Here is a 134,389-nt window from a genome sequence, read left to right on the forward strand (position 1 = left end):
ATATAAATCTAAAATTTTGCTAATCCATTACTAATGCTTCTATTAATAAACTCTAATGGAATTAAAAATTTCCTCCAAAATTCAAATAAAGCCCCCAACCTATGGGGTTACGAAGGTTTGATTTACACTTCTAGAGATTTGTAAGAAACTCATAGGGCGGTTTATTTTAAAGATTTGTCCACACTAAAATGTCTAGAAATTAAATAAATATATTTGTTACTTATAAATGTTATCAGAATTTTATATAAATAAAGTATTTTTAATAATTTTAATATATTATTTAATTTTAAATAATTAACCGATGATTAAGTTAGAGTACTAAAATAATTTTAACTAATTAAATTTTAGTTTAATGCCATAAATTTTAATAATTATCCTTCAATAAATGGTTTTAATAAAATGACATCCACTCTTAATTATAAATATTTAGTTAATTTATATTTCAAAAATCAAATGTTATATATGGTAAAGTAAATCCTTCTAAATGTGATATTCTTATAAATTATAGATATTTTTACAAATCTTATACTATTGTAATTATTTATTAATAAAATAATAATAGGCCTTAAAATTTAACATAATTTTCACTCATTAATAAGTATATTATAAATAATATGTATTAAATTTTAGGTTTTTGAGTTTATTTAGCCTATTAATAATTATGCTCAAATAAATAATTTTAATATAATTATAAATAATTAGTAGGATTAACCATGTATAACTTAAGAAAATCAAATATTTGAAAAACTTGAAAAGACGTCGAGAGAGAAACTACGAACCTCGGGCATTAACGCCATGCGAATAAACATAGCCGTCCACACTTGTGGTGCCAACTTTATGGCTTCACGGCTCTTTCCAGCATAGCATGATTCTACAAACAAAATTACACCAAATTGTCCATCACCCTAACAAATTCAAGATGCTTTGGTTTATACAGATATTATTTGAATCAAATCTGTAGAGCTGAGTTGAACAAACCTCAGATATTGTCTGTTGCTTCTCACCCGACGAGCACCCAAAAACTTCATCCAGCAGAACAATATCAACTGTTCAAATGGCGTCATAAAGAAGAAAAACACGTACCCTTTGTTGAAGATTGTTGGGAGAGAAGTTCCACGTCGGCTAATTAAGGGGTTGATCATGAGTTTACAAGTAAGGAATACATATCCATGGATACGAGGCATTTTGGGAAAACCAAAAACAAAACCATGAGAGCTTCTACTCGGAGTCGACAATATCATACTGTTGTGAAGAATCGAGGTTTCTAACATGGTATCAAAGTCATGCCTTTAACTTAATCATGTCAATAGAATCATCCAACGTCGAACAACGAAGTTGTGAGTCTTGAAGGTGTGGTCAAAAGTGATTAAAATGTCAAACAAATAGTGTGTTTTGTTTGAGGGCTCCAGAAAATGAGTCAAAGCCTCGATTAGGAGAGACTGTTACTCATAGGTACCTATAAATCTCGGAGCTAAGTACACAATATCATTCCATGAGAGTCAATTTCAAACACCCTTTAACCTTTTTTAGAGAGAGAAAGAAAAAGAACCTCGTTTGCCGTGACAACTGCTGGCATGTTGAAGAAGATCCCTAAGGGGTTCCTCACCTAACTCGGAAGTCTGTCAAGAAATGGCTGCAACCAGAAACAATTTTTTTGTAGTTAAGATAAGAAAAAAGAAAGCTGGCAGACCTCTTAAAACGTAGTTCAGATTTAGGAAAATAAAATCAGAAAATGCGAAATACAAACAGAAAATTAAAAAGACAGCCAGATATCTAAAGCATGTGCCCGCCTCCTTGCGTATATATGTCTTTCACTACTACATTCTTTCGCAAAGACAAAGTACTTGCTGCATGATAGAAAAACAAGACAAACAAGTTCGTCAAATATGAGCCTCCACTCACGAGTTTTGGTGAAACAAGTTCGTCAACAGATAAACATCTTGTCTTCTCAGAGCTTGAATGCCTTGCAAATATCCCAATGATATGCATTTTGCAAAATCAGTGGCATGGCGTAAAATCTGCAGAGGAAGCAGAAATGCAGAATTTAGAAATTGAAATTGAAGTGTAAAATGGTTATATACTAACATATATGGTAAATGAAATGGAAATGATGGGGCAATCCCCGAGGCAGATAAGAATGAATTCATTTAACAGTTAACTGTGATCGATTGATTCACTTTCCTCCAACATATATTTGCACTTAGTAGCAATAACATTGTAACGTTGAAAACCTCTACACAGATATAAGTTTTGCGGATGATTTATCCCAAGTTAACAACAAATCGGGCATCCTATTTCTTTGACTCCAAGGCTAGATAAATTGATTCAATCCCAAATAGAAAAATATTGATCTTAGTTCCATACATGGTTAAACAATTAAGAGGATGTGAAAAAAGATAGCATAATCCAACATAAGTAGTTCGGTTAGATATAAGTTCAGTAAGTGAAAGAAAACACATTTTCAACCTTAAATCTAGGATTCAAACGAAGCAACTAACCACAGATATTTTGCAGTTCAAGAACAAACAAAATCAGCACCACACTTCAACCAAAAACATCCCGATTGCCAATTCCACCCAACAAACGAGAAATATTATGTCATTCCAAATGCAGGCAGATATCTGAGGACGATCAATAAATCTGCATTCAAATTTTCAGTCAGGTCCCTATTTTCATCTCAATTGAATGATTTATGGAACGAACATGAAATTTTCGATTGCAGATCCCAATTCTTAATTCACATTTCACGCCTCGTAATCTGCGGCTTTTTTTGTTTGTTTGGCGGTGTGGTGGGGGTAAAATATAGATCAAGATAATCTTAGCTAGTCGAAATTTCCTCAAATTAGCTATTACCAGAAACTCGATTGGGAATAGAAGAACAACAGAAGTCCACAAAAGCTACCTTAACCGAAGTTGTTCTTTACCTGGTACAAGTCGGAAGGTCAAAATGTAGCTCCCGCAGATCTAATTAAAGAAAAACCAAAGGAAATACAATTAATCTAATCAAGAGAAGTATCAATTACCGAAAAAACAGTAGAATAGCGTGATTAACAGGAAAAGAAACAGAGAAAGATCCTAAGATTTCTTAGGTCGCCGATAACGAAGTACGTTCTCTACTCTCTAGTGGAATTTTCGAGTGATTCTCACTTTCATACACCTCCTAAAAATCACCAGGCACTCATCGCAGGAGCACAAAAGAATAAGAAAATGCAAGTAATAGTGGTGAAATGAAACAAGAAGGTACCTCAGTAGGCCGGAGTGACCAGGCGGTGGCATTTGAAGCGCGCAACCACGTTCCTTATCTGCTAGTGATTCAAAAGAACAAGCAATGCAACAAGAGATCGTAGAATCCATCAACGATGCATCTTCTTCCACCATTGTTCGAACCTGTACCTGCAGAGAGTGGGAGAAGGAAGTGAGAAGGCGCGGGTGGTTTGCTGAAGAAATGAGAAAAACGCTACGTTTCGCGCCGCTTTTCTTTTCCTTCGTATCTGTTTAAAAAATGATTTTATTTTTTTATTCTACAAACTTTTAAAAATATTTCAGCTTTTAATTTTATATATAATAAATCTTTCCTAAATTCAATTTAACTGTCTAGTGGAAAATATAGAAAGCTTTTATTTTTATTTTGTGATAATTGTTAGGTGAACACGACTCTCTACAATGATATGATATTGTCCACTTTGAGCATAAGTGGAGGACAAGACATCACAATCCACACCCTTCGGGGCCCATCGTCCTCGCCGACACTCTTTCCTTCTTCCAATCGATGTGAGACCGCCCCCTAAATTCATCCCCTTTGGGGCCAGCGTCCTTACTGGCACACCGCCTCGTGTCTACTCCTTCGGAAAACAGTAAGAAGGCTGACATGTTGTCCGATGTTTGGCTCTGATACAATGTTAAATGAACACGACTCTCCACAATGATATAATATTGTCCACTTTGACTATAAGCTTTCAAGCTCTGCTTTGGACTTCCTAAAATGTCTCATATTAATAGATAAAGTATTTTTTCGATTATAAACACATGATCATTTTCTAAATTAGTGACCTGAGACTTTCATCCTCCAACAATAATATTTAATTATTGAAGATTTAATTTTACTTAATTGGCTAATTAATTTCCCGTAAAAATATATTTTAAATTCAATATTCCCCCCATTAATAAATATGCTTTCCGCCGCGACACGATCGCCCCCCTAATCTTCCCTTCACCACCGGTAGGATTCTCTAGTTCGACTGAGTAGGGCTGTAAATTTGTAAACCCTCGATTTAGGGTTTATCTTGTTCATTCTTCAATCTCTTCATCTATCTTTCTCCGGTGAAAATGGCGAACGAGCAACGGTCATCTACAGGGCCCTGGATCCTCGAAGCAATGCCTTTCATCGTTGTTCTTCTCATAGCAGCTCATGTCTTTGCTTTGGTACTCTCTAACTCCGATTTTTGTTTCGTTTTTTTGCATTGTATTCAAGCTCTGTACTCTGTTGTTTGCTCATTTCCTCTTGATTTCTGTAGGTATATTGGATTTATAAGTTGGCAGCCCAAAAACAACCTCCGAGGAGGAAGGCACACTGAGATACTGTATGATTCGTTCCTGAAAGAAACTTTAGTGAAACCGAATTCGTTAATTATAGCGTCTTTGATGTTGAGGAGGCGGTCACAAAAGCCATGTAATGATGTTTCTCTGTAAGTATCCATCAGTATGTACTCTCAGAATCTCAGTTTCGTATTGTAAGAATGTGGAAATGTTCGTTACAGATTAAATTTGATTTGTATGGTTTTTCAATTCATAGAATTATAAGGCGATCCGTTCATATATCTGTAATCTTGTTTGGTTTTTCGTTTATTAGCATGCTTCCATCACGATAGGTGAAGAATCACCAGGTCAAGAAATGATTGAATACATTTTATTCTGAGTCCATTATTGAAGAGTCTGTTTTCGGTACATATAAACTACAACTTTAACTATCGAAACTTCTAAAGGAAAAAACAAATGAGTTGGGGAAAATATCGTTGCTGTAGATTTCTCCATTAATAGTAACTGGCTCTGCTCCTTGTTCCACGAAGAAATGGATTGCTGCTGCTTCTTGTGGAGTGAGAGCTCCATTAATTCCTAGCAGAATTAGTGCATAGTGACAAAACTTTTGAAACTAGTCAAATTTTGCTTGAACTTGTGCAGCGCTTTTAATATCATTGTGTGAGATCCCACGTCGGTTGGAGAGGAAAATGAAACATTCTTAGGTGTGGAAACATTTCTCTAGTAGATGCCTTTTAAAAACCTTAAGGGGAAGCTCGAAAGGGAAAGCCCAAAGAGGACAATATTTGCTAGCAGCGAGCTTGGGTTGTTACACATTGCTTCTTCATAATGTGTGTAGTGCTTTTTATTTATATATATTTATAAACAGAATCTCCTAGTTTTGTTGAACATACATTAGTGGAAGTACCTTTTTCCAGCTCATTTTCTCTTGAAGATGAATGGGCCATCAAATCAACTAATATAATGTCTAAAGTGTGTTTGTAGTAATTTGATAGTAAATCTTCATTGTTATTCAATCATCAAATAGCTTTATCAATGTCCAATAATGCATTTCACAACATGATCATCATGAACATATGTTTGTCTATCTTTTCGAATTTGTATTCTGTCCTTTTGTCAACAAAATGAAGAAGAAAATTACCCATTTAGCTAGTTGCTGTCTTTTGTTCCCTTATTTGAAAGGCTTGTCACTTTCAAAGCACCATTTACCTCAAAAACACTAGCAAGTAGTGGTGAATGGTGAGTGGTGACTCACTCTATGGCAGCAAATTAGAGCTTATTGCTTTCTCCATTACATGTAAAGTTCATACCTAACTGGTAGAAGAATCTTATTTGCATAGGAAAAGAAAGAAACTTTGTGCTCATTTTCTCACTTTTCAATGGCATCAATAGAAGCAATATGTGGTAAGAAATTGGATTTATAGAAATGTGGGAGTGGCTCTTTCTTACAAAGGGATTCTAGCTGTCTATCCAAGCAATCTTGTATAGTGACTTGTACTTTTTGCTTTTCCAGCTCAGGCAAATCCCAGGACTTGTAGCATCAATAGATGCTTTCTTCATGTTAGTCTTGTCTGGTTGGCGATTGTCGATTGCTATTGACCCACTATCGATTTACAGGTATATTACTCTCGTAATTTTTTTTTGTTCTTCTTCATTAGCCATCTGAATTCAAAGCACTTGATAAGATATTCCTGTAGTATAAGTAAGCCTGTGCTATGTTCTTTTTCGTTTCTCCAGTGTTTTCCTTACTTGATTCGATCTTAGGAATATAGATGTCGGACTCCAACAATCTTACTCTCGAACAAAGTACCATTGAGTCTCTTCTTAAATAGTCATCTATCTGTCCAGCACTATCTAGAAAACTTTTCTTTTTTTAGAGTATATTGCTAGTTCAATAGAGCTCTACTATGGGTCTTCACTATGACTACATCTTTGAGACTCACAGCTTATTTGGTTAAGATACCACTGGTTAGGATGGATGAAGCTCCACAATGGTCCGACATCATCCACTTTGAGTATAAGCTCATTGTTTTACTTTTGGGTCTTCACTATGACTACATCTTTGAGGCTCACAGCTTATTTGGTTAAGATACCACTTGTTAGGATGGATCATACCAATAAAGATCGTGTTTCTTACTTAAACCAATGTGTGAAAGTTTTTTTTTGTTTTTGCCCAAGCTTGTACTTCCTTATTGCATGAATTTTAAAGATATGTCGGTATTAGTTTCTATTGCATATTCTTATTAATATGGTAAAAATTAGGGGTACGATCAGTTTGGCTCGAGTGGAGTTTGAGGTCCGATTTTAAGCCAAACAGATCGATTTCTAAAGGAATATTAATTTGAGTTATCCATGGTTCTCTGCTGAAGTTGATAGATTTAAAAAGTGTTTAGTTTGAACTGAATTAAATTGAAGTAACTACAAATCAAACTGAATCCCTTCTCCTTTTAATTAACACGTGAACAAATCAAACAGAAAAAGTAACGCGTTTGACTAGAATCTTTCCAGTACAGCCACAGACGCCAAACCCAACCTTCTCTCTAACCCTAAACATAACAAGAAATTATAAAATAAAAACTTTCCCATTTTTTTTTCATAGTTTATATTATTGTTTTTTACAAAAAAATATTTGAATATATATATATATATATATATATTATATATATATATACACGCGCTAATTTAATAAAAATACTTGTGAACTTTACCTTTTATATAAAAAATTATAAACTTTAAAAAGTTCAATAATACTCTTACACATTTTTTTTTTTAATTTAGGAAATATCCTTAAAACTAAAAAAATTAAAAAAATATTATTACTGTTAAAAACCTTAAATAGTTTTTTTGCTTGTAAAGGTGTTTCAAAAATACTACAAAGCATTCAAAAGTTGTAGTAATACTTAAAAACATATTTTTAAAATTTTTAAAGTTTTTAAAAATTTCAATAATACTTCTAAATCTGTTTTAAAAAATTTAGAAATATCTTAGAACTACATTTAAAAAATACTCAAACATTTTCAAAAGTAACATTAAGAACTTTGGAGATAATTTATATAGTGTCTAAGACGATTTCCTCCATATATTTGTTAGGAACGAACCTTAGGAACAGAAAAACTAGAAAGACAGAAGAATTGGAAAAAATCTCACATTAAAATTGGCTATTATATAGTTACATAATCAAATCTGACTAAATTATGACTAAATTTAATTCAAATAACTAAATCAAATCGAATCTAAATTAAATTTAATCCTAACAATATTAACATTAATAATTTTTTTTTGAACTTGGTAGGAAGTGTTAATACTATTTTTAAAATTTAGTTTAAATAAAAAGTTTAATTTTTTTTTAACTTTTTGCATAAAGTGTTAATACTATCTTTAAAATTTAGTTAAAAAAAAAAAAGTTGAAAGTATTAATCAAATTTTTTAAAATTAAATGGTATTTTTGAAACAGTTTAAAAATTAAATAATACTTCAATGTAAAAATATTTTCGAAGTTTTTTTTTTTTTTTTTAAAGTTTAAACCTTTAAACTTTAGTAGGATTTTTTTATAGATAAAATATAAAATTTATTAGTATTTTTATTTATATAATAAAAAAACATAAACATGTTTTGGTAATGGCAGGCAATACATCTGAGTAACGAATTTGGCATCGTAAAAACAACCCTAACAGAATACTAAATATAGCCTACATTTTTCCATTTTAGCTACAACATTCAATGTACAACTCAAAACTATTCCCAATAACCTTTTTTTAAATATATGTTTTTTTTCCAAAATAAAAAATAAAAAATTTATATATATATTTTTTAAATTATTATTATGGACATAAAAAATACACTTCTTTGCTAATCTCAAGGTTTGACCATCATTAATAAATTGATTCAAATTTAATGCAACCTCCCCATTTCTCCCCTCCCCCACTTAATAACAAACCACCCACAATTTTATACATTAATAAATTAAATTAATATAAAAAATATTAATTTATCAATTTTTACAAAAAATTTAAATTATATATATATATTTTATTATAATTTTAATAAATTTTAAAATTTTTTAAAATTTAGGGTTTTTTCCCATAAAATTGATATAAAATTAATTTCCACAAATAACCCTGCTCTGATTCGCAGACAGCTTTTAATTGCATCACGCCAAATATGATATCATACAAAGTACGGCTGCCCCACCATTACTCCGTGCACATGCGCCCACGTGGACTCGTATTGACCCTTTGATCATCAGCTCTTTTGCATTCTCCTCTCACCGTCGATCTAAATAGAGTCAAACGTGCTCTCCAATTTTTCTTTTCATTTTATTTTTTGTTGCTTTTAAGAGATTTATTAGTTTTCTTTACGTTTAAAATAGTTAGTTTAATCTCTATTTATTGCAAAGTTTTCAAAATGCTTCTAACAATTTATATAATTTATACCTAAAATTCACGTGCTATTAAATTGTATTTTATTAAAATATTTAGACACGCAAACTTAACATGTCAAATAGATTTTGTGTGAAATATTAACGTTTTTAAATATTTTAATAAAACGATAATTTAATAAATTATCAATTTATTATATAAATATATACACGTGAATTTAAATGGGAGCGAAAAGAATCAATAGTTAATATTTAAAAAATATAAAAATTTGTAAGAAATGCCAAACAAATAGAATTATATTAATTAAATCTACAAATCCTACGTCAATAAATGAAGTAATTATGCAATTTAATTTCAACATTTCGTCATTAATGACTGTTATTGTCTTGAGCTTTTCCCACCCACGTGTCTCGATCACCACCGTCAATTTCTAGGCCGTCCGAACTTCCGAATCTACCCCCAATAACTTGTGGAATTTACATCCAATACCATCCATATTCCATTAAACCCTAAAAAAATAAAATAAAAAATAAAAAACAAAAAAGAGGAATAGTGGGTGATTTTCCAACGCATGGGCTCGATTAAGTGGGCCCCGACCAACTCATAAAGTGGACCATTATTGTCCTATCATGATTCTCTCATCCAACTATTATTTTTAAGTCAATTTCTTTGATTCTCAATACGTGGATTCTCTTAATTTTTGTTTAATTATTATTATTTTACTAATTTTATTCATTAATTACATTTAATTAATCACCAATAAAAATAAAAAAATAAAAGGATTATAAAAAATAAAGATATTTAATTTAAATAAAAGGATTATCATAAATAAAGATATTTAATTTAATTGAATTTTGATAAGTCGGCAAATAAAATACTCAACACGGCGGATAATAATGATGAAAAAGTATGGATGGCAATCTTGTAATTAAATTGAAAATAAGGGGCCTTTAGTTATTTCCATTCTTGCCCCCATTTGGTTCGGAGGCATTTCACTCCCGACTCTCAGACTCGGAGATAAAAGGAGAAGAGAGAGTCTCTTTAGAGAGAGAGAGAGGGGAAAGAGTACTGGAAGGTAGGTGCGATGGTGGATTGGATTTCCGAGACGATCAACGGCGGATCCCTACGCCTTGTCGACCTTCAGACGGGGATAAATGGTTGGGCCTCGCCGCCGGGCGACCTCTTTGCTCTTCGTTCCAAGAACTACTTGGCGAAACGGCAAAAATCTCCGTCTGGCGATTACCTGCTTTCTCCTGCCGGTGTTGATTGGCTGAAATCTAGTACCAAGCTTGATAACGTCCTTGCTCGTCCTGATAATCGCGTCGCGCAAGCGTTGAGGAGAGCGCAAGCCGTAGGTAAGTCGATGAAGAGCTTCATTATTGCGGTTAATATTCAAGTACCTGGGAAGGATCAGTACAGTGCCGTGTTCTACTTTGCTACTGAAGATCCGATTCCATCTGGCTCGCTTCTTCACCGATTCATTAATGGCGATGATTTATTCAGAAATCAACGGTTGAAATTGGTGAATCGGATCGTGAAAGGGCCATGGATTGTTAAGAAAGCAGTAGGAAATTACAGTGCGTGTTTGTTAGGGAAGGCATTGACGTGCAATTACCACAGAGGACCTAATTATTTGGAGATTGATGTAGATATGGGGAGCTCAGCGTTAGCCAGTGCGATTTTGCATCTCGCGCTTGGATACGTTACCAACGTAACAGTAGATATGGGGTTTCTGGTGGAGGGGCAAACGGAGGAGGAGTTGCCGGAAAGGCTGTTCGGCGCCGTCCGGATTTGCCAGATGGAGATGTCGTCGGCGACTATCGTAGACGCGCCGACATTGGCGCGTGGATTATCATGTGCCAAGGTGAATCACCACAAACCTGGCGACGACGACAACTGATTCGATTCGATTAGCGGTAAAATCTCGGAGTCTTTCTCAGTTCATGAGTAATTTTTCATTCAGCCTTAAAATGATAGTTCCATAGATGGAAAGTATAGAAGGTATTAGCCATATTCACGATTGTAGATAATTATTGGCAGACAAAAAAGAAAATGCTCGAGATTATTCACTAATTGAAATTCCTCTGAAATTGAATCGGAATTATTCTGCATTTGAGATTACACGGCACAAGTTTTTTTGTCTATAATCCTTTTAGGTGAGCGGGGGAATAACTTCCATTAGACGTTGAAATAATGAGTATGTGTTAATTAATTGCTAGTCACTTCTATGATTACAAATGAACTGTCCACCAAGCAACTGAACACAGTGGGGACGGCGACGGCGACAGCCACGACGGCGATTTTCCGTCGGCGGGCTGTGTCTGGAATGGGGTTGTTGAGCTGTATTGAAACGTTAAGTAAGTTGTGGGGCTACAAACGATTTGGCCCATTAGAAGTATTTTATATTCAATAATGAATTTTAATGCTTTTCTCTTGAGAAAGTAATTTCATCTATTTGTTTGGTAGTGTTTTGATATTATGACTGTTTTCTTGTTGAATGTTATAAGTGTTAGCTTCAAGCCGTAATAGAGGTGGCCGTGGCCCTAGTGGTGGGTAGGTTTGTGAGAAGTTCCTCCACATATTGAGTTGAGTTTACGTGTTAAAAGTTGTTTTCGGAGCTAAGAATGGGGCGCTCAAAGTCTCGTCCTAGGGTAGTTGGGACACAGGTAGTTGGGTCGAGTTTGTTCCATAAACACGATAAGGGACAGGTAGGTAGTTGGGTCGAGTTTTTTGTTCCATGAACACGATAAGGGTCGGGACGGGAAGAAGAAATAAAGTAGCTCGAACATGACTTTGCCTTCACCAAAACCCAAATTTCAAACACATTTTAGTGTTAGTTTTATGGAATTTGTATTTGCTGATTGAATGTGACAACAAAAACCATGATTTGTATGGATGTAGGAAATGCATGCAGCATATGAACTGTACACTGTTCTTCAAAGAATTTTAGAGTATTGATATTGGTAATGAAACAGTGAGATTTTAAAGCTTTTTGGATTTGGGTTTGGTTTTGTTTGGTTTCTCAATGCGCTTTAAATGCAAAAGTTGGTTTGCAGTGCGACTGTCACAGGAGGACAAAAAGTTATGGGAAGATTCTCTACTGTGAAGCCGACTTCTAAATTACAACAGCATTCAATGCTGTATATACATATATACATACATATCTATATATATATATATGTATATATACATATATACATACATTATGTCTTATTTCCTTAACTATATTAGAATAGACAAAATGATTTAATCTCTATCTTGAGCATTTTTTGATTTACTCTTTGGATGTTCTTCAAAGTTTTAATTTTATTTCGCATATCATCGTTTTGGTTGAAAAAAGAATTAAATCGATAGTACATTTGTAACAGCTCAAGTCCACTGCTAACAAATATTATCTGCTTTTACCAATTACGTATCGTCGTTAATTTCACGATTTTGAAACGTGTCTACTAGGGAGAGGTTTCCACGTCCTTGTGAGAAATGCTTCATTTCCCTCTTCAATCGTTACGAGATCTCACAAAATTAAACCATATTGTATAGTAATATCTATAAGTTTAATATTTTAAAAACGAAAACTAAATACCAAATAGTTACGAAATGAGATTGAAATCGTGAATCGAGCAAGTGCTAACAAATCTAATCAATTTGATCGGTTTGAGCAAACACACGTTATGCATATGCATAACTTAGCTCTTCCTGCTCCAAAAAACTCTCAAAACCATCAGCAGTAGCTTCAATTCTTGTGATTTCCTCCATAAGAACTTCCAGCATAACGTATATCTGTTGGCAACTGGGATGAGAATGATCTTCAGCAATGAAAGCATGAACCTTGTTCTTAACTTCAATCCAACTCCAACCAGGCGTTTTCTTAACTCCTCTTTCCTTCATTAACCTCTTCACTTTAGCCTTCTCCTCCCATCTCATTAGATCTCCATACATGTTTGAGAGAAGAACATAAGTGCAATGCTCTTCAGGCTCCATCTCTAGCAGATGCCTTGCAACCTGACAAGCTAACTCAACGTTCCCACAAGAACGACATGCCCCCAAGAATGTCTTCCACACCATCGCGTTCGGTTTGAATGGCATTTCCTCAATCAAGGCCTTGGCTTCATCAAGACGCCCAGAACGCCCATATAGATCAACTGCACAAGCATAATGCTCCATTCGTGGAGGAACGCCGTAAACAGATTCCATACATCGTAAGAATTCGCAGCCCCGTTCGACTAAACCGATATGGCTACAAGCGGTCAGAACTGCAACGAACGTTATGTGATCCATTTTCACCTTCTTCTCTTCCATTAGAAAGAAGAGGTCTAATGCAACATGGCATTGCCCATGTTGTGCATAGCCAAACATGAGTGCATTCCAAGTGATTGAAGAGCTTTTTGAAGCTCCTTCAAATGATCTTTTAGCATCTTCCATAATCCCACACTTCGAATACATGAAGATTAATGAACTTGAAACAAACTCATTGGAATCCATACCATATTTAAGAGCCAAGACATGAAATTGTTGTCCCAATTGAAAGGTAGCCAAATCTGAGCATGATTTGAGCACAGCAGAAAACGAATACTGATCAATATCCATTGCTAAAGATCTCATATGCAGAAACGACTTCACGGCATCTTCGCTCGACCCCATTTGTGATAATCCCGTCAAGATCGAGTTCCATGACACACGATCCTTAATCTCCAAGGATTCAAATATACATAAAGCTTCCTTCATTGAACCACTGTCTGATTTAAGATACATAGATATCAATGCATTTGAAATTGGCACTGATTCTTCTAATCCTCTTTTAATGACCATCCCATGCAGGGATTTCCCATTATTGCTAAGCTCTTTGTTGAAACAAGCACTGATAATGCTTGTGTAAGAGTACAAATCTGGTTCAAAACCATGTTCTTGCATATCAATGAAGAGTTTAAAAGCAAGATCTTCCTGATTATGCACCAAAAAAGCACCCAACAGGGAGTTCCACGACACCAAATCTCGAACGCCAGCCGAACAATTGAAAACCCTTTTGGCATCAACAAGGGATCCACATTCTGAATAAGAAGTGATCAAAGCATTACACATTGTATTAGCAGATTCCAATCCATGTTTTATGACTTTTCCATGAACTTGCCTTGTTAATCTACAAAACTCAGCATCATCTAGTAAAGGCAAAAGAGGAGCAAATGAGCCATCATTAACCTTCTCACCTTCTTGCTCCATACAATCTAACAACGAAAACGCAGTCTCACGATCGCCCGTTTGCGCATATCCAGCAATCATTGCATTCCACGAAACAGTGTTCTGTTTAGATATATTTAGGAATGTCAAATATGCATCCTCAAGTCTCTCACATTTCGCATACATATCCAGAAGAGCACTCCCTGCATATACATTTCCAGCAAAACCCATCTTAATGATCATAGAATGTATTTGCTGACCCAAATCAAGCATACCAGCACAAGCAATGCCCTTCAGCATGCTTCCAAACGTGTACTCATCTTGATCCAAACCACATCTTCTCATGCATTTAAGAACTTCCCATGAATTCTCCAAGTTTCCAGAGTTAATATAACCCCCGATCATCGTATTCCAAGATACAGAGTCTCTCAGCGGCATTTCGTCGAACAGTACGTCTGCAGATCGTAACTCTTTGCATTTCCAATACCCATTTAGGATATTGTTGCAAGTGTAAACGTCTGCTATGGTACCCAATTTGATGGCTAGAGAATGGGTTAACAAAAGATTGGACAAAGCTCGAAACGATGTCCCGACTACCGAGTACAATGACCTCATTCATAGGTAGCCAAATTTTCTATTCCCAGGCAAAGAAACAGAAAGTAATCGAGTCAAATTGAGAGGAATGAGTACCTGAGCGGGATATCAGCTCTCTTTCTCAAACTAGAGGACACCGAAAATAGCACATTTAACTCCTACCTGCACAGCTGAAGCTTCAGTTCATAGTTGTCGCCAAAAGCAACATTCAAATATATGTTTTTCTACCGGTGGTGGGGATATGTACTAATTTTACCAACTTATTAAATTACATCAATTCTTTTAAATATTTCTTGAAACATTTCAAAATTTTGAACTAAACATCTATTCTATTAAAATGTTGGAAGAAGATGCGGAGTTGTAGATGAAATTTGTTAGAACGATGTGATGCTACTTTAGAACGTAAATTGGGATATCAGCACCATCATATAATTCAAAATCGTTTCAGAAAGCGAGAACTGAGAGTACTAAATTGATATAAGAATTCCATTTTTGGCTCTATATTTTGGGGCAGTGTCTCAATTTCTTCCAACTCCCTACCCGAAAAAAGTTATATGCTACTTAAGTCCCGAAAAAGTTATATGCTACTTAAGCCCTTGTGTTATCTTTTGCTTGTATGTCATATAACATCGCCTTCAAATTCTCTCAATATTTCTCTACTCCCGTTTTCTGAAACCTTCTTATCAAATCAGGGTAGATGCTCACAACGCAAATACAAATCAGCTTGACTCACTTGCTATTGAGAAGAAAATCCGCTACAAGAAAAGTGCAATTGTGAAAAGGGCAAAAATTTTCAAATATGATCAAAATAATAGTTTAACCGATAAAATTGAATAAAATTCTAATTTGTCCGAGTAGGAAATGACATATTTAACCAATTCCATCTTAAGTGTGCATATCTCAACTAGAACGCTCATCCTATCCCAAAAAGTAATTTATACATTATTAGGAAAAAGTATGCAAATCACAAAAGAAACAAAAACGACCGAACTATAAGAAGTTATAATTGAGAAAAAGGAACAAGAATCAGCCTGTCGCCTACATTATGATTTGAACTTCATATTAGGATGAATATACACCAACGGCCAGCCACCATGAAACACAAATCATCACACCATTTCCTTCAATAATTCACGTGGGGTTCTGTTTCAGAGATTGACATGAATCTTCTACAGGTGGAGCTATCATTATACAATAACATCAAGTCGAGTCCTAAAACTTCAACCATCTTTTTTCCTTTTCTCTGCTGGTAACTGCATTTGATGCAGACGCATGAGCTGCCTCGGCCTCGGCCAAAGCTTTTCGGGTCTCGTTCAGCTTTCTTAAGGCAGCCTCCAAAACAACCTTCTCATTCTTATTTCTGTTCACCATTTCTTCAAGCTTCTCTATTCGTACTCGCAGGTCTTTCACCTCACCATCGTATGCAATTAGAGTTCGTCTATCTACCTTCTTTCCATCTGCTGAACCTTTATCTTTCTGTTTCTTAACAGATCCATCATTCAGTGCTCCATTATGCATTGCAAGGTGGTTGTTGATGAGATTAAAGACATCAGGTCTTGAGTCTTCTTCCTCTTTAGCTGCCTGCATTGCTGCTGCAAACTTCTTATCACGTTTCCTCTTACCGCCTCTACTTCGTTTCTTGCCATTATTCTCGTCGTTAGTATTGTTCTCCTTTTGTGATTCTAGAGCATGATCAAGAGATTGTTTTGCTGGAAGAACTTTGACAGGGATAGGATTTAGCATCCCCTGCCCAGACGCACCCAAACCCATTCCTTCTCGATAGCCCATATTAGCCATCATCTTGGAGGCGATTCCCCGGGTATGGTTCTCCCATTTTGCAAATATGGTGGTCTCCATCTGAATGCCCCTCTGCTGGGTAGAGCTTTCGAGAAATCCCAAACCCTGCAAATCGTCGTCTTCATAATCACTTGAGTCAGACTTTTCCAAGCTGGAATCACTTTCTTCCCCATCACTAATTTGAGCACGCACAGATAACGCTATGTCCTCCGGTCCAAGCTTTTGAGAGGATCCATCACCTTTAAAAACAACTTGTGCAATTTGTAGTGCATCATCCCAAGATTCAAGTTCAGCATGCCTCCAAATGCCATTCCTGGACGAGAGAGCCCAGATACTGGACCCTGCCAGTGACTGGTTCCAAATTGTTGGCGCATATCTCCTAAGAGAGGTTAAAGGGATATCAACTCCTGTGCATGAAAAACTCTCTCAGATAATTGAAAATAAAAGCATAACTATTGCCTGTTAAGATATACATTATACAGAAGGACAAAAACCTAATCAAAGAAATAAATGTAAAAAATCTTTCCTCCTCAAAACTCCAAATTGGTCGACGAACCTAATGGAGAATAGCAGCAAAGCTATTGACTTTAATGATATACAGAAGTATATAAATATAGTTCAGAACAGCAGCTTAGCTATTGACTGTTCTTTTACATGGAAGGAAAAAGACCCGTCTCTAAAAAGGTGAATAAAAAACTAGGGAAAGTTCATTTTAAATAAAATGGACACATTAAATCAAGGGGAAAGAAATACATGTGGTACTATTGGAATGGAGGTAAAATGCAATGCAGCATGTATTTTCCAAAAATGTTTAAGGGCAAGACTACCTTGCATTACATAAGGCAGTCTTAGAATGTATCACATAGAGACAGCTGAATTGAAGGGGAGTTCTAGAAATGCGATATTCACAAACATCTGCCCAATGCATAACAATGTGGCAATTGAATTTTCCAAGATATTAGAAAGAGAAATTCAAGACAGTTTCTCTTTGCTCTCCTCTTAGGTGAAATAGCTTAGTTCACAGTTCCTTAACAGTTTTTCTTCAGTGTAATCTCCATTTTCTTTAGTTCTAGGATTGGTAAACTAGTCCCCCATTACCTCTTGCCTTCTTCTTTTAATAGAAACAAAACTGTTTCTAGTCTCAACGGGGAATAAGAAGTAACGAGTTGTAGAAGATCTAAGTTTTACTCACATTCTTCCATTTGGAATACAAATGATTGAAGATTCATCGACAAGAAAACCGAACAGCACCAGCATTTTTTTCATACTGGACTCTTTATGAAGGAAAACATTTTTAGTCCTAGACCTATGCAGGAACTTCACCATTATTTTCATTCTGCAGGTTCCTTTATTAAAGAGAGTTTATAATCCATTCTAGCATCTCAAGATAGTATTGCTGGTGGGAACAACCATTGAAACGAGAGGAAGGCTTTACTTAATGAGTAGTTGGATCTACATGGTCCACGTGAAAGAATATGACATACCATGCGATAAGCGGCAGCTAGTGCCAAACCGACACCTTTGCTGTAAGAAGAACTTGCATATCTGCACTTTGGTGGTGTTATGGCATTAGTATCATGATGTGAGAAAAAACCATAGTGATTGCTCAATAGTTTAGTTAGGTGAATCAAAACCCAAGTCACTGCCAACACTCGATAAAACTCATCTAGTAAGTAGGCACAAACAGATCCTCAGTACTATTAAAGGGAAGAAGCTAATCGAATTCCCTCAAAAAAAAAAAAAAAAAAAAAAAAAAAGACCGAAGACAGCCACAACCATACAGAAAACGGTAAATTCAAGTCAAAATAATATGTGCATAAACACAATCCAAAGGACAAAATGAGGAGTGGTTTGATATTAGAACTAACAGTTTCGCAAAAGCCGACGAGTAGAGTCCCAGATTGCTTACCAACATATTTTCAGTTGTAGGAGTGAGGAAAGAAATTTTCGCAGAATTAGAACCATCCAATCCAACAATTTCACCGTCATACCAACGTCCATCAGTGTGCCGAAATCTGCATTTCGATCCAACGACGAAACTCTGATCCTCTGGTGATTCAGGTTCGACATCCGTAGAATGAAGAGGCTCCACCTTAACATCCTCCGCTGCGTTACTATCACGACCACACAACACCAAATCTGCTTCTCGTAGTAACCTAGAACGCTTAAGGTGAAGCAGTCCTTCCTCTGCATCTTTAATTGCTTGGACAAGCTCCTCATGAACCTTGACATCAACAGATTATATTCAAATAAATCAACAAGCAGAGGTCTTCAAAACTTCAAAAATAATAATCAAATTCAATAAGAGGCGATCACGCATTCCTCTCATGAATATTCTCCAAAGCCAAACGGAAATTCATATTGGACAAAAGAACGTACCTCGAGAAGCTCCGGATTGGAGGCATCGGAGGCTAAGGCATCTTGCAAGGCGGCGAGAGATTCTCTCTGCTCATGCAATTGAACCTCTAGCTGGTGCTCCAGAACTCTCTCTTCGTCGTTCGCCATTGCCTCCTCGCGCGAGATTGTATGAGCCTCTACGTGGGATAGATGAAGAGCGCGGCCTTATTTGGAGCCAACTCCCGCTGCCATGGCTCGGCCCAGTGCTCAATTCACTTCGCTGGGCCGAATTAAAATCTTTGTGGGCTTCAGATCATGGACTCTATTGGGCCGCCAAGTGTAATATAAGGCCCATTTTAAGTCTCCAATTAAAAAAAAAATGTTCTCTCTTCCCATTTTTCCATTCTCAGTCTAACCGGAGAATCCTCATCTTCAGAGCCATTAGAAACAAATATTCTCCCTTCCCATTCTCTGTCTAAACGGAGAACCCTCATCTTCAGGGCCCGTTAGAAAAGAATATTCTCCCTTTTCCTATTCTCCGTCTAAACGGAGAATCCTCATCTTCAGGGCTCGTTAGAAAAGAATATTCTCCCTTTGCCCATTCTCCGTCTAAACGGAGAATCCTCATCATCAGGGCCCATTAGAAAAAAATGTTGTCCCACTTCCTTCCCACGTTTCCTGTCAAATGGAGAATCCCATCTTCGGGATGGGTAAAATAGACATTTCGAGGTGGACTCCTTCCCTCATTCCGTGCCTAAACAGAAGATCCTCATCTTCGACGCGGGTAAATTTGTTTTGTTGTAACTTAAGGATAAAGTGGTCATTTTTTTCTAGACACCGACACGAGCACAAGGTTTTATAGTACCTTAATTTTGGAAAGTAGGTCATATTACAGCTCAAAATTTTGGATTACTTAGGTCAAATTATTCGCCAAGTAGCAGAAAATTTTCTTTATTGTGATAACAATTCTATTGGCCCATGATGGGATATATCCAAAAGGTTCTTGGCTTTGATTCCTTCGATTGAAGATCAAATAAAAGGCGGCGGAGTTCTCCATTTCGATTCAAAGTGACCGACCTTGATTCTGATCAATTCCCCCAAGCTAATGGAGCTCACACCTCAGCAGCTGATCGCCTACAATGGCGCCGACTCATCGAAGCCCATCTATGTGGCTTTGAAGGGCCGCATCTTCGACGTCACAACAGGCGTTTCTTTCTACGGCCCCGGTGGCGCTTACGCCATGTTCGCTGGCAAGGACGCGAGCAGAGCTCTGGCCAAGATGACCAAGAATGAGGAGGACATCAATTCTTCGCTCGAAGGCCTCTCTGAGAAAGAGATCGGTGTTCTCAACGACTGGGAGAAGAAATTTGAAGCTAAGTACCCTATTGTTGGTCGCGTTGTTTCTTAAACATCTTAGATTGTGTGCGACAAGTTTATGTGTTTCTCTGTGTGGTTTCTGTTGAAATTTCGTGTTATTTCCGACCATTCTGATATATCTTATTGTTCAGAAGTCTTTAATGAATTGCTGTTCGATAATATGCTCATCTCTGAAGATGAGATTGTTAAAATGACTGTAAACTTGTTGTGCTTGGTCGAATAAGGATCTTCCATGACCGATTGGTATCAGTATGAACTGCTTAGTGAAATAAGAACTTGCCTACTTGTTTCAGCTTTGTTTATTGTCGATTATCATATGGTTTCTTATGGTTTGGAGTCACTGATTCTAGAATAGATTCATTTCTTCATTTTATCAACGGATTATGCTGGGGGTAGGAAGGATCTCTGTGCAGACTGTTGTTGTTCTTTATTGTTTCTGGTTAGGTTTTCTTTTGTTTCACAATTCAATTTATGTTTGTCTGCGTTTATCCTGAGTTTGAATGATTGGGGCTTTTAGGATTGCTCATACAGGGGGAGTACCATTTCTATAGGGAACAGATGTCCTTCGTTGTGGATAATGGAAGGGGTATGGAGGATAGGTAGCATATGCTAAGAATGAGGATTTCAGTATACATTTGTGAGATCCCACAAACATTCCTTATAAGTGTGTGGAGACCTCTTCTTATCAGACACGTTTTAAAACCTTGAGGCTAATGGCGATGTGTAACGATCCAAAGCGGGCAATATCTCCTAGTAGTGGGCTTGAACTGTTACAAATCGTATCAGAGCCACTGAACAGTGTGCCAGCAAGAACGCTGGGCTCCCAAAGGGAGGTGGATTGTGAGATCTCACGTCGGTTGGAGAGGAGAACGAAGCATTCCTTATAAGAGTGTGGAAACCTCTCCTTAGTAGATGCGTTGTAAAACTGTGAGGCTGATAGCGATACGTAACGGGCCAAAGCGTGAAGGAATGACCCGTAGACGCCGAAATCAAAATGGATAAATTAGTGGTTCAAGGCTTCCTTCTTGAAACATAGACAATAAACTTGAAGAGGGAGGATCAAATGAGGAGTCCTTGTTCCCAATTTGTCTTGGACATTTAAACTTCATTTTGTAAGGGACCAAAGAAAGAACCTTCACTTTCCTTGGCTCTTTTCCTTCTCAAACTAGCTTAATCATTGTCAAAGATGTCTCGGGGTTCTTATTATTTGGCCCGAGGTAGGTCTCGGGGCTCTTATTATTCGGCTCGAGGTAGGTGGACTTGCTCGAGAGGAACCAGAAGCTTCCAGATTTCAAGGTCTTGCTATCCAACTTTCAACCTCTCTATCAAACTAGTATCTTTTCTACCCTAAATCCCACCCTTGATGGCTAGAGTTGCAGCAATTCTTAATCAAAGAAAGCTTTTTTTAGTAGGCCAGCCAGAGGAGAGGAAAGGGAAGCCCACTCCCAACTAGCTAGAACGATGGGTTGTACCAGAGTCGTTCCCCACCCACCTTCAAAACATAGGCTGGGAATTGTTCTGTTCAATGTAGTTGCTACCATGAGTTGATTGGATTAAGTTAATACTCCTCCTCTCGAATCCGGTAACAGCTAAGCTTAGCGCTAGCAGATATTGTCTTCTTTGGGCTTTTCATTTCCGACTCCCCCTAAAGGTTTTTAAAACGTGCCTTAGAGAGAGGTTTCCACACTTTTATAAATAATGCTTCGTTCTCCTCCCCAACCGATGTAGGATCTCACAATCCATCCCCCCTTCGGGGCCGTCCTCGCTTGCACATTGCCCGGTGTCTGGCTCTGATACCATTTGTAATAGCCCAATTCCACTGCTAGTAGATATTGTCCTCTTTGGGCTTTCCCTTTCGGACTTTCCCTTTCACACTTTTAGAAAGAATGTTTCATTCTCCTCCCCAACACGACGTGGAATCTCACAAATCTACACCTATACGATCAAACTCACCTTCCTCCTGAAGAATGCATTTGAAGAGAAAACTGAAGAAAGAACTCTAGAAGTAAGTATATGGTGTTTTTGATAGCCATGGAGCTCTTGTTTTCATGGTCATTTAAAATTGATTTGTTTCCGCTTTGTTGTTTGAGTATCACTGATAAGAACAAGAATATTCACTCATTTAGGTGACCATCCAGATTTTTCCAATATTTTCTTTACAACTATTTGCCCAGATCTTCCAACTTTTTTCCACGTAATACAGGTGCCCAGTCAGATTTATAATGTCCACCGTGGAATTTTGTCAATACTAGACCCAAACTTTTTAGAAGTTCAGAAGTTTCTTTTATTAAAAAAATTGAGGAACATTAGGTTTTTATTTATTTATTTTATTTATTTAAATAATTTAAACTAAATATTTATTGCCCGAGAAATCCAATTGTTATAAAATTCTTGGGATTTGATCTAACAACCTTGTTGAAAAACAATACTTTTAGATCTAAATTATCCAAGAACTTCGTAAACGGTTAAGAATAACCCAAAGAAAAGTTTTGGAATGGAGTAAATCACTTAGCGAGATAGCTTGATCAAGATTACTTAAATGACCATCATGCAAATCTAAACACGGGAAATGCAAAGGAACAAACTCATGACTTATAATATGTAACTCTCGTGTCCATTCCCTAATTAAATATAACTTAAAAATGTAAAAATAATATTCTAAAATTGAAAAATACAAAAAAGCTCTCTAAATCTAAACATGTATGGTATAACCTTGGTTTGTCAGAATCTGAATTTTATGTCTAATGAAACCCCAAACTTTCAAATTTGTTCGCCTAAATATGTAATTTTGAATATTCAAAGAATAATTAAATTTTTTGTTGAGGAATTAATATTTAAACAATTTATTGAACATTTATTAGTTAACAATTTAATCCAAATTTAGATAAAAATAAAAATGAGAATTTTAAAAATTTTAAAAATAATTATATTTTTGTATAATTTAACTTTGGGGTTGGTGGGCGGAATAAAGATCCTCAGAAAATATTTAAGTAATTAAATAATAAAATATTTGAAATGACGGCAACGCAAATTGAGCGTGAGATTTGCTTAGGACAGAGAGCCAACCAACCTTTAAACACTGCGTTTAGACAAAAAGAAAAAAAAAAACAAAAACAAATTCTCTCTCCAAAGCAGCATTCCCTTGCCTTGTCCCCACTTTCACGGAACCATTAAGAGTGCGCCACGTGTCTCTTCTACAAAACCCCTAGCTCTTTGAGGTTTATTGAATTCTTTGTCCTGACGTTCCTTCTCACCCAAAAGGGTGTACCAACCTCGAATCTCTGGCCCCATTGAGCCATTGATGCTTTAATTGTCTATGTTTTGTTCTTCAAGTTCTTTAGCTGTTTCCCTTGTGAATCTCGTCTTTAATTACCCTTTTTTCGTTGAATAGGAAAAGATTATAGCAGTAAAGAACTAGATCTGAAAAGGGTTTTCCCCCCTTTTCGTTTAAGTTCTGGTTGGTCAAACCACCTCTAGGAAGAAGATATCTCAGCTTCTTCACTTAGAACACATTTTTTCCCATCTATTCTGAAGTTTTGTATCATTTCTTCTTCCACCCAGATCAGATTCTTGCGACTGATTGCTTTTGTTTCTGTTTTTGGAGCTTTTGATTTGCTATCAATGGTGGGTAGTTTCGAGATGAACCCATTTGGGGCATTTCAAATTTATTAGAGTGAGTTCTTCATCCGTTTGATTTTGAAGCTTAGGAAGCGGTTTTTCTAGGAACTGGGTGCGATTTGATCAGTTCAGGAAACTCTGTTTTTCTGAACTGGTTATACTTTAGCCTAGATTGATGGTGGAGGAAGATAGGTTGAATGTCTTTGATGAAGATTTGGAAGAAGATGAACCCCAGAAAGAGTCTAGTGTCTCTATTGGCACGGCGGTTTATTGGTTCAAAACACTTGTTTCCGAAATGCATTGGAGTTTTGTATTTGGAGTAGTGATTGTTTATGGGATTAGTCAAGGATTGGGCGGTGCGCTTAACCGTGTCGCCACCGAGTACTACATGAAGGATGTTCAGAAAGTGCAGCCTTCTGAAGCACAGGTTTATTCTGGCATTACCTCAATTCCATGGATGGTTAAGCCTATTTGGGGTCTTTTCACTGATTTAGTCCCTGTTCTTGGATACCATAGGCGGCCTTACTTTGTGTTTGCAGGTAAAGTTATATGCTGTGTTTTGTTGATTCCCCTTGTGTTTATGCTTGATTCAACCAAATACTAAATGTTAAGCTAAGAAAGAACTAAGTGGGGCTTGTTGTTTGAGTGTGTGTATTGAATTTTTGCAGCTTTTGGATCTATAAAGCTCTTAACAGTGAGAACTTTTCATGATTGAGTGCTTGGTTTGTATGTTATTATAGGTTCTTCACTATGTTGTATATGGAATCTCTGAGATCAATTGTGAGATCCCATATCGATTGGAGAGGAGAACAAACATTCTTTATAAGGGTGTGAAAACCTCTCCCTAGCAGACGCGTTTTAAAATCTTGAGGGGAAGCCCGAAAGGGAAAGCCCAACGAGGATAATATCTACTAGCGGTGGGTTTAGGCTGTTACATCAATTTCGAACATAAATGGTTTACAATGGTTTCCATGCTTAGAGTCTTTTCTTTGAATGCTTTGATCGTATATGGACATTAGTTAGAGTCGGCGGTTCTTCTAGGGTTCCCTTGTGAGATCCCATATCGGTTGGAGAAGGGAACGAAATATTCTTTATAAGGGTGTGGAAACTTCTTCCTAGCAAACGCGTTTTAGAAACCTTGAGGGGAAGCTCGAAAGGAAAAACCCAAAAATGACAATATTTGCTAGCGGTGGGCTTCCATGCCAACAATGGTTTCCATGGTTAGAGTCTTTTTCTTTGAATGCTTTGATCATGCATAGACAGTAGCTACGGTGGCTCTCTTAGGGTGTGGAAAGCCTAAAGAGGACAATATCTATTACCGGTGGCCTTGGGCTGCTATGAGCTGCATCTGAAGTTGTAGATAGGTTGAACGTGAGTGATGACTGTAATTTCTCTACATATTTCTTCTCCTTTCAGGTCTTCTCGGTGTTATCTCCTTGCTTTCATTAGCCTTACACCAGAAGCTGCATCTCCTACTAGCGATTTTGTTGTTAACAGCGGGAAGTGCTGGTGTAGCCATAGCAGATGTCACCATAGATGCATGTGTAGCACAGAACAGTAGCATTCATCCGACCCTTGCAGCTGATTTGCAAAGCTTGTGCGCTTTGAGTTCTTCGATCGGAGCGTTACTCGGGTTCTCAATTAGCGGTATCCTTGTTCATCTGATAGGCTCTAAGGTTCTCTATTATCTAAACTCTCTTCCGCTTCATACTTACATAATATCAAGGCTTTGATTCTTTCGTTGCTCTGTTAGGGAGTGTATGGTTTGTTAGCAATACCTGCAGGGCTTGTCTTTTTGGTTGGAATGATACTCAATGAACCCCATATGCCAGACTTCAATTACAGACAGGTATTCTATAGCATCTGTTATGTGTAATGTCTTCTTCCCTTGCTTTGGTTCTTACTTCATTGCCGGGAATCGATCAGGTAAACGAAAAGTTTGTCGGTGCCGGGAAGGCTATGTGGACGACGTTAAAGAGCCCGAACGTCTGGAGGCCATGCCTCTATATGTATCTATCTCTTGCATTGTGCCTTGACATCAACGAGGGACTGTTTTATTGGTACACAGACTCCAAAAATGGTCCAAAATTCTCTCAGGTACCATATTTCCAAGATGAGAACACTATGCATATGATTCATGTCTTGCAGCCATTAGAACTTTTTTCTACTCTGTTCATTCCATTGCAGGAAAATGTTGGTTTCATTTTCTCAATCGGTTCAGTTGGGTCCCTTTTTGGAGCTTTATTGTATCAATATGTTCTCAAGGACCATCAGTTCAGAGACTTGCTTTTTTGGACTCAGATGATATACAGTTTATCTGGGATGCTAGATTTCTTGCTGGTTTTACGTTTAAACTTAAAAATTGGAATGCCAGATTACTTCTTCATTGTGATAGATGAGAGTGTTCATCAGCTTATTAACAGGCTAAAATGGATGCCTCTTCTAGTCCTCAGCTCCAAGCTTTGCCCCAGAGGCATTGAGGGCACGTTCTTCGCTTTGCTCATGTCGATCGACAACGTTGGACTTCTTTCAGCATCATGGGGTGGCGGTTTCCTACTCCATATCCTTAAAGTTACTCGAACGAAATTCAGTAATCTATGGCTAGCCATTTTGATAAGGAATTTCTTGAGACTCACTCCTCTTTGCATGTTGTTTTTGGTGCCTAGGGGGGATCCAAATTCTTCGATTCTTCTAACCGAACTTCCGAGCTCGGACGTTGGTAACGAGACTTGTGAAGAAGCTGATAACATTGAACTGGTTTCCCTTATGAACGGCATAAACATAGATAACCAGAAAGAAGGGTTTTGACGTTTGTAGATAAGATACGAAGCAAGCAAGCAAGCAAGCAAAAGGTTTGCATATTCCACTCATGTTGCATCAAAATTTTGTAAACTATTTAATTAGAGGATCATAAGAACAGTGAAATATCAACTTATTCCTCTTCCACTTCTGTTCTTTGTGGTTGGAAATGTTCTAAGATCCTTTGAATACCTTATTCAAGATCTTAGATTTGGTTTAGAGAAGATATCGTGTACTACAAAATTTAAGATAATCATAAAAATGAAATAAAAAGTCTATTTTCATTTAAAGACATATTTATGAATCTCCTTATACTTCAACGGTGTAGATTAGCTATAGCATTAAATATCTTCTCTTTCATGTTTCTATTATAAATTCATTGAATAAAATAGAGACGAATGGTCGTTTCAAATGATTCTGTTCGAGAGGGGTTTAGAAGGAATGGTAAAGAAAATGTTCTGATACAAACGTAATATTTAATACAAACATGATCATGGGAATTTTAGCTTCAATGGGGAACATTACTGCCTATCAATTAAACATCTTTACCATACACATGACCAGCAAAATTCCCCTCTCCACAACGTTCATACCCTGTTTTTCCTTAGAACATGAACTGGAAACAAAAATTACGATCTCGACAACTGATCTGGCTAAAAGTTTTGCATCCCTTGATTGCGAGAGACGGCCCCCAGTTTTCGTTTAAACGCTTAGCATAATGTGATGGGAAGAATTCTCATTTTGCTCGTCTTCTTCTATCCCTATCTCTTTCTTTACCTCTATCTCGGTCGTGGTCATCCCTTTCTCTGCTTCCACTCTTTTCGCGGTCCCTGTCTCGTGATCTTTCTCGCTCCCTGTCAATGTCATTTTCTCTGTCCCTATCTCGGTTGGATGACTTTCGTACTGGGCTGTCGCTATGGCTCTGGCTACGCTGCAGCTTCCTTGATGAATCATGGCTATCATCTGCTCTATCCCTCCTCTCTGAACAGGTACAGAGGAAAAGGATTTTGAGTATATAGGCCAACAAGAAACTCAAACTAGTAATTTAACAACGAAGAAATGTCGATCCCATAGTTACAACCACAAGGTCGATTTGGAATCAGAAAAGACATCAACAAGATTCATTAAGCATTTAACTTTCTTTGAGGCATACAAGATTGCGGGAAAATAAGGAAGATATCTCAAAAAGTTCGAGAGAGAATATGTTGATAGACAAAAAAGGAATGTGATCACGTAAATTTCCCAAATGCATCATTCAAGGATAGGAAGTGAATGTAATCGCAACGAACATAACGGATCCTATCCTGACTCTTGGCCCAAACTGATTCCAAATTGAGTAAAAAAGTGCAGTTTCCCCCCAATATCTACTGATAAGAAACTGAAGTAAATAACCATGTCATAAACTAAATACTAGAAGATTATTAATCTCACTAAAAAGTAAAGTCACAAAAAGATCAGATCATACATGAATTTAGAACAAATCTAGAATCTTCTGTCCAAAAAGTTAATGAAGTAACACTTACTCTTCCTTGATGCAGCCTCATTGGAATCTGACAGTCCATATTCAGATTCTAGTTGTTTTCGATAAATCAAAACTCTCCTCTCTATTTCCTCTACACTTTTGATGCCTCGTTCCTCCAAAGATTCACGATATTCTATCAAAGCCACCTCAACACGCCTTAACTTTTGTCTGTCATAATAAATTCAGTTGAACAAGCAAAATACAATAAGATTCTTAAAACTCCATTTTAGATGCGCATAAATTAACAGATTCTATATAATTACGCACTTGCCAAATTCAAATAAATTTATCTAAAGAGGAATAAATGGCCAGCAGGGCCAACAAGGCAACAGTTTTAATCTTGAAAAAAGAAAGAAATTGTCAGGTTTAGAAGTAGACTATATACCTCTGCTCTTCATTCAACCCAGTATCAGGCTGCATAAGGACACTTGCTTCCGTAGTAATCTCCATCTCATCAGATTTACTGGGACCATCTCCTGCATTTTCACTTCCTGAAGATGAATAGCTCAACCCGAGACCCCTAGGACCTCCTTTTTGCTCATTGTCACTTTCATCATCCTCCCTAGCCCATTTAGAGGCCGGCAAAACGGGATCATTTTTCCCAGACTTGGTGAAACTTTTTAGTTCAGGCTGTGGAATTGAAAGAGTTTGAGCCATAGGTACAGAACCCATCCTCTGGAAATTTGCGTCATCATCTCCAAAATGGTTCCAACCAGAAATTTCGGCTGGATTTCGTTCAACCTTAGTTTCCTTTGAACTACTTGAATATCTTACAGTACGAGAATTACTATATTTTAAGTCTTCATCAAGTTCATATCCACTCTGTTTTTCTGCCTCTTCAAGACTTAGCAAACGTGCAACCATCATTTCTCTACCACCAACAAGAGACAACCCATTATGCCTACACCTTCTTTCCAATTCTCCAAAGGGAAGATTCATTAACTCCTTCATAGCTCCTCCTTTGCCCATTGCCAATTCAGCATCTTGATTGATTTTGCTCCCATCTCCTAACTCTTCACAATTGGCCTGCCGTTCAATCTCTGGGGCATCGCCACATAATGAATGAAAGGAGGTCACACCAGAGTTTCCTAAGCGAAGGAACGTGGCTCGCAATCCATTCACATAAGCATCTGAGAACAGAAACCAATCTGACCATACTTGCAATAATTTCAATACTCGTTCCTGCAAAATCAGAGATGGATATAACCAAATTAGCGCGTGTAGAAAAAAACACATGTTGGTCTCCAGAAGCTATAGGTGAAAAAATAAATGATTCTACCTTGAGGGCCTCTGCCGTAATTCTCCCTGTTATGCTACGATATAGATCATTGAAGCTCTCCATGATGTCAGGTAATGTTGCTTCAAATTTAGTACGGTATGCAGATGCATTCTTAACGGGAGCACTACTGTTATGAAGGATATCAGACACAAGCATCAACCTAGCAACTTTGGTTGGAATAGGAGTTTCTCTAAGCGTTAAAGATTCTGTTAGAACTTCAACTATCTGCAATTTAAAACATTAACTATATCAACGAAGTGAGGAAATGCCTGTGGAACTTAACATAGAAATACAGACATTCCGCAGATCATGGAAAAGTTGACACAAAGGAGATAAAGGGATAAGGACAAAAAAAAAAAAAAAAAAAAAATACTTTCCGTACACTGTACAAGATCACAAAATAAGCTATGAAAAGTATTCTTACACGATAAAACTATATGGAAAGAGGAATAATGAAAATAATAAAACTGAGAACAATCATAAATCAATCACCCTTAACAACAGAAACGAACAGCCTAAGAAGTTGTAATTGATGATCTAAGAAGCAGAAGGAAAAGCCTACGCATAAAACAAATGGGTAGGCTTTAACATCTTTAGTGTAGTATTGGCAATATTAGTTTCGAAAAGGATAACTAAGACAATCTGTATTTCTTCACATGCAGTTCAATTATCGCCTTAATATCATAGCTACCTCTCCAGCTGCATCAGCATTATCCAATGCGAACCCCATTGCTTCCTTTATCTGACTCCTTTCTAGTGTCAGTGCCCGAAGCATGTCCTCAAACTCATCCCTTTGTGAATCAGTCAATGTTCTTTCAAGCTCCACGCGCTATAGATGAACCCCCCCCCCCCCCCCCCCCCCAAAAAAAAAAAACAAAGAGAGAGAGAGAGAGAGAAGATAAGAAAAATCAGTTCAGTAAAATGCAAGACACAGAGATGATAGAAATAAGATCCAATTCTTAAAGTGACAATTACTCTGGTTCTTCCAGCAGCATATGTGGCACCAGACTCCTCAAGCTCTGGGCTTTTAGCAGTTGGAAGAGGCGGTGGAACCCATCTGCAGATTCAACATAATAAACAGTTATGGCATTGATCGAGGGTCTGACACCCATTACTACTATATAATATAATAAATCAGATCCGGAAACCACCCCTGCAAATAGTTTCAGGCTAACATACCTTCCACTACCAGTTATCATGATAAAAGGTTCAGTTCTCCACCTTTGAAGAGTATCCCCCTATATTCAAGTACAAATAGAAGGCACGTGTAGACTATAAAGTAGAGACCCTTGGTTTATGAATGATGATATGGATGACCATGTATAAAACGTTTACCTGAGCAAATGAATAGAGCCGCCAAACATAGTATGTATGTTCTTTTGAACCAAGCTCAAACAAGAAGTTGAAGAGAGGATTACCCCGACCCCTCTCCATAATAGCTTGTTCAAAGACACAACCTCCATCCAGAACATATAGAGCCATAGTGTCAATGACATGGCGGAGATGATCCTCCTCAGGTGGTTCGACAGTAATATCAGGAATGTTGGGTGTTAGAACCTAGCAACGCCAGTTAAACAACAGTAAAGAAAATAGAACAATTGAATCCAATTTCGGATAGAGAGAATAAAGGTATAAAACCCCTTTCTGGCACAGAACACTGTTTTTTACATCAACAAATTTGGACTCAAATCCAAATGCAACAAGCTGGAAGGGGCCATATTCAATCGAGACAATGCAAGCCTCAGAGGATAAGGTGCCATAAGCTAAAATATCTCGAGTTAAAAAAAAGTAAATAAAAATTGCTCCCTATAGTAACTCCTTAGACAAGGAAGCAGTGCGTTATGCTTTCTGAGCTCAAATCTACTTAAAGAGACTTAAAGAGACTTTAGCTAGGGCAAACCATTGCTTAGAAATACAAGAATTTCATAAACGCTCAACTCCAAATTAACACTCAGTTCAATAATAAATGGCCGCCCAACACACAACCAATATATATTAAATGAAGACATCCTGACAGTAAGAACTAAAATAAGGCTTCAATGATAACGCCCACAGATTGACGAGATCAAATAATAATTCAAATATCCACCAAAATACTTTTCCCTTTTTGTCAAAAGAAAGAAAAAATCTTCAAATTCTAGAGACAATGATTTAGGCAATAATGAAAATAAATCCATTGCTATCTAGATAGAGAGATAATAAATAATAATAATAAAAAGGCGCTAATATTTCAACGAGCAAACATAACATTTTCACAATCAATTTCAATCATAAAGGGTAGAAAACAATGGAGGTTAAGGTAGAAATTAAAGGAATCCAACCAGCTCAGAATTTTGGTTTGGGACAGAAGTAACTGGCGGTCCTGATGAGCCAGATAAGATAACAGTGCCACCCTGTCAATCAGAGAAGATGAAATCAAAAGATGTCGAATTGCTCTTACTTCCTTCAAATGTAAATCCAGTAGAAACAACGAACCTCCTTACTTCTAATGGCCATATGACCTGGAGGAGGCGCAGGTAATGCTTGGGATGGAAGAGCGACAGACTTTCCCCATCCGATTTTCAGTTCATACCCATAAACAACAACTCCTGCAGATAAATACTCAACTTACACTGTTTTTCTCCAGATACGATTAAGGGTATAACATAAATTCTTCATGATATAAGTCAATTTTCTAAAAAGCAATGTTTTTGAAATGACGAAGCAAACCATATAGTAAGATAGCATAGTACTTGAGAATAAAAATTAGTACCATAGAGTCATTTGCTGATTTAATAATTCAAATTATCAATATAAAGAAAATTTGTTAATGAATTGCTGGGTAAGCCTGGTCGAAGGTCTTTCTTTTGCAGCAAAATTTAGAGCACCCTCTATCCACACTGTTGGTTGCAGGTATTCTAGTCCAGGTCTCAGGTTCAAGCTTCTAGAGAAATGCTTAATTAGAGAAACATTAAGACGTGAAGTCTCTGGATGGAATAGGACATGGAGCCCAAACCAAAACCAGGATATAGAAACGTGAGTGAAGTATCTTAAGAATCAAAATTATTACATAAAACAATAAGACTATGAAAACAATTGATAATGTACAAGCAAATTTCATTTAATAATTATTGATAATAAAAAGAAATGCCACAGTAGACCATAAATATACTCAATAGATAACAAGAATTATGAGGCAATAACTCCAGAAAATAAATTTAAAAAGCAAAACAAAACAAACCTTGCATTTCATCCTTTGCAGCCTGTCCATCAGCTCTGTTCATGAAAGCTACAAATCCACAATTTCTTTGCCGTCTTCGCTCCTCCTCTGTCCTTGGCCACATTATCTTCACACTAGCAATCGGTCCAAATCTTCCAAAAGTTCGAAGGAGAAAATTCTCATCAACCTATAAGGGTTGATGAAGAAATAAGATAGCATATTTTTCTAGGCTAAGAAACAAGATACACAAGTAGAGAAAAAATGTACCTGAGGAGATAAATTTCCTACATAAAGGTTAGTTGTTTGAGGATCTCCATCATCAAATGATCCAGGGAACTTTCCACTAGGATCAAAGTCATCCGGCAGTTCGTCAAAACGACTAGATGGCTAGACATCGAAGAACAGAAACTCAGTAAGTTACATTGGTATGAAAATTGACGAAGAACATAAGTAAAATCTTAAGTAGGATAGTATAATAACAAAAATAATCAATTAATATATATATATATATATATATACACTACTCAGACAAAGAAATATATGTGCTGCATGTGAATGCATGCATGTATTACGTAATAGAATATACAAAAGAGAAATATTATAGTGTACAATCTGTTATATTATCTTAGTTAAAATAAAAACTTTTTATCTGAATTAGAACAAAAGGCTATAGCTGTACAAAACAAATTGAAACTAGCTAATAATTTGGTCCCAGCTATCTCAGAGAGATAAAATAAAAAATAAATAAATAAAAACACTTACTGTTAAGTTGTCTCCAAGGCGTCCTTCACGCCAATGTTCGCGATCCTGATTTCGTCTTTCCCTCATCTCTTGCTCATGCTTCAGCTCCTCCATAAAATGATCAATGTTCCTAGACTTCCCCTTTTCTTTCTCCTTTGGCTTGTCCAGCTCCTACACATTGTAAAATAGTTCAGAACAAAATGCCATTCCTAAGGACTAACTTGATAAAAAATCATGCAGAAACATGATAAGTAGAGATACCTTCTTGTCAGATTCTTTTCCCTTGGATGCCAATGGAGGTGGAATGAAAGATGGCACATATCTGCAAACCAAGTATCAAAGATGAAACCACCAACTCAGTATAGATTGCTCCAAGGAAAATAAGGAGTGAAGGCAGCAAACAATTTTGGCCATTCTGTTTCAGCACAGTTCTCGTAGCTAATTTTAAACCTTCTTTAGGTGATCCCACACCCACTAAAAGCAATACAAAAACTTCTGGCTATCGATTAAATTACCTAATAGAATGATCTAAATTGAATTGGTTACGCACAAGAAAAATTAAAGTGCAAATTCATCTATGATCAAATATCCCTTCGAACATAATGTTAAATTGATGGCCCCAAGTTCCAACTTTAATCTATAAAAACTATCTTGCAGTTGTAAGCACACAAAAACTCTGATAAAAATACACAGAATCACAGCCTAAAGCATCAGCTAAGCCATACTTATTTGGGGGGATGAGAATCAACCTTCGTGAAGGTATACTTTTTTTATAAGAAACTAAACTTAATGGACAAGAAAAGAAAACAACCTAAGGGCCGGGGAAGAGAAATCCCCTCCCAAAACTAGATCATTAGTAATCACTGTAAAGATATAATTACAGAAGAATTTTGTCCTATTGGAACACCACCAGGAAGCAAAATGTTGTACACTATCACAAAAAGAAAATCCACCAATGGTTTCTTATCTTACAAATCCAATTGTCCTCTCCTTCCAAATTAGCCAAAGGAGAGCATTGATACAATTCCAAAAAACATTGGCCTTGCCTCTAACCACTTAGTCTCCAAAATATTCTAAGAACAAACTATCCATTCTCATAGAGAGGTAGAACTCCAGCCAAGAATTTTATGACGTGCAACTCCCACTAACAGCTTTTCTCTAACCATTAATCTTATTGCCATTGTGTGTAAGATTATCTCTAAGATCCTTGCTAACAGGCTTAAGAAGGTTCTCCCCTCAAAAATCTCTGACACCCGAAGGGGAGATAGCAAGCAAATCTTAGACCAATCTCTAATTGCGAATGAGGACGTTGAGAATTATTGAGCTTGAAAGAAAGAAAGGATCATCTGCCAGATTGATTTTGAGAAAACCTAAGATCATGTGGATGAGGTCTTTTTAGATAAGGAGATGGAGAAAAAGGGAATTAGGCCTACATGGAGACTTTTTATGGGAGTTGTTTCAAGAATGTGAACTATTCTATCTGGCTCAATAGTAAGCCACGAGGATGGGTTTGTGCCTTCAAAGGTCTTAGACAAGGCAACTTCTTTCTCCCTTCCTCTTTCTTCGGGTGGTTTACCCTTTGAGTAGGATGGTCTCATAAGAGGTGGAAGGAAAAAATTTGGAGGTGTTATCAAATTGGTGAAGACAAGCTCTCACCTTCAATTTCCATATGATACTATTTCCTTTGGCTCTAACAAAGAGACCTTATCAATCTGAATCGTATGTTAGCATTTTTGAGATGGTCTCAAGCCTTGGGATTAACATAGGCAAATGTCAAATTTTTGGCATAATTGCGACTCCTTCAAGCTCGGGAGACGGGTTAACCTTGTGGGTTGTGAAGCTGGTGTCTTTCTTTATCTTGTTTAGGTTTTCCTTCAGGGCCATTCTCCTGGTGACAGTTCCTTTTGGGACCTTGTCGTTGGGAAGATCTACACAAGGCTAACCTCTTGGAAGAAGAGTTCATTTTCCAAAGGAGGGAGACTCACCCTGATTCAATCAGTGCGGCATCCCTATTTACTCTTTGTCTCATTTTAGAGTCTCGTCTTTGATTGGAAAGGAAAATTAAAGAAACTTATGAGAGATTTCTTATTGGACGAGTGGATGAGGGAAGGGTTCCCACTTGGTGCATTGGAAGGTGGTTCTAGGCCTATGAATTTGGGGGGTTTAGGTTATCCGGAATGTTAGGACAAGAAACACACCCCCTGTTGACTAAATGTCTTTGGCTATTCTATCATGTTGGCACAAGGTTATTGTTGGCAAGTACACATCACTTTGAGTGGATTAATGACGAGTTAAAAGGCACTTCCAAAAGACTGTGGAAAGCAATCGTGTTGTTCTTTCTCTTCTTTATCAGTTTATACATATAGACCCCTTTGTTCCTTATACCCTTGTTTATATTACTTATCTCCTTTAGGAACCACCCGATTGTTTCATTCCTCAATCAAACGAATTTGACGCTTTCTCCTTCCTTGGATTTCTACAATCCGTTGATCGATAGGGAAATGTTGGATGTTTTTCTTTTCACCTTAAATCGAGTAGAGGTGTTCCTGCCTTTGGACTCCTAACCACTCCAAATGTTTTTCTTGTAGTTCTTTTTCTAACTCTCGTCCAATCCTTCCTTGGTGGGTGGTTCTATTTTCTCCACAGTTTGGGAGGTGAAGTTCTTCATATGGCAGGTTTTGCATGTAAGGGTTAACGCCTTGGAACAGATCTCGACAAGAGGTAGTGGTTGGGCTTCTATGCAAGGTGGCTGAAAACATGGATCATATAACGTGGAGTTGATTTTCTCGAGCGATTTGGCGCAATTTTTTTCAAGTGTTCAGCTTCAACTTTGTTAGCCCCTACGAATTGAAGGGAGGCGTTTTGAGGAGTTTTTCCTTCATCTCACCTTTTGTGATAAAGGGTGATTTTTGTGTAAAGGGTGTCCTATTTGGGGGGGGGGGGGGTTAGGGTGAGGAGAAACAACATAATCTTCAGAGGGCGTTTATACTTATTTTGGTTAAAAGGATAAATGTTTCTTTGTCTTTTTTTCATGATATTCAGTCATTGAATATGTGATAATCCAAGGGTTCTTACTCAGGGAATTTTAGAACTTTTTTGAAAGGAAAGGTTTTTTTTCTTGAATCATCATGGTTTTAAGATGAATCACAGTTCTAATATTTGTTATAATAGTTTGGAATCTATTTCATATATTAGACTGAATATCTAAGGAGATAAAATCAGCTTGATCAAGATGACCGTCTTCTTCTCTGTCGTATCCACAGGATCAATTCTAACAAGTCACACCCTCAAGAATTCTTTTGGTGATGTTAGGTCCTTTGTTACAATATTTCTTCTTGAACCTTTGTTTCTAGGCTCTTTATAATTATTTATTTGGTCTTATTTCTCTTCTTGGACCTCTATTTCTAGGCCGTTTTTGTTATCTAACTCATTTGCGTGAGCTTTTCCTTTTTTTCATGGTCGTGTATTCTTTCATTTTTTTTTTCTCAATGAAAGTCAAGTTTTTTCATCTAAAAAAATCCTTTGGCAACTCTCTAACCATCCAAAAGTTCCAAACATTGTTACCCAAAACCGAGATGCATAAGAACAATGTGCACAGAGATGACACGGATGCAGTGTGTTGGAAAAGCACATAACACAAAATGAAGGGGGGAGAGTAAAATGAGTCGAACCAATCAGCTGTATTAAGTCTACTAAGACTAAACTTTCATAAGAAATTTCTTGTTTTCTTCCGATAGAATCCTTCCAAATTACTGGTTAAAAGTTTCTCGAGGTATTGCCAACATCCTGAAGTAGATCATCCAAAAGAGATTTAACTGTGAAAACTTTGGTAGAATCAAGAGGCCATAGCAGGGAGTCAAATGGCGATCTCAACAAAACTGCAGAAAGAAGATGTGCTAAAACAAGCCATTCAGACACCTACTAATCATTCAAGTTGAAGATATAAATCCCAAGAATTATGAGAAGAAATCCAAGCATGTGCTAACATATTATTGGGGAAAGTAGGCAGATGAAAGAGTCCGGGAAAAATTGTGGCAATAACTCCACCATTTAACTATGAATCTGCCAAAAAGAAGTGAGAGTCCCATTACAAAGACGTCTTTGTACACGAGGAGCAACAATATTAATGATTGAAGACGTCTACCTCCAAGGTGATTTATAAGAACCCCTCAAGATATGTGAAGGCCAAATAATATCACTATTTGATTGATAATTCCTTTCAACAACAATAGATCGCCCATATATTTTGAAGAAATCACATGAACTATTTAGGCTCAAAGATTGTAAGCCTCCCAAGTCATTAATTGCCTTAAGGAATTCCAACATTTCAAAGGGCCTCTCCAATCAAAAGTTGTTCTTCAAAGAAATAACATCCCAATCAATCCCTTCAAAGATGAACCTTATGTTCTTGTCTTCTCCATTAAATCAAGATTTTTACCAACTTCTAGTTCAAAAGCAATTACACAACTAGGGTTAACCTAGAGGTTCTACGACTGAAATTAGGCTTTGAAAGGAACCTCAAGTTCTCGTCATCTCCATCTCACCTTATTAAATCAAGATTTCACCAACTTCTAGTTCTAAAAGTAATTGCACCACTAGGCTTCTTAACCTAGAGGCTTCTCCACCTAAAATTAGGCCATTTGACGAGTTTAAGATTACATGTTTGAAATTTGATCATATTTCAAGACAAGTTCAACAGCCTGGAGCTTGTTTGGAGATAGTTCAGTTTTCATCTTTTGAAGGAAGTAAAAAAGTAAAAGCATTATATTACTTTCTTTATATGTCAATCTATACGGAAATAGAACCGCTTTTTGGTGGAAACAGGATAGGCACCCCATTTCTCCCAAGTTCTATCTTTCCCTTCAAATATTGTGTTCCTTCTAATACTTCGACCAAGATGTCTGCCAATGGTACTGTATCCTTCTTGATATTCTTTGGGACACTGATGATGAAGATATGAACCTTCTTTTTTCTTTTTTATTTTTCTTTCACGTGTCCGTATAACAAGAAGATTTGAAATTGCTTAAAACAAAGATTCAACTTTTCGTGGGTTTTTCATCGATCTTTAGAGAACAACACCATGCAGCTTTTGTGTGGTTTTTCAATCAAAGGAATAGTTAAAGTCGTGGTTTAATGCTTATGATGTATAACAATGCTTCTGAGGATTGGTTGGAGGAGTTGGAAAAGGCAAAACTCAAATGTTATTTCAAAAGGGAGACTAATATCAAGAAGGAATTTGCGTATTAAGGATTGGTTGAAGGAGTAGAAGGAAAAACTCAAATGTCATTTCAAATGGGAGACTAATAGCACGAAGGCATTTGCAAGTTGATATATACTTCATTTATTAGAGACAACGAATTTTGTAGATGATATGAAAACACATAAGTAGAGGAAAGCCGAAACCCCCGCTAAGGAGATTTCAGAGAATTCTTCCAAGAGTACCAAGGAGTGTAAAATTCACATCATGAGAGTGCTACAAAATGTTCCTGGTCCAAAAAAAATTCAAAATACGTGTCTATGCCATTCAAAAGCTTGTTTCTTTCAATCCAAAGAAACCAAAAAGATTCCCAAAAATCCAACCACGGCATTTGGGAAAAGGATGCCCCACAGCAATATAGATAATAGTAAGGAGATAGTACAAAGGGGGATAGGCAAAGCCATCCAAAAGACATTGGCAGAGTAGACCACAAGAGATCAACAAATGAACATGAGCTTAAAAAAATTGGGATTTAGCCTTTTCCTTGCACATAGATAGGCATAAAGTCAATAAGGGGGGCTCTTTGACACAAGCATGTGAGAGCTCCCCTAAGAAATTTTTACCCTTCTTTTGGAACTCCAAAATTATCATGCTAAATCAATGAGAAAAGGCCCAGCTTGGTGTGGTTCTCAATAAATCGGGGAGTTAGATGAACTTTCAGGTCTGTTGATTTCAATTTTCAAGTCTATGTTATGCAAAGATTTATCCTTCAATTTATATCAAATGATCCTCAAAGAAGAAACTTCCTTAATTACATAAAATGAATTTAAATCTCTCTATCCTGATAACGATTTTAAAATCTTCCTTTTTGAATAAGTACGGGTGCAGTGGCAAAAACTGGCATTGGGATTTTAATTTTCCTTGAGAAAGAGCCGGTGTCTAAAACCTTTTAATAATATAGTAATTTCCAACTCTCGGAATAAAATCATTCCAAACATGTATAATTTCCCTAATAAAATCTAAATTTTACAATTTTAGATCCCATTTCAAAACTAATGCAAGAAGCAGCCAAAAATGCATCGATTCTATTTAGCTTTACATTGCAAGGATCAGCTATGTACCAGGTAAAAATCTTCAGAAAAATACATATGCATGAAACTTAAACTACAAGACAGACTGCAATTATCTTTTTTGCTTTTTTATATCTGTGTACGTAGGGCGAGAAGCAGAATACCAAGATTGCCATGCTAGACCAACTGACAGTTGCACTCATAAATAAAAGTAACCGTAATACGAAAATAGGCAGTTATTTGTAAATCAAAAAAATAATATCTATCACAGGAGATAGCTGAACTTAAGAATCCGAACTCACAACTGACTAGCAAGCATTTGTATAATTCATTGCATTGCACAAGATTGTAATATGAAAAAGGGAAAAAATAACTTTCAGCACAATGACATGTCATGATGAACTCTCTAATTCTTTCACATAGCTAAAGCAGTAAACGCATTGGAAATGAGCATAGCTGCATAGCTGGACAACATCAGGGTAGTGTCTTCTAGTTAATTCTATAGTTGTCTATTTTGTGCAACCTTATCATCATTGTTGCATTAAAGATCAGAAATTTCGAACAAATTTTGCCTCATCAAAATAGCATGAATATGGTTAATCAAAAGCATTTCTTTACCTACTTCCCTTCTTTGGAACAGATACCCCATCTTTGGCCTTTTCACCTGCCATCCGGGAATGAATAAAAAGGCCCATACTTTTATTAATGTGTCCCCAAAATAATAGAAAAACTATCTATTTATCCACATTGCTGATATAGACAGAATTGTGAATTTAAAAGCTTTGCCAGTAATTAAAAAGTGAGGTGAAAAGACTTGTAGCGGTACTGACCCTCAGATTCACTCTTCAATTTCTCGTTGGGGTTGATAGTTCCTCCACGAACAAAAGTCTTGGACCCAGGTGCATTATCTCCTTGAAATGACTCCACAAATTCTGCATACAATCGAGCAGTTTCATCCTCCTCTCTCTGCAAAATGTAATGAAATGAAATGAAATTAATGTGACTAGTCAATATATCTTAATGTCTCAGATAGTGGAATTCACCAAGCAAGTTAGACTAAATACCTTCTTCTTTGCCTCTTCCTCCTCTCTGTGCTTTTGGAAAGGAGTCTTTTTCCGAGTGATGGAAAATGAACTCATGTTTACATCAGTTTCTAGACAACATTAATAAACGTCAAATCCAGGCAAAATATAAAAAAAACCACGTCAAAACTCGAGCCTCAATTCGTAAATGACTGGTGAAAGCTATCTAGATGACTAATAGACCGGAATAGCTTACTGATAATGCTCAGAACAACCCAACACGCTTGGATTAATGCTGTAGCGACTTACGCACTACCATTTAAACAAAGTAGCCACGATTTTTCTTTCACAAACGAAGCACAAATTAAGAAGACCGGAGCCAAATAAATTTAATTCCATTCGAATTCAGCTTTCCTAGAAAGCACAGTCTAGGTGTCCAGTCAGTTACCATAAACAGGCAACAGCAATGAAAACAAAAACATCAAAAATACGCGACCCAAGATTGATAAACAGAAAACCGAACACAAACCGATACTCTTAACCACAAAGCCAGAGACCGAATCATCCGAGATAGCTAAACATTGATAAGAAAACGAGCTCGCATGGAAGAACAATAAACACCAAAAAAAAAAAAAAAAGATGATTCCGCATCGAAGGACAGAGTACAATTGGTCCAAAAGAATGAATAGAGAAAACTTACAACGGAAATGGAAATGGAAACGCGGAAATCAGTGCTAGGGTTCCGGCAGAGTGGAAAGACGAGGTATGGAGGTTTAAAGTGGTTTCCGGTGGGAACGGTGGCGCGATAACAAGACTACGGGCGGAGATTAAAGAAGAAAAAAAGAGCAGATTTGAGTTCCAGTGCATAAGAGCATAAGCAAGAGAAACCCGGGAAAAAATAATAAATCATGTTACCCTTACCGCTTGTGACGAATTGTGGTGTCACGGTACGTCTCTTATTCGTCGGTCACCAGTTTTTTTTACCTTTTGTACGGAGCCAGAATTACCTTCCTCTACCATTGACCATCCTTGTTTATTTTTTTTCCTCTTTTAACAATTTTTTTTTTACTTCCATCCGACGTGGTAAAAAGTATGCTATATATACTCTCTTTTTTTTTTCATTTTAATGTTAATTTTTTAATTGTTTGGTTTAATAGTATAAATTTAATATTTTTTTTTTATCTCTAGATCGATAATATATGTTTCACTAGATCACATAAGAAACTGTATATAAATTATATTTAAATGATACTTTATGAGTTTATGAATTAATTTTAAATTAAGGTTGGTTTATTTTGTTTTAATCTATCGACTATATATATATGGTTATGTCGATACGAACTTACAAGGGATGTTTTGGATTTGACCTCACCCACTAGTTTATGCCTCCATTATTTTCATTAAAAAAATTGAGAAATAGTTTTTAATAATTTTTTAAATAAAACTGAAAACACGAGTTTTAAAATATTAGAGAGTCCAAAAATATGAAAACAACCCTCAAAGTGATAAAATGCAAGTTAAGAAGATGCTTAAATCAACACTCTAATGTGCTATTAATGTAATTAACTCCTTAAACTTCATTCAATAATACGTACTTTTCACTCATAGAATTTAGTTTATTAAGTTAAATTAAGATGAAATAACTAGAGTTTGAGTTAGGATCAATCAAGGTTCTGCATTATATCCCAAAACAATGGAGCTCATCAGGCAATGATCTTGTAGACCATAACAGATACTTTCTGTAAAGGATAGGGAAAACACAATCAAATACCCTATAGACACAGATGCACACAGGGAAGTATGGATTCGTGTATCACAGAAACCCCGGGATCAAACGCGGGGCAGATAAGACGAGACAAATTTCTACACTTCATACAAGTGCCTTTTTAACCTGATAGTATGCAGCAGAAGTTTAGAATGTCAATGAGAACAGCTGCAGCAGTTCATAATTGTCTCAATGTGCTAGTTTCTTCAGGTGGTGAAATACCCTTTGTTTAATCCACTGCCGATCGTAAGGCAAAAAGGCCTGTATTGAATGTTCAAATCTGTGGAGGGGTATGGAAATCAGATATCATACTGTAACTTCATAATCAAGGATAGACAGATATGCTTCAACAAAACATTTTGAATTCTTAACTAAATTCTAAAAATAAAACAAGTTTTTATAAGCTACTTACCTCAAAGTTCTTAACTAAATTCAAAATTAATACACTCTATTGCTAAATTCAAAATTAATACACTCTATTGCTCCTAACCTTGCTCCTAACAAGGTGTAACGACCCAAGCTCACTGCTAGCGGATATTGTCCTCTTTAGGCTTTCCCTCAAAGTTTTTAAAACGTGTCTACTATGGGGAGGGTCTAGTCATGACTGGACTTTGCAAGGCACAGGTCCAAGTATGTAAATAAACCTTTAAGGAAAAGTCCGAAAGGAAAAACCCAAAGAGAACGATATTTGCTAACGGTGGGCTTAGACTGTTACACAAGGAAGGTGTAAATAATAAAACATGACTCCTATTTAAGGCCATCTTAATCAGTATAAGTTCTCTTTGTTCTACCAAATATCATTGGATATTCCTGTTTAAGCGAATTCTATGACAATTTAAGAATGGATCCTAGTGATGAACACATGGCATTGGTCCTATTATTCTGCAGACGACCATCAATCGATGGCAATAGTTATTTTTGCTGTTATTACGTTTTAATCAAGTTGAAAGAAAAACAAGCAAAACAACATCAAAGAGAATAGATTTTCTTAAAAAAACCTGATTTTCGACAAGGAAAACCTGAACACCATACGGCTCATACAAAAAAATTAAAAACCATTTTGCAGATAGTAGGCAAAACAGTTGTTCTTCCAACAACCAGAACTATTTGATATTTATTCATAAGTGGTGAGTGAAGGGAAAGAGTGAGAAAGAGAGGGAAGCATACACTAGTGCACTCATATCAGTGAGGCCATCAATGAAGTTGTAGAGATCTGCAATATCATAAGTAATATTTCTGATGGCTGGATTTAAGTCCTTAAGCTTCCTTTCATATAGCCCACATATACCTATACCAGCAGTTCAAAGGTAAAATGGAAAATTCAGTAAGTTAAATTTTCCAACTAAATACATTTTTTCTCTACTTCTAATATTATGTCTATTTTCTGTACATCCATCATTCTAGTCTTTCAATACCCACAAGTGTCCGGGCAAGTTAATAACAAATCTTGCTATTCTTGATCTTCTTTGCACATCTCCTTTGCAAAGGTTGTTCAGATGGTGCAACCAATGAGACACAAACTTACCATTAAAATTTAAAGGGCTAAACGGCTAGAACATTTGTTGAATTATAGTTTAAAAACTTTCTAAGAATGCAAAAGATACAATGCTCCTTCCTCGACCATCGGATGGTTACCATAGTGGACTCGTTATAAGCCACCCATGTCTACTTAGTAGATATCAGATCCTGCACCGACTTTTTCTAATAACTTGTTTTCTGCTTGCTGGTTTGTGATGTGATCTAAATTATGATTAATTTTCAAATCCTTTAATGATCAATAGTTGGCTTTTCTGGATAAATAATTCGCAGGAAATGGGAGTCAATTAAGAAACAATTAGAAGAATACCCAAGCGAAGTTACACCACTTCAATTGTTAGCAGGCAATATGCCAACAATTAATAAGATAATGAGTTTGAGTTAGAAATAAATGAAAAAAGAAGACACACCTAGACCTGTAATAATGCTCTGGAAGGTGCAGCGTTGAGTTCTATATTATATTGCATCACTCGTCAGTAAATATAGGTGGGTGAACTTAATATTAGCTTTGAAGTAAAAATTTAGAACTCCATAATTATGTGAATATGTGGATAGAACTGTGTATGATCCAAGCATGCATGAAAAAGTCCTAAACTGTCACAAGACACCAAAGCAAACGAGACGAATTCCTCTTATGTGGTAAGTTAAACTAATCCTTCAGATGCTACCGTATGAAACTATTTTGGTTACTTAATTAATAAACCTACATAGCTTTTTAAAACCCTTGATCGTTCATTCCCCCCATCCAACATCTTCTTTACTTTATCAAATATTAAGATATTTTGTTAAGTTCGCCAGGTGATTAAATTTGCTAGCCCAGCAACGGTAGGTGATAAAATAAATTTTAATATAATGCTAAATCATACCGTCCATAGCTTGACTTATTGAATCAAAATCCATAAAAGTCCTAGTTGCCCTGCTCTGCGATGTTTGCATGAGAAGGATGGTATGCCTGTTAGCCTGAAGAAGAATGAGATAAGGAATATGATCGATTAAAAAACTCAACAAGAGATGTGGGTGTAACTCATTAGAAAATCGTCTCCTAATATAAAATAAAATGAAAATTAAAAATCAAACTACAACTTAGACAAAAGAAGATGGTCCTTCAGAATAAGTTTTTCAAGATCAACATAAGTTTCACCTTCTCTTATCTTTACTAACCAAATCATAGCTTCGTGCTCGTAATATGTAATGAAAATACCCCGTTGCCAAGACAATCAGACAAGGGATCCAAAACAAGATATTGAAATGTACGCAAGAATGAAATCTTGTTATAAGGAATCAACAACTATCCTCTCTATGTTGATGGGTTCACTGTAATTTAAACTTAAACCAGAACATGGAAAGTGATCTTCAGCAAAGAATTGTTTCGAATGTTAAGAGGAAACCTAATGTTTACTCAAAGAGCAAGCTCAAACCGTGCAACCATCTTCTACTTCTTGAGCACAACATAACAGCGTTTACATTTATCACATGTTAAAGCACTAATCAATAATTCCAACCTACTATTTCTGTTTAAACATATTAAGTTCAATTAAAAGCTTCATTTACACAACACTATCAAAACTAATTCCGAGCGAAACTGAACTGGTTTCAGTGTACCACATGGAAATTACATTTTTTCTAAAGAAAAAATCCCTAACCCTTAAATCTGAGGTCGAACTAATTTAGCCAAGAGGCAGAGGAAGGGCATAGAAAGACTTACACTTACTATTTGATAAGTTCATTGAGATGATAAACACAGTGAGAGGATGAATACTTCAAAATCGCATACATTAGGACGAGTTTCAGATCGGTAAGGAAACCCTAACAAATTCAAATAAGTGTAGACGGAAAATTCGTCTTGGAAGCGTGAAATTGAGGCTTACTCAATTGAAACGAACGGAATAGTAAAGTAGAAAGAAAAACGTCAAAAAAACCTATAAATTACCATGAGAAACGGTAGTGAACCTCAACTTCGAGCAAGCTCACAGGGCGTGTTTCAGCGAAACGACGGTCAGTGAGAGAGAGAGAGAGAGAGAGAGCGCGCGCAGGCAATGCCGACCGATAATGAATTGCGAGTAGAACTGACCATATAGCACAGTCATCCATCTATTTATAATTTTTATTTTATTTTATTTTATTTATTTTCAACGCAACCATTTAAGACATTAACTCATCCTCTAATTTCTTGGTGCTATTTAGCCCAGATAATTGATGGCTAAAATAGAGGATTCTATTAAAAAAATAATAATAATAATTTTTTTTGAATTTCAACAAATTTTGTGAAAATTAGTGATTTTCTTCGTGTTATTATTATTATAAAACAATTATGGTGTAGGGAATTTATTATTAAATTTTTTTTATAGACATATAATGTTGAAGTTTTATAGAAGTTAAATTGGCGTATCATTCATTGAATTAACTTACTACTCGTATCTCTGACTTGAAAATGAAAATAATAAGAGAAAAGGTAAAAATCAACATAGGTATGATATCACTGTTAAGAATCACGACTCTCCACAATTGTATGATATTGTCCGCTTTGAGCATAAGATGACTCTCCACGCTGGTATAATATTGTCCACTTTGAGCATAAGCTCTCATGGAGAGAATATTTCTTGATTATAAACTCATGATCGGAATGATATTGTCCCCTTTGAGCCTCTCATGGTTTTGCTTTCGGCTTCTCAAAACGGCATCATACCAATAGAGAGAGTATTCCTTGATTATAAACTCATGATCATTCTCTAAATGAGCCGATGTGGGACTTTCATCATCCAACAATCACATCTATTGAAGACATAAATAAATGGAAATTTGTCACTAGTAGACTCATTTTAAAACTTTGAGTCAGTTCCAAAGGTCCAAAAGAGGTAATAATATCTAGTTACAATATTAGGAGTATAAAATTTGAAAATTATAATAACACCAAATTATAACCTTATTACCTAAACATTGACGTTCTTCCTCATCAAAATTATACACTCGTTTCTATGCCTTCCCGAACTCGCACAGCGTTCCTCTTACTCATCAAATCCGACGCGCCAACGCACTAACCTCGGCCCTCTCCTTTCATGGAGACAAGAGGAATACTATCGCCATCTTCCTCCACAGTCGTCGAACTTTTTCTACTCACCGTCTGATCGGACGGAACCAAAATGTCCGATTGACTTGCATCAGGAACAAGAAAAACGAACGCAAGAACCACAAATCTCAGCAGACTCCGAAGCAAAACCACCAACCAAAGGTTCCTAAAATCACTCCTCGTGACTCCTAAAGCATGGAGCACCAATCCGCCGCTCCATTTCGAGCACAGCATGCCTAGACTATCAATACAAGCCAATAATGCGAAGAACGTTCCTTCGATCCCTACGGAACAGAGTCGAGTGTTCAGAACCATCATCGGCGTCCATCGGATTCGCGACACGATTCGAGAAACGCACTCTTCCAAGACGACGAATAACTCATCCGGAATTTTTAGGGCTAAATTCCACCGGAGGATGAAAACGACATCGAGAAGTCCGGCGACGCCGTAGAAAAGCTGAGCGAAGAAGAGGATTCGTCGGAATTTTACGTCTCTGAGCGTTTTGTGGTAGATTAGTACTCCGATTAGAGACGCCGCTGAGCCAACTGCGTAAATGAGCCCCACCGATTCCTGCGAGTATAAAGCAAGAGATTGTTAAAGAAAACGACATGACGTTTGTACTCAATAGGAGTAGAAGGCTATAAACGACATGTCGAAGACCTGAGAGAAGGCTGGGCCCGCTTTCTTGTCCGTGTACCAATAGAATTGGCCCTCGTGAGTACTTATACTGAGAGAGAGACAGAGGAACATGAAAAGCGCAGGCTTCCACACGTGCGGATATTTGATGGCTTTGCACGTGTCTCTTATGGCCACTCCCACTTGCTTCAAAGACTCTCCCTGCATATATATTATGAATTAAATTTATTTTACATGATTTTAAATTCTTATAAATATTTCAAAATTACATAAAAATAAATTATAATTTTTAAATAAAAAATGAGACATGGAATTTCGTTCTAAATTTTAATAAACTCAAATTTCGAAGAAATATAACCCGTAAAAATGTACATACATGCTTAAAATCGAAATCCCAATTAGGTCGTTCCAAACACGCGCGTAAAAAAAAAATCATCAATATTTTAAAACATTGTTGTGGGGAATGTTCATATTCAGGTATTTCGACTCAAATTTCGAAGAAAAAGAGCGAAAACAATGTGGGTATGGACTTAAAATCGAAACCTTTATTTAAAAACCCTAATTTGGTCATTTGAAACACGCGCGTGAAAAATTGAGTAAGAGTCGATACTTTTCAATATTGTTGCGTGAAATGTTCAAATTCCATAATTTCAACCCAAATTTCGAGGAAATATAGCCTATAAAAGTGTACATACGTACTTAAAATCAAAACCCTAATTGGGTCGTTTCAAACACGCGCCATTTTTATTTTAAATATAGTTTTGAATATTTATAAAGAAGATAACTCTAATATATATATATATATTAAATAAATAAAAAGTTGAGGGTATTTTAGGGAGAAATAGACCTTGGGCTTCCCATAAGATTGGAGGGTGGAGGAGCGTGGCTCATGTATGAAGAAGCCCAACACGATTATCATGGCTGGGGGAATTGCCAGGATCCCAAGTGCTTCCTGCACATTTGCTTCTTAGTAATTAGTAACTAATTCAAGGACTAAACTGCAAAATAAAAGGTCACAAGGACCAAGGAGAAAACCGTCATTTCACAATTTTATTTTCATGTATTTTCATATTATTTTTTAGTTTTTACAGACCTGAGCGCCGAGGAGATGAACAAAAACGCCACTGGTGGAATACCCAATCAAATGGCCAATGGAAGAGCAAGCCCCACAGAGGCTCTGCAAATCCTGCGCCAACCACCGCACTTCAATGCTACTCCGCACAATGCAAGCATCGATCGTCACATCCGCAATCGCCATCGCCGCCGAAATCCCAATCAAAAGCCCTAGAGCTCCCAAAATCCCCAATCCTTCCTTCGTCGCCACCGCCACCGCCGACGCCGTCCCAACCACCCCCGCAATCACGAAATACGGCCTCCGTAGGTACCCTCTCACCGGAAACGCGTCCGTCAATAGCCCCCAAATCGGCTTCATCACCCACGGAATCGTGTAAATCCCGATGTAGATCTGAACCACCGACGGCTGTAGCTTCTGCACGTCTTTCCAATAGTAATCGGATACGACTTTGAAATAGGAGCCGGAGAAGCCGTGGCTTAAGCCGTAGACGAGCACCACGCCGGCGATGAAACTCGGGTTTAGCTCCGATGAGAGCATTTTAAGCCACCGGAATGGCTGTGCCATGATTGAGAGGAGTTTGTTGCTGTCGGAGGGATCGGAATTTGGTCGTTTCGCCATTTTTGGAGCTTCGTAGAGATCCATCGCCCATTGACGAAATTAAGAAGAGAAGACGACTCCTCTGGTTAATTCAGGTTAATTTAATTAATTAATTAATTTAAATAATGGATTTGCTCAACTCCTCCGGCTACTTGCCCATATAAAAATCCCGACAGTTTTAGTTGTCTGTATTCCAAGAAATCGAGTCAAAAAGATTATTGAATTACTTTTATTTAATCATTTAAAATTAAAATGGATTAATTAATTGAAAGTAAATCATTTTACTTACTTATAAATACTAAATTAGTCAGGACCCAACTGTCCTTTGACACTTATGGAGTCATCGAACAAAGTGCACCCATAGAATCTGTCTTGAGACGTATGGAGCCTCGAACAAAGTGCACCCATAGAATCTGTCTGGCATAAAGTGCACCTATAGAATCTGTCTTGAGGCTTATGGAGCCCTCGAACAAAGTGCACCCATAGAGCCTGTCTTGAAGCTTATGAAACCCTCGAACAAAGTACACCCATAGAATCTGTCGGCACAAAATGCACCTATAGAATCTGTCTTGAGGCTTATGGAGCCCTCGAACAAAGTACACCCATAGAGCCTATCTTGAAGCTCATGAAAAACCCTTAAACAAAGTGCACCCATAGAATCTGTCTGGCACAAAGTGCACCCATAGGTCTTGAGACTTATGGAGCCCTTGAACAAAGTGCACCCTCGCCTGTCTTGAAGCTTATGAAACCATGGAACAAAGTACGATTTTGTTTGACACTTCAGTCACTTTTGACTACACCCATACCAATGACCATTTTGTTTGACACTAAAGTCACGTTTGACTACACCTCTAATTTCTTTGTTCGACATTTTAGTATTCTATTGATATGGCTAAGTTAAGGGCATGACTCTAATATCCACAATGGTATTGATAAATCCATGAACATTCGAGATTTGAAAAATTAATGAATATATTAATAAAATGTTTGAATAATCCGAATGGATTGTTGAGCTACATCCAAAGAAATCCCAAATTCTCTGCCAATCCTCAGAGGAAACCAACTCCAAGACCCAAGATTCCGACGACCGCCGCTAAAAACCCAACATTAAAACTCGCAGCACCACTCGACGGAGCAACCGCAGGACCCTCAATCTCGGTCGGAGAAGGCGCCGGGGAGAAGCTGACGAATCTCCGGCGAGGAGTGACAACGACGACGACCAGCTTCTGACCCTGTTCGCAGTGACCCTTTGCGCCACTGATGAAGTAGAATGGGCCTGGTTTGTGTAGCTCGACCTTGGTGTTCCCATCCTCGAACCTCTGTTCTGGGTTTTGGGTGTTGCAGGCTTCGTAATCTTCCTTTCCCACTTTCAGTACCGAATCTTTTCCTTCTTCGTAGCTCCACACTAATAAAACAAAAAGAAAACATGTCAATCGTGTTGGATGATGAAATCCCACGTAGGCGGAATGATCATGGGTATGAAGCATTTTAAAGAAGCCCAAAGCAAAGTCACGAGAGCTTATGCTCAAAGTGAACAATATCATACCATTGTGAAGAGTCGTGTTCATCTAACAAATCGAACATGATTCTTCAATAAGGTTATAAAAAAAACAGGGCTGAGGAAGTTACCGAGAGTGTCGCCGACGCAAAAGCGGGAGGTTTCGGCCCATTGATTGAGCGACTGAGATTGGGAAGATGGGAGTTTCCAGGCATTGGGTTTGCCTCCGACCAGAATCTCTGTAGCTTCTGAGAAGCTGAAGAGGAGGAAGGTGAGAAGAAACAGAGCTCTTGAAGAACCAGCCATGGATGGATTTGAATAGAATTGAATTGTTGAATGGAAAATGAATGATTTTGAGGAGACGGGGACGTTACAATTTATATTGCGGGGAAAGAAAGGGATGAGGAAATGTAGCCGTTGGGGTTTTAAGTTAACCGGGCACCTCAGTGTATGTAGGGTTTTTGTCTTTTATTTGCCCTTGAAAATCCAACCACGGCTCCATGTCCCAACGGTTATATTTTGGTTGGCACTGGCACGGGTTATTATTGCTTTTCAAATATGAGTCTTAAATTTGGTCTCGAAGTACTAAAATCTTGGACCAAATTAGGGACACCCATGCAAACGCATCTTAAAGCTTGTGAGGAAAGACAATATCTCCCTCGAAAAAAGTCCAAATAAGACAATATCTGCTATCAGTAGATATAGGGCCTTACAAATGATATCAGAGTCAGACACCGAACGATGTGCCAACCTTCTCACTGTCCTCGAAAAAAGTCTAAAGAAGACAATATCTGCTATCAATAGATATAGGGCCTTACGAATGGTATCAGAGTCAGACACCGAACGATTTGCCAACCTTCTCGCTGTCCCCGAAAAAAGTCTAAAGAGGACAACATCTGCTATCAGTAGATATGGGGCCTTACAAATGATATCAGAGCCAGACACCGAACATGTGCCAACTTTCTCGTTGTCTCCGAAGGGGGTAGACATGAGCCAATGTACCAGTAAGAACGTTAGATCCAGACGATGTGCTAGCTTTCTCACTGTCCTCGAAGGGAGTAAACATGAGCCAATGTGCCAGTAAGGACGTTGGATCTCAAAGGAGTTAATTTAGTGGTTGTCCCACATCAATTGGAGAAAAGAACCGAGTGCTAGCGAGGACGATGGCCCCCGAAGGAGGTGGATTGATGTCTTACATTCACATTTATAAAGGTGTGGAAATATTCCCTTGAATGACGCATTTTAAAGTCACGAAGAGAAGCCCAAAGAGAATCAGACCCTTACAATATTGGTTCAAATTAAATTTTAGTAGCAATTGAGTCATGAAATTCTATCGGATAGAGGTGACAACACTGCATAATAAACCTAAACCGACAGCGAATTAAAACAGACAATATTTACTAACAGCGAATTTGTTACACGTCTAAAAATTAGACATGTTTGAAGGTAAAATTGAAATAACAAAATATGATAATTTGGAAAAAAAAAAAAAAAAAAACGAAGCAAGCCCAAATCCAACACATAGGGGCGAAAGATAATAAATGAAATTAAAATTAAAATGATAAAATTTGGTACATTAAAGTATTTATTCATATAGTTTTTATAATATAGTTAGCGTAAGAGGATCAAATACACACAAACACATACAAAATACATCATATGAACAGAAAGACAGCCACTATACAAAAGAAGGCCTTTGAAAAAAGGAACATAGACCGGAAACTACAAAACGAAACGGTCAGCGACCAGGTTGTCGGCTGATATTATCATTCTTGGATCTGTTCACATAAACCATGTAGCCGATTCCGAGGGCGACCACGCCTGCTACCGCCATCGTCGCGTTGCTGAAAGGAAGGTTCCTCTTCTGCCCTAAAACCGTCCCCGTCGTCTTCCTCGATGCGTCGTCGTTTAACGCCATCTCTCACACCCCTCTCTCTCTCTCTCTCTCTCTCCTCTTCCAACTTCGCGTTCCGAACAGCTTCTCGTTTTTAAAAACAGACTTGAGAATGGTTTTGAGTACGGTTGCCCTGCCACGTTTAAGCCCTGTCATCACATTTACAGCTTTCTTTACGCCACGTATACTGCACCTAAAGTGTTCCTGTTTCCACGTGTCTCACGCTTTTTCTAATTATTTTTTTACTTTATATTATAGAAAAATATTTTATTGTTTATCCATATGGACTTCAGTTTTTGGGCCCCCAAATGTTTTAAATTTCGGGCCCGATATTCAATTTGTAATTAAAGTTTTAATTTATTTTTTATTTGATCCCTAACAAATTTTATTAATGTTTATTTTTTTTATCTTTAAAATCTCAATGGTCGATTTTTTTTAATTAATTTTATTATTGATATAAAATTAATAAAAATTAATTAATTATAGTTAATCAATAAAAAGTTAATTAAAGAGTAAAAATGTAATATTTTTAAATTAAGAGATAAAATAAAAAAGTAATTTAAATATATTTATTCATTCCACATCAGACACTACATATAATAATACACCATTTACTTAAAAGGAAGATTCTCTTTCCATTAAAAAAAAATGTAAAGAAAAATATTTTATTTGGATATTTAAATAAAAAATAAAAAGAAATTACGAAATGACAGTCGTGGAAGTAAGAATTAAGCTTACGGTCAGTTAATATTGTCTTTTTTTAGATTTCTCTTCAAGGACTCTCCCATAAAGTTCTATACTTATAAGTAATGTTTGTTCCCCTCTCCAACCAACGTGGGATCTCACAATAAATCTATATCATGCTCAAACGACATGACTCGTATATTCAAATCAATAATATGACGAGAATTAGGGTTATAAATTCAAAGATACTGTACTATCAAGGTCATATTAGGGTCTGTATTGACATAGTATGAATGACAATTCGAACTTAGATTTTCTTCGTATTTGTATCAAACTAGCTGGGATTTCTAAAACGACCCGTATTTGATCGAACAGTACCCCAAGGACTAAGTAGCTCGACCTAAACCCGTGTTGCATGTTAGGCTCGTAATCCTCGGTAGCTTTAACCTTTGGACTCCCTCATAGATAATAATATAGTAACTAAAAGGTGGTTGGTGGGTAGCATGAAGTGTTTATTATATAAAGAGCATGAAACGAGGAGAGAATATTCAAAATAAACACCACCAAACAAAATAAAATAAATTGGCTTTTAGACATATTATTATAGACAGAAAATAAAATAATAATAATAATAAAAAAAAAAAACAAAACATTTTAATCTCAACATATCAATATGGTCCCCTCACACACACACTATCACCATTATAACATTTGGGCCCCTTTTTTACAATTTAATTTTCTAATTTTAATCACATATATCCCAACCTTTTCAATTCCCTTTCAATTATTATTATTATTATTTTAATTCTTATAATTCTCTACACATGGGTGTCACTCGAAGACGTTTCACACCGTGGAAAAATATTGTAATTTAAATATTTAAATATTATAATTTGATCTGTTACATATAATCATCAGCCTAATAATTTTAAATCACGTATGTTAGGAATAGTTTAAAAACTTATGGATAAATTTCAGTATCTGACATAAATGGATGAATTGACAGAGATCAATTATGGGGCTGGGATGGTCCATTATATTAAATTATTTGTTTAATTACAAATCTTAATCTTTCATTTATTACGTTTGGTAGTTTTTTTTTTTTTTTTTTCTTTATTATTTAAAAATAAATAAATAAATAAAAAGGTAAATGGTCCCCTACCCATAAGAGGGACCCCATTGGATGGAATAGAATTGGGACCGATTTGCATGGAAGTTGTTGTCCAATTTAATGCTTACACTTTCCTCACCTTTTTATTTATTGCATGCAAATTGCAACCTCCAATTAATTAAATTAATAAAAATATTATTAAAATTATCCAACTTTGTACTTTCCACTTTATTTTAAAAAAATATTCATAAATTTTAATTTTTTTTAATAATATCTTAAACAAAAAAATATATTAAAAAACTATTACGATAAAAATGGTTAATAATTTATTTAAAAAATACCCAAGAGTTTTAAAAAATTTCATGTATTTCAATTTTTTTTTAAATATTTAAAAACACATTTATCCGTATTTATGAAATTTTTAAAAAAAATTAAAATATTTAAAAACATTATTGAAAATTTTAAAAATTTAGGGATATTTTTAACCATTTAACCTAATTTTAATAATGACAGAATCCTTAACTTTATTTATGTCTCGTATCTCCGAGAATTTTGAAATTACTCGTAACAATTCCACCAATAACGCTAACACTATAGGCCACATTTTGCTTATCTCAAACATTGAGATTTTGTACCTTTCCTCTTGTGTGGTCGTGGTTGATGGATATATATACGTCGTCAAAAATTTTAATTTTAATGTCTCTTGTCCATTTCTTATTATAATTTTTTTAATTTTTGTTATTCCTATTTAAATTTAAAACTAATTATAAAATAGGGCTCTAAATTTATAGAATAAATTAATTATTGTATGCTCTTAAATATAAATATAAATATAATTTAAAATTGATAATTAAAAGTAAAATGATTATTAGTTGGGTTGCATGAGCGGAAAGGGTAAAGATGGAAATGAAAAATTGTACCGATTTTTGTGGAAACCAACATACTTTACAGTGGTTTTCCTCAAAATCTGTCGGCGCTCTCAAACATTGTTTTTTTTTTTTTTTTTTCGATTTATTTTATTTAATGTTAATGAATTAATTATTTGTTGAATATTATATTTTGAGCTTTTTGCAAAGCGAAGTAGATGTGTGAAATCTGAGTGGCTTTCACTACCAATTATGGGCTTTGCATAATCCAATTATATATATATATATTTTATAAAAGTTAATTTCCACGTCGGAGCCATGTGGGACCCATTTCACCCCTGTACTACGGCGCTGAGAAAGGGAGTTATTTCTTTTTACCAACCCATTAAAAAAAAATTTAACTCATAATAATTACTTTTCACGGGAAAATGAATTGGGTCAAAATTTACTGACCCATGGAAGAGGGTGCCACGTGGGATGCTATAATTGAATCGTAGGAAATAGAGCAGCGTAGCGCAATATTGCCCTACCTAGCTGGCTGCATCACAGCCACGTAGACAATTAAAAAATGAGCCAGGGGAGTGGGGTCCAGTCAATAAGTCAAAAGTTAAAGACTGTAAATAATCCCTAGAGGCGCGTGATGAAGAAACGCCAGCTGGATGATAAACGAGGACAAAACCGGGAATAAAGATAACGATTAGGGGTAAAATCGTCCATGGGGAGGTGGCGTGCTTTAACGTCATAAGCGGTGATACAGTGCCCTATTCTGCCATACACACACACACTAACAGAGCTTGAGTGGAACGCGCGAAGAACTCCGCGAAAAACGAACACGAATTTCTTTCTCTAATATTCTCTTCTAAATTTCCTTACATTTTCAAAATTTGGTTTGATGGAAAAATCGGGGGATGAAACAGGGAATTGTTCATGATTTGATACTGCAGAGTCTTTGAGATTTGCGCCTTTTTTTTGAAGATCTTCACCGAATCAAGATGAATTAAAGCAAAGGCGGCTGCAATTTATGATGGTTTTTTCCAGTTACAGAGCGGAGAAGAAGAAGAAGAGGTCTATTTCTATGTCTGCAATGCTGCTACTCGCCTGCTACTATTAGTTCTTGTGAGTTTTTTTATTTCGAACCGAACGACATAATTCGATCCACTTTCCCATTCCTTTCCTCCTGACGCCATTTTTTCTGTGCAAGTTCTTCGCCAGAGGAACTTCTCTTTCTTCTAGTTTGATGTTTCCCCCCATTTTCCTCCTAAACGCTATTTTCTTTTGTGAATAATGAAATGATCTCTCTGTTTTGAGTTAAACGAGCGTCAGCAATGTCATCATAATGCATACAAGGTAATTGATGGACACGATAACCGAGACATTGGTTTAAATCGAGCATTTCTCTCGCGCTAATGTCTATTATGATTCTCAGGTAGTAACGTGCCATCGACGGAGGAAATCTCTGAAAATCCGCCATTTCTATTATAGGCTTGAGGTTCTTACACTGAATTTGTTTCGGGCCTGTCATTGCTCGACTGGGTAAGTCCCACAACTTGTCTAGCAGTAGCGGAAGGAGATTGATGGCGTGAACGAAGTTAAAGGAAAACAGAGGAGTCGTGTTTCTGTGTTTTTCTGCAGCGTTTGTTTCGTTATATTATCATCGAAGATGAAGTTCATGAAGTTGGGATCGAAACCGGACGCTTTTCTAGCCGATGGAAAAACCACTCGGTGAGCACCTACTTCAATTCTTCGTTTCATTTCCGCATTTTAGTAGCAACATTTTCTTTTCCACTCTGCACTTAGAATCTCAAATCGTGACTGCCGTTCGCTTTCATTCTGAAATTGTCGTATTGTCAAGCTCAAACCCTCGAATGTTTTTCATTCTGGTTTCATTTCGCTCGACTTTACTGTTCTCCCCTTGTCCCAAGTCTTTCTTATTCATTAAATGTGTATTTTCTTGTCTGTCAGTTCTAGTAATTAAGTGTTTCCTTATCTATATTAAAACTTGTGAATCTTCATGAAGCTGTTCATAGATGACTTGACCCGCTACTCTGTTTTTGGTGCACTAACATATGCTTTTAGAGGAAAAAGAAATATCGGTGTCAATAATTGGATCAATACGATAAAATTCTATGCGGGGTTTTCATTTTATTAGTTGGTTCGATGCTAATATTTAGTTTTGCAAGCGAAATTGGAGGCAACTGGAATTCTTTCCACGACATCAGAGATGGTGGTCCACTCGTGTGTTGTCGTCTTCTTGTTGAGTTCGGTGGTTCGTATAATCTTTTTCCTTTGGGTTATCTATAACCCATCTTCTCTTTCATCATGGACCATCTGCACCACTTGTTAGCCCTTGATTTCTTTAACGGTAACCGCCGGAGCCAGCCACAATTATTGTTGTTTTTGGACTTTTATTTTTTTTCAAGGTTTTAAACGTTTATGTTAGATAGAGGTTTCCACATCTTTGGAGTTTGGCTCTAATACCATTTGTAACAGCGAAAACCCACTACCGCTAGCCGATGTTATTCTTTTTTCGTTTTCCAGGCTTTATATCAAGGTTTTTAAATGTGTCTATCGGAGAGAAGTTTTCACATCCTCATGAGAAATATTTAGTACCCCTCTCTAGCTGATATGAAATCTCACAAGTTGATCCATTCCCTTTATTTTTCGTGGGTTCAAATATTAGAAATGGATTCCGAACAATTATTGTCTTTGGCATATTAGATTACATGCAGAATACCCTGTTATCATATGGCCTCCTGCATGTACGCTTGTGCCTTGTCGATCATTCCTTTGTCAGCTGGTCAGGCTAAGATGGTGCTAGACTAATGGTTTGTCTGTTTGTTTTTGTTAGTATGCAATGATATCCGTATCCTTTTTCAACCGGATGAAAGAACTTTGTTAGAGTTCACTCCATGTTTGCTTCTGAAATTTTGACAGCCTTGTTACGTTTTTTAGTATTTTGGGATAATTTGAGCTCTCAAACAGAGGTGCCCAAACTTTCTTTTCAGTGCCATGTCTCTTTCTTGACATTTGACTGTCCTGGCATCAATGAAAAAGGCTTTCCCAATGCATGGACTCCATTTGTTTTTACCCATGCAATAATAGCAACTAAACCTTGAACGCTTCAGGATGACTAATTCAGCCGCCATTCTTTAATTGATTGATATGATAGGAGCAGTTATACTGTTGTTGGAAGAATTTAAATCTATACATTCAATGTATTAACTAAGTGATTGTAGCTACCCACTGTTTTGGCTGCTTTATTTTTTGATTTTCAAATAATTTTCTTCAGATGACCTTCTATCAATCATTCCAAATTATGTTTTTCGTCTCTGATTTGTCTTCATTGTTTCTTCCATAATTTACTTTGTTCAGGTATGTTTCATCAGAATTGCCCACGGACGTTACCATTTTTGTCGGTGAAGTAAAGTTTCGTGTTCATAAGGTACGATGTTCTTTGTTGTATCGGTGGATTTGGCATCCTCTTAGACTGACAGAAAGTTGATTACTTTTTTGTTTCTGTTACTGTTAACATATATGATAAAAGCCTAATCAAGTTATCTCAGAAGTTTGAGTTTTTCTGTCTACAGTTTCCTCTGTTGTCCAAGAGCAATTGCTTGCAAAAACTAGTATCAAAAGCCAATGAGGAGAATTCCGAAGAAATTCATTTGATTGATTTTCCTGGTGGACCTAAGGCATTTGAAATATGTGCAAAGTTTTGCTATGGAATCACTGTTACTCTTAATGCCTATAATGTTGTGGCTGCTCGTTGTGCTGCTGAATTCCTCGAAATGACCGAGGATATCGAAAAAGGAAACCTTGTATTCAAGATCGAGGTGTTCCTAAACTCTAGCATCTTTCGTAGTTGGAAAGACTCCATCATTGTGCTCCAAACATCCAAATCTCTTCTTCCATGGTCTGAAGATTTGAATATTGTAGGGAGATGTATCGATTCGATTGCCTCGAAAACTTCTGTGGACCCTGCAAATATCACATGGTCTTACACATATAACAGGAAACTTGCAGAGGTAGATAGAATTGTAGATGATGGAATGAAGGGTCAAAAGAAAATTGACTGTGTACCAAACGACTGGTGGGTTGAAGATGTTTGTGAGCTAGAGATTGATCTATATAGGCGTGTTATGATTGCTGTGAAATCAAAGGGAAGAATGGACGGTTCTGTAATTGGGGAGGCGCTTAAAACTTATGCTGTTAGATGGCTACCAGACACTGTAAATGCTTTGGCCTCTGATGCCCATATTAAGAGGAACAGGTCTCTCATTGAAACAATCATTTGCTTATTGCCATCCGACAGAACCACAGGTTGCTCATGCGGTTTCTTGCTCAAACTCATGAAGGTTGCCATTTTGGTTGGAGCCGATGATGCATCGAGGGAAGATTTGGTGAAGAGAATTAGCTTGAAGCTACATGAGGCTTCAGTCAAAGATTTATTGATTCTTGCACAATCTCCCCAGATTACAAGATATGATGTTGACTTGGTTCATAGGATTGTGAATCAGTATTTTGTTCATCATAAGTTCAACCGAGATTCGGATGATATCGAGCGGAGCGAGAAAGGAGCTGATAATCTTTTACTGGGGCATGGGTCCTCATTGAATGTAGCTAAATTGATTGACGAGTATCTTGCTGAAATTGCAGATGACCCGAGTCTCTTACTCGCTAGGTTCATCGACTTGTCACAGTCGATTCCTGAATTTGCAAGGCCAATACATGATAGATTATATAAAGCAATCGACATTTATCTTAAGGTACGCAACGTAGAGTTTTCACAACCGTTTATATTGCTGTATGAAGTTGTTAAAATAACATGGTGTGCACTTTAGCCGATTCCATAACCGAAGCGATCGACGTATTTTGTTTTGAGCGTAACACATTCAAGTCTATATGCTCCGAAATTGTGAAGTAGCAACCTTGAGTCTTTATTTAAGTATGGTTAACACCTTCGCATGCTTTTTCCAGGTTCACCCAAATTTGACAAAAGCTGATAAGAGGAAGATATGTGGTCTGATTGATGTCAAGAAACTTACAACGGAGGCGTCGATGCATGCAGCGCAGAATGAACGGCTCCCACTTAGAGTTGTCGTTCAAGTTCTCTTCTTTGAACAGGTTAGAGTCTCAGCTGGTGTCGAAGCACAAAACAACAACAACAACTCTCGAGACTCGTCGAGTGCAATGACGAGCATAGACGAAGAATGCCCGAAGGAGTTGGACAACAGCAAGTCCCTAAAACACAATGTGGGGCACATGACGATAAATGAAGACATTCAGAAAACTCAGTTGGCTAAGAAGAGCAGCAAGAACAGTAGAAGTGGAATGAAGCTGTTGCCTTCAAGGTCGAGGAGAATTTTCGATAAGTTATGGATCGTAGGTAAAGGTCATGGGGAAGGTCGGAGTCCCGAAACGTCGGGGAGTTCTCAGAGTCCAACTTCAGTGGTTCCTGTGCATATGAAGTCTTCTGGTACGTATACAAGACAGAGGCGGCACTCAATATCTTAGATTATGGATAAAGCTGTTGCAGCCAAAATGTAGAGGGTGATAGGATGTTATATTGTAATGGTTTTCTAATCAATTTCTTTTCTGAGGAAAAATGGTAGATGAGATATTTAAATGCCATTTGTAGAACTGTTAAAATCATTGTATTTGCGCTTTATATGTAAATCTATGTTCATTCAAATCTCTTGTTCGGCCCCATAGCCAGAAGCTGCAGAGGAAGATTTTCACCATCAGCCTTACTAGAGAAAGATTTTCACATTCTTATAAAGAATGTTTCTTACTTTCTCCAACTAATATGGGATCTTACAATACATCCCCTTAGAAGTTGTCCGGTGATACCATTTGTAACAACTCAAGCTCACTGCTTACAGATATTATCCGCTTTAGCTCGTCACATATTGCTGTTAGTCTCACGGTTTTAAAAAGCATCTACTAGTGAGAGGTTTTCACCCACTTATAGAAAATATTCGTTCCCTTTTCCAACCGACGTAAGATCTCACACCGTTTAAGGTTAAAAGAATGACAATAGAGAGAAAAAAGTTCACAAAGTTATGAAACTCCCTATACTTTCTACTTATGAAAATCTATGTCCATTTGTTCAGAGAATATTAAACAACTTCCTACAAAAAGAAAAACACATCCAAAATTCAAAAAGAATAAATATCCTCAACTAAAACTTAAGGGAAGACTTGCTAACTCTTTGGGCCAATATCCTTCAAGCCACAGATTTGTTCCTCTCCCATGGCTGACATGACACTCACAACAAGGTCCTTTCCTTCTGCAAACCCATCTTTAATCTGAAACAGATGCATGAAACGCCTTTGTAAACATGTGGTTTTGTGTATTTAGGAGAAGTATGTGCAGAGCCTTACCTGAGTAAGTAAACTATCATCCGTAGGAAGCCTCAAATCATCCTTTGTGCTTCCATTGTCAGTCAAGAGGCTCACCTAACAACAAACCAGATTTCAGTGGGTCAATCATTGCATTGAAGTATATCCAACACGACGTCGTAACCTACAATACTAACACTTCAGACTTGCAGAGTACCGCACAAAGCAGACAACCTATTGATATCAATCAACAATTTAACATCACAAGGTAATCTATGAGTCTTGATTAGTTACTTGTTCATGTGCCTTCAACTCTTCAATTTATTTTTTCTTGTTAACCATTCCATTGTTAACCCAAGTAAAGATCAAACTGCTTCATGTAAGATATGAACTCATCATATATTGGTACAGGAAAATCTCTGTTAAGTATAATATTTTCAGTAAGAAATGAATCTATTCAGTATTTAAGTTAAAGACCTATGATGTCCACCAAGTTGGAATGAACATAAAAATGTCATGAATTCCATTGTCAACCTAAATTTTCGTACTCAAATAGCAAAATAATTAGGAAGAAACTCACAAATCCATCTTCAGAGATGTCGATAAGCTGATAATCGGTACGAGTAACCTCAGGAACCTATAGAGGGGAAGGGGAGAATGTGAGACAGAAAAGCTATGCAAACCCAACATTTAAAAACACACCAAAAAGCAAAGAAATAAGGAGAACTGCTAGCAAACAAGATAAATGGGGTACTCACATCACAGTTGTGGGACGATGGAACAATATCTTCAAGTTTTTTGGTGGTGAATATATCAATTGCCACAAAGTGACATTTAGCATGTCCATGCTTTCCAGTCTTGGACGTAGAAACCTCAACTACCTACTTTAACATAATATCATTAAAATGAGTAATATAAAGATCAAAGCTCCTAAACAGTTATGCCAATTGGGAATTCCTTTGGTAGCACATGAAGAGAACTTGTCAAACCCTGCCTCTTGAATGAACAAATAATAAGTAGAATTGGAGACGAGTTTTTTGTAATGCTCTAACAATGTATGGAAAGAGACCCATTTAGATCCAGCAATATGGGAGTGATGCATGATAAATCATAGCGATTCAATTGTAAAAACACCATAACAATGCAATAGTAACAAAAAAAAAAGAGGATCGGATAGTCTCTCTGAACCAAAATAACATTTAGAACCCTTATTGTTGGAGATTTAGGATCAAATCTATTTAAGAACTGTCCAATCAGTAGTAGATTTTTGAGAATGTTAATTGCAAAAGCTTATAAAAGTGAAGTCAGTAGAACTCAGAAATCCTTAAAAGAAATCCTAAGAAAAGTGACTATTAATTCGTTGAACCATATAATAAAAGACAACTCAAACAAAAGGTTAATGATTACATCTTTAAATGCCTAAATCATACAGGAAACTACTGAAAACAAACAGGCAAGAACAGTGATTAAAATCTAATTTCAACCTAAAAAACTCCACCACTCTCTTATTTACACAATGCATATTCGTAAATCTAGGAGCGCGGCAGCAACAATTTGGCATTAAACCAACGATAATCGAAACCAGCATTTTATCTAAAAAGTAGAACCGGAACCATAGCAATTGAGATTTCAGAGAAAAGAAGGAATCAATTCCTTCCATTAAATAAAAAGAGAGAAAATTGTAATGGGATACCTTACAAGGACGGCCCTTGATGACAAGGTAACCATTCTTGCGGATGGTTCCGGCCTGCTGAGGGAAGGTCTTGGAGGCTCCGGCGTCGGCCTTCGACTCGAATTGATGCTCTTCGTCCGACATTGAAGAATTCCGTACAAAACCAGAGGAAGATGAAGAAGAGATTTATTTGTATTTAGGAATTAGAATTTAGATATGGCGGCAGCATTTTCGCAAGCATCACTCCGCCCTTTATATAATATATATTTTTTAAAAATATATATTTTTTTTAAAAAGATTTTGTTTAATAATAAAATTAAAACTAACCAACTTATATAATACCAAAATTTATATTAAAAAAAAAAAGAAAAAAAAATCATATTTAAAAGTTTGAAGAACAAAAATTAAACTTTGGGCCTGGGCTAGGTTTATTTGGGCCTAACCCATCAAAGCTCGACTTATTTATGGGCCTGATCAATTAAATTTGGGTTTATTTTATCTATTTTGGGCCTAATGCCGCATGACCCGTTTATTTGGGCCTAGCCCATTAAAGCTTGACTTATTTATGGGCCTGATCAATTAAATTTGGGTATTTTATATTTCTATTTTGGGCCTAATGCCGCATGACCCGTTTATTTGGGCCTAGCCCATTAAAGCTTGACTTATTTATGGGCCTGACCAATTAAATTTGGGTTTATTTTATATTTCTATTTTGGGCCTAATGCCGCATGACCCGTTTATTTGGGCCTAGCCCATTAAAGCTTGACTTATTTATGGGCCTTATCAATTAAATTTGGGTTTATTCTATATTCTATATTGGGCCTAATGCCACATGACCGAGTTTCGACCCTTTATCTCTTTTTGTCACACGACCGTTCAGGGTCATTATTGAAACGCTCTCGACCTTCAAGTAAATTCTAAAGAATTATCGAGTCTATTTCAACCAAGAAAGAGTAAATTACTGCTTCCTCGACTATAACTATACTCTTTAGGAGAGTAATAGTGTAACAACACAAATCCCACTGTTAATAGATATTGTTCGTTTTGACCAATTACGTATCGCCATCAGCCTCACGGTTTTAAAACGAGTCTATTAGGGAGAGGTTTCTACACCCTTATAAGGTATGTTTTGTTCTCCCCTCTCCAACCAATATGAGATTTCACAATGTTTCGATGAGCTCTACAAAGCTAACAAACCTCAATTTCCACAATTGCCTCGTTAATGCATGTATCCTTCACGATTTCTACGTCAATTTCTCATCAAATAGACCGCATGATTATCTTGTAAAAAAATCCTAAAAGAAAGCATTTTTTCCACATAAAAGGACAAAGAAATGGTAGGAGAGTTGATGTAAAAGGATTTGATTATTAACCAAACAAGTCAAGTGGCTTATTGTCAAAGTAGACTCTAAGCTTAAGCTTTGTTCATTATCAATCACATCAATATAATATTTTTCTATCATCCCAATCGACTTAGATGTGAAATGAGATATAACATATTTTATATTATACTTACCGTTTTTCTCTTGATTATTATATCTAAAACTCTGAGCAAGAAAATATTATCGTTATATTTATTAATTTTAATAGATGCAACAACCCAATTAATAAAATTATAAGCTAAAAATAGTAATGGAATAAAAACAAAATGCAATAATTAGGGAAAAAAAAAGCTAAGAAAGGAGGAAAATAAGGTTAGGAACAAAAATTCCACGTCAACGGTTGTCCACGTCAATCGTACAATAAATGTACTTATTATCAGATACCAACAAATCCAAATTAAAAATCCATGCACCAATCAAAATTCGTTTTTGATTCCTGTGAGAATTAATATTCTCCATTGAATTTGAATATTTAAAAGATAATAAATCCACGTCGCGGACACGTGGCCCCAGCTTGGATAAGGTTTTCTTTTTCAATCATGACAAAGTTGGGGATTTTATTTTGAAATTTCTTTTTATTTTTTTTATTATTTTTTTTTAGTTACAAGATGCCCTACTACGTTATTTGTTTCATTAACACAATCATGAATTTTGATTACCAGCTAGGGGTGTGCATGAGTTGAGTTGGATTAGGTCGAAAATTTTACTAAATCAACTCCCAGAGATAGATTGGTGATCCCAATAATTTCAACTGAGTTTATTACAGATCAACTCAACCCAACTCCCTAGTTTTTTTGTTAGGTGGTTAATCTATTCTTTTATTTATTTATTTAAAAATCATATTTATCTTCCATATATTAAAAAAAAAAATTAACCTAATCCAAACCCAAAAAAACATAATTCAACCAAATTTTATAGTTTGGGTCGAGTAATCTAGGTTGATTGGGTTCTCTCGTCATTTAACCCACCCCTATTATAAACTTAGTCTCTGAACTTTGAAACCTAATAAAATTTTATCGTTTTAATTTTGTGTCAATTAAATATGCGAATTTTAAGAATATCAAAATTTATTATAGTTTTTAAAGTTAAGAGCGAAACGATATAACCAAATTCAAAATTTATAAACTAAATTTATAATTTAATCTATCCTATGAAACTAAAATCTATACCAAATATGTAAAAGATATAGCTTAGCACGTAAGTTTGAGATCAATAAATTAAAAAATCAAACATAAATTTATCATATCTATGAATGTAAACACATTTAATAAGACGTGAGATATTCAAATCTTTCTAGAACTTAAAAAAAAATTAAAAGAAAAAAAAAAAAAAACTAGCCAAAGAGAAAAGTGGTTATAGAGAGGAGATGAAGTTGGTTGTGGGGGTCAAATTATGATTTCTTCAACAGGAAGTCTTGAGGAACTTTCTCCACAAGACAATGGGGATAAAATGAAGACTGGTCTCAACCATTATTTCGTGGGGATTAAGAAACAATTAAATAAATTTATAAAAAATCCGAAGACCAAGATTTCCTTTTTATTTCAATTATTTTTATTTTATGACACAGATTATTAGCCCATAACTTTCAGTCGCCTGCAAGTCAGTGCTCTATATGAACACAAATCGGCTGTTTTAACCTCTTTTTTTAATTAGGGTTTCTTCTTTTGTCAACTTTTCCGGCGCTGAGTCGGTCTGTGCTTACGCGGTGCCCGCTTTCCCACGCCGGCCGACGCCCGCCTGACTAATTTTTTTTATTATTTTTTTTATTTTTCTCACTGTTCCCACTGGTCACTGCCCAGTAGCTTCAACTCTTTTTTTTTTTTCTTTTTTTTTTTTTTTTTTTTGGGAATTGATATTCGTCCACTTTTCAATGTAATGAAAAGCCTCTTTGGATTACCTTTTCAATCCCAAGTTTTCTTCCTCTTTGTCCTTTCCAATACATATTTATTGTCTTTTCTTTAATTTAAATCTTTATTTGAATCGAGGGGAGAAAGATCATAAGTAAGAAACATTATCTCTGTTGGCACGAAGTCTTTCGTGAAAACCAAAAGCAAAGTCTATCATACTATCGTGGAGGATCAAGATTACTAACGAATGGGTTTCATGGTGATGCAAACTTGGGGATAGGTATGGATCCAATCAAACATAAAATAAAACGAAATAGGATATATTATTAGTGGGAATATCAACAAAAATGGGCCAATATACATAAAAAAAATCAAGATCCTAACAAAATAAGTTGATGAGAAGAGGAAGGGTTTGATTTTACGGCTCGATACAGACAGCCCCTCATCAAACCTAATGCCAATTTTTCACCATAGCCACCTCAAGTTTCAATCCTGGCTAAAAGAGGGAAGAATTGAATCTTTTATTTCAGTGTTCATTAAATATAGTATGCTGAGGATTATATGCCAACAAATCATAATTATTATCGCCAGATTTCTTTATCGACCATGGTTCCAGTAATGGCAGTGGCAAGGGCTCTGGTGAAGTTTGGGTCTCTGGTCAAAAGGGAAGCCATTTGTTGAACTAGAATAGTTTGGGTTGATGAAGAAGCTGGGGGTGTTTCAAGTTCTGGAACTGAAGCTTTCACAGTGGTCGTCGTTGATGGGGATTTGGATAAATAATCATAGGTTACAACGGAAGGCATTATTGATGGACCTTTGACGACTGAGGAGGAGGGTGATGAAACAGAAGAATCTAGATTTGAACCCAACTGAATTGGTCCAACCAATTGATACTCAATTCCAGAATTAGGTTTCGGGTGATTGTGCTCTCCTTCATAAGTGGCCACTAAATAGGATGGATCTTCAACACTTCTTTGCACCTATAATGTTGCCCCAAAAAAAAAAAAAAAAAAAAAAAAAGACAGACAAAGAAAGGAGATTATGACTATCCAAAACAAATTCCTCCTCACAAGTTCTGATGAGTTTGATAACCTTTTGATTTTTTATCGAATTTTTGTTATTTAATCATTTAACGATATTGTTATCAAACTATGAACTGAGCCGATCTATTAGTTGGTAAGAGTATTAGAGCAGCGATTTTTGTGGATTTTATGGAAAGAAATCTAAATAGTATGGAATACAATACAGTGCAAAAGAGTTGAAAAATTAATGAGAGAAGAAAAATAGGTTGATTGAAACGTATAAGGCGACAGAAGAAAGTTCGAGGAAATTACCTTTCTTTTCACCGGGCAACTAGGAGCAAATGAGCATTTATAGTAAGCTCTAGGGGAGGGGTTGTCTTTAGTGACTTTTTGACCATATTTCCTCCATTGATATCCATCCTTCACAACCTACAAATTTAGAATTAATACTCTTTTTCAAATCCGCATAAATTTTCACGTCAAACTACTTAGAGTTCCACTATCACGAAATTATTCTGACAAAAGCAAGAAACGGACGCAACTAATGATTCCATTTCAGTTTCTTCACAACAAAATCAAATAAAATCATAACAGAAAACACGGACGCGAAAATTTACTAAATCGAATAATCGTGAAACTAAAATGCGTATTGCATTTGTTACGTACCAGGCTGGAATCGGAAACTGGCGTCAAAACCAAAACTCTCATGACCTTCGGCTTACTGCTTTCTCTAGGTCTCTTATAACACGAATCATCGTCGCTACAGCAGCCACAATATTGATCAGATCCGTTCCGATTGAAGTTGCAACTATCGCAACCTGCCTTTCGCTTCCTCGATTTGAACATCAAACGGATCACCTGATTTTGCAGAAGAATGTAATTCTCAACGACGCGTCCTAGCATCTGATTTAGCTTCTGATTCTCCGAACTCATCCGATTCAACTTTTCGGCAAGAACAGCCGGTGTCTGTAAGATGATGAAGATCTGATTTAAGTATTCATTGCTGTGATTAGAAAAGTAAATTAGAGGTTTAATTAAATTTGTCAACAACCGACCTCTGCTTTAAGTGGAGTAAGAGTAGAAGTGGCCGGAGATTCGTCATCGGTGTACGGCGGAGGATTGAAATTCAGATCGAGAGAAGTATTGATGGTGGCTGAGGGTTCCATATTCTAGAAGAAGGGAGAATTTCAAGCGCAGAGGAATTGTCAAACCGGGAAACAAGTTTCTTAGACTGAACGAATAGAGCCATGAGCGCGCCCTCTTTTATACGGGAAAAAACAGATTTCGTGATTATGTGGAAAATAATTTTTTTTTTCTTTTATGACGATTTCTTTTTTTCCAACTACAACGTGGTTTTCAGACGTAGGATTTTTATTTATTATTTTTAATTAAATATATGCCAAAAATTGTTATAAATACTTCTCAATTTTATTTTATTTTTCCATTTTTAATAATTATTTTATATTTTTAAGGAATAATTTATGTATTTTTAATATAATTTTAATGTAAAACATCTTAATAATTTCTACGTCCCCGATCCCGTTTCGTTTAGGGGAGAAATCTCTACTTACTCACTTTTTCCTCCAATTCTCGTTTAAATTAGGATTTCTGCCGATTCGAAACCCTAATTATTGTGTTTAAAGATATATAAATATCCTAAATTACTTTTTCCTCCATTTCTCGTTTAAATTAGGATTTCTGCCTAAACCATAATTATTGTGTTTAAAGATATATAAATATCCTAAATCTCGATGAATAATTGTATTTTGTTAATATTTTTTCTATTAATTATACAAACCCAAATGGAACGTAAGGAAAGGAATCAATTGATACCGTTTGTAAAGTTTAAGGATTAAATAGATGTAATGTTAAAGTTAGGGACATAAATATATATTTTATCTGATAATAATAATAATATTCTTTTTTTTTCTTTTAAGAAAAAACTATATATAATCCTATATTTGAAACAATCAATTTGTTTGCTTAAAAAAGAAATAATCAATATTCAAGAAAATTTCATAAAATAAAAATATCAATATTCAATATTCTTAATTTATGACTGTTTCTTAAATGTTTTTCAAACTTTTGAGTATTTTAATTTGGTTTAAATACTAATTAATTTAAATTAGCAACTAAACTAAATATTAACTAAATTATACAAATGATTTTTTTTTTTTTTTTTTTTTTTTTTTAACTAAAAATAGGATATTTCAAGCATATGCCATACACATTCTAAGAGTTGCAAAAATTCGGTAGCTTCAGAGCTCCCCGACTTAAATATGTCATCTCGTACAAGCATAGTTTATACTCATTCGTGTACTTTATTGTCTCGAAATGGTACAACCTTCAATGCTTTGATATCCAATTGTTGTACCGAATGCCACACACACACACAAATAGAAATTAAACAAAGATAGAAAGATTTACGTGTTCGGAGAGAAGAAATTCCCCTACATCCACGGGTGGTAGCCAATCACTACAACCAAAGTGTTAAGTGTATCTCTCACACTCTCACACTACAAAGTCTCACAACAACGTTTCTCTCAATTGCCAATTGCCTCTAGACAAATACAAAATGGCAATGACTTAAATATGTTGTCTCGTACAAGCACAATTTATACTCATTCGTGTACTTAAGTCGGTACCGTTGGTGAAGCAATGTAACTTAATGTGTACATATATAGTGTATTAAGAGAGGTGCTTATTTTTATTATTGTTCTTTAATAGCGACCTATTGGTATAAGTGTTGAAAAATACATGTTGTTATGCTTAATTTATTATAATTAAGTTGACGCTAAAAAATGTTTGACCTATTAAAATATTAAGACATACTCATAATTTATAAACTTTAAAAATGTATTGTCACACTCCAAACACGGATCGCACACGATGAGTTGGTCGCTTTCATGATAGTTGAAAAAAAAAGAGAGAAAAATGAAAAGTATTTATTATTTCAAAAATTGTAAATTTGACGTCATAATCTCCATGAATTCTATTTTAAACAAATATTTGAATTAAATTAATTCCTATACAATTTTCTAAATCATATATATAATTTTCTTTAGAATTAACATAAATATAATGTAATAAATAATGTTAAATAGAATGATTTATTTTGAAAGAAAAAAAAAAGGATGTTTATTTTGTTTATAAACTAAAACTTTTAATGGTGTTTAATAATTCATTGACTTTGTTCGATATTTTTTAAAGTTTATAAATTTAATAAATAAATTATTTAAAAACTTTTGAATATGTCAGCAAAAAATACAAAATTAAAAAATTTATGAAATTATCAAATAAATAAAAATATGAAAACTTATAAATTAAATTAAATTATACTATTTTATGCTGATGTAATGAGAAATGATTTTTGGTAATTTTGTTAGGGCAATTATTTGAAGATTGAATTCTTACGTCAATATATTATTTTATAATATTTTTATTTATTATTATTTTTTCTTAAATACAAAGCAAATTTGAAATTTAGAAAAGGGTAAGATAAATGGATGCGTGGTTTACTCAATCTATTTATTTCTTTTTAATTAATGGTGCTAATAATATTTTATAAAAATAATGGCATAATTATTATTATGATGTTAATAACTTTTATCATCGATATAAATTTAATGTACCATGTGCAACGTTTCCTTAAAATGCGATCAAAATAAAAATTAAATAAATATTTATTTTTAGTACATAAATAGAGCATGAAAATTTGAATTTATATTAAATTTTCATAATTAAAAAATATATATTCAGGTCTAAAAGCTAATGACAAAAGCATCTTGAGTGAAATTTCAAGGAAATTTCTTTGATGAAGACAGATTCGTTTATTTCTTTATTTAAAATATGGTTTTCATTTTTTTTATTTTCTTGAAAATATTGGTTTTCCTTGAATTTCTCAGAAATTTCCATGAAGACGTGTTGAATCTCATCTATCAGACTAAGCAAAAAAAAAAAAATAATAAATAATAATAATAATAATAATAATAAATAAATAAATAAAATACAAATACAAATGTCTTCTAATAAAATATTGGAAGCAATACGAATCAATGAATTAAAAGCAAAAATCAAGTTTGAATATTATTTTGGAATAGTAAAAGGATTAACATGTTTATGAATGAAAATATTTTATATTTTTAAAAAATATATCCAAATGTAAATAGCTTTTAAATACTTGTACCAAATATGCACATTTTCCATGCGTTCAAATGAGTGGATACCATCAATTATCATATCAAAAGTCTACGATTTGATCTCTCAACTAAAAATCGTTCGAACTATAAAAAAAAAAAAAAATTATATCCCTATATCCCATCTCTCATGGTTCGTGCTTATTCGGTTGTTGATCTTTTCTAAGAGCATAATATTCGTGACCCCTATGTCTTAACGAGAGATCCTTATGTATGGATCCCACAGACACCGAAATGAGCACAAGCCATGTGGATCCCCAACATATCACCTTCTACAAGAATAGCAGAACCAATTAGCAAGGAATCATCGACGCCCACCGACAATGCTCCTCTATGGTTTTGTTAGAGCACACGGGGACTCGACAACACTTGACAAAGGAATAGGTCACAAATTGACAAATGTCCGTTACACGAGGCCAAAATCTTATAAAAAAAACATAAACACAAATTACACAAACCTAATCTTCTCAACCCCAACTCATAATCAAATCTATTAAACGTACTATCAATCTAAATTATTTGCAATGTAATAATCATATTTACAGAAGGAAGAAACTACACAAAGAACTGATGTCACAATAATGAGGCAATAATGACGACATCAACATTACCAACCCACGACATAGTTGAACAATATAATAAGGAACAAGTAGTTTGGAATTGGTTGTCCGAATTTAGGTAGACGAGGGGGAGGTAGCATAGGAAGAACAAACTACAAGGAAAAAAAAAAAGACCAAGAAAAAGACCCAATGAGTCGTTCAAAAAAGCCATAAAACTTATGAGATGGAAGGATGATGTCATTACCATGAACGAAGCTGCGCATGTCATCACAATGTCTGGATTTTCCCCAAAACTGGAACACACAAAATAAAGACCAAGCAAAATTCCATGTTTATTTTGTAGAAATAATATGGAAAGTTTGAACATTCCCATAAATGATGTCCATATACAACGAACTTGAATTTAGTCTACTTGTGCGCGTCTACTACAGACCGTAGACTTTCTTGGAATTGCCATTAGATATTGAAGAGATCTGATCGCCAAAAAGGAACCCAACCGGCCAAGTTTCGTCCTGCACATCCATTAAAAACAGACCCAGCAAGCCCTAAATCCACCGGGCCGTGCGTTCAGAACAGACCCAGTAACCCAGGAAGTAGATTGTCACCGAACATCCTATGCAGTCATTTTTGGTACCGACCACAATAAAGAAAAACATTCATAAAAAATTAGAACATTTCCAACAAAACATGGGAAGTGTCTTATAAAGAACCAAATAAGTCCACCCTGCGTTTTGGCTATACAGCCCTCTTCCTGTTAAGCTGCTCAAGGTCTTCCTTCCACTTATCTCAAGTTTCCAATTCCATCATCTACAAGTCCACCGTAATAGCAAAATAAGAGGGCATTAAACCTCAGAAAGATGAGAATTTTGGCTGAAAGCAAAGGGGGGAGACATCATATTATATAGCTATTCAACATTAAATTATTCGGAAAAAGTTTAGAAGGCATGGAAGGGCCTTACAGTATCAAGAAGGGTAGTGTGAAGTGTGAAAAAAGTGTCATCATGCATCGCTACTTTCGTGTCAAAACATGTGCAACATCTGAATATGCAAAAGGAATTAAGATGGGCATGGTTCGACTTGGCATGAAGATAGGTTCTTACAAATTGATGAACTCGGCATGAATGTCAAAAGTAATCAAGTTATTCAAGGAACAAAAAATGAAACCATGAACTACATAAAAACTAGTATAGAAGTTGCAAGTTTAGCAAGCGACTCCTATAATTGATATCATACCCTTATATGCACGCATGATGCAAGAATGTGTAACCTGGCACACAACACAATATTTGTACAAACGATATCTACACTACACACACACGGAATGACAAAACTAAAAGGCAATCTCTAAAATGTAAAACTATAGTACACACAGAATGATACTCTTTTTATGGAAAACAAATAAGATACCACTCATAGATAACGAAGGAACATTTCAAAATAAAGAAATTAAAATTATTTAAAAATCAACACAAAATTAATTTCTATCAACTTCAACTAGCGAGGTGAAAGGATTTCCCTTATCACTAACCCAGGTTGAAAATAAATATTTCACTTATTGATTATTAAGATAATGATACCCTCCTCCATAAACTTGAATTAGAGAGAAACTTGACTAATTTCGAAGAATTCCATAAAATTATTAATATACTACTTAGGAGGGCAACATAGGTCTGGCTAGAAAAGATTTGAAAAGCACAATTGCATTTAAGATCTAATAGAAAGGCACGTACTGATTAGCTTTATTCGAAATCATATATTTATAATAATCCTAGCTTTAAAACATTGCAATAAATTCGAAATATTCTTCACAGCATCCAGCAGCAGAAGCGGCAGTTACAAATGCAAGGTAAAAGAAATCAAGACTGTGATACCTAAGTGTAGCACATTAAATTCCGTTGATCGGCGTGAAAATTATGACCCCTATAATGTAGCATTTTCTCCAACGTCCTATCAATAATTATTGCGCAAAAACGGAAATGAACATTATTGCGTAAAAACGTCACCTCCAAATGCCCAGTAAACATCGGATAATAAGGAAATTCCCGAGCATTAACTCGCAAAAAGAGAATGAAGCCTGTTAAAGCGAACAGCTGCTCAATTAAACACATACATCTTTACATTATCCTCACACCTGTACGACGATACGCAACTTCATTAGAAAAAGATTCAAGAACAATCAATTGACATTTTGCTTCTTAAAATTTTAATCTTAACCCTACAAGATGCAAGTAGGAAAACATGCAACCTAGCAAGTAAATTCTTACAATTTCTAATACATGGGAAGGGGAGTGGTACATGGTGATATCAGATATTCGAGGAAGTTAAATTGAAAAAGTATTGTGTGATGGGGCAATTAATTCTATCGAAGCAATCTCTAGCACTACGGCGAGCAGAGGTCTAAAATTCAATTGAAAAAGAGTAAAATACACCACACAAGTTGCATAAACGAATATGATTTCCTACAAATACTAAAGAGCAAGGAAGTTAAGTGCAAATTGTTTGGTAATCTTGCAAATTATGACATTATAGATAAAGCAAGATCTCCAATCAATTAATATATTGAGAGATCGTAATAGCCATAATAGCAGTGAAAGGGAAACCGAGAATCAGATTTCAATCATAGGAAAACAAAAAATACACGAACCGGAAATTAGATTAGAGGTTCTCCTTCTCCGCCTTATGAACCATCCATTGGTAGACTAATATCAACGTCGTTCAATTTCTAGGTAACATAGGGTTTTTTTCAAATGACCTACAGAAGCTATCTAGTGTGAACTTCATCATCAACGATACTTTTAGGAATTTTTTTGGAGAAAACAGAAACCGATGACATGAATTCAAATCAAAGCATGCGTATATTAAGAAACTAGTGCATCAAATGATAAAGAGGCCATAATAAAAATGCCAAAAAAAAAATAACAAGAGAAACATAAACTATTGCTCGAGAGGGAAAAGAATAGAGAGAGAGAGGAGAGAGAGACCAATAGGGAGAGGACCAACCTATATCTACATTGAGAGCGGTCCCGTTGTACGGTATTTTCATGGTCGCGCCGATAACTCCGATCAGTGAGCAACATGAAAAGGCACGCTCTAAAAAACTGCAAATCCGATTCACTGGATGAAAGACACATACAATTCCAAGTCCAAAAAAGAATGCGAAACTAAAACGGCAAACCGATGGCAAAAAATTACGGAGCCCGATCCATCTATCGAATCTGACAGAGAGAGAAGTGAGCACGCAAAAGCATTAGTATACACTTTATACCAAGTGCCTCTGGGTGCTCACTCTCTTCTGTCAAATTCCAAGTCCCAGGGACGATTACCTATAGAGTAAAACACCATCAAGAACGATAAACAAATAATTTTCAGTAAATAATCTTTCACATGTGTAATGGAGACAAACGTATACACATAGAAATCCGCAGAGAGACGAGAGAGAGATAGATCATATAATGATGAAGACGACGAAGCGAGAACAGATCCGGAGCATCAAAAACCATAAAGCCGCTCAAAATCCAAACCATCAACACACCATTTCATGAAGGAACAAACATTTTCTGAAGGTACTGGAAATTAATTAGGGCTTTTAGGTTCAGTACGAAATAAATAAGCGGTTAAAGAAACAAAAGAAAAAAAAAAAAAAAAAAAAAACCTCGATTCTCTCTCCTCCATGCAGGACGTCGGTAACAGTGCCGACAACACGTAATTAAAAGCTTCTGAAAGACAAATCAAACAGTGCCGTGACCACGGTGAGCATCGCAACGTTCCTCAAAGAGAATCCACAACAAGAACGAAAAATCATGAGCAAGAACGAAGAAAATCGATACGAACAGATGAATCAAAACAAACAGATTAGCACAAAGAAAAGAAGAAATCAGATCGATCCAATCCGATCCAGGAGCAGTAACCAAGAGCTTCAAATCTTATCGTTTAAATCAAAATCTCCACACGCAGTTTGTTTTTATTGCGAAAGAAACACAAAATGGATCGAGATCTTTCCGGACGCGAAGAAGAAAAAAAAGAAAAAAACGGAGGGGGGGAATCCAGTATTCCGCTCACATTGAAACCGAGTAATCATAAAAACGGTGCGTTCACGTGTCAGTTTTTAATTGGACAGAGATGATTGTCGAGGGTACGTGCCGGAGTACGGAGTGTCGTGACTGAGAATAAATCCTGACCGTAGATTCCGACTTCGCAGATAGGGTGAATCCCAACCGTAGGATCATTATCATTGAGGTAGGGCCACCAGATGTCGGTCGTCGCCTTGGAGAATGAGAGGTATTGTTGGAAAACACCAACAACAAACCTCAATACCTTATTTTTTTTCCGTTTCACAAATTAAAAATAATAATAATAATAAGAAAATTAAAATATAAAATAAAAATGATAATTGATGTTTTATTCACCCATAAAAATACATATACATATTTACATTAATGGGTCAACTTAACGTGGGAGGCCCGTGAAAAATGAGCATCTGGGACCACATTTTAATTTAATAAAGATGGGATATAAAATAATAATAAATACGAAACTTTATACTAACCGTTACATTGACTAACGAAGTTAAGTAAATTAATGTTGATTTATATATATATATAAATTAAAAAAAATGGGGAAAATAAAAAGGGGCTGAAATTTTCAGAATGTCAGGTAAATAAATTAATGGGAAGAAAGTGGAAAAAGAGAGGATTTTATGGGAAGCAGAGACCACGCTGTTAAAGGGGCAGTGATTGCTACGCATATCCAACTACCTTAATTTAACAATTCCATATGAAAAAATTACCTATTAATTAAGTAAGTAAATTAAATGGATGACATGAATTGTCCAATCAAATTACTGTAGTAAAAATTGCTAAAATTAAATATAAAATATATAAAAAGAAAGAATTAAAAATACATCATAAAGGTAATTCCACCTAAGCATTTTATATTAATATTAAATGATTTAATGATAAAAAGGGAATACATAAAATTTATGGGATTTTTGTTTGGAAATGGATATTCTTTTTTAAAAAAATTAATTATATTTAAAAAAATTGATTTGAAAGTTTTTATATATTTTCCTAAATAAAATTACCATTTTGTAGCACCTAAAAAGTGCACTAAAGGAAGATTTTATTTATTTATTTATTTATTATTGTTTTTTTTTTTTTTTTTTTTTTTTGTGGAGAAATTCCCAATCACATATTGGGGGGGACAGAATATATAGTAAAAGGAAGAGTCCTTGCTGGCCACCTGGCAGTAAATACATATATATATATATATATATATATATATATATATATATATATATATATATATATATTAATAAGTTTCTAGAGACAATGATTCTTCCTTTTTCAATTTAATTTTTTTAAATTATTATTTTCTCTATTTTCTTTAAAATAATATGGTATTTTAGTTGCATGCAACTACGAAATCGAAAAGAATAATACAGATGTCGAGAGATAGTTTCTTTGATATGGGAATCTAAGAGATCAGTATATTAAGAGAATATCGAAAAAAAATTAGATTCTTTAGTATAGACATTCTAGAACGTTCAAGCTTGTAGTAATTCAAATATTGAATTTTTTTTTTTTAATAACTAACTTTTGGAATATAGAATTAATGAAAGTGCAATATCTTCATGGAATCCACTTAGAGTATTCAACGTTGACCAATATAATAATTGTTCCTAAGAATTAATGTTTCATCAATTTTAATTTTGAATATAAAAATATGTGGTATGGGTGGAGCCACTGGAATTGAATGAGCTAAGAATCTCTGGAGATCACATTGCATAAGTGAGACTTAGCCGTCGAAGTACTACTTTCAAGCTCAAACCATTAGAAACAGAAATGCTACTTTTCTGCCTGGTGATCACTAGGTTGCAACGGAATTGAATGAGCTAAGAATCTTTGGAGATCTCAGTGCATAAGTGAGGCTTAGCCGTCGAAGTATCGGTTTCAAGCTCAAACCATTGGAAACAGAAATGCTACTTTCTGCCTAGTGATCTCTAGGTTGCAGCACGTTTGGTCGAATCGTGGTAATGTTCTAATCCTAACAAAGTAGTTCTTTCGAAGATCACAAACGTAGATTGCTCGCGACTGAATCGGACCCAGAAATAGAGAAAGTACATATCTAAATGAGAGTGACGTTGAAGATTGAAAAGAAATCCGGTGGAGAAAAAGAGCCTTGGGTGGAGAGAGGACAAGAGTTGAAGAGGTGAATAGGTGTTTAGGGGGGTGGAAAGAATCAGTAGGGGACAGCACTTTTGACGATCTAAGTTTGAATGTGAGTGGTAAAAACAAAAACAAGGGCAGTAGGGTGAGGTCAGAAGACAGAGCTGCAAATTACAGCACAAGAAGACGACGGCAGTGGGGGACTCTGTGTGTTGTCCAACATGCATTGATGATGCCAGATCTGGTAAAAAAATACAACATATTCAACCCTTCAAATTCAGTCAAGTACCAAACTTTCCCAAAATTGCAAATTTAATAATTCTATCTTCATTTCCAATCATTTCTTTCTTCCAACACTTATCCCCCCTTCAAATTCAGTGAAGTATAAGAAAGCTTTAACCTTTCATGACCCATTTCAGGATCGACAGATTCGTGCGCATGTCTATATGTAAATTTAACGACGAACTCACGAATAAAGCTATACAATGCTCCACAAGGTTAAGCTTCCAAAGGCATTAATCAAATACCAGATGTTAGATTAACAATTACTCTGAAAATCACCTCTAGGGAGTTAAGACGGTGGTAAAACAGGAGATAAGAAGACAGAAGGGCCTAGAAAGGAAAGACCTTTGTGTTCTGAATCTGTGGCTTTGTTTCTCTAGTAAGCCAATCTTTGTTTGAGAAAAGCCAAGAGAGTAATACATATAGCTAACTTAACATCCTCTACTATTACCTCCCACAGGATGACATGAATTGCGGCAAACAACTACAAAGAGAACTCTAGCATACTCCTATAATTGTTGCTAACCTACCTAACACTAAGAATATATGACAATCTCTCGAAAACATGCCAATGAGACGAGACGAGATGAGATGAGATGAGATCAGATCAGATCCAGAGCAAGTTTGCTAAGAACTCATTGTAGAATTTGCAAATATGTAATGCAGACCGTGGCGAGAATAGACAAACTCCAACCTTTTTGGAATAGACATGGTGATTCAACCTTTTGACTCTATTCTTCTTTTCTTTCCCGGCTTAGATTCACTGCCCTGATCATTGGATGAATTTAGTGACTTTCCCTTTGAATTCTCCATTGTTTTCCCAAGAGCAGCAGAATTCTTCAAATCTCCACTTTCTTTTGATTTTGAAGATGTGAACTTAACCTTGGGGGAGAGATTGGCACTGTTAGATTTATCGCCTGTTTTGGTAGTAGACTTTCCCTTTGAAATTGCAGGAGTTTTTGGAGTCTCTTGTTTGGACTTCCCTGTCTTCAACACGTCTTGCTTGGACTTTGCAACAACAGTAGGTGTAGTTGTCTCATTATCCTTCAATTTGCTAGTCTTGTGTGATTCAGCATCGTCGTTCTTCGACTTGCCAACAATTTTCGGTCCTGTGCTACCAGCTTTGCTGACAGTTTTAGGAGTGGTTTGATCCTTGAATTTGCTTACATTTGCAGGTCTTCCAACCTTAGGGGTATTCTCTTTCGACTTGCCTTCAACTTTGCTGCCACTACTCTGATTAGTTTTTGTAGCTACACCTTTGGATTTGCCGGAGGAAGTCGCTCCACCCCTAGAATTGAGTTTAACGATTAAACATCAAGAAACATTATTGAGAAAGTGAACAGTTGTGGAATAGCACTAACTTTTTCGGTGAGACGTCCATCTTTCCTCGCTTAGCAGCCTCGTTGGCATTTAGTTTCGCCTTTTTCTTTTGAGGTCTGTAACAAGAGATAAAAGAATTGATATAAACAAGATCAAATGCCAACAGCCCTATCCATACATGTCCAGGAGAGAATTCCTACAATATCATGATCATATATATTCATAAATCACTAATTGCATGAGTACAGGCATCACAAGTTTTCAAAAGTCTAATAGAGTCCAAGTTCCAAATTTCTTGGTAATTTAAACAAGCTTCATACTCGTGTTGAATTGACTATAAAGATATTTCCACAATACAAGGCTAGAAGATATCAGAACAGAATAGATATGCAACATCAGCATATCATCGAGCACATTAACTGCACATCACACATCATATCTACCCGATTGAAGAAACTCCATATATCCCTAGTTAAGTAAAATATGAACCATCAAAGATTATTAACATAGTCTAAGTTATTAACTGCACATCACACATCATATCTACCTGAGTGACGAATAAAGGTGGCAATTTGTACATGATGTTAACTTTATACGATCGACTATTTCCACAAAGGAAGACCACAAATATACCATATTTGGGAATTAATATTGAAAACTAATATAGTCAGCAGTACATACGTCTCTGCTGCAGATTCTGATCTCACTAGATCTGCTGTTTCCTCCTGTTGTCAGACAATTGAACCTTAGGTTAGAGAATCTTAGATGACAAGCAAAACACACATTCACACAGCCACCTACCCGTTCAGATCCAGAGTCGTCGTCAATATATTCCCATCTCTCCTTTTTAAGATTTAGTATTTCTTCATCTCCATCCGTGTATAAAACCTGCATAGATTGACCCGTGTAAAAAATACCAAAAACCTATGCATAAACATTCATATGTGCATATGCATATGCACAGCTGTATATAACATACAACACACGTATATGTACTAAAATGCATGCATGCATGCCATAGTAACAAGGAAGGAACAAACGAACAAACCAACCTAAGATTCCATAAATGATATCTTACCTTGTGCTTCCTTTTTCCAGGATCAAAAGATTCGACTACACCTGCATAAAACCTGTAAGAGATAGGAGATGTCATGCAACAAATAACAAGATATTAAAGGGTCAGCATAATTGTTCAACCATGGAAATATGGCGATATTAACAGAACAAAAAAAATGAAAACTCAGCAGAGTTCAAGGGCTACCGTTCACTAATCATAATAATGCTCCGGAAGGACTAATGTGAAAAATGTGGTCATTAATAAGCAGAAAGCATTCACCTTTGAACCGACTGAAGAATTGAGAAATAACTAACATGACTAAAAAGAACTCATAATGTAGAACATAGAGTAAGGGGAACGTTAAAACTTCTTTTTTCTGTAGTTAACAAACTCAAAAGGCCTGTGTGAAAATTCTTGAGGGAGATCATGGAGGATGGTAGTGGGTTTTGTCTAGTGACCTAGGAAATAATTTCTAGATATTGATGCAGGGAGGGTTTGGGATCAGTCATTTCATTTAAAAGAAAACTGGCCTCCCAACCAAATGATTATCACGTTTCCCTTGACCCCAGATTCTTTGTGGCACAAGATCAATCATATGGGTATCATTTCAATGGATGAGACAGAATTTTACCTTGATTTCTTAACACAGAAATCTTCCAAAATCAACAAGTCTGCAACTAGGGTTGAATCCAGCTCCAAACAGGATCATTCACACAAAGATAAGAATCCTGAACACTGGTATGAATAGGAATCTACTTAGAACGGATTGAATAAGAGTCAACTTCCCTCCTTTCACAAAGCCAAGATGGAAACCCACCTAGGGTTGCAGCCTAAAGGAAGCCCAAGGCAGAACAGAAGAGACCCACTGCATGAGCAGCTAGAGAAGAGTTCAACTTATAAGATGCACAATTGATGCCAAGGACCTAAGACCCCAAATAAGCTCAAACACAATGAATGTGATTGATATTTACAAATGAGTCCCCCCAAAACAAAAGAAAATAGTATCAACTGCAAACTGCAGATATAACAAGTGAAGATTCTCTCCCCCCACCTGAAAACACTTGATAGCCCCTCTCTTTCCACACCAGTGGCAAGTAATCTACTAAGAATATCCATCACTAATATGAAGAGAAAGGGGAAAGAAATCCCCTTTTTAACCCCTTGAAAAACTCCACCTTATTTCTCGGTTTTTCGTTGTTATGGAATATTTCACCGTACAAACCCAAATTTAAATCCAAGATCTCCACTTCCACCAGAAACCTTTCTTTCCATGGAGCTTGTCCAAAAACTCTCAATCCACATGATCTTGAGCTTTTTCAAAATCACTTTTCAAATCCTAGTCCTGACTTTGAACAAGACACTAATTAAATGAGGTGCCCATGTGGTCGCGCGCAAAAATAATATAAATTATACTTCTGCATACCATGTGTCCACTACAATTCAAGTTCATCATATCATGATACCATACATCAAAGACACCTAAAAAAATTAGAGGAGACACCATTGGTACTTACATGCGATCCTTTGGCCACCACACTTTTATCTTTGAACCAACCAAAGATCCATCAAAATCCTTGGTTTCAGACTCCTGAAAATAACAGTAAGTGAAACTGAGATTTAAGTTTCCAACACAACAAAGAAGAGTGCAATGGGCCAATCACCAATGTTGCTTTAAGATCATATACAACAAAGAGGCAGCAGTATTAAAAACCAGAAATAGTATTACAGGATAGCAAATGTAGAAGTTCAAATATCCATTATTTCATCACGTTTATAGGCTTTTGGTTATTTGGTTATGTATTGTTTACGTTTCCCAAACTCAAGATAAAGAACTTTGGATAAATCAGCTGATGTCTATAAAAGCAAACAAGCATTTTTTATCTTCACAAAGTGCTTCAAAAATGCACTCAAACAAACACAGTAAAAAAACGAATTATGATCTGACACCTAATCAGGAAAATACAAAGAATTCAGTAATTCTTGTATATATGTAAACAAACGCCAGTTGAATTAGAACACACTAACTACGCCGCATTGATGGCAATAAAAGCAGAGTCATGAAGAACAACTTAATATAATAATCATTTTAAGAGCACAAGAGCCTCCCAACCAATTAACTTAAGAGAGTTTTTTTTTTTTTTAACATTCACGTACTCACCACAATACAATGATTGCAACATTACTAAATTTATTCTCTTAGTAGGTAAGAAGTTCCTCCTCCATAATGACATGGAACTAATTAACATTATACAGTATGACATACTTTTTCTTTGCTCGGAGTTCGTTTCCTCTTGGAAGCTGGTGTTGTAGTCTTGTCCAAGATCTTCTCATCTTTGGTGGTTTTTGAGGTTGGTTTCAGCACAGGTGTTGCTTCCTAGAAGAATAACCATAATTCAACCAAGCAATTACTAATGCATCAACGGGGATAAGATTTTATCATTAAGCCAAACATAGATTTAACACTGCTTCAATCACCTTTTTATCATCGTCATCTGACAAATTTTTAATGGTTTTTCCAGAAATAGATTTCCCCAATCCCTTCTTTCTCTTAGCCTCCGATTGTTTTAAAGATTCACCACTACTCTTACTGGCTCCACCTCCCTTCCTAGCGGACTGTTTCAATGTCTTAACTTCAGAATCACTAGCAGTATCACTTTCCCTTTCTGCTGCATCTTCAGCTGCAGTCTTAGTATCATCAGAAACTCCAGCTGGAGCCTTCTCTTCACCATGTGAAACGATCTTTGCTCCTGACTTATTCATTCCATCAGATGCTTTTTTTGAAACTTCTGCAGATGATGCCACCACCACTTTAGCTGGGTTTCCCTTCTTTTTTGCCTGTACAGACTTATTGTTACACTCACTGGGAACGCTTCCACTAAGTGAAGATGAAGCAATGTTTGCTGATTCAATCTCCATAGCCTTGGGTGAAGAAGGCTTGGCATCAACCACATTTTCTGAAGGCAAGTTTTCAGCAGTCCGGTCCCCCCGAGGAGAACTAGGATGGTCACTACGGCTTTCATGTTCTGGTTGATTCTCAGATTCCTTCGGAGCATCAACATGAGGAACTGCTGTAGATTTTGCGGATTGTTTAGGTTTTCTGCCTCTTTTCCTAGGGAGTTTTTCAGATCCTTCCTTCACATTGCTAGCCTTCTCAGATCCCAAATTAGCAGGTTCAGGATTTTTGGGTGATTTCACCTCTTTGCACTCCTGACCACCATGTTCTTCCTTCTTGTGCACCAAACTAGAGACAGAGACATCTTCACCCCCCTGTGCAGCTCCATTGCTCTTAACTGAGTCATGATGTTTCTCAACGGCCGAGTCAACTCTCTCAGGTGTGGCCACTTCTGTCTGGTTTTCTTCAACCTGATAGATATCGTATCATTTTACTCCATAAATAAAATTAACTACTTTCTACATACCAACCTAATATGTTATATTTTGCATATGTTATCTCACTTGCATAAGAAGACTATAAAGAACTGCCTGTTCTAACCAGAGAAGAAATACTTCATAAAATTAAATCAGGAAAGAAAACACATTAAGAAGCATTGCACGGTTGCATTACCTCATCCCCAGACGTTCTAACGCACTGGCTCTCAGCAACCTGCACAAAGTTTCAACAGATAAAAATGCAAAATCCATTTAAAATTCAAATTCCAGCGAAGATGTCAGCATCATACAAAAATCACTTTTGTCAAGGCTATATTTGTCTAATATGCTGACTCGTGGGTGTAAAATAGTATTATAACCAGAATCTCAAAATTTTAAAATAAAATAATAAATAAATAAATAACCCAACCTCTGTAACACAGAAACTCATGGCAAATTCAATTTCACAATCATGTATCCTATAAATTTAAAAATGAGAATTAAAGATTATATTCATGGAAATTTTGCATGAAATAAACACAGTTGCAAATATTATAAAAGATTCTAATGACTTGTCTCCCAGCAACAAACGGAGAGAAAAGACCAAAAGAGCTTTGTTTTTTTATGATACCAAGTCTAGAAGATATAAAATCTCATTTGTACAGTACTCAACAGTAGGAGGTGGGTGAACGGTATGATTATTAGTAAGACTTGAACGGTACCCCAATCTTAAGATAAATTGTTAAGAATACTCAACTAACAATTATTTAAGAACTTACCACATTTTCACCAGCATCGTTAAGATTGCTTGGCTCAAGAGAGCCAGAAAGATCTTTGCATATGGAAGCAATAATATCACTATAATCATCAAAAGAAATTCCTAAGCTTTTTACAGCTTGAACCAAATAAGGTTTGAGCTTGGTAGAACAGTTATCAAGAACTCTCTCTCCTAACTTCCGAGCAATAGGTAGAATTTCCTGAAAATGGCATTATAGGATTCAACAGACAATCAAAGGGGACAATATTAATAACTAAAAAAGAGAGATAAAGGGAAAAAAAATAACAATTCAAAGCATATCACCTCATTGTCCTTCTTCACACTTTCTAAGATCGGTGAGAGGAGATCTACAGCTATGTCTTCACTTTCTTCTAAGACAAGGCTCATAATTGTCTCCATTGATGAAAATACATTCTCTGGGTGATAATCTCTGGATGAAAAATACTATAAATGAACTTAACAACATAGGGGAAACCAAAGTTTCTAAACTTAGGACTTCCAACTCGGCAAAATAAAACCTGCTAAGTCCTCACAAATAAGAACAAGAACAAAAAGGGAAAATGAAAAATAAAAGATGTTCAACTAAACTACTGGGAAACAATGGAAGCAATCTATTAGAAGGAAAATGTTAGACCAAAATTGAGAAGATCGATGGCCTACAATTTTACAAACAAAACCTAAGTGGTATAGTATCATACAAATGAGATCAAATCAGAGAACAAAGTACGAAGAGATTCTTTGGTGGTCTACTTAGTCAGAAATTAATAGCCGAAACATTGTTTGAATATAAGAAATTTTCTTTTGTAAAACTTTTATTTGCCATTATTAATATGAAATCACATAAAATTTTACTCTTCAAACACCAGGGAATAGTTCCTTGTTACAGCAGTCATCTTAACTTCAAATTACCAGCAACTTATTAAAAGAATTGGCATATCAAGCTATATGCCAAGACATCATTACAAATTATAAACTTGGCCCCTAGGCTGTCCTCTTTTTGTTTTGATTAATATCATAGTGTTTCTTGTCTAAATAAAATAACAATTATAGGCAACATATTGCAAAACAATATTCAAACAACCCATTCTACAATTGCATGAAAGTATTTTAATGCGCAAAGGATTTAGACTAAAGAACAAGCAAAGCAACTCCATTCCATTCAATAAAGGACTAAAACTGTAGATTTGTGTCTAGACTCAAATATAAGTCTTTTATCTTTTAATTATATTTTCCTTTTATAATTAGTTTCCTTTGAAGAAATTTCTCTGGAATTATATTGGTAGTAACCAAAACAGAACTAGAATAGTATTGAAATATAAACGATAAGAACTACAAGATAAACCAAGTGTTTCAAGGTACTTGGACTCTCTCCTCTTGAGATCTCTCTCAAGCCCTAATTCACTCACCAAGATAAAGCCTACCTTTTTCCAACTCCCTCTATTTATAGCTAATACTATAACAACCTCCCTAACTAAATACTAATATACCCTTATAATACTCTTAAAACATTTCTATCATTATTCGCCCCTCAAACACACCTTGTTCTCAAGTTGTGGTTAGCAAAATAATCTCATAATGGTGGGGGAAAGATTAAACTGTAACATGCTTCGGCCCTTTTTCATCTTTCTTTAATGAAAACCTAGCAGGTCAACACGCTCACGACCAAGTGCAACGGCCGACAAACTCAAGTAAACCCATCAAAAAATAGGCTCCAAGCTAAAAAAAGCATAATCACACAACAAAAGAATGCAACACAAAGGCCCCATCAAGTTGGGAACCCTTCTTGAAACCCTATTAAAGGTATTAAGTCTACCACAGAGAGCCCGTTAGACAAAAAACTTTACCTTATTCAAATTTTCACCTACCACAATGAGTCAAAGACCTATTCACTCAAGGGAGAAGGGTTTGCATGGCAAAGAAAAAAGAATTTACGCCAGAACCCTTCTAAAGGACAAAGGTCTCAAATATGAACATTCTTCTCCCAAGGTTATAACAAGCTGCCTAAGCATCGATAGAAAATTGATCACATCCCCCATTTCACATTCTGACAAGCACAACTAAATCCCAACGAAGGAGAGGACAAAGCTGAGATAGAACAACTACAACAAAATGATTCTTCATTGAGGATAACTGATATAAGCCAGATTCTTACTTCTTACCATCCTTGAAGCAATTCTTACCTCACTCAATTACCAAACTCAGTCCAGTTCAGCATCTATACTCACACTCAGGGACAACAAAAGAAAACTCTATTCCATATAAGAAGCTTTGAAAAAAGTATAAGGGACATTTCTTTATTCATAAAGGTTGCCTACCAATCAACCCAACCACCAGCCCATGACAGTAATTAACACAGACAATAGTTAAAAGCCAGACTTGTTACAATATGGTCAACTAATTCACCATATTATATTTTCAATTGAGTTTTTCTTGTCAATCCTTCATATGCACTCAAATACCACAGCTATATATCATCCAAAGCAACCATTATAATAGTCCATACTTCGTTCCTTTTTTCATCTTCTCTAGTATAAGTCAATTTCTGATGAAGTACAGAAGTGTTGTGGTATTTCGCATACAATAGAACTTGAATTGTGGGAAGATTAATATTTGTCACAACTGTGCGCTTACAAGTAAAAATTTAAAAGGAACTAGATTTCAAAATAAAATCGAGTATGATACCTTACTGTCTTAAGGAAATGTTGGAACATCTCAATGATCAATCCATCACATTCCAAATCCAGCATGACCACACATGATCTGACCTTTGCAACGGTTTCAAGAATGGATGCCCTCTTTGCATATGATCGACTAGACTTGTCAGAGAGATTTTCAAAGGATGATACTATAAGATGAAATACCTCCTGAACAGCAGCATACATACAACTCTTTAGAGATAAATTTGATATGTGGAGAATTGACATCGTATCCACTCATAAACCAAATTTCTAATTACCTTCATTTGCTCATCATTGTAAGGGGCATCAGGTGCAGTGATCCTAGTTATTTCACTAATGCATGCAGCAACTGCAACTTTGACATCAATATCCGAATGTCTTAGAAGTTGATCAGAAATCAGGGCTTTCAGTGATGGAGTGAGCGCACTCTGCATTGATTTTGAGGGGGATTGTTCAACCCTCGCCAGCAAACTCTCTATTTTCTGCAATCAGGCAGATTATTGTGAAGTTAAAAAAAACATGTAAAAAGCTACCTATCATAACCACGAAAATTAAGATCCATTTAGATAAAACTTATAAATACCAAGGACCTAGTTAAGCACCTAATATTTCATTATATCTCAATTCACCCGAAGCAAGGAAAGAGAAGAGAGAGGGCAATTACATTAGCAGGAAAGAAAAAGAAATAAGGTGGAAATACTGAACTACATAACTGGTCTTAAAAGCATGAATCCTCATTACATTATGACCCATTATCCATATTCCTGGAAGTCTTAAAGAAGACATACAATCTTAACCACTCCCTCCTGAACAGTTCTCAAACATTCGCATTACTTTCAAGCCAACAAAAGTGATACTCTAACTAATGCCACCTGCTAGATCGATGTGGAGTTATAATATGTCAGCCTACCAGCAGTATTAGATAAACTTGAATAGAAGAGGATCAAATTATCTCCTAATTTAAGTGGTTCTACTCGAAACCAAAGCCTTCAGATGCATAAAAGAAACTAGAAGAATTATATCTAAGAATCAATTCAACCTCTTTCTTTTAGCGAATGAAGAGGTTTCGAGTAAGAAAAATCTTGTGAAAGGTGTTGTTTCAAACTTAATCGTCTCTGGTGCGAAATAGTTAAATAACAGCTACAAGATTAGAAAACAATGCAGTACTATGCACAAACCATCACTGGAAATACCTTCCTATATATACTTTGAACAACTCATAAGCTCTCTTCCATAACTATGCACCACATAAGCAACACAAGCAGATTTCAAATACAATTTCCGTAACTTATTTCCCATTGATGCCCACAAAAGAACACACTCCACCGATAAAATTAGAAGACCAGCTGCACAACTAATTCATTCTGCAATTTCATTCAAAGTCGCGTCTATAATATGTAGACATTACTGTAGAATGTGGTCAAAAGTCGGGAACTTGCAACACGTGGCAAACAAGACAGAACACGGTAAATTGTATAGAGGAAACCAATCGAGCATCAAATGTGAGCGTAAACGGTACAGAAAAAGAAAATTCAAAGACAACATTCAACCATGTTGAAAAAGTAATTCAACAATACACAATCCTGAGGGAAATTCCGAAATTAAAAAAGAAAAAACCCCGCTCAGAAAGTATAGAGAAGAAAAAAACGGAAAGGCTTACGTCGAGAAGAGGTAGAAGTTCTTCAACTGAAGTAGGAGGGTCAACAATCTTATTGCCAGCTTCCAAAAGCTGTTCTTCGACATCCTTGTCAGAAGACGCCATTGTTGGTCGGTTTGCAGCTTAAGCTTCCAGATCCTTCGAAGTGCGGAGGAGTTGAGTTCAATTGAAGTCCATGGAAGCAGAGGAACCCACCGAATCGGATGGGAATGTGGAGAAATCGGATAGAAATGGGAGGGAAACTTGAGAGCGGGAGGAGCTAGGGTTTCTTTTTTTTTTTCTTTTTTTTTTTTTTTCTTTTTTGTTGTTGTTCTTCTGAGAGATATATAGAGAGAGGGAAAAATGAGTGTTTCGAAATGCTTTGCTGGGAAAAATAAGACTCTCTCTTCAACTCTTTGTATTAAAAACAAGCTTAGCTCTTTTCCACTATCGACGCTCCGCGGCCTCTCTCTCCTTTTTATTTATTATTTTCTCTTTTTCTTTTTCCAGATTAAATAGTTTGGACTTGAGGGATCTCTGAATTTGGGTTAATCCAGTTTCAAATCCATTTTTTTTTTTTTATCGGTATATATTTAATGTGGGAATGATTAAATAAAGTGTTCAAATATTTTGTAGTTTTTATTAAATAGAGAATGTTGCACTCTAAAAAAATATATAATATTTTTTTAGTATAATAAATACGAGATATGATGTAATTACTTGAAGTTGCCGCTAGTAGATATTGTCTGTTTTAATCCATAAACCAGCCTACTTTCTGGGAAGATTTCTATACCCTTAAAATAAATGTTTTGTTATTCTCCTCAACAAACATTTGGTTTGGAAACCTCTCTCTAACATATGCGATTTAAAACTGTAAGGTTGATGACTATATGTAACATAGACAATAGCTGCTAGCGGTAACTTATAAAGGTGTTAAAAAAGTTAACTAAATAAAACCCAAATAACATGAATTATTGAAATTTGAATTTATTTTAAATTTGGTAATTATTTTGTTTTTATTTAATTATGATTTTTTTAGTGTTTATTATCCACAACAGCTCTGATTTTTCAAAGTATATAATAAAATTAACTTTTAAATCTTAATTAAATGTTTAAAATAACTAAATAAATATATTTTGAACTAATATGTTATTTTTATGAATTTTTCTTTTTTTTTTAATAAATGATTACAAACAACCCCTATCATTCTATTAGGCTAGATTAATTATTTGTATAATTATTTAATAAAAAGTTGACTTTCCATACAATTAAGAGGATAAAAAATGTATCATCAATTTGACAGGAATAAAATAATAATAAAAAAAAGCCCATTAGAAGCCCAAAGTGAAGGATAATCTGGGCCAGCGGGCTTCGTTCAAGTTTCTTGCTTTCTTTCTTATTTTAAAAATTTCCGAACTTTATTTTTTTTTATAATTTTTAACGAGTGTTTGTACAACGGAATGAATAAAATATGTAACATCCATAAAAACTATATATAATATTATATTTGAATTAAAATTCAGTCAATCATTTTTTACATTTATGGTTAATAGATTATCAAAATCGTAATTAATAAATTATTGAAAACTTAAAACGAGAAATTTCTAAAATGAAAAATTCCATCGAGCTAAGGGTTTTTTGGATCCAACACGATTATTCATGTTGCATTGTTTGAATTTTTAGACATGTATTGAATTTTTCAATTCGAATATAGCTTAATAGATAAAGACATCGAATAAGCTGAATAAGCTAAGGACGATATCGAAAAGGGGAAGGACGGGGAGATAGGAAAAAGGTGAAATATTGGTGGGTAAGGCATCAAAATCAGAGTAAAAGGTTGATCATAGTTGAGAGAAGATGCCAAAGATGATGAGAAATGTAAGAGGAAAAGCAGTGCATTTGCAGGTGTGGCTCAAAAGGGTGGCTTTGTTTAATTTCTTCTTCAATCATACACATCCCCATCTCCGACAATGTCAGCTGTGCTCTACCACTCACTGTACACCCACATTCCATCTTCCCTTGTCTGCATGCCCTCCATTAATCTTGGAGCCTCACCCACACCCCTACAATTTGCCTACAATTTGCCCTTTGCCCGTCATGCATGCAACTTTATTTCCTCCCTCCTTTCGTTAGATGAACACAATTCTCTACAATAGTATGATATTGTTCATTTTATTGTTCATTGTGAGCATAAGCTCTCGTGATTTTGCTTTGAACTTTTTCAAAAAACCTCATGCTAGTAGGGAAGAGAGCATTCTTTGATTATAAACCTATAAACATTCCCTAAATTAGCCGATGTAAGACTTTCATCATCCAACACTTTTTACACTACTTTGAGTGAATACCTCAAACGACATGGCAATGACCTTAAACACCCGACCATCGAAATTTTACCATAAGTTATTACTATAAAGTAAAAACTAAAAGATCTATAATGTCAGAAATTCAAATATTTACCCTCTTGGAAGAAACAAAAAAATCACCAACCCTTAACAAAGACAAAGTATTGAATCCTCCCATTATGATTAGTTGATATCGATTTTATTTTAGGGTTTATAGCAATTGAACATTAGCTGAGAAAGTGTGGGACAAGTTTTTAGTTAAAAAGAAAGAAAAGGAAAGGAAAAGGTGACGCAAAAAGCATCTTAGGAAAAAGAAAAAGTTGCCTAAAAATGTTAAAACATTGGCTGAGAATTGAAATGGCAAATGGCAGCCAAGTCGTGAGCACATGGACATTTTAGTTCACAAATCATGTCACCACCACTATGGGTACCAAAATTATTCTAATATTCACATATTATTAAAACCCCACCATACCAATTACATTTAAAAAATAAAAAAAAAATAAAAATAAAAAAAACCATTTTTTTTTAAACCGAGTCAACCACAACATTAAATTTTGAATTTAAAAGAAAAAGTAAATTTACACTTGCTATACTCCAAAAATAAAAAATAAAAACTAAAAGAAAACAAAAAGAACAAGAGTTTTTTTAATCACTTTTTAAAAAAAGAATTAGGATGATATGTGAGATATAAAATTGCAATAATAGTTGATGGGAAAATAACTAAAAGATTAGTAATGAGTACCCCTTTTTGCTTTTTTTTCTTTAATGGGCAGCACTTACCTATTTCTATCCTCACCTATACTCTATAATTTCCGGTGGTCCTCTGCCCTTTCTTTTCCTCTACCTCAATTAAATATGCAACTCCCTAACTTAACTCCCAATATATTTTAACAATAACATTTACTCGATCCTCTTGATCCCGAGCAAGGACCTAGTTCATGTAACTAAGGGTAATGGTAAAAAGTTGTATCTACTTCATCAAATAGTAATAATAAGACACGGCAAAGGTAATTAAGAAGGGGGAAGGAAGATCTCCACTCATACTGTATTTCAAAGGACTAGGAAAATCGAAATAGCGAAATTATTGGGTCATCTCAATGGGTTTAGAAACCACATGTTTTTTTGGATCAGAGTCGTCTCTAGTGAAGAAAAATGATGAGCTGAAACTCGTCTCAAGAACTCGATCTACGGGTTCAGTTACCTAGCTCTAGCAAGAAAGTGAACTAGAATGAATAATTGTGCTAGTAAATCACATTTAGTTTGTATGATTTCCTTTTGGAATCATATAATAAGTCCATCCACTAGAGGTTTCGATTCAAAAGTTCAAATTATTAATCTTTACTTCCACTAGTGAGAAAAGTCCTTTTGTCTCACATAGATTTTGTCATCGTTACACAGCTAATCTTGTGATGTACGATGGGAGTGGAATTCTTCAATGACATTAATAAAAGGAGACCCCACTAGCAGATCAACCCAGCAGAATTTGAACATAGAAAATAGCTAACCATTTCATATCACAGCTGTGAGATGAATTTGTCAAACCACATGGAATTACAGGTCAAGGGTTCACAAACTGTTCACAGTAGAGAAAAATATGATCTAAAGTTGCTACAGGCCAACAGGAGAAAAATATACAATATGGGGCCATCACAAAAGTAAAGAATAAGACAGAACTGCAGCACTAATAGAATAATGAGTTCACCCAATTCTATATTTACAAAACAATACCTCGTGCTCAAGACATCCCTTCCACATTATTTTGCCTCTGCCAACAACAGCTCAGCAAGTTCCCTGCTCCAGATCTGTGCATGGTTAAAAAAATGGATGAGAAAATATGTTAATTTGAACATAATTCAACTGGTAAAGACATGCTCGAGATTTGAATCTCACAACCCAACTTATTGAGTGTAAAAAAGCACGTGAAAGCGACCGACACTCGTTCCAAGAGGCCTGGCCAGCAAAGGAAAAATATGAGATATGCATTACATTACATTACATTTTAAAGGGGCCACCGAGGTAGGGTGGATTGTGATGGTGAGTCGAACATGGCCCACTGAGCAGTGCCCCAAGCTTTGTTACGCTCAGTGAAAACAGCCACTGGAATTTTCAATTTTCAGACAATTCCATGGCCGAGGAAGCTATCGAGGCATTTGGTTCTGGATCTGGTTGTTGTCTGAGGATTGAATTTGGAAGCAGAGGTAGGTCCTTTATTTAATTTTTACACTAACCAAAGAACTAAAAGGCTAAACCACTTCTCTAACGAAACTGACTGCTATTTAATAACTTAAAAGAGGAGGCTAACTTCTTCCTGATGATAACACTAGGTACAGATCTAACATGGTAGTCTAGTATGCTAAAATGGTAGGCTTTTCGAAGTTGAACTCGCGGTAAGCGACTTAAAATGCTCTGAAGGAGCAAAATCTTGAGGCAGATTGGCCCTCTTCACAATTTTCCTCATGTTGTACTGTAGACTCTGTTGGACTAGTTGCTTCACCGCCTTTTTCTCCACGCTCATGGCCTCTTCAGATTCTTCTGGGTACCTTTTAGAATCTGAATTGCAATTTGAAGAAGATGAAGTCCCAATAATGGGAGCAGACACTGCTGCAACACCCAGATTCCCACCAAAACTTTCAGAAACTTGCTTCCCTTTATCATATCTCAAGCACTCCAAAATCCTGGATGCTCTTTTCTGAGCCAATGCACTACCCAAGAGCGTTAATTCAAGAGAAGCAGATACTAATCCTGCTTCTACCATTGTCTGTCTTTCACCATAAAGCTTGTGTGCCATCACCATTAAAACATAAGACGCCTTTTCTTGACACCCAGGTGAATCTGTCCAGTTTAAGACATCAACTAATATTGGGAACGCGTCTGGAACGACGCTTATTGCTCGTCTACCCTCTCGGGTTGATACCACGTTGCTTAAAATTGAAAGGATCCTTTCACTCACTTCCATGTCTCCTAACATGTTAAGAAGAAATGGGATGAAATCCGTTTCTAATATTATTGAGATATTTGATGCGGCGATTGAGAGATTGAAGAGCGCCCTTAGAGCATCCTGCCGAGCCTGATTGCTAATTTTATGGTCGGTGTTTTGTAGGGATTTGACCAAGAAGGGAATCGCACCGGACGATCCAATTACGGGCTTGTTCGAGTCCAGTGCGCTCAAGCCGAGAAAGTTTGCAATTATTGCCTCCGTAACCAATGAGTTTGATGCACTCTCTGATTTAATGAGCTTTAACATTTTGTGGATGACCCCCACTTCCACAATTGCTGCCTTGTTCCTGCAATGATTAGGACAAAGCAACGTCAATGGAGTACTAAGAACTTACTTGATACAAAAATTGAGGTTTAACACATTGAAATTTATAACTGGAAGACGAAAGAAATAAGGAAATTGCTAGGTTTTTATTATCTTTTTCCCCAGAAGGGTACATGAAAAGCAGCAGCAGGGAGACGAGAAGCTATTTCTCGAAATATGCAGCGCAGTACGTGGTCTCTGTTTTGGTTTTTACCAGAAGAAAGGAGTTGGATCAATTATCGAAGAGACTGCTACTCTGACTTGCTATTTTGAACGGAAGCGAAAAGCGGAAGAAGTCCCCTCAAGAAATCATAATTCAGAAAAGACATTGACAGAAACAGGAGAAAAGCAGAGATGGTAATGGAAAATGAGGGGGAAATTAAGAAATATATGGATCGAGTAAATCAACTAAAACATGCATGCAGGAAACAATATGCAATAGGTTGAAATCGAGGGGAATTTTCTAGGAGAGTTTGAAACTGAGAACAGAGAAAATGAAAATCGACTGGCAACTATGAAGAGTGAAGAAATGGAATCCTAAAGAATCTTACGCATTGTTGCCAATTCCAAGGTTTAGCAGTGCGTAAAGCGCAGCGATCTGAGATTGTTCATCTTCCAAATCAACCATCGCAACGAGAGGAGGAATGGCTCCAAGAAGAGCAAGCGTCCCTCGTATTACCAAATCCTCCTTCGCCATAAGCCTCACTTTGCTAGCCGCCAACTTTCGCCTCACCAAATCCTCCGTCTGCAAATCCTCCACCGTGCGTTTCAACTCCTCCAACTCCTCCTCCTTCCTTCTAGTCTCCTCCTCATTCTCCGTCTCCATCGACTCCGCCAAATTCAAAAGATCCACAAGCTTCTCGGATCTTCCATTAGCCAGTTTCGGATTCCTCGGCTGCTCCGCCTCCTTCAAATCCCTAGTCTCCGAAGCCGATCTGTTCCCCGTGCTCTGCTCATCATCCATCATCTCATCATTGTACCGATGGCGGTACCGAGAACTCCCACCGCAACTAACAGCATCATAGATTCTCCGACGGAATGCAGCTCCAGAAAACGCAGTACAGAACCGGAAGTGTCGAGTACCTGCATTGGCGCCGGCGATACCATCGATTACCAATGACCCGAGGCTGTTGGAGTGACACTTGGCCATTACCCTATAACCAATTCTTACAGCACACTACATTGCAAAGCAAAAAAACATAAGAAGAACCCAAAAACGGTGGCGGTGGCGGTGGCGGAATAATCCAAAACAGTGATTTTCAGTTTCAGAAAGGATCGTCTTGTTCTTCTTCTTCTTCGTCCTTGGAAATCCCGCACTCCCTCAACTGTAACAGAGAGTCTAATGATTTTCCTCTTCTTTTTGGTTCCTTTTTATAAGACAGAGAGAAAGAGAGAGAGAGAGTTTATTTATTTTTTTTTTTTTTCAATTTTTAAATACTAACAATAATATTATTATTACTTTTAATGTGTTAGTGACTTAGTGGTGTGTGTGGTTTGTTGGTAGCCCTCCGAAATAAAACGCATTAAAATAAATAAAAATAATAATCTAATTAATTTCGCAACGTGTTTTCTGTTCCTCTTTGTTTACCCCTAGAAAAAAATATTATTCTTTAATTTTAATCATATTTTTAATTCAAAATAAATACAGAGTTTATTATTATTTTTATTTTTTTACTAAATATATGCTCAATGAAATAATATTAAATAAATTTGCTCGAATTTATAACCAAAATAAATACATTAAATGGAAGAAAACTCCAAATATTTATCCATTTCTCATAAACAAATCCGTAAAAGATATAATTTATTTTTCCAAAAAATAAAATATAAATATAAATATGTTTCTTTTCAACTATTTTTTGTTTTATTTGTCGCGCATTTCAAAAATAAAAAAATAAAAACAACAACTAATTATAGTTTTCGCATTTATTTAAGACATTCTTAAAGAAAATTTTAATAAATTTATAAATTTAATTTTCATTAAAAAAGGTGACGTGGCATGTGTTTAATAGGGATGGAGGAAATGGGAGAGGGGTGGGTTTGAATAGTGTGCGGTCATTTGCACCGTCCTTACCGTCCACCTCAATCATCTGCGTGAAAACCACCCAATCGGAGTGGGTCCCGCAAGGACCATTGGCTGTCATAAGTATTTCCTCTTTTTCTTTTTTATTTATTTATTTTTATCTTTTTCAGGCACTTTATTTTCTGGCGTTGGGTTCTACGAGACATTCAAACGTGGATGGGGCACCCAAGAACCAAGCTCTGACACTCGAAAAACATATATATATATATATATATATAATTAGTTAATTTATAATCCTATTTAATATTTCTATTATTAGTATCATTTTTAGAAAAATATACACGAATTTTTTAAAATATAATTAACTCCCTCAAATTTTATAAAAAAAAAATATATAAATTCTTTAATTTTAAAATTCAAAGATATTATTCTTCAAAACTATTTTTATTAATCGAATGCTTACAATATAAAATATTGTTATTATTTATGTGATTATTGAAGGGTGCTATTTGTTGGATGATGGAAGTCTCACATCGACTAATTTAGGGAATGATCATGGGTTTATAAGTGAGGAATACTAAGGTATGAGACCTTTTGGGGAAGCCCAAAGCAAAGCCATGAGAGCTTAGGCTCAAAGTGGACAATATCATACCATTGTAGAAGTCTGGAGGAGATCGGATCGGAGGATGATCTGTTTTTGACCTACATTGATGTGAAGAAGCTTGGAGGTAATGGAGGAGGGAATTTCGTGGATCAAAATGCCAATGGCGGAAGTGAAGGCACCGGTGGTAGTGAGGGGGAGAAGACTACGACGTCGTCATCGAGTATGTTTGGGGAGGTTATGGAAGCGAAGAAAGCTATGCCTCCTGATAAATTGGCTGAGCTTTGGAGTAGTGACCCCAAACGCGCCAAAAGGATATTAGCAAATCGACAGTCTGCTGCTCGCTCAAAAGAGAGGAAGGCACGATATATACAAGAGTTGGAGCGCAAGGTGCAGACCCTTCAAACAGAAGCAACTACTCTATCAGCCCAATTGACTTTGTTCCAGCGAGATACAAGGGGTATCAGTAACGAGAATACAGAGCTTAAGCTTCGATTACAAGCTATGGAGCAACAAGCGCAATTGCGTGATGCTCTAAACGATGCATTAAAGAAGGAAGTCGAGAGGTTTAAATTCGCTACCGGGGAAATGATGAGCCATTCCGAGTCTTTTAACTTAGGGAATGATCATGGGTTTATAAGTGAGGAATACTAACTCCATTGGTACGAGGCCTTTTGGGGAAGCCCAAAGCAAAGCCATGAGAGCTTAGGCTCAAAGTGGACAAATATCATACCATTGTGGAGAGTCGTGTTCCTTTAACACTACTAACCGATAAACATCGAAAAAAATTCATTAAACTTTGAAATTAAAGAATATTATATCTTAAATATATAAAACTTTAATTTTAACGCTCCAAATTTGTTTCAAAACAATATTGAAAGCTTTTGTCATTAAATTCATAGATATCTAGTCACGTCTGCCAACCAATTATGCACGCATATGAACAAAATTAAGACCCACGATACAGTTGCAAATCCATGCACGTTGTCGTCTTACTCATCTCAACCTCGTGTCCACAATTTGATGTTTTTTTTATATGTGCTTACATCTTATGACTTTGCTTTGGGCTTCCAGTATATCATGTTAGACGAACACGACTCTTCACAATATAGTATGATATTGTCCACTTTGAGCATAAAACTCTCATGACTTTGATTTGGGCTTTCGCAAGAGGCATCATTCAAATAGAGAGAGTATTATTTGATTATAAACCTATGAACATTTCATAAATTAGCGGACGTGAGACTTTCATCCAATAGTAAGTAAGCACAAATTATGTTCGACCATATACCTAATGGATATATTTATTAATTACATTAAATCATAAATGTGTACGTGATCTATTTTCAATAATATATTTATTAATTTACATGCTTCATTGTCTTATTACCCATTAATTACAAACTTAACGAACGTTAATACTCTTTTTTTTTTTTTTTTTTTTTTTTTAATAAAAAACAAATAGGAAATTATAAAAAAGAGAGTGAATAATTAAAATTCCATTGCCTGAGTTCACAGCTGGCAATGATTAGAATGCTTTTGGCAAAATGACCTGTCACCCAATTGCAAAAGCCTATTTTTCTTTAACCGTTTCTACCGGTTGCTTTCCTAAATGTAGCCCTTGATTTTCTTCACAATAGCTATTATTATTATTATTGTCAATAATAATAATAATAATAATAATAATAAAGATAGAAAATAAAATAATTGGGTTTGGGCCAACTCTGGCAGGCTGATTCCTATTGGGCCGTTTTGTTTCGAGGATGGCCCAATAAAATACGATACAAAAATTTGAAAATAATTACCAAACAAGTCGGATTTTTTTATTCTTAAAAACATAAAACAAAAATTATTATCATAAATCATAAAAACTAAAAGCGTAAAATTAAAACGTTTGTGAAAGATTAATGCAAAAAAAAAAAAAAAAAAGCGATATTTAATATAATTTATTATTTGTTATGTAGAGAAAAATAATAAAACAAAGGTTATTATTGTTATAATTTAATGTGGGAGAATAAAGTCGTGAGTTGGATAATTTGGACTATGTTCATCGTTCACCAATTGATTTCTACATAGAATGATACGTGGCAAGTTGACCCACCAAATTAATTTCGTATTTATTTGATATCAAAGATTATAGTAATTTTTAAATATGTATGGATTGGTATATGACGTGTCATCTTTTAGGAAAGGAAAAAAGTCACATGCTTTGCAGTGTAAACTGACTTAAATAATACACTATTAGAATATCGTGAATATATCGTGAATAAGACTTATTTAGTTTTTATATTTTATTTTAAAAAAAATTTATATAATTTTTAGAAATTTAAATTATTTAAAAAAAGAACAAATTAAGAAGCAAGGAGGGATAATCTGAAATGGAAAAAGAAAAAGAAAAAAAAAAGGGTCGAAATGGGAAGATATTATATAGCGAATAAAGTTTAAAATTAAAAAGAAAAAGGAAAAGGAGGGGGGGAATATTGAGGGGGGGGGGGAAGTGAGAACGGCGTCGTTTGATGGATGGATATGGAAACGACGTCGGATAGAGGGGTTTGGTGAGTGTAAACCTGAATTTTCCCAGGTAATGTTTTAGGGGAGGGTGGGTCTTAGCCGAACTGTGTGAAAGCCTGTGTGTCTGTGTGCTGCTGCTGCGGCTGCGCTGCTCATCCTCTCCTTCGCCTTGGTTGACCTAGACGACGCTGCTCTTCCATTTCTACCAAACCTCTAAATCTACAACTTTCTTCTTCTAGATCTGCGATTTTCAGCCATCAATTTCACAATTTCAAGGTCAGATCTGCCCACCCACTTCCCTTTTCTTTGCTTAAATCACTTCTTTTTCTAGGGTTCTATCAACACTCCATTCCTTCTCTTCTCTCCCCTTTTCCTCTACTTAATCCCTTCTTTTCCCCTCTACTTTTCAGATCTATTGGCTTTTCTTTACCGTTCTTACTCTGGCGCTGGTTTTCCGACGCCCCATCTGTTTCTTCTCAGATCCCGAGCCCTGTTCGTCGTCTATTTTTTGTTCTCTCACTTAGGGTTTGGTCGTTTTGTCGCTCTTATCGAGTTCACCTTGGAGGGATGTCGATTTTACCGAAAGGCGATTCCATTCAAATCCGTGAGGTTTGGAACGATAATTTGGAGGAGGAGTTTGCGCTAATCCGTGAGATTGTTGATAAATTTAACTATATAGCCATGGATACTGAGTTTCCTGGAGTGGTGCTTCGCCCGTTGGGTGCCTTCAAGAATATCAATGATTACAACTACCAGACTCTTAAGGATAATGTTGACATGTTGAAGTTGATTCAATTGGGTCTTACGTTCTCTGACGAGAATGGAAATCTCCCAACTTGTGGAACCGATAGCTTTTGTATTTGGCAGTTCAATTTCCGCGAGTTCAATATTGTTAGTGATATTTTTGCTAGTGATTCAATTGAGCTTCTGCGCCAGTGTGGTATTGATTTTCAGAAGAACAATGAAGAGGGTATCGATGTCAATCGTTTTGGTGAGCTTCTAATGTCTTCTGGGGTTGTGTTAAACGCTGATGTGAACTGGGTTACGTTCCACAGTGGGTATGATTTCGGTTACTTGCTGAAATTGCTCACTTGCCGAGGCTTACCAGAAAAGCAGGACGGATTCTTTGACCTGATCAATGTCTATTTTCCAGTGGTTTATGATATCAAGCATTTGATGAAGTTCTGCAACAGTCTTCATGGTGGGCTGAACAAGCTTGCGGAGTTATTAGAAGTGGAGAGGATTGGAGTTTGTCATCAAGCAGGATCAGATAGTCTGCTTACTGCCTCTACTTTTAGGAAGTTAAGGAATACCTTTTTCAATGGATCTATACAGAAATACGCAGGTGTTTTGTATGGTCTCGGTGTTGAAAATGGACAGCGTACTAATTGAAATTGAAGAGAATTACCAAGTATTTGTAGAAGTGTGAGACTTTTAGTTACTTCTGTACAATTTGGCTAAAGCATTGATGATGATTGTAACTGTTTTCCGCTTTCCTTCTCTGTAATAGAAACCTCCGACTGTTTTTCGCAGCTTGTGGTTTCTTGTAAATTATGGCAGTTAGTGTTTCAATAAGAATCTTAATGACGTTTCTTTGAATGAGTTTTCACTTGTTTTGTGAGCTTGTGTTCTTACATAGTCCTTTGGGTCACTAATTATGTAAGGCTCCAAAGCTACTTGGAGTGATACACATTGTTGCCACAATCGATCATATTTCTGGCTCCAATGCTACTTGGATTGGTACACATTGTTGCCAATCGATCATATTTCTTTAGCAATCGTCTCGGTGATTGGAATTTTCAAGTCTTTCAACTGTTTTCTCCTGCTCTGTTGATGTGACTGATTAGCTTTGTCTCCGTTGATTCCATTACGATAGATACTGATTAGCTTTGTCTCCATGGATTAGATTGGAATCTGCTAGGAACTAACCGCCTGTCTCGCCCGTTAAGTTAGATCAGTTTTCTGTCATATTGGACACTTTTTTGGTTTCAGTAGTTGTTTGTATCTGATGATTCTTCAAGGCCCTCTCTATTCTTTGATTGTTATCTGTTTGATTGTCTTGATGTTAATGGCTTATTTTCTTCCACTTCCTATTGAACATTTGCAGACTCTGTTAATACGTATGTTTTGAGGTATCTTTGTAGCTAATGTTTCATTTGCTGGTATGATAATAGAGTTAAACTGTTCTTTATATGGTACTATCTTAGCACATGATATAGCATTGGTTACATTATCTTTTCTGATTTTAATCATGCACGAAACTCAGACGTATCTCTGGCTTGGAAATTCAGAATCGAACGAACGAGCCATGGAGATAGATCGATTCCTCTGCACATCAGGTGAGCATTGTATATAAGCTTTAGTTTGAAATTCTCACTTTGTAGCCATGTCTGATGAGATTCAATGCATTTCCCAACAATTTTAAGAGAGATGCATCTTATTACGGTTGCATATTAGTTTCAGCTGTCAAATCTCAAATCATATTTTTCAGCTTGACTTCTAACCAATTGCTCATTTGATCTGGTGGGGCAGTGGAATCATGATAGTTTTAGTGAAATTTCTGCCACAGTGGTCTTGGAACTCTGAGATCTGAGAGAATTTACACATCTAAAACTGTTCATATTTGTACTGTCTTGTTTTGGTATTGCAGACATGGCCCTGAGCCTAAGCAAGTTTAGAAACCAAGGAAACTGAACCAACCTCAGGGTATACACAAAACCTTTTGACCATTTTTTAATCTCATGTTACCTCTACAATTCACTGCACTGCTGTTCATAAGGATTTGGATTTGATATGAAGCACATCTTCTTTGTTATTATTGTTGGATCCAGATTTTGTGGTGATATTAGTATATGACATTGGGTGGCTTCAGATTCTGTAGAGATAATTGTACCTAATCTTTTTGTTTGAGAGAAAGAGAGGCATAGAAATGGGTTGCACATGCATATGCCTACTAATCATATGGGCACAGAATATCTTTAAGAAACCCTTTGAGATTAGCCTACCTCTTACTTTATTCCCATCCTAGTCGAATTCAGCAAATTATGTTCACTTATGTCCAGGAATCTTCACTTCGATCGACATCCCGTGCAGCTCAATTATACGTTCCTAAATCCTCTTAGATTTTTTGTAACAGCCCAAACCCACCACCGTTAACGTATATTGTTCTCTTTGGGTTTTAAAACGCATATGCTAGGAGAGGTTTTCACACCCTTTTAAGGAATGCTTCGTTCACCTCTCTAACCGATGTGAGATCTCACAATCCACTCCCGTTGGGGGCCTAGCGTCCTCGCTAGCACACCGTCTGGTGTCTGTCTTAACTTTGATAAGCTCATTGCATTGTCCTCTTTGGACGTTCCTTTAAGGTTTGCCTCTACTAGGGAGAGGTTTCCATAACTTTGTAAGGAATGGTTCGATCCATTTTTCTCACTTTTCTTTTTTAAGAGAGGATAATATGTCAATTACTATCCTGTTGGTTGGATTTTAATTGATAGATTCAAAAGTTTAGACTCTTAATTTTTTATTTTTAAAAATTAAAATTAAAAATATTACTGTTATTTTTTATATTTTGTTATCCACCTTCTGCTTTTAAAAATTTAAAAATTTAAATATATTTGGTTAGATATTTAATTTAAAGGCTAATCATTGATTAGAAGTGATTATGTCTAAATCATAGGCCCCAAATTGACTGATTAAAGACGTGGGACGCATATACGCTCCATTTCAGGATTTATTTTTTAATTTCCTTCTTTTTTTAAAAAAAAAAATTTGATGAAAATTATATATTCATAAATAATCATTTAAACTTCTCAGTAAATAATAATATGGTATTTTCCAAACGGGTTTGGTGGACTTGGGCCTGTCATGAAGCCCATGGTTAAATTTGTGAAAGCCCAAATCTCAAAGCCCAATTGTATTAATGGGCTTGTTTAGCAGCTAAATTTTAATGAAATTTTTAATGTAAAAATAAGCACCTATTTATTGGGTCTGAGAAACTTATTAAATAATTACAATAATACGCAACAAACACAATCAAATTTCTAGGAATTATTTCTTACAAACTTCAAGATTCGTCATCTTGGACTAAGCTCAGAAAATCACTACACTTCTCTGCTTCAAGATCTCTGTTTCAGCCATTGATCTTTGCTTTTCAAGGTCAGATTATCCGATTTCGCCACTCCAGGGAGTTTTCCCCTTTTGATCAATCGCTTCTTTATCTACGGTTCCATCCTTGCTCTGTTTTTCTGGTTCTTGCTGCACTCTGGGGTTTTTGTCTCCGAGATCTTCAAGATCTTGGAAGATTTCATAAGTGCCTTCTTCTTTAATTGAACGGCCGTACATCAGGTTTTTAGGGCCGAAGGTTTTTTTCCCCGGATTTTTGGCGGTAGGGTTTTTCTGTTTTTGCCATTTTTGTTGGGTCAGTTAGAGAATCAAGGTATGTCGACGTTTCCGAAAGCTGAGTCGATTTATATCCGTGAGGTGTGGAACCATAACTTGGAGGAAGAGTTTGCTTTAATACGTGAAGTCGTCGACCAATTCAACTACATAGCGATGGATACCGAATTCCCCGGCGTGGTTCTGCGCCCTGTGGGAACTTTTAAGAATATCAACGAGTTTAACTACCGAACTCTCAAAGACAATGTCGACATTTTGAATTTGATTCAGTTGGGTCTTACCTTTTCCGAAGAGAATGGGAATCTTCCAAAATGTGGTACCGATAAGTATTGCATTTGGCAATTCAATTTCCGCGAGTTCAACATTGCTGAAGATATTTATGCAACTGATTCGATTCAGCTTTTGCGCGACTCTGGTATTGATTTCAAGAAGAACAAAGAAGAAGGTATTGATGTCAACCGCTTCAGTGAGCTTCTCATGTCATCCGGGATTGTCTTAAACGATAGTGTTTACTGGGTGACGTTCCACAGCGGGTATGATTTTGGGTACTTGCTGAAATTGTTGACTTGCCAAATCTTACCAGAAACCCAGGAGGAGTTTTTTGATTTGATCCATACGTATTTCCCAATGGTTTATGATGTCAAGCATTTGTTGAAGTTTTGCAACAGTATCTATGGTGGGCTCAGCAAGGTTGCAGAAACATTAGAAATTGAGAGGGTTGGAGTTTGCCATCAAGCAGGATCAGATAGCCTCCTTACTGCCTGTACTTTCAGGAAGTTAAGGGATACATTTTTCAGTGGATCTACACAGAAATATGCCGGTGTTTTATATGGTCTCGGTGTCGAAAATGAACCGACTACTGATTGAAGACACTTAGCAAGTATTTGTAGCATTGATGGGTGTCTCTGTATGATGTTGTAAATTAGTGCAGATAGCAGTTAGTGTTTCAATAGAACCTTAATGGCACTCTTTAAGTTAGTGATCTTGTTTGGTTAGATGCTATGCTATATGTGCCTTACAATTCATTGAAACTGTTATACGTGAAAGATAGATGGATAAATACATAGTAGTGGCAATAGAGAACATATTTCCTCAAAAACTGTGAGCTCTGTGATTTGATTTTCTTTGCCTGGCTTGTTGATGTGATCCTTTATCCTCGTACGTGTCGATGCAGTTTTATCTTTATCGAACACTGACAATTGTCGATAGAGCCATTAGCCTTTCTCACTTTTATGAACAGAGTTCTTGTTTAAACCTTATTACTGAGCAATTCTGGTAGAGAGCTTATTTGTTTCCTTCTCTAACTGCATGTATCTGAGTCTTCCAAGTTTTTTTGGAGAAATAGATCCCATGGAACATTCCAAGATTCTGTCGATACATGTATTTGAGCGGAGTTTAGAGGTACTTTTTCTTTGTATTTGTGCACTAAACTGAGATATCCTTGGCTTATACAATGAGTTTCAAGTCTTTTCCTTGTTTGTTTTTCTTCAGGTATCTTAAGTTTTTGTTATTCTCTGATTTGGGCGATGCTTGATTCGTACTTATTATAAAGTCGATGCGGTTGGCTCAAGTTATCAATCCAAAACATGCTTATCCCATCCCGTTCTTGTCTGGTGAGCATTCTTTAAGCTTTATCTTGAAGTTCACTTGGTATCAATATTTGATAAGATTCAATGCCTTTGCTACAACTCGATGTGCATTGTTAGATGGAAATGAGACTATGAAAGTAAAAATTATTTCAAATTAAGACATTGTGGTCTATCTAACCCTTTTCAGTCCTTGAATGGCTTTCAGTAAACAGCCTGAGACCTAAGGAAGTTGAAACGAAGAGTGGGACTGTGAAACGGAGGAATCATTTTGAAAGCTCGATCGTTTTCATGCGAGGGAAATTGACATAGTTTCAAGTGTCAAGAAAGCCAAATACCTGGCATTTCCCGTCACCGTCTTGAATCGAGGAAGCTTCAGATTATTCTGGTCAGTATACGAGTTACCCTTTCCTAGATTTATTGACAAGAGTTGAGAAATTCTTTCCATACCACAACTTGAGATGAGAGTCAGGGAGGCAGTAGGGGTGTAGTTTAGAGAGTCGGAGCCATAGTTCCAATAGAGTAGGAATTAGAACCATGTAGGCTGAGGGACAATTGTGGGTTGCTGCATTTTGAGCTGAGGGACTTGACTGGTGTGACACTGTGAGTCTACTTCGAGCCCGAACCTTATGTTGAATGTTTGACAGACTACTACTCTATAATGCACAGGCACCTCTGTAGGTAAGCGAGTCGATTCTTGTAATGGTGGCGAGGCACGAGCAAGCTGCTACTCCGGGAATTACCAGGCAAATCTTCAAACACATGTTAAGGAAACATGTAAATAAAAGTACCAAACTAGACCCATGTATGCTTTTCACCTTGCCAAACACATTCTTAGTTATAGCGTTCAGATTTAGCTGATAATGGAATGAATAAAACTGTTCTTAACTTTTGCCATCTGTTTCAATGCTCCTGTTAAGTCCTCATAATATCAGAGATGTCCATTTTTATGTGCGGGGACTTGCTTCCTTCGAATGGAGAAAAAATTCTTAGTTTAGACAGGAAATGGGAGGAGAAGAGTGAGACCATTTTTTCCCCGTAGTTTGGAGACAGGATTATATTCTTCATCCTCATTTCTGTTCAATTACCCCTGTCCCACCACCTAGTAGGTTTGGTGCGTTGAATTTCGAATCTTTTAAAGGATTTGGTTTCCCCAAATTGGTTAAAGTAAAATAAAATAATAAAAGATTTAGAACCAAAAGTAGGATTAATGAAATGTAATAAGAGGTTAGATTTAATTAAGTTAAATTAATAGGAATTCATTATCAGCCTCCTCTTTCACTTGTCGGCCATCTTGTCCCGGATAAACTTCATTGCATTCGTGCCCTTTTATTTTATTATATTTTGTATTAAAAAAGTCATATTTTCTATATATATACATATTTAAATGAATACAAAAGATAACATATAGGATATTAAAAAAGAAAAGGATAATGGAATAAATATCCAATATGGTATAAATATAGTTGAATTAAATTATTGGATATTTAATCTTAATTATACAAAAAAAAGGTTCAATTTTTCATCAATGGAGTCTTCGACGACCGAGACACCTCCAAAACCCCCGTCGCAGAACCATGAGCAACACGATGATGAATTACAGAAGGGTTTTGCTGACGACAACCACCATTATCTCCGCCGTGGGGTTCCGGCGGAGGAGCTGAATCTCATCGACGGCCTGAAAATGGGTTTACCGGAACCGAGGGTATTTTCGTGTAATTTCTGTCGGAGGAAATTTTATAGTTCACAAGCACTTGGAGGCCATCAAAATGCCCATAAAAGAGAAAGAACGTTGGCTAAAAGAGGCGGTCAACGACTGCCGGCATTCGGTGGCTACCACCACTACGCATCGGCGGCGCCGTTCAGATCGATTGGAATTCAGGTTCACGCAATGGTACATAAACCGCCTCACCACGCGCCGGCTTTTGGAATCCTCTACGGTTGGTCCAGAACTCCGATCCATCAACGGCCCGATGTGGGGAAGCTACCGGTGATGAACGCCGGGCATGCGATTAATCATACCTCCGGTAGGATGGACTTCGACGTGGAGCGATCAACGGCGGGTGGCGGCGTTGGTTTGAAGAATAAACAAGAGGAGGAGAGGCACAAAGCACTGGACTTGTCTCTGAAGCTGTAATTAGACACAGATTTTGCTCTCCACTTTACAACCTTAAGAATAACGAAGAAGAAGGGTTTATTAAAGTGGAGAACAGTGAAACAGAGAACAGAGGCACGCGGAAGCAGAGGAATCCTCTGCTCATGAACTCAATGCCATTTCCCTCACTTTCCATCTTCCATCCTATTCCCAATTCCAAATTCTAACAACTTTTTTTCTTTTTCAAAGCTGAATCCGATTGTTCCATTCTGTTGCCCCTCCAAATTGATCTTCGATTCTGCATCCCCGCCTCCGTTTACGGCGGTTCTCGTGTAAGGGATTGCTGGAAATGTTGTGTACGATCGAGACGGTAACTCAAGCCCACAGCTAACAAATATTATTATTCTTCCTGGGTTTTCACTAAAATGCTTCGTTCCCCTCTCCACTTATGCGAGATCTCACAATCCACTCCCTTTGAGTTCCAATGTATTGCTAGTACCTCGTTTCTCTCTCCAATCAATATGAGATCTCACAGTGACAATGTCGAGAAAGAAAAAGATTGGTGCAGTTTCAATTTATCCAAATGGTTATGATTTAACGTTGCTTAGTGAATATGCCGATTAGATTGTCCTCAATGTCTACCATTCCGATATACAAGGTGAGCAACATTTCTAGCCTTTTGTGTTTTTAGTGTTATGTTCTCCCATTTTGGTCGATTTTTTTATCGGGGTTCTTGGGTTTGATTTGTTAGAAATAACGAACTTCTATAATGGTATGATATTGTCCATAAGCTCTAGTGGTTTTTTTAATTTTCCAAAAAGGCTTTACATGAATGAAGAAAATGTTTCTTAGAGTAGCTTAGAATTTACTATCTAAAACAATGGCACAAAATTCAAATAAGAAAATCATTAATGAATCTTTTAATTAATTAAATATGTGGTTTTCTTTTAAGAATAATATAAATTTGGTCAAATAGTCAAACCTCGAAAACATGTAACTCTGCCACGTGGTTCCACAGCTCTCCCATTCCAAATAAAAAACCATTCCGATGCTGCCACGTGTCTTTTTAAAACTGTTGTTCAAATCCGACACATTTCAGACTAAACAATGATTGGTTCACTTTCACAACAATCAATAGATCTTGTTTCCTTCTAACACCTCATCCAACACAATATATATATATATATATATATATTTAAATTTTAATTAATTTATTTATTTATCGTAATTTCATCGGGAAAGAACAGATCTGGAAGCAATAATTTATGGGTCACAAAATGAGGGGGAAAAAATAATGACCAATTTCTGATAATGGGTTGTTCTAATCTTTACTGTGTTAATGTTTGAAACAAGAAAAAAGAATGGAAATTACCAGTTTTGAAGCTTTGATGATGTTGTGGCTCAGATGGGCCGCCGCCGAGCTCGGATTCCTCGACGGAGGAGCTTCCACCGGAGGAACCCACCGACGACGACGTGGAGTGGTTGATGATGGAGCAGAGCACCGTCGCATTCCTCTGAAGCGACGTCGTCTCTGTTTCTCCATATCGGAATTCTTCTTCATCTCCGTCGAATCTGAACATGAAAACGGCGTGGCGGTGGTTCTTCTCGCCGTCGAACACCCAATTGTAGACATTCCACGGGGGAGGACCGGTGAGACATTGGGAGAATGAATAGAGGAGAGTGAAGAATGGTTACGAACTGCAACAACATAAGCATCGGTCTGTGGAAAAGCAGGCCTTTAAATGATTGGGCCGGCCCAAGTTATTGGCCCATATATATAATAGAAATAAAATTAATTAAAGAAAGAGACGGGCAGTTGGGCAGTAGGGCAGTAGGGCAGGGGTTTGAATAATTCCCGAACACGACAAGGACTGAAAAGAAAACAAAGGAACAAGTTGTTGTTAGTACAACAGAACATCCCTTATCTCCCTTTTTGTCACTTTCTCTATTCTTTTTGTCCTCACCTTTTTTTCTTTTTAAATTAATTCGACTTAATATATACAAATTAATAAATAAATATTCAGAATTTAAAATAATAATAATAATAATAAAAAGGAGAGAAATATGATTGAAGATCGGGAGGAGTGGCGATGCATGAGATTCTATAGGCACGCCATGATTGTCTGCCCATCATTGTGTTTGACTCCCTTTCTCCTTTCTTTACCTTTTTTACTCCAAAAAACTTTGACTCTCACTCTCACCCACTCCACGTCCGTGTCCGTATAAAGAATGTTTCGTTCTCCTTTTCGACCTACCAACTGATGTGGAATTTTACAATCTACCTCTCCTCAAGACCCAGACGTTGGGCACTCGTTCTCCTCTCCAATTGATGTGAGATCTCACAATCTACCTCCTTTCGTGGCCCAGTGTCTTCGCCCGCACTCGTTCCCCTCTTCAACTGTGATGTTCCACATTAATTGTAGGTCGTTACAAAAATTGTATCAGAGCCAGACATCAGAGGATGTGTCAGCCTTCTCACTGTTCCTCGAAGGAGGTAGACACGAGGTGGTGTGCCAGTAAGGACGCTGGCCCCAAATGGGGGTAGATTTGGGGGCAGTCCCACATCGATTGGAGGAAGAAAAGAGTGCTAGCGAGGATACTGGGCCCTAAAGGGGGGTGGATTGCGATGTTCCACATTGGTTGGGGAGGAGAACAAATCACCATTTATAAGGGTGAAGAAACCTTCCACCACTAGACGCGTTTTAAAGCCTTAAGGGGAAGCCCAAAAGGAAAAACTCAAAGAGGACAATATCTGCTAGCGGTGGATCTGGGTCGTTACATCAACCAATGTGGGATCTCACAATGCACCTCTCATCGGGGGTCACTGTCTTTATTGGCACTCGTCCCCTCTCTAATCGATATGGGGTAGATCTGGGTCGTTACACCAACCAATGTGGGATCTCACAATGCACCTCTCTTCGGGGGCCACTGTCTTTATTAGCACTCGTCCCCTCTCTAATCGATGTGGGATCTTACAACTTTAGTCATATTTTTTAGGAAGCTCAGGTTGTTTATGGAGATTGAAGGAGGGGTGTGATGGGACATGTGTGACTTTGGGAGTGAGAGAAAAAGAGTACCAACTCTTTTTATTTGTTGTTTCATAGATTTTCAAACTACCAATGATGATGAACTCACTAACATGGCATGATAAAAGGGCATAGCTTTAAGTGACCCAAAAGAGATGCAAAATAATAATGAAAACCCCTTTCCTCCAAACAAAAAACAAAACCCCTTTATTCATTGTTGTTTGTGGGGAGCAAAATCATCAATTCCCAAACATACTCTCACCCATCATCATCAATTTATCCTTTCCATTCTTATTTTCTCTCATCATTCACGTACCATATCAATTATTCGTATACTTATACATATCATTCTTCCAACGTTCACGTATGTAACCGTTCAACGTTCGGCTCCCAGCATCATCCACCCTCTTCAGGACTCAACGTTCTTACTGACACTCGTTCCCCTATTCAATCAATGTGGGGGTCACACAGTCCACCCCCATTCGGAACCCAGCATCAATGTCCACCTCCTTCAAGGCCCAGTGTATAGCACTCTGCTAGCTGTCCACCCACTTCGGAGATCAGTGTCCTCGTTAGCACTCGTTCCTCTCTTCAATCGATGAATCTCATAGGATTCCTTGAATGCATAATTTCTCATTAGAACGAGCTCTCGAAAGAGTGTGAATTTTGACAAAGATATATATTGGTTTTTAATTTGTAATTTGATTTTGATATGATTAGCAAACAATGGTGTGAAATGATATAAATGATTGATGGAAACTGAAATAGATACCAATTTGTCCAATTCATTGGTTGATTAGAAAGGAATAAAATAAATAAATAAATAAATGAAAGTACAAAATGAAGAGTGCATCATTTGGTATTTTCCGGCTTTCAGTTTCACAGCACATCAGGTAGAGAGAGACTTCCATTGCTATCAACCAACTTTTATTTTTACAATATGATATCAATTTCATATGCAAATATACAATATGATATCAATTTGGTTTACAACTAATATCAAATTTATATGATGACACTTAATTATGATATCAATTCAAACCCGACAATCATATCTAATATCATATGCATACCACCATCGTCGATTTAAACGATATCAATTTTAGAAATGTCATCATTTTTAATATAAGATAAGCTAAATATATATATGTGGAGGTAGTAGTACATTAAGATAATGAGATTATACAGATAAGGTGGAGCTAATTATCCACTACGCTACTAACAATATATATATATATATATATCTAATCCCCAAAAAGTTGGAGCAAAATGGGGTTTTGAAATTAAAAATTAATATCAAAACGGCTGAGGCGGCGGCGGCGGCAGAACAGAGCAGAGCTCAACAGACCCATAATGAATCAACTCCTCGATCATCTGTTCAATATGGTCCTCTTCCAGAGCCACAAACGGCTGATGGGCAGTCTCCATTTGTGTCATTTTCACGGCCCTTTTCTTCTCGGCGGGTTTCTGCGGCGATGGGTTGGTCAAATGAAGCGACGCCATGTAGCAACGGTGGAGTTTAGCGGTCAAATTAGCAGAGAGGAGCTTAGAAGAAGAGGAATTGGAGTCATTTGCGTTGAAAGGGAAATTGGTTCTGGCACGAGGACCGCACATTAGGCGAGCAGCTTCATCGTAGGCTCTAGCAGCGTCTTCAGCCGTTTCGAACGTGCCGAGCCAAATTCTGGTTTTCCTGAAAACAGAGAGCAAGGTAAGAAAATTTAAGCAAATGGGTGCAAGAAAAAAAGATAATATATGGGGTTTTACAGTAAAGGGTGACGAATCTCGGACACCCATGAGCCCCAATGCCTTTGACGAACGCCTCGATAACGCTGTTGAGGCCTGGCCATGGGTAGTGGGTTATCGTTGTCTTGGTTCTTTAAAGTGCGCGAAAGGTGTTTGTGAAAATGCCTGAAAGAGAAATAAGGAGTAGTTTGATAAATAAGAGGGGAATTGAAGGCAAATGTTATGAATCAAAGCCAGCCCAAGAAAAGTGCCCACAATTATGACATATAATTATTGTGTTGTCTATTTCAATTTTTACACAATGGGTTTTGAGGTTTTTTTTTTTTTTTTTTTTTTTTTTTTTTTTTTTTTTTTTTTTTTGGTGTTCAAAAATTGTGGGCTTCAAACATGAACAATCATTGAGATTCTTTCTCTATTGTGTGAATTTAAATTAAAATTATTGTTAATAGAAATTAATCATTATTATTATTATTTTTTTGCCCAACATATCACATCAATGGTGAATCTATGAGGGATTAATTTAGATTATTTTGAAATTATTATATATTTGTACTCGAAATTCTATTATTTAAAATATTTTATGTTAATTAATACAGAATTATGTTATGATAAATGAGCAGTGATAAGGTTAATAAATAAATAATGTGAATATTGGTTTATTTTATTTTTATTTTTATTTTTATTTCCCAAAACTTTTAAAAAGGGAGCATAGATAGTTCATCGGGGCGTACGCTTGAGTTCCCTTCCCTAATCCGGCAAATTTTCTCTTCCACAAAAGTCGTCGCGAATTTTGGCTTTTTCTTTGCTTAGGGTTTCGGGAACTACAAAAAAAAAAAAAATTCATTTTATTTTTTACAATAAGTTTTTTTAATTAATATATACTATATACTTCAAATATATTTACATTCCATTGATTTTAAATTTTAAATTTGTATTTTATTTAATTTATGAATTTTTAATTATGTTTAATAGGTTCTAAAATGTTTATGTTAACTAGGTCTCTATCGTAGACAGTGTTTTAAAATTTTGAGATAGCAGATTCAAATAGGACAATATTTGTTAATAGTGGGATTGAACCGTTACAAATGGTATTAGAGCCCGACACTGACCTTCAAAAGAGGGTGCATTGTGAGATCCCAGTCAGTTACAGAGGTGAATGAATCATTATTTACAAGGGTGTGTAAACCCAATTAGTGAGATCCCAGTCAGTTACAGAGGTGAATGAATCATTATTTACAAGGGTGTGTAAACCCAATTAGTGAGATCCCAGTCAGTTACAGAGGTGAATGAATCATTATTTACAAGGGTGTGTAAACCCAATTAGTGAGATCCCAGTTACAGAGGGGTGTGTAAACCCAATTAGTGAGATCACAGTCAGTTACAGAGGCAATTAGTGGAGATCCCAGTCAGTTACAGAGGGGTATGTAAACCCAATTAGTGAGATCACAGTCAGTTACAGAGGCAGTCAGTTACAGAGGTGAATGAATCATTATTTATAAGGGTGCGTAAACCCAATCAGTTACAGAGCAAACCCAATTGTCAGACCTCGTCAGTTATAGAGTAAACCTTGTCAGACCTAGCCAGTTATAGAGTAAACACTGTCAGACCCAGTCAGTTACATAGTAGACACAGTCAGTTACAGAGTTGACTCAGTAGTTACAGAGTAGGCACAGTCAGTGCTCAGATACAGAATAGACTTAGTCAGTGCATTGTAAAATCCCAGTCAGTTACAGAGGTGAATGAATCATTATTTATAAGGGTGTGTAAACCTCTCATTAGAAAAAACACGTTTTTTAAAAACGTGAGGCTGACAACTATACACAACAGATCAAAGCATACTATCTTTTAACGGTAGGCATAGGCTGTTACACAAATAATAGATTTTCATCATTTAATTTTATATATAATAAATTGTTAACCGTTATTTACAAAATTAAAAATAATTGATTTATTAGATGTAAATTTAAATTTTATGTATAATAAAATAAAATTAAAATCAACACAAATTTTAAAAATATTTTTACCAGTGATTTCTTTATAATTTTTAAAAAGTTTATAAATTATTTAATTATGACGTGATAAATTGATTTCAAATATGTCCGCACAAATCTTAAACGAACGAAATTCAATTAAATAAGAAATTGAAAGTAATAAACCAATTTAAAAAAGTAGTTGAATCACACGTGGCAGCATTAGGATGAAGGGCCCCACGGGTATCAAACTACGAAAATTGGGCCCAAGTTTGTACCTACTCCAGTCCAATTAATTGTCCATTGTAGCGATCCGTGAAGCCCATGGCAGCTTGTTATCCCACAAGCCCGTTGATTTAGGGCGTTTGACTGACGCGACATTTGATGACGTGCCCCTTTCTCATTTGTCCGTCACCTTTTCCCCAACCACAGATCCCAACTGCTCTTTCACGGCTTCATCCTTTTTCCCTAAACATTAATCATTCCAATTAGCTAGTGATCGTGAAATATCTCCCATATAAAAAAAATTATGAAATAAAAAAATATTAATCATAATTTATATATTAAAAAATTTCAACTTTAAACGTGACAAATTATTAAAGATTTAATTGTAAAAAAATGATTAAGTCAAAATGTAAAGTTAATAGAGAGGTTAATAATGGTTAATGATGATGTGTGAGCTAGCTAGCATCCATAACGGCTAAATCCTTCCCCTTTTTAGTTCTTTAGATAAAAAAAAAAAAAAAAAAAAAAAAAAAAATCATGTGAATTTCAACCCTGTTTTTCTCATTGTCCTTTTAAGTTATTTAATTTATTAATAAAATAAAGTGGGGTCCTTAATTGTCCTTCATTGAAAAAAAAAAAAAATCACAACTTTCCCTGAAAACTTTCATTTTATTTATCATATTTTCATGATCGTTCTCATTCAAATATAATCTCAGATCATTCATATATATGTTTGGGAGAATAATATATTAATAATTTTGTTTGAAAAATAAATTATTTGTAAAAAGAACTTTATAGATTAGGTTATAACGGTAACTTTTATAAGGAGAAAAAGAACAGAAGAAAAGTCGAAAATCTTGATTAATTAATTTAGAGCCGTCTTACACACTGGACGACGATAGAAGAGTTTTGTATAATGTTGCACTTAATTTAGTTGATGTGGTTTCAAGAAACTTACCTTATTTTTATATTTATTACTATTTTTTTTATAAAATAAATCCAACAATTTACATTAATTCAAAATTTGAATGTATGTTTAAAAAGTCTAGAGGTAATGTACGGATTTGCAGAGCTTGACTTTAGTGCACATTGAAAGTGATTTCTCAGGAAAAAGAAGAAGAGATTAATTGGTTAATTATGAGATTAATATGAAATTATAGGGATTTCATACTAATTATGTAATGGAAAATGGTACATGAAATAAAATGGGGGCGCCGCCACTCAATTGGCCAAACCAGAGAGAAACAAATCTGGGTTAGCCAAGAGGAAATAATGACCTCAAATGATCAAAAGTCGGGTCGTTAATTAAATTAGCTAAATTAATTGATATTTTGTACATAATTAGAGGCGGAGATTTATAGTTGAATGTCAAATGGGCTGAGCCTGCAGTCCGGCGGCGGAACGGAGCTCAATTCCGCCGTAATCAAGTAGCTCATCGATCATCTGCTGAATATGATCATCATCCAACGGCTCCCCGCGATCCACGCTCTCTAGTTTGACTTTCTTCGTTGACGTCACGTCGGTTTCCACACCGACGGGAGCAATGCCGGATGTCACGGAAACATCGGTTCGGATTGTGTCGGTTTGAGGGCGACGTGCGGCAGAGGAGGATTGCTTGGTGAGTTGCAAGGAGGCCATGTAGCAGCGGTGTAGCTTGGCGGTTAGAGTAGCCGAGAGAAGGCGGGAAGATGAGGAGCGCGACAGAGAGGCGTCGTAAGGGAAGTTAGTGCGCGCCCTCGGCCCGCACATGAGGCGCGCGGCTTCGTCGTATGCGCGCGCTGCGTCTTCGGCCGTCTCGAACGTGCCCAACCAAATTCTAGTCTTCCTGTATGAACAAAAATCAGTGAACAAAAAGGATGGCGAATGGGCTTACTTTAAAGCTAGGAGAATGGACTTACAATAAAGGATGGCGAATTTCGGAGACCCATGAGCCCCAATGGCGCTGTCGGACGCCGCGGAATCTTTGTTGTGGTCTGGGCATGGTGAGCGGAGAGCGAGAGGTTGTGAATGGAAGTGGGAAGAGGGGGTTTAAGTAGAGAAATTGATTGGCATTTTCCAAAGACTGCACTGGCAAGCAATTTGGGTCAATATTGATCGGTCCCACAGGGTGGCTATAGAGCTATGCCCCCCAGTAGTTAGCAGTTGGGCAGGTTGCTAATGCATGTGAAGAATATTGAATAATATATATTATAGGTGAAGGGTTATTTCAAACTCACCAAATTTTATTCACATGATCACCAAATTCGAATAGATTTTGGTCGCTACAAAACAAATGTTCAAACTTTGTTATATGGGTTTTGGAAGTGGAGTTTTAAGGGCAAACTAGAATGCATTGTAAGAGGCCAATATGGTTGGGGGAATGGGCGGAAAATGGTTGCACATGTATTGAACCTCGCACCATGTTTCTGCAACTGCAAACATAACCCATCTGGGAATCACTTCTTCTGCTTTACAATTATTCCCATTCCCCCCATTCTCTCCCTCTTCCCCCATGTGCCTATAAATCCAAATTTCTTCTTCTATCTACCAAACTCTAACCACCAACTTTCCATTTCCATATACATATGGTCCGCTCGCTTTAGTCCGTTACGTATTGCCGTCACCCTTAAGATTTTAAAATGCTCCATTTCCCTCTCCAACTGACATGGGATCTCACAATCCATCTCCGGAGGTCCAGCATCCACGCTGGCACACCGCTGAGAGATCCCACATTAGTTGGAGAGGAGAACGAAACATTCCTTATAAGAGTGTGGAAACCTCTCGCAGACGCATTTTAAAATCTTAAGGCTGACAATATTTGTTAGTAGTAGGCTTGTGCTGTTACAAATGGTATCGGAGACAGACGCTGGTCTCCAACGGGGGTGAATTGTGAAATCCCACGTCGATTCGAGAGGGGAACGAAACATCCCTTATAAGAGTGTGGAAACCTCATAAGAGTACGGAAACCTCTCCCAGACACATTTTATAATCGTGAGGCTTACGGTGATACATAATGGGCTAAAGCTGACAATATTTGCTAATAGTGGGCTTATGCTATTACAAATGGTATTCGAGCCAGAGATGCAGGCTCCCAACAGGGGTGAATTGTGAGATTCCACATCAGTTATAAAGGGGAACGAAACATCCATCATAAGGGTGTGGAAACCTCTCCTTAGCAAAAGTGTTTTAAAACCGTAAAACCGACGATAATACGTAACAGACCAAAACGAATAATATTTGCTAACAATGGGCTTGGACTGTTACAACACGATACAACCACGATAATGATAAATTCTCATACATGGATATTCAACACGTACATAAAAGTCAAAATTCGAATCGTTGACCTTTTGATTTACAACATGTTTGTCTGGTTCATGTTTAGGTTGACTCGCGTATCAAACTCATCATCCTCTTGATCCAAGAGAGACAAACAACTCCATAATAAATTGTAGTTGGTTTATATATAGCATTATTTAATCAAGTTACGGAGAGTTTCATGCCACAAAAGATAGCAAAAATATTTAATTTTGGAAACTTATATTTGTTATAGAATGACTTTATAAGCTTAGTAGATCCATGACAAAGATTTGTTTTCTTATATATATTATACATCGAACGTCCATTATATTCTCAAACTCTTAATTTACGTTACGTTACATAAAAATTTAATAAGACCATGTGCGGTAGGGACACCATACATACAAACAAATAAACAAACAACAACGTCTCCTCTTTTAAGTAATTTGTTTATAATTTCTTGTACTCTTCCCTCGTTTTCATCTGGTCCAAATCAAATGAACCTAACTATAACTATATTTAAATCAGTTTGCTAATGAATTTTAAATAAACGAGTGGTGGTTAATTAATTTTGGAGAATTGGAGGGGTTAGAATGTAAAAAGAAGAAGTTGGAGGGTTGATTGTAAATATGGTGAAGTTTGGTTGACAGCTAAAATGGAAGATTAATTGGTTAAATGAATTAAAAGAGGTCAAAAAGGGTAGATTTATGCAATCATTTGGACCCACCAAAACTATATAATAAAATAATAATTAATAAATTTTCATATTAACCTATTTCTGTACAAAACGCGTAATGTGGGCCCAACACACAACATGGGTGATCATCCCAAATTTGTCCCTTTCTCTTATCAAATTTAATTAATTCTATGCTTTAAATATACACACAACACAACGTTAATTATCATAATATATTATTAAATGACGTGTTAAATTATGAACATAAATAATGTGCAATATGGATATATCGAGTCGATGTCAAGTTGGTTCAGTATCTCGACTCGAGATATCACATGAAGAATCGAACGCAGAAGAAACAAAAGTGTCGGGATTTTGTTCAATGATTCACAGGCGTTTGTAAGCTTGTGGCTCAATTGGCTTGTTTTTATTGCGTCACTCCAACACCAATCTCGCTGAGAAAATCAGGTTTTTTTTTTTTTTTTTTTTTTTTTTTTTTTTTTTTTTTTTTTTAAATGACGCGGTTGCTGAAGAGTAACGCATTGAAGGGAATTGAATTTAATGGCCATCAACGTCATCCTTCTGGATGCTCGTAAAATTTGAATATTAATTACTGTGAAATTAAATTATGATGGAATTTAAAATAAAAATGAGTTGATTATTAAGGTAGATAAATAAATAAAATAAATAAAATAAAAGAAATAAATACTTGGATTATTGGAAAGTAATTAAATGAGATTGGACAAAATAGTCAAGCTCAAGCACGTGCTTCGACTGCCTGAGAGTCAACAGTTTTAACATGGACGAGGGAGAAAATTGGAATAAAATAATTAGCTTCAATAACTCTTTTATTTATTTATTTATTTTAAGGATACTTCGGTATTTCTTTACTAAAATCATAGCTATTATCATTGTTTAATTCTCTAATAATTAAATAATTAATTAGCAGATAATTTCGGAGTTTGCTCCCTGCTCCATGTGAAGCCAAGGCCAATACGGGATATTTATTTATTTATTATCATTATTTTTATAAATAAATAAGTAAATTCACGAGAGTTTATATTCAAATTGGGCAATATCATATCATTATGGAGAATCGTGATTCCTAATATCGTATTGCTGAGTATGGTGTATTTTGTATGGTGTATTTTATCGAAGGTAGACTGTATGGTGTATTTTGTTTCGAGAGAATTGTTGAGTATTGTTAGGAGGGACCACCAACAAAATCATTATTACTATCCATTATTATTGAATTAAAAAAATAAAAAAAAGGTTAATTCTTATTAATCACGTTTAATAAAAATTAACCTCTTAAACATGACTTTAAAATTGTTTAGGGAGGCTCAAAGAGGCCTTTCTGGACCAGCCCATTTACATTGTCCGTCGACGAAATGGACTTGGGATTGCCTAGGACCGAGCAATATTGTGCTAGCGGTCCACATAAAGTGCTCATCTCCTCTTTCGCTCGTCTTTTCTGAAATTAGGGTTTCTGTTCCCTGTTCGTAGCCCTCGCAGCCGGTTTCCGATTCTACAAGATGGTAACTGGTTCTTCCTTGTACTGATTTCCGTTTTGTTTTCTCGCTTTGGATTTGTTGTGCATTACACTTCCGGTTGATTTTCTTAAACGTGCGCAGCCGTCGCACAAGACCTTCAGAATCAAGAAGAAGTTGGCGAAGAAGATGAGACAGAACAGGCCTATTCCTCACTGGATCCGTCTTAGGACTGACAATACCATTAGGTCTCTACTCTTCCGTTTTCTTTTACTCAATGTTCTCGTTTCATTATTTCTCATTTCAAAATCTAACGCTGGATTTTGATGAATATTTCAGGTACAATGCGAAGCGAAGGCACTGGCGCCGCACTAAACTCGGATTTTGAGGTGTTTTGCATGTGATTTTCTCTTCATCCTTGGAAATTGTTTTTATCCTAATTAAGCGTTAGTATTGGAGAAGACAGAGAATATAGAGCTAGATATTTGAATTTTTGCCTCTCAATTAAGAATTTATCGAAGAGAATCTCGAGTAGTCTTTAGGGCTACTTTCTATGTTAAATTTATATCTGGAGTGATGTCAATTCGGAAGTTAATTCGTGTTGGTTTAGTTCAGTTTGGTGCCATTTCTTCTAACGCTAGTGCAGAGTTTTGTTATGGCCTTGATCATTGATGTATTCAGGTGGATGAGATGAGTTTAGTATCTACTAGATCATCGATTGACTGGATGCATTAGCTTGCGTATCTGAACAAATTAACTCCTACAAGTTTGTTGTATGGATTTAGTTGTTAAATCTCTTCCTCTATGTTGGAACTTTGATTTTGATTCATGAACATTCATTCACTTTCTGTTTGTGTCCGGAACTCTTCACTACATTTCATGCTTAGTTTCTATCAGATCAGTGTCATAAACGTTCTATCTAACTGTCCATTTTCAAATTTTCAAGTTTCATTTCTTAAGAACAAAATTGACTTTCAAGCTATTAGTAATTTGACGTATCGCCATATGTCTCTTCATGTGATGAACAACATAGAAATAAGGTTGTAATGGCCTTTGGAGTTCCCAAGTGAGAACTAAATTTACAGGCTTTAGCAAATGCCAAGTCTAGTCACTTTTCATGGAAGATCTCAAATCCAAATATTGTTTCTTTAGGATTTTTCTTACGGAACGTGTTAAAATGCGGTTACCAGAGAGATTTTTGCGTTCTTATAAGAAATGTTTCATTTTTCTTTTCAACGAATGTGAGATCTCACAATTATACCCTTTTGGGGGACTAGTGTCTTTGCTAATTTACTGATCCAATTCTATTGTTAGCAGATATTGTCTGTTTTGATTCTATTAGCACTGTCAATCTCATAGTTATAAAACACTTCAAGAAGAGGAAGAGGTTGTCAATCTCATAGTTATAAAACACTTCAAGAAGAGGAAGAGGTTTTCACACGGTTATAAATAATGTTTTGTTGTCCTCTTTAATTTGTTTTTTTTTTTTGTTCTAAGAAATTTTCTATTATAAAACACTTCAAGAAGAGGAAGAGGTTTTCACACGGTTATAAATAATGTTTTGTTGTCCTCTTTAATTTGTTTTTTTTTTTTTGTTCTAAGAAATTTTCTAAGATAATTGAATTAAATTTTATATTTGTAAACTAAGTCTCCAAAGGGGTATATCTTTAAATTGGACTAAAAAATAATCTTTTTATATATTAAAAAATGTAATAGTTTGATAGTTAAATACAAAACTACCCTTGGAGATAGCTTAAATCCGTTTTAGAAAATGATAAATTAAATTAAAAGGTTTACGAATTAAATGAGGATAATTGTTGCGGATAAAGTCCAAGTCCTGGACACGTGGCTTCATTTTAAGACACGAATGCAATCCATAAATTCAGTAGTCCATTCTCTCCTTCTCATGCAACCAGAATTACCATTTCAGCCACAACACAGAGAAGAGATCCAACGAGCGCCGTGTTGCTGCGAAGTCCCCCATTGCGTTCTCTCTCCCCTCATCCTCTCTGCGAACTCCGATCTCCATTGTTATTGATTCGAGTTTCATTGATTTTCTGTTTGCTCCATTCCTGAGCTTATTTTTTCTTGCGTGGATTTAGATGGCGTCCTCTATCCTCTCGCTTGCTTCCGCCTCACTTTCCTCTCTTGAGAACAAGGTTTTCTCTTCCTTCTGTTTACTATCGCTTTCGTTCTTACGTTGTTTTTCTCTCTGGTCTCGATTTTTTTTTTTTTTTACTTTTTGATACTTGAATGAATGTAGTAGTTTATAACTAATGAGGAACAATTACGCGTTCCGCTCCTTTAGCAGGGGAAGTTGAACCTTGGAAGTAACTGTCTAAGCTTTGATCGGGACAAAAACAATCCATTCGCGAAGACGAAGGTATGCTTCGCTCTTCTTTCTCTTTCTATATCAATATTGATTAGTTAACATCTCCTTATTTTATGTTTATATGTGTTTTATCTTGATATGTTATTCGTTCATTAGATCGAGTGTTTATATGTCTTTTTTGCATTCTGTCTTACCTCTGAAGGATATCTGTGCAACCGCTGTTATGATTCATGGACATATAATGAGGTGTTAGTTGGCCTTATCTCTAAATTTTATTGCTTATCCTGGTTGTTGGAGTTAGCGAGGTGTATACTGGAGTGGGGTGCAGGGAAGTGAAAGGCAGATTGATGCAGTACTGTTTTTTGATTTTCAGTCCTTGAGCAGGATATCTATGGACATATAATGAGGTGTTAGTTGGCCTTATCTCTAAATTTTATTGCTTATCCTGGTTGTTGGAGTTAGCGAGGTGTATACTGGAGTGGGGTGCAGGGAAGTGAAAGGCAGATTGATGCAGTACTGTTTTTTGATTTTCAGTCCTTGAGCAGGATATCTATGGTTGCTTCAGTTAATGTCTCTCGGTTTGAGGGGATAACGATGGCACCTCCTGATCCAATTCTTGGAGTTTCTGAGGCTTTCAAAGCAGATACCCACGGAAACAAACTCAACTTGGGAGTTGGTGCATACCGCACTGAAGAGTTGCAACCTTATGTTCTTGATGTTGTGAAGAAGGTTAACATCTATCCCTATCCGATTCTGTAATCGGGTTGGTAGAACCTTCTATTTTATTGAATTTGGCTTCTTTGATTAAACAGGTTGAGAAACATATGCTGGAGAGGGGAGATAACAAAGAGGTACATTGATTGTTCTGCAACTTAATGTTATTTGAAATTCTTATCTGACTTAAGGATGCTGCAACTAACCTATTTTCAATGTGTAGTATCTCCCAATTGAAGGTCTAGCAGCATTTAATAAGGCGACTGCAGAATTGTTATTTGGAGCTGATAACCCAGTTATCAAGCAACAACGTGTATGTTAAACTTCAGCTTGAAACTACATTTTCTTTCATAACAATGGATTCTTGTTTTAAAAAAGAATCGATGAGATATTAGTGTTGTGAAGTATGATCCCGTTTGGTTTTATTTATTCCGTACTTTCCTAGGTTGCGACTATCCAAGGTCTGTCAGGGACTGGTTCTCTTAGAGTAGCTGCAGCTCTTATAGAACGATACTTTCCTGGTGCAAAAGTCCTAATATCTTCTCCAACTTGGGGTTTGTATTGATTATGTTCACTTTACTACTTATTTGGCTTGGTCCTTGGCAGACTAATTTTTCATTGCCAGGAAATATTCATTTCAGGGAATCATAAAAATATTTTCAATGATGCAAGAGTTCCATGGTCTGAGTATCGATATTACGACCCTAAAACAGTTGGTTTGGATTTTGAGGGAATGATGTCTGATATTAAGGTAGTTTCCTGGCCGTATAATTTTCTCCTTGTTACATTTGTCTTGACATGCTAATTCTTAATTTATTCCGAAGTTTTCCTGCTTTTATTTTATCGATGATTTTCTAGCTCTCTACATTGTCTTTCCACTATCATCTTCCAGGCAGCACCTGAAGGATCTTTTGTGCTGCTTCATGGTTGTGCTCACAACCCAACTGGCATTGACCCAACACCTGAGCAGTGGGAAAAAATTGCTGATGTCATTCAGGAGAAGAACCACATTCCATTTTTCGATGTTGCATATCAGGTATTGACTCTTTGAAAAGAAAAGGCTACCTTAGTATTTGGTTGCAACTTGGAGTTTGGTGCATCAATATGCAGTTATGTTTTGGTGAATTTGATCTTTTTTTTTCATGCCTTCTTAAATTTTGAGGGGTGGTACATGCCTGAAAAGTTTAGATCTCCATAATTTCATTACTTCAAAAAGAATCGTTTGAAAGAACCCATTCTAAATAATTTTTTCCTCTGAGTTCTAGGGATTTGCTAGTGGCAGCCTTGATGCAGATGCAGCATCTGTTAGGCTGTTTGCTGCTCGTGGTTTGGAGCTTCTGGTTGCTCAATCATATAGTAAAAATCTTGGACTTTATGCTGAAAGGATTGGGGCTATTAACATTGTCTGCTCATCAGCAGATGCAGCAACAAGGTGCAGCGAGCAAAATTTTATGCACTGTCCTTTCCATGATTTTTAACGTTAATTATCATTCTGTTGCCCAAATTGTTCTTGAAATGCATAAGAACCTAACTAGAAGATGCTTATAAGATCTGTTTTATATATAATATTGTACTATTACACAAAAGAAAATGAAATAGGCGCTTCAACATTCTTCTGCAGGTTCAGAAAAAAACTTGAATAAGAGATGCATTGCTTGCGTAATGTTCAGGGTTAAATCAAATTATTTTTTATTCGTTCAGTTCATTCTGATTAATCATCTCTTATTTTCATGATGATTAATGTATTGAGTTTTCTCGTTGAAGTCTGGAGCTTGGGGAAGTGGTGCATTTGGTTTTATTCCTAGAAGTTCTTAATGGGCACCTTTATATTTTAGGGTCAAGAGCCAGCTAAAGAGGATTGCTCGACCAATGTACTCAAATCCTCCAGTTCATGGCGCTAAAATTGTTGCTAATATTGTTGGAGATCCAGCACTATTTAACGAGTGGAAAGCAGAAATGGAAATGATGGCGGGAAGGATAAAGAATGTTAGACAGAAGCTCTATGATAGTCTCTGTGCAAAAGATAGAAGTGGAAAAGATTGGTCCTTTATACTCGAGCAGATTGGCATGTTCTCATTCACAGGCTTAAGCAAAGTTCAGGTAAGTCTTGTAGATTAATCAACTTTTATCTACTGTTCGGAAAAATTGATACAAGGTACTTTCCAGTTTGCCTTTTCGATCCAAAATCATAAATTGGGAAACAATGCTAGGCTTCTTGACATGTTCTATCAGAATTGATTCTAATAGTCTTCTATTGCTTTATCTGATTTCTTTTTCATTTTTTCGTCAACAACGCAAATTTTGCAAATTATGTGACTCTTTATTCTTTATGTTCGAGCAGAGTGATAATATGACAGACAAGTGGCACGTATACATGACAAAGGATGGACGGATATCTTTGGCTGGATTGTCGTTAGCTAAATGCGAATATCTCGCAGATGCCATCATTGATTCATTCCACAATGTACGGTAAAATAGATGTGATAGGAAATACGATGAAAATATTGCTTCAAAGTTTTGTTTTCATGTCTTGTATTCATGAGCGATCAAATAATTAAGGCTTCTTAGCTGAATCTAAGTTTAGCTGAGACATTGATCTAAATTATGTACTAAAGTGGCTCAGAGAAAGTCAGACTTCGTTCAAGATCAAGTTTGAAGCAACTGTAATATTTCCCAGTAGTTAAGCTATTGGTATTTTGTTATTTGCATGTTGGAATTTTTCATCAACGGTGGCAGTTCTGATCTTTGGACCATTATACACACTTATCTCTAGATTCCAAGCATCTCCCATCTGTTATAATAGTTCATTAACTTTCATGTATTGATTCTGTCTTGTGGAATGTGGTTAGATTAGCGTTTCTGGATTAGGTATTTTGTACTGTGATCATTTGAACACTCGAGAAACCCGAGATGAACGGAAACTAAAGTGACGATAATCTACGTGGAAGAGTTTTTTTTCAGGAGGTGTTGCGATGTTGGTCGATAGCATCAAGCTAAATAGGGATAGAGTATGATGATTGAAAGTAGAGGTATTAAACTCTTCATCTTCCATTTATGTTAGCCCAATAATTCTAGGTTCTTTGTTTGATTGAGTGATCTTCCCAGGGAATGCTCTAGATGCAAGATATGAAAGGAAAAATGCCTATTCTTGTTGCCTTTCTTTTGGTTTTCATTTAAATAAGTTCTTCAAATTAAGATATATTTTTCATTGATAGGTTATAGAAAATATTTACATGAGTGTTGTAATAGTTTAAGCCCGCTAGCAGATATTGTCTTCTTTGGACTTTCCCTTTCGGGCTTCCCCGAATACTAGAGAGAGGTTTCCTCTCAAGAGTTATCATTTCAAGAGTTGACTAACTATATTACTTTTTAGAGTGTGCCTCGATGACCATGTACACAAAATTATACATTTTTATTGTTTCTGTGGAGGATAAAAAAAATATATGCAGTAAGACATTCCACCAGTCCTCACAAGGATTTCAACCAAGCACCAAGAGCAATTGGTGTTCATATCATCATCCATCCCAGCAATCATATTTGCAGAAATAAGAACAAATATGATTGAAAGAATCATATATTTGAGCATTGAAGAACCCTGAAACCAGAGCTGTAGTATATCATGAAACGCTTCTATTTCTCTCACTTCTTCCTACCAACTAATAGCTAAGCTGGAGCCACAGGAGCTGCTGCTTGTGTTGATGATCTGAGAGTCCCTCCAAGCTCAACGGGAACAAGAGGAATAAGAGAGTGCAAAACATCTGTTATTAGGGGACGGTAGCTCGGTTCGGGTTGCACGCACAATACAGCAACAGCAGCAACCTACACCAACCCATAATATGGTATGAACTCTCCAATTACATAAAAAAATAGTTACTCCCCAGCCCTCATAGCTCCAATTACAGTATTTACTAACCTGAAATAAATGTTTCGGGTCCATTGTGTTTTTGATCACCGGGTCAATGATTTCAGGCAACTTTGATCTATCAGTGAGCTGAGGCATAGCCTGCAAGGAAATAAAATTACCAATTAAAGGTTTGTAAGATTGAGAAACATGTTGAATATCATTAGTGATTTGGTTAAGCAGGAGCTCTACCCATGTGACTATGGATTGGCATTGAGATGGTGCCAGTTTTTCAACAGGCCTTCTTCCTAAAAGAAGCTCCAAAAGCACCACACCAAATGCGTAAACATCACTCTTATCAGTCAATTTACCTGTACAAGTAATCATTTTCTTTACCACAAAAACCAAATTTGTGCAGGAATTAGGTGGCTATGTGGAGCTGAAGCAGCCAACACTGCCACATTCAAATTACAAACAAGTTGAAAACGAAATCATAGTTAACAAGCTAGTGGAGGGAGATGATAGTAAATCTTCATGAACCAGGTTTTTCTTCACAGTGCTCAACCACTAGCTCTTTTTCTTTCCTCTTTTTTCTTGTCTATTGCTTTTGGTTGCATGCTGCTGACCCTTTTAAAAATGAGACTAGATTCCAAGACAGATAGGATGGCCCACTATTATAATCATATCCCTTCATCAATTTTCTTCTGAAAAGAAGGAAAAAAAAGACTCTTTTTGAGCTAGCTGTGGCCTCCACCTAGCACTTGATATCAATTACCAACGAGTTTTGGGGTTTAGAGATAAAAGCTTAAGCAAATTGAAACATGATAAGACCCTTTTAGTATCTGAAAAGACAAGTTCCATCAACTACACCATCTCACAGAACAGAGTGAAAATTATCTTAAAAGTTACTTAACTAATCAGCTCCAAATTACGTTTTATAACACTAATTATTCCTCTAATTACAGTGATATAACATGTTAATCACATTAACTTTTAACGAATTGTACAATAAACCTTAAATTAATGGAATTTTGAGCATCAAGGGAAAGGCATGAAGAAATGTACTGTAGTTTGACATACCATCTAAAAGATACTCTGGAGCAACATAACCCATCGTCCCAGAAAGCTTTATATCGTTCTTGTTTTGTGCTCCAACAATTACAGACAGGCCAAAATCCGAAAGCTGAACCCACAACACAAAAGGAGAAGAATTTCAGGTCCCTCTCTTCGATTTTGTTCTTCTTTTAAATAATAAATGAAAATAAAAAGCAGTGGATTGGAGTTTTTCAAACTTTGAATGATGAATTGTTGTACCTTGGCATTGAAATTTGCATCTAAAAGAATATTGGAGGATTTCAGATCTCTATGTATTACTGCAGGTTTGCAGTGCTCATGCAGATATTCTAATCCTCTGCTCAACAGTTTTCAAATGTCAGAAACACTCACAAGCAGGAAGACCAAAACAATGAGAAATTATCAGCCACTCCCAATTTTGTAAGTAAAAGTATCTCCAATTTGTATTCAGATTTTGTGCTAAGAGGCCTTTGATGAATAATTTTCTAGAAGAAGAGATCTTGAGTTTTGTAAAAACAAAAAACAATCTCACCTAGCTGCATCAAGAGCAATCTTCATGCGCATGTGCCATGTTAATGTCTCTCCATGTGAAGGTCCTAAAAACATTAAACATTTCATTTCAGACAACTCTGACCAAGTAGGGCATAAATAATCATATAGCCAATTAATTAATGAACCAAAAAAGGAAGGTAAGAGAGCCTTTGATTCTGTGTTTTACCATGTAACAGTGTCTCTAATGATCCGTTTTCCATCAGCTCGTACACAATAAGCCTTGATTCTCCATGAATGGTGTAACCCAGAAGGCGGATGATGTTTGAGTGCTGAATTTTGCTCAATAGATCAACTTCATTCTGCCAAATTTCAAGGTATGGAGTTCAGTTTTCTTGTTGATTGCTAGAGAAAATAAGGAATCAAAGAAACAGAACCTCAAATTCTTTCTCTGCGTCCTTGTCGTTACATTCTAGTTTCTTCACAGCAACATAAAGGTTTTGTTCTAAACGAGCCTTGTAAACCCTCCCAAATCCACCCTCCCCTAGAATGTTACTTTCCTGGAAAACGTTGGTGGCTTTTTCCAGCACCTCGTAATCAATGAGTGGAACAGATACTTTATTGTGACCCACCATTTTGTTTGAGCTGAACTTTCGCAAAATTGGAGCTAACCCAACCAGACCCTTCTCGGCATCTTCAAATCCAAAAAAAGAAACCCACCCGATGTTATATTTTGGAGGATATGATCGATTCAAATCGGATAAAAACGGCAGAAGTGAGTTACCTGATCTCTGAACGTTTCGTTTATGGAAGTTGGGGGAGTTTCTTCTGTAATAAACCCACAAAAACAGTGAAACCACTAAGACTGCACCGAATGAAGCACAAACGATAAGGACAATGGGCATTTTCTTGTGGGCTTCGCTTCTAAGGCTCTCCATTTCCATCGGGATTCCTGGAAACACAAAACAGAGGAAATTTGAAAACCAGAGCAGTGGAGAGGAAGAGATCTGTGAAGTACCCACCTGGAGGGGAAGCAGCCATGGAATCGAAGAATGGAGAAATGGGAGAAGGAAACGGAGAGGCAGCCACCAAAACAGAGAGGAATGGAAGAGGAAGAGAAGGAAGAAGAAGAAGGGCGAGAGGTAGGAGATGAAGAAGCTTCATTAACGGAACTTTATTTTTGTCACGGATTACATGAAAGGTACGAAGAAAGAGAGAGATGGGTGTCGTCTGGTTCTGTGAAAACAAGAAAGAGGGCGTGATTCTGGCTTCTTTTGGGATTGGAAATGGAAAGAACTTGTTCTTCTCTCTTCTGCGCAGAAAATGCAAAAAAAAAAAAAAAAAAATGTCACACAGCTGATTGTGGGCTGCATACCAATCATGTGGGAAAGAGCTTTTAAAATCCCATTTCTCTCTCTCTCTCTTCAAGACGCCATGAACAGTTACAGTGAAGAAGGGGCGAGAGACAGAATCATCTTGTAGTGGGTAGATGACCAACCCTCCTTGGAATTTCATTTCTAAACAGATCTTACCCAGTAAGACGAAAAGTCTCGTCCACTTTGGCTAATTAAGGGGTTGATCGTGAATTTATAAATTTATAAATAAGAAATACATTTTCATTGGTATAATTTATAAATTTATAATATCTTTAAATTGAGTTGAGATGACATTTTAAATCTTTCTTAATTGGAATGAACAAAGTTTATAACTTTAGTTTGCAGTTGCTTCTTAAATGAGTTAGTGAGCGACTTAAAGAAGTTGATGAACAGTTCAAGAAAAAAAAATGATGTAATTAATAAGCAACACATTAAGCAACACATTAATTTGAGTATCTTGTCCTAAGTTGTTAGATACTAAATTCTATTAGGGTATTGCTTGTTAAAGACTAGTTCAATTATTAATTAAATGCAAAGAAACTGAAAGAAAACAACATAAATTTAATAGGCAAGAGAAAAATACATATTTCTAGAATGACTTTCTCCTCCCGTCCCTATTCATAAGGCTAAGCGAACATCAAAATCTTAGATTCTTGATCAAATAATAAACACTAAGATAGAGTAGGACGAATAGGAATAAAGCTCTTAATGAAATTGAAGCTAGCTTTAATGATTAGCTAACAATAAAAAAATAGTTATTACATGTCAGCTATATTATGTTCGATTTATTGATTTTTTTTGTTGGATCTTATTATTTATTTTGTAATCTAGATCTTGGGTATATGTTAGGATATTAACGTGACAAACTCCATAATAATGGAAATATGTTTTTTTTTTTAAATGGTATGCTTTTTATTTAAACTATATATTAAATTAGGAATAGATGGAGAAATTAGACTTCCATGTATTGGAAACCAAGATCCCATCATGTTAGGTATATTATTATTATTATTATTATCTAAGACATAAAATAAAAATTAGAAAAAAAAAAAAAAAAAAAAAAGTGAAGTCAGCTAGCAACGACAAAACATGGAGCTGACTTTAGTAGGCCTTTATTTTTTTAAAATAAATAAATATGTCTGCATAGTACATAGTACAAATGGAGTAGATCTCTCCATTTAACTTTAGGTTAAAAAATTATAAAGAAAATAAAAAATGAGTTATATTTACGAATATTGAGAAATTTATAATACTTAATTTTGATTAAGAAAGATAAGAAAAAATATAATAGTTTTGTTCATTAAATTTTATTTATTTATTTATTTATGTATATATATAAATGTAATTGAGGGACCCAAATATAAATAATTAAGAGGAAAAAAGTGGAATGCGTGCATGACACGCTTTTAATGAACTTTGAAAAAAGATTTCAAATTCCAATTTGCAGAAATGGTTTGGAAAAAAGTGAACATGTTTTTTGAAAAACGAGTGCTTTTATTTTCTCCCAACCGACACACCTTTTTGTCATTCTTTTCTCCTACCGACATGTCGTCCCTCCTCTCATCGGCCCATAAAGACTTCCATCAAGCCCAACTTCAAGCCCATTCCCCCCCTAATGGCCCATTTACCATATTATTATCATTGCTTTTATTATAATGAATTCCACCATTAATTATTCAATATCTAAAATTAATTTCTTGTCTATTATTAGCAATTATAACTACCCATTAAATTACCAGTGAAATTATATGGTATTAAAATAAAAGAAAAACTTAGGGGAAAAGATAACTCATAGATAAGTATGCTGACGTGGATATTTTATGTTTGGAAATTTCACCTATTTTTCCTATTATAATTGTTAAATGATTTAAATTCCAAAAATATTATTGGGCTTCGAGTAGAAGTTCCGGCCCGGCCCAAATGAAGCCCATGATTGGGGTGGCAGGAGGTTAGGTGGGCCCGAAGTTTTTAAAATAAATAAATAAAAAAGAAAAAGAAAAACGGTGGTTCCTGGTAATATGATATCATTAATTAAAAAGAAAAAGAAAAAAGAAAAAAGAATGCGGGCCCAATAAAAAGCCCACGAAATGAAAACGAATAACTGGAATCTCTTCGCCACTTCTCCTTCCATTTCCATTTCTCCTTTCGCCATTTTCATCTTCTAATCCCCTTCTTCAATTCTCTCTCTCTCTCTCTGTGTCTCTCTGGGTTTTTGCTTCCCGGAGTCGCCCATTTCTCGCCGCCGTTTTTTTTTTCTCTGCCGGTCAAGATGGTGTTGAAAGATGAGTGGTTGAGTGCCGCCATGGCCGATGATAGCGTCGTCGTTGAGTTGCTCGTTCGTCTCAAACAGTCTCAAGCCTCATCTTCGATCAAATCTCCTCTACACGCCGTTATTCCGCCTAGATGGGGTCTCAGGCAACGGCGTTCCAGGATTCTTTCACCTTCTCTTCGATACGATGCCATTGCGCACAAGAATAAGGACTCCTCCTCCACCAGATGCAGCCCCACCACTCCTCTCTCTTGGAGTGGCGAAACCTCCCCTTCCGCCACCGCCGATGGATTCGAAGAGTCCAGCCATCCATCCGAATTCTCCCAATCCTCCAGATCCAAGGTTATTTCTCGATTCTACTTTTTTTTCCGCTCAATCTTCATTTTCTGTTATTTTTTCCTCCTCTGGTTTTGGATTAGATACAGAACCTTCGATCTCCGCCTTGGCGGTTTCCTTTTCCACCGGAGTTGACGAATTTCTCCGCCGACAAACGAGTATTTCTCTCCTCGTGGCCAACTCTTTGACCCTCACGAGATGAATTCCTCGTATTTTCTCATAGACGCATTTCCACCGAGAAAACCCCCACATCTCCCTTTTGGACGATGACTCCCTTTTCCTCTGTTTTTCGTTCTTAATAGCGTCGTTAAGTCAAGGGTAATCTAAGTCTCAGGACGCAACGAAGCCGATATGCACAGGATAGTTGTGGGGAAAGGGATCAGATCGATGATCTGAGAACGGCGTCAGAGTAATTAGTCTGTGCGCGTATGTCCCACGAACAACCCCCCATAACCAGACGGCCTGGAATGGAACCATCGAGAGAGATGGGTTCTTTAGCCATTATTTGACCCTTTGGGTTCTCAGATCTGAAGGTCAATGATCTTCTTTTTCTTCGTTGTTGGCAGTTCATCTTTTTTTAAAACCCATTAAATTGAATGAAGAGGCACGCGAAGGGTCACGCGAGCGATGGGCAGTAAGATTCTGAAGAAGAAATTGTGGGTTTAGCTAGATTGACGAACCCCCATGTGGGTTTGATGATGTGGCCTTTACTTACTGGTTTATCAAATTTGAAAAGAAACAATAATAATAAAAGATCCTCTTTTGTTTAAATAATATTCTGAATATTATTGTGGACTTTTGTGTTCTTTCCCTCTGTAGTTTCTGTATAAAGAAACTGATATCTGATGGGTTGTTCTTTTGTGCAGGGCTGTGGTTCAAATGAATTCAGCTGTAGCACTGCCATGGCCAAGAGGTTTAAAAGAAGGAAGGTATAATTCCCATGTTCTGTTCAGTGTTAACAATGACTATACGACCCGAGTCTTTGGATTGAACTCTTGTAACCTTATTTGTTCGAGT

General features: G+C 36.2%; 25 protein-coding genes and 4 long non-coding RNA genes across 46 annotated transcripts in view; 13 read left to right on the plus strand and 16 right to left on the minus strand.

Annotated features, from left to right (window-relative positions):
* Window positions 1-1,344: 1,344 nt before the first annotated feature.
* Window positions 1,345-3,468, minus strand: LOC111806070 (uncharacterized). The gene is made up of 5 exons (XR_002816735.2): window positions 3,245-3,468; window positions 2,925-2,964; window positions 2,499-2,640; window positions 1,903-2,018; window positions 1,345-1,633 (listed from the first exon to the last, which is right to left on the minus strand). It is a non-coding gene; the product is annotated as an uncharacterized LOC111806070 (long non-coding RNA).
* A 707-nt stretch (window positions 3,469-4,175) lies between these two features.
* On the plus strand, window positions 4,176-6,885 carry LOC111806071 (uncharacterized). 3 transcript variants are annotated; one of them, XR_015422932.1, is made up of 4 exons: window positions 4,176-4,422; window positions 4,515-4,685; window positions 5,877-5,940; window positions 6,050-6,885. XR_015422932.1 is itself a non-coding variant. In XM_087128512.1 (2 exons), exons 1-2 carry the CDS (start codon window positions 4,327-4,329, stop codon window positions 4,572-4,574), a joined length of 156 nt encoding a protein of 51 aa, XP_086984638.1. In that variant the 5' UTR covers window positions 4,176-4,326; the 3' UTR covers window positions 4,575-4,817. The 3 variants fall into 3 exon arrangements, 1 of the variants encoding a protein (XP_086984638.1); XR_002816736.2 differs by lacking the exon at window positions 5,877-5,940; XM_087128512.1 differs by lacking the exons at window positions 5,877-5,940; window positions 6,050-6,885 and having other exon boundaries at window positions 4,515-4,817.
* Window positions 6,886-9,934: 3,049 nt separating this feature from the next.
* Window positions 9,935-12,169, plus strand: LOC111806072 (enhanced disease resistance-like protein (DUF1336)). 4 transcript variants are annotated; one of them, XR_002816738.2, is made up of 3 exons: window positions 9,935-10,831; window positions 11,817-11,878; window positions 11,961-12,169. XR_002816738.2 is itself a non-coding variant. In XM_023691420.2 (2 exons), exon 1 carries the CDS (start codon window positions 10,000-10,002, stop codon window positions 10,813-10,815), a length of 816 nt encoding a protein of 271 aa, XP_023547188.1. In that variant the 5' UTR covers window positions 9,935-9,999; the 3' UTR covers window positions 10,816-10,831; window positions 11,961-12,169. The 4 variants fall into 4 exon arrangements, 2 of the variants coding, with proteins under 2 accessions (XP_023547188.1, XP_023547187.1); XR_002816737.2 differs by having other exon boundaries at window positions 11,972-12,169; XM_023691420.2 differs by lacking the exon at window positions 11,817-11,878.
* A 205-nt stretch (window positions 12,170-12,374) lies between these two features.
* On the minus strand, window positions 12,375-14,936 carry LOC111806073 (Pentatricopeptide repeat (PPR) superfamily protein). Of its 2 annotated transcripts, XM_023691422.2 has the most exons (2): window positions 14,120-14,936; window positions 12,375-13,963 (listed from the first exon to the last, which is right to left on the minus strand). In XM_023691422.2, exons 1-2 carry the CDS (start codon window positions 14,703-14,705, stop codon window positions 12,585-12,587), a joined length of 1,965 nt encoding a protein of 654 aa, XP_023547190.2. In that variant the 5' UTR covers window positions 14,706-14,936; the 3' UTR covers window positions 12,375-12,584. The 2 variants fall into 2 exon arrangements, with proteins under 2 accessions (XP_023547190.2, XP_023547189.2); XM_023691421.2 differs by having other exon boundaries at window positions 12,376-14,935.
* A 667-nt stretch (window positions 14,937-15,603) lies between these two features.
* On the minus strand, window positions 15,604-19,035 carry LOC111806074 (zinc finger CCCH domain-containing protein 22). The gene is made up of 4 exons (XM_023691423.2): window positions 18,861-19,035; window positions 18,391-18,705; window positions 17,966-18,026; window positions 15,604-16,888 (listed from the first exon to the last, which is right to left on the minus strand). The coding sequence occupies exons 1-4, from the start codon at window positions 18,984-18,986 to the stop codon at window positions 15,897-15,899; spliced, it is 1,494 nt and encodes a 497-aa protein (XP_023547191.2). The 5' UTR covers window positions 18,987-19,035; the 3' UTR covers window positions 15,604-15,896.
* Window positions 19,036-19,801: 766 nt separating this feature from the next.
* Window positions 19,802-20,487, plus strand: MAPR2 (membrane-associated progesterone binding protein 2). Its single transcript, XM_023691424.2, has one exon. It carries the CDS (start codon window positions 19,924-19,926, stop codon window positions 20,224-20,226), a length of 303 nt encoding a protein of 100 aa, XP_023547192.1. The 5' UTR covers window positions 19,802-19,923; the 3' UTR covers window positions 20,227-20,487.
* A 2,588-nt stretch (window positions 20,488-23,075) lies between these two features.
* LOC111806077 (putative folate-biopterin transporter 2) lies at window positions 23,076-26,906 on the plus strand. Its single transcript, XM_087128578.1, has 5 exons — window positions 23,076-24,352; window positions 25,230-25,489; window positions 25,567-25,662; window positions 25,740-25,910; window positions 26,001-26,906. Exons 1-5 carry the CDS (start codon window positions 23,989-23,991, stop codon window positions 26,619-26,621), a joined length of 1,512 nt encoding a protein of 503 aa, XP_086984704.1. The 5' UTR covers window positions 23,076-23,988; the 3' UTR covers window positions 26,622-26,906.
* A 137-nt stretch (window positions 26,907-27,043) lies between these two features.
* Window positions 27,044-41,563, minus strand: LOC111805382 (protein RRC1). Of its 2 annotated transcripts, XM_087128577.1 has the most exons (18): window positions 41,343-41,563; window positions 40,685-40,773; window positions 40,451-40,586; window positions 40,239-40,284; window positions 33,615-33,675; window positions 33,375-33,524; window positions 32,880-32,999; window positions 32,634-32,799; window positions 31,889-32,001; window positions 31,735-31,806; window positions 30,749-30,970; window positions 30,593-30,651; window positions 30,389-30,470; window positions 30,105-30,242; window positions 29,414-29,638; window positions 28,520-29,316; window positions 28,136-28,302; window positions 27,044-27,593 (listed from the first exon to the last, which is right to left on the minus strand). In XM_087128577.1, exons 2-18 carry the CDS (start codon window positions 40,757-40,759, stop codon window positions 27,349-27,351), a joined length of 2,874 nt encoding a protein of 957 aa, XP_086984703.1. In that variant the 5' UTR covers window positions 40,760-40,773; window positions 41,343-41,563; the 3' UTR covers window positions 27,044-27,348. The 2 variants fall into 2 exon arrangements, with proteins under 2 accessions (XP_086984703.1, XP_023546223.2); XM_023690455.2 differs by lacking the exons at window positions 40,239-40,284; window positions 40,685-40,773; window positions 41,343-41,563 and having other exon boundaries at window positions 40,451-40,531.
* A 734-nt stretch (window positions 41,564-42,297) lies between these two features.
* On the minus strand, window positions 42,298-46,025 carry ER (enhancer of rudimentary protein). The gene is made up of 4 exons (XM_023689750.2): window positions 45,874-46,025; window positions 44,810-44,903; window positions 43,575-43,695; window positions 42,298-42,687 (listed from the first exon to the last, which is right to left on the minus strand). The coding sequence occupies exons 1-4, from the start codon at window positions 45,874-45,876 to the stop codon at window positions 42,597-42,599; spliced, it is 309 nt and encodes a 102-aa protein (XP_023545518.2). The 5' UTR covers window positions 45,877-46,025; the 3' UTR covers window positions 42,298-42,596.
* Window positions 46,026-46,731: 706 nt separating this feature from the next.
* On the minus strand, window positions 46,732-49,519 carry LOC111805100 (Major facilitator superfamily protein). The gene is made up of 4 exons (XM_023689993.2): window positions 48,740-49,519; window positions 48,494-48,598; window positions 47,671-47,847; window positions 46,732-47,580 (listed from the first exon to the last, which is right to left on the minus strand). Exons 1-4 carry the CDS (start codon window positions 49,361-49,363, stop codon window positions 46,978-46,980), a joined length of 1,509 nt encoding a protein of 502 aa, XP_023545761.2. The 5' UTR covers window positions 49,364-49,519; the 3' UTR covers window positions 46,732-46,977.
* Window positions 49,520-50,272: 753 nt separating this feature from the next.
* Window positions 50,273-51,168, minus strand: LOC111805745 (early nodulin-like protein 15). Its single transcript, XM_023690964.2, has 2 exons — window positions 50,948-51,168; window positions 50,273-50,723 (listed from the first exon to the last, which is right to left on the minus strand). Exons 1-2 carry the CDS (start codon window positions 51,120-51,122, stop codon window positions 50,368-50,370), a joined length of 531 nt encoding a protein of 176 aa, XP_023546732.2. The 5' UTR covers window positions 51,123-51,168; the 3' UTR covers window positions 50,273-50,367.
* Window positions 51,169-56,131: 4,963 nt separating this feature from the next.
* On the plus strand, window positions 56,132-61,063 carry LOC111805726 (phototropic-responsive NPH3 family protein NPY1). Of its 4 annotated transcripts, XM_023690933.2 has the most exons (6): window positions 56,132-56,487; window positions 56,573-56,718; window positions 56,798-57,093; window positions 58,744-58,813; window positions 58,959-60,137; window positions 60,349-61,063. In XM_023690933.2, the coding sequence occupies exons 3-6, from the start codon at window positions 57,032-57,034 to the stop codon at window positions 60,883-60,885; spliced, it is 1,848 nt and encodes a 615-aa protein (XP_023546701.1). In that variant the 5' UTR covers window positions 56,132-56,487; window positions 56,573-56,718; window positions 56,798-57,031; the 3' UTR covers window positions 60,886-61,063. The 4 variants fall into 4 exon arrangements, with proteins under 4 accessions (XP_023546701.1, XP_023546699.1, XP_023546703.1 ...); XM_023690931.2 differs by having other exon boundaries at window positions 56,132-56,718; XM_023690935.2 differs by lacking the exon at window positions 56,573-56,718.
* A 359-nt stretch (window positions 61,064-61,422) lies between these two features.
* On the minus strand, window positions 61,423-63,622 carry LOC111804918 (eukaryotic translation initiation factor 5A-2). The gene is made up of 5 exons (XM_023689748.2): window positions 63,406-63,622; window positions 62,471-62,593; window positions 62,293-62,349; window positions 61,755-61,829; window positions 61,423-61,679 (listed from the first exon to the last, which is right to left on the minus strand). Exons 1-5 carry the CDS (start codon window positions 63,526-63,528, stop codon window positions 61,575-61,577), a joined length of 483 nt encoding a protein of 160 aa, XP_023545516.1. The 5' UTR covers window positions 63,529-63,622; the 3' UTR covers window positions 61,423-61,574.
* A 3,295-nt stretch (window positions 63,623-66,917) lies between these two features.
* Window positions 66,918-68,888, minus strand: LOC111804917 (putative WRKY transcription factor 40). Its single transcript, XM_087128232.1, has 4 exons — window positions 68,691-68,888; window positions 68,302-68,601; window positions 67,948-68,064; window positions 66,918-67,593 (listed from the first exon to the last, which is right to left on the minus strand). Exons 1-4 carry the CDS (start codon window positions 68,799-68,801, stop codon window positions 67,195-67,197), a joined length of 927 nt encoding a protein of 308 aa, XP_086984358.1. The 5' UTR covers window positions 68,802-68,888; the 3' UTR covers window positions 66,918-67,194.
* A 3,407-nt stretch (window positions 68,889-72,295) lies between these two features.
* On the minus strand, window positions 72,296-72,709 carry LOC147790074 (uncharacterized). The gene is made up of 2 exons (XR_015423018.1): window positions 72,636-72,709; window positions 72,296-72,543 (listed from the first exon to the last, which is right to left on the minus strand). It is a non-coding gene; the product is annotated as an uncharacterized LOC147790074 (long non-coding RNA).
* A 1-nt stretch (window position 72,710) lies between these two features.
* Window positions 72,711-76,414, minus strand: LOC111806140 (uncharacterized). Its single transcript, XR_002816746.2, has 2 exons — window positions 75,392-76,414; window positions 72,711-74,522 (listed from the first exon to the last, which is right to left on the minus strand). It is a non-coding gene; the product is annotated as an uncharacterized LOC111806140 (long non-coding RNA).
* Window positions 76,415-79,053: 2,639 nt separating this feature from the next.
* On the minus strand, window positions 79,054-90,085 carry LOC111805179 (sister chromatid cohesion protein PDS5 homolog C-like). 2 transcript variants are annotated; one of them, XM_023690111.2, is made up of 14 exons: window positions 89,700-90,085; window positions 88,318-88,521; window positions 88,044-88,225; window positions 85,665-85,791; window positions 85,363-85,560; window positions 84,780-84,818; window positions 83,690-84,562; window positions 83,478-83,588; window positions 82,729-82,802; window positions 81,236-81,287; window positions 80,959-81,045; window positions 80,839-80,882; window positions 80,199-80,273; window positions 79,054-80,125 (listed from the first exon to the last, which is right to left on the minus strand). In XM_023690111.2, the coding sequence occupies exons 1-14, from the start codon at window positions 89,799-89,801 to the stop codon at window positions 79,555-79,557; spliced, it is 2,739 nt and encodes a 912-aa protein (XP_023545879.2). In that variant the 5' UTR covers window positions 89,802-90,085; the 3' UTR covers window positions 79,054-79,554. The 2 variants fall into 2 exon arrangements, with proteins under 2 accessions (XP_023545879.2, XP_023545878.2); XM_023690110.2 differs by having other exon boundaries at window positions 83,690-84,577; window positions 89,700-90,084.
* A 3,417-nt stretch (window positions 90,086-93,502) lies between these two features.
* Window positions 93,503-96,668, minus strand: LOC111805028 (U-box domain-containing protein 45). The gene is made up of 3 exons (XM_023689888.2): window positions 95,873-96,668; window positions 94,017-95,304; window positions 93,503-93,822 (listed from the first exon to the last, which is right to left on the minus strand). The coding sequence occupies exons 1-2, from the start codon at window positions 96,469-96,471 to the stop codon at window positions 94,374-94,376; spliced, it is 1,530 nt and encodes a 509-aa protein (XP_023545656.2). The 5' UTR covers window positions 96,472-96,668; the 3' UTR covers window positions 93,503-93,822; window positions 94,017-94,373.
* Window positions 96,669-97,335: 667 nt separating this feature from the next.
* LOC147790075 (transcription factor RF2b-like) lies at window positions 97,336-98,599 on the plus strand. The gene is made up of 2 exons (XM_087128310.1): window positions 97,336-97,355; window positions 98,005-98,599. Exons 1-2 carry the CDS (start codon window positions 97,336-97,338, stop codon window positions 98,597-98,599), a joined length of 615 nt encoding a protein of 204 aa, XP_086984436.1.
* A 1,915-nt stretch (window positions 98,600-100,514) lies between these two features.
* On the plus strand, window positions 100,515-102,055 carry LOC111805029 (putative CCR4-associated factor 1 homolog 7). Of its 2 annotated transcripts, none has more exons than XM_023689890.2 (2): window positions 100,515-100,732; window positions 100,937-102,055. In XM_023689890.2, the coding sequence occupies exon 2, from the start codon at window positions 101,024-101,026 to the stop codon at window positions 101,846-101,848; it is 825 nt and encodes a 274-aa protein (XP_023545658.1). In that variant the 5' UTR covers window positions 100,515-100,732; window positions 100,937-101,023; the 3' UTR covers window positions 101,849-102,055. The 2 variants fall into 2 exon arrangements, with proteins under 2 accessions (XP_023545658.1, XP_023545657.1); XM_023689889.2 differs by having other exon boundaries at window positions 100,516-100,732; window positions 100,867-102,055.
* Window positions 102,056-104,554: 2,499 nt separating this feature from the next.
* LOC111805030 (putative CCR4-associated factor 1 homolog 7) lies at window positions 104,555-107,344 on the plus strand. Of its 2 annotated transcripts, none has more exons than XM_023689892.2 (4): window positions 104,555-106,252; window positions 106,343-106,464; window positions 106,628-106,825; window positions 107,107-107,344. In XM_023689892.2, the coding sequence occupies exon 1, from the start codon at window positions 104,894-104,896 to the stop codon at window positions 105,716-105,718; it is 825 nt and encodes a 274-aa protein (XP_023545660.2). In that variant the 5' UTR covers window positions 104,555-104,893; the 3' UTR covers window positions 105,719-106,252; window positions 106,343-106,464; window positions 106,628-106,825; window positions 107,107-107,344. The 2 variants fall into 2 exon arrangements, with proteins under 2 accessions (XP_023545660.2, XP_023545659.2); XM_023689891.2 differs by having other exon boundaries at window positions 106,646-106,825.
* Window positions 107,345-107,802: 458 nt separating this feature from the next.
* On the plus strand, window positions 107,803-109,692 carry LOC111805710 (zinc finger protein 3). The gene has a single exon (XM_023690902.2). The coding sequence runs from the start codon at window positions 107,966-107,968 to the stop codon at window positions 108,572-108,574; it is 609 nt and encodes a 202-aa protein (XP_023546670.2). The 5' UTR covers window positions 107,803-107,965; the 3' UTR covers window positions 108,575-109,692.
* A 2,980-nt stretch (window positions 109,693-112,672) lies between these two features.
* On the minus strand, window positions 112,673-113,500 carry LOC111805765 (ethylene-responsive transcription factor ERF003). Its single transcript, XM_023690982.2, has 2 exons — window positions 113,323-113,500; window positions 112,673-113,248 (listed from the first exon to the last, which is right to left on the minus strand). The coding sequence occupies exons 1-2, from the start codon at window positions 113,403-113,405 to the stop codon at window positions 112,855-112,857; spliced, it is 477 nt and encodes a 158-aa protein (XP_023546750.2). The 5' UTR covers window positions 113,406-113,500; the 3' UTR covers window positions 112,673-112,854.
* Window positions 113,501-116,639: 3,139 nt separating this feature from the next.
* Window positions 116,640-117,705, minus strand: LOC111805764 (ethylene-responsive transcription factor ERF003). The gene is made up of 2 exons (XM_023690981.2): window positions 117,395-117,705; window positions 116,640-117,321 (listed from the first exon to the last, which is right to left on the minus strand). The coding sequence occupies exons 1-2, from the start codon at window positions 117,475-117,477 to the stop codon at window positions 116,865-116,867; spliced, it is 540 nt and encodes a 179-aa protein (XP_023546749.1). The 5' UTR covers window positions 117,478-117,705; the 3' UTR covers window positions 116,640-116,864.
* A 3,125-nt stretch (window positions 117,706-120,830) lies between these two features.
* Window positions 120,831-121,555, plus strand: LOC111805050 (large ribosomal subunit protein eL39). The gene is made up of 3 exons (XM_023689919.2): window positions 120,831-120,989; window positions 121,086-121,189; window positions 121,281-121,555. The coding sequence occupies exons 1-3, from the start codon at window positions 120,987-120,989 to the stop codon at window positions 121,327-121,329; spliced, it is 156 nt and encodes a 51-aa protein (XP_023545687.1). The 5' UTR covers window positions 120,831-120,986; the 3' UTR covers window positions 121,330-121,555.
* A 1,286-nt stretch (window positions 121,556-122,841) lies between these two features.
* LOC111805203 (aspartate aminotransferase, chloroplastic) lies at window positions 122,842-126,714 on the plus strand. Of its 2 annotated transcripts, none has more exons than XM_023690142.2 (11): window positions 122,842-123,100; window positions 123,250-123,324; window positions 123,808-124,002; window positions 124,086-124,124; window positions 124,211-124,300; window positions 124,433-124,541; window positions 124,629-124,738; window positions 124,880-125,023; window positions 125,253-125,419; window positions 125,823-126,087; window positions 126,329-126,714. In XM_023690142.2, exons 1-11 carry the CDS (start codon window positions 123,044-123,046, stop codon window positions 126,458-126,460), a joined length of 1,383 nt encoding a protein of 460 aa, XP_023545910.2. In that variant the 5' UTR covers window positions 122,842-123,043; the 3' UTR covers window positions 126,461-126,714. The 2 variants fall into 2 exon arrangements, with proteins under 2 accessions (XP_023545910.2, XP_023545911.2); XM_023690143.2 differs by having other exon boundaries at window positions 123,253-123,324.
* Window positions 126,715-127,321: 607 nt separating this feature from the next.
* Window positions 127,322-130,987, minus strand: LOC111805204 (putative receptor-like protein kinase At1g80640). Of its 3 annotated transcripts, XM_023690144.2 has the most exons (10): window positions 130,414-130,979; window positions 130,176-130,343; window positions 129,829-130,085; window positions 129,621-129,753; window positions 129,435-129,498; window positions 129,143-129,239; window positions 128,909-129,011; window positions 128,081-128,199; window positions 127,901-127,990; window positions 127,322-127,806 (listed from the first exon to the last, which is right to left on the minus strand). In XM_023690144.2, the coding sequence occupies exons 1-10, from the start codon at window positions 130,904-130,906 to the stop codon at window positions 127,651-127,653; spliced, it is 1,680 nt and encodes a 559-aa protein (XP_023545912.2). In that variant the 5' UTR covers window positions 130,907-130,979; the 3' UTR covers window positions 127,322-127,650. The 3 variants fall into 3 exon arrangements, with proteins under 3 accessions (XP_023545912.2, XP_086984406.1, XP_086984407.1); XM_087128280.1 differs by having other exon boundaries at window positions 129,829-130,343; window positions 130,414-130,983; XM_087128281.1 differs by lacking the exons at window positions 127,322-127,806; window positions 127,901-127,990; window positions 128,081-128,199 and adding an exon at window positions 128,397-128,532 and having other exon boundaries at window positions 129,829-130,343; window positions 130,414-130,987.
* On the plus strand, window positions 128,247-129,798 carry LOC111805205 (uncharacterized). 2 transcript variants are annotated; one of them, XR_015422895.1, is made up of 3 exons: window positions 128,247-128,371; window positions 129,208-129,322; window positions 129,658-129,798. It is a non-coding gene; the product is annotated as an uncharacterized LOC111805205 (long non-coding RNA). The 2 variants fall into 2 exon arrangements; XR_002816623.2 differs by lacking the exon at window positions 128,247-128,371 and adding an exon at window positions 128,906-129,045.
* A 1,905-nt stretch (window positions 130,988-132,892) lies between the features above and the next one.
* The window catches only part of LOC111806097 (uncharacterized), a 2,817-nt gene continuing 1,320 nt past the window's right edge, over window positions 132,893-134,389 (plus strand). The window contains exons 1-2 of the mRNA XM_023691453.2: window positions 132,893-133,378; window positions 134,239-134,301. Of these exons, the coding sequence (XP_023547221.2) occupies window positions 133,037-133,378; window positions 134,239-134,301 (405 nt within the window). The 5' untranslated portion in view covers window positions 132,893-133,036. The remainder of the gene's footprint in view (window positions 133,379-134,238; window positions 134,302-134,389) is intronic.

This window comes from Cucurbita pepo, chromosome 11 (genome assembly GCF_057944985.1).
Source record: "Cucurbita pepo subsp. pepo isolate OVF chromosome 11, ASM5794498v1, whole genome shotgun sequence".
NCBI classification, from domain to species: Eukaryota; Viridiplantae; Streptophyta; class Magnoliopsida; order Cucurbitales; family Cucurbitaceae; genus Cucurbita; species Cucurbita pepo.

Bases quoted from the DNA above. Each gene is read 5' to 3' on its own strand.
- LOC111805382 (XM_087128577.1), bottom strand. From the start codon at position 40,759: ATGAGTTCATTTTCCATCACTCGGAAAAAGACTCCTTTCCAAAAGCAC. The intron at 30,471-30,592 runs GTATGTTAGCCT...TTGAATCTGCAG, and splicing joins ATGATAACTGGTAGTGGAAG to ATGGGTTCCACCGCCTCTTC. The intron at 29,639-30,104 runs GTAGCTATGATA...TTTAAATTGCAG, and splicing joins ATGCTGATGCAGCTGGAGAG to ATAGTTGAAGTTCTAACAGA.
- LOC111805764 (XM_023690981.2), bottom strand. From the start codon at position 117,477: ATGCCCAGACCACAACAAAGATTCCGCGGCGTCCGACAGCGCCATTGG. The intron at 117,322-117,394 runs GTAAGTCCATTC...TTGTTCATACAG, and splicing joins GAAATTCGCCATCCTTTATT to GAAGACTAGAATTTGGTTGG.
- LOC111806074 (XM_023691423.2), bottom strand. From the start codon at position 18,986: ATGGCGAACGACGAAGAGAGAGTTCTGGAGCACCAGCTAGAGGTTCAA. The intron at 18,706-18,860 runs GTACGTTCTTTT...GTTGATGTCAAG, and splicing joins CCAATCCGGAGCTTCTCGAG to GTTCATGAGGAGCTTGTCCA. The intron at 16,889-17,965 runs GTATGTCATATT...TTTCATGCACAG, and splicing joins TAGCTGCCGCTTATCGCATG to GAGTTGATATCCCTTTAACC.
- LOC111805765 (XM_023690982.2), bottom strand. From the start codon at position 113,405: ATGGCCAGGCCTCAACAGCGTTATCGAGGCGTTCGTCAAAGGCATTGG. The intron at 113,249-113,322 runs GTAAAACCCCAT...CTCTGTTTTCAG, and splicing joins GAGATTCGTCACCCTTTACT to GAAAACCAGAATTTGGCTCG.
- LOC111804918 (XM_023689748.2), bottom strand. From the start codon at position 63,528: ATGTCGGACGAAGAGCATCAATTCGAGTCGAAGGCCGACGCCGGAGCC. The intron at 61,830-62,292 runs GTGAGTTTCTTC...GTTTGTTGTTAG, and splicing joins ACATCTCTGAAGATGGATTT to GTGAGCCTCTTGACTGACAA. The intron at 61,680-61,754 runs GTAAGGCTCTGC...CATCTGTTTCAG, and splicing joins ATGATAGTTTACTTACTCAG to ATTAAAGATGGGTTTGCAGA.
- LOC147790075 (XM_087128310.1), top strand. From the start codon at position 97,336: ATGGAGGAAATGGGAGAGGG. The intron at 97,356-98,004 runs GTGGGTTTGAAT...ATACCATTGTAG, and splicing joins ATGGAGGAAATGGGAGAGGG to AAGTCTGGAGGAGATCGGAT.
- ER (XM_023689750.2), bottom strand. The intron at 43,696-44,809 runs GTATGATTTAGC...CTGCTGGTATAG, and splicing joins AATAAGTCAAGCTATGGACG to GTATATGTGGGCTATATGAA. The intron at 42,688-43,574 runs GTATGCTTCCCT...ACCCCTCCACAG, and splicing joins ACTGATATGAGTGCACTAGT to ATTTGAACATTCAATACAGG.
- LOC111805050 (XM_023689919.2), top strand. The intron at 121,190-121,280 runs GTCTCTACTCTT...TGAATATTTCAG, and splicing joins AGGACTGACAATACCATTAG to GTACAATGCGAAGCGAAGGC.
- LOC111805100 (XM_023689993.2), bottom strand. From the start codon at position 49,363: ATGGATCTCTACGAAGCTCCAAAAATGGCGAAACGACCAAATTCCGAT. The intron at 48,599-48,739 runs GTCTGTAAAAAC...GCAAATGTGCAG, and splicing joins TTCATCTCCTCGGCGCTCAG to GAAGCACTTGGGATCCTGGC. The intron at 47,581-47,670 runs GTCTTCGACATG...TTATACTCGCAG, and splicing joins CGGGCCCAGCCTTCTCTCAG to GAATCGGTGGGGCTCATTTA.
- LOC111806077 (XM_087128578.1), top strand. From the start codon at position 23,989: ATGGTGGAGGAAGATAGGTTGAATGTCTTTGATGAAGATTTGGAAGAA. The intron at 25,490-25,566 runs GTTCTCTATTAT...TTGCTCTGTTAG, and splicing joins TTCATCTGATAGGCTCTAAG to GGAGTGTATGGTTTGTTAGC. The intron at 25,663-25,739 runs GTATTCTATAGC...GGAATCGATCAG, and splicing joins CAGACTTCAATTACAGACAG to GTAAACGAAAAGTTTGTCGG.
- LOC111806071 (XM_087128512.1), top strand. From the start codon at position 4,327: ATGGCGAACGAGCAACGGTCATCTACAGGGCCCTGGATCCTCGAAGCA. The intron at 4,423-4,514 runs GTACTCTCTAAC...TGATTTCTGTAG, and splicing joins CAGCTCATGTCTTTGCTTTG to GTATATTGGATTTATAAGTT.
- LOC111805726 (XM_023690931.2), top strand. From the start codon at position 57,032: ATGAAGTTCATGAAGTTGGGATCGAAACCGGACGCTTTTCTAGCCGAT. The intron at 58,814-58,958 runs GTACGATGTTCT...TTCTGTCTACAG, and splicing joins TAAAGTTTCGTGTTCATAAG to TTTCCTCTGTTGTCCAAGAG. The intron at 60,138-60,348 runs GTACGCAACGTA...TGCTTTTTCCAG, and splicing joins CAATCGACATTTATCTTAAG to GTTCACCCAAATTTGACAAA.
- LOC111804917 (XM_087128232.1), bottom strand. From the start codon at position 68,801: ATGGAACCCTCAGCCACCATCAATACTTCTCTCGATCTGAATTTCAAT. The intron at 68,602-68,690 runs GTCGGTTGTTGA...ATCATCTTACAG, and splicing joins TTACTCCACTTAAAGCAGAG to ACACCGGCTGTTCTTGCCGA. The intron at 67,594-67,947 runs GTAATTTCCTCG...GCAACATTATAG, and splicing joins GTTGCCCGGTGAAAAGAAAG to GTGCAAAGAAGTGTTGAAGA.
- LOC111805030 (XM_023689892.2), top strand. From the start codon at position 104,894: ATGTCGACGTTTCCGAAAGCTGAGTCGATTTATATCCGTGAGGTGTGG.
- LOC111806072 (XM_023691420.2), top strand. From the start codon at position 10,000: ATGGTGGATTGGATTTCCGAGACGATCAACGGCGGATCCCTACGCCTT.
- LOC111805710 (XM_023690902.2), top strand. From the start codon at position 107,966: ATGGAGTCTTCGACGACCGAGACACCTCCAAAACCCCCGTCGCAGAAC.
- LOC111805028 (XM_023689888.2), bottom strand. From the start codon at position 96,471: ATGGCCAAGTGTCACTCCAACAGCCTCGGGTCATTGGTAATCGATGGT. The intron at 95,305-95,872 runs GTAAGATTCTTT...TAATCATTGCAG, and splicing joins CTTGGAATTGGCAACAATGC to GAACAAGGCAGCAATTGTGG.
- LOC111805745 (XM_023690964.2), bottom strand. From the start codon at position 51,122: ATGGCTGGTTCTTCAAGAGCTCTGTTTCTTCTCACCTTCCTCCTCTTC. The intron at 50,724-50,947 runs GTAACTTCCTCA...TTGTTTTATTAG, and splicing joins TTGCGTCGGCGACACTCTCG to TGTGGAGCTACGAAGAAGGA.
- LOC111806073 (XM_023691421.2), bottom strand. From the start codon at position 14,705: ATGAGGTCATTGTACTCGGTAGTCGGGACATCGTTTCGAGCTTTGTCC.
- LOC111805029 (XM_023689890.2), top strand. From the start codon at position 101,024: ATGTCGATTTTACCGAAAGGCGATTCCATTCAAATCCGTGAGGTTTGG.
- LOC111805203 (XM_023690142.2), top strand. From the start codon at position 123,044: ATGGCGTCCTCTATCCTCTCGCTTGCTTCCGCCTCACTTTCCTCTCTT. The intron at 123,101-123,249 runs GTTTTCTCTTCC...CCGCTCCTTTAG, and splicing joins TTTCCTCTCTTGAGAACAAG to CAGGGGAAGTTGAACCTTGG. The intron at 125,024-125,252 runs GTATTGACTCTT...TCTGAGTTCTAG, and splicing joins TTTTCGATGTTGCATATCAG to GGATTTGCTAGTGGCAGCCT.
- LOC111805179 (XM_023690110.2), bottom strand. From the start codon at position 89,801: ATGGCGTCTTCTGACAAGGATGTCGAAGAACAGCTTTTGGAAGCTGGC. The intron at 84,819-85,362 runs GTAAGTTCTTAA...AACTTTGTGCAG, and splicing joins ACGATGCTGGTGAAAATGTG to GTTGCTGAGAGCCAGTGCGT. The intron at 81,288-82,728 runs GTAAGTACCAAT...TATCTCTTACAG, and splicing joins TGGTGGCCAAAGGATCGCAT to GTTTTATGCAGGTGTAGTCG.
- MAPR2 (XM_023691424.2), top strand. From the start codon at position 19,924: ATGGAGCTCACACCTCAGCAGCTGATCGCCTACAATGGCGCCGACTCA.
- LOC111805204 (XM_087128280.1), bottom strand. From the start codon at position 130,906: ATGAAATTCCAAGGAGGGTTGGTCATCTACCCACTACAAGATGATTCT. The intron at 129,754-129,828 runs GTTCTGTTTCTT...GAAATTTGGCAG, and splicing joins ACGCAGAGAAAGAATTTGAG to AATGAAGTTGATCTATTGAG. The intron at 129,240-129,434 runs GTGAGATTGTTT...ACTGTTGAGCAG, and splicing joins ATTGCTCTTGATGCAGCTAG to AGGATTAGAATATCTGCATG.